The following is a 144,179-nucleotide window of genomic DNA, read 5'->3' on the forward strand; positions in this document are numbered from 1 at the left end:
CTTAACATGGATATATTATTTTACAGTTCTAAGGGTCAGAAATCTGAGATGGGTCCCCATGGGCTAATAATCAAATTGTCAGAACTTAGGACAGAGTTATGTTCCTTCCTGGAGGTTCTAGGGGAGATTGCTTTTATTTATTTATTTTATTTATTTTATTTATTTATTTACTTATTTTGTTTTTGCTTTAAGAAGCCACCTGCATTTCTTGACTCCCAGACCACTTTTCTGTCTTCAAAGCCAGGATGACCAGCAGAATCTTCCTCACATGACACCACTGCAATGCTGACCCTTATTCCTGCATCATCAACATTCAAGGACCTTTGTGATAAACATTGGGCCCAGAATAAACCAGAATAATCTCTCTTGTTAAGGTAAGCTAATTAGCAACCTTAATTCTAGCTGCACTTTAACTCCCCTTTGCCAAGTATCATAACATATTCACCAATTCCACAGATTAAGACATGAACATTGTTGGGGGCCATTCTTCGGCCCACCACATGGACATAGAAGTCAAATAAGGGATAGCACTGTGAGAGTGTTGACTGGGATGGGCATGGGCTATGGGGGTGGTAGAAAAAATACTCTAAATCTTCATCTGTGGGGTGTTTATACGGGCATGTTAATTTTTAAAAAATCATCAAGGTCAAAGTGTACATATAAGATTTATGCACTTTATATATGACATATGTCTATAAACAGTTTTCAAAGAAAGAGATATGTGCCTTTGAAGCACTGTAGTCATAAATCCCAGGGTCCTGGAGAAAGATGAATGTTTTGAATTCCACTGAACAAAATTGGAAAATTCTAAATCCAAGTATTCATTTATATAAGGCAAGAAAACCTCAGCTTTTGAAGGTTTTTTTTTTTATACAAAATTAAATGTTAGGAAACAAAACTAGCAGAAAAAAAGACAATGGAATGTAACCCCAAAGAGGAATTAAGCAACTAAACAAAACATGAGCACTTATATGGTGTTCAAAATATAATTTTGAAGTTTTATGTCTCAGCTTTTGTGAAGAATATTTGGTGAAAATTCAACTTTTAATTGCATAAAGATATATCTGGCACCAGAGTGGGATAAAAATGAGAAAAAAAAATTGACATTAAAATTTGATGAAACATTTAAAAAATTTATAAATAGAGACAATTTATTTAATAAATTTTTGTAAATGGGGCAGTTTGACAGAGGTTGTGGGGGGAGGGGAGAGGTTGTGGGGGGAGGGGAGAGGTTGTGGGGGGAGGGGAGAAGGTGAAGAGAGTAGCCAAATATAATATATAGCCCATGGATTCAGACAACAGAGTAGTGATGAACAGGGGAAGGGTGGTTGGGGGCTGAGTGGAGGAAGGCAAAGGGGGAGGAAATAGGGGACATCTGTAATAGTGTCGAGAAAAAAAAAATATATATATATATATAAATATATATATATGTATATGTATATATGTATATATATATATATATATATATGTATATGTATATGTATATATGTATATATATATTGCCCGGCTGGTGTGGCTAAGTGGTTGAGCATCAATATATGAACCAGGAGGTCATGGTTCAATTCCCCATCAGGGCAAATGCTCAAGTTGCAGGATCTATCTGCAGTGTGGAGTGTACAGGAAGCAACCAATCAATAATTCTCTCTCCCCCATTAATAATGTTTCTTTCACTCTCTCTCCCTCCTCTTCTTCTTCTCTAAAATCAATAAAAATATACTTAAAAAATAAAAAACTTGCTTGCAGATAAAGTATATGATCTATTATAAGTTTAAGCATTTAACATTTTGTGTTTATAAAAAAGTGGAAATAGGAGATTCATATATTATTATGAATGTTTTAATTTCTTCTAAGCTTACATTCAACTATAGTAAAATAAGTTATTACTGACATTCTGAATATAACTGCATCAATTCATCTTCTTGTTAGAATTCAAATCATTCATATTAACAACTTTGAATTCATCTGATTTTAATCAGGAAATCCATTGTTAAGAGAGTGTTACAAAAGGGACCCTGTTGAAGGAGAGGTGAAAAGAGAAGTTTGCTTAGAGATCATTATAAGTACTCCGCTTCATTTATTTCAATTTGAGTTTCAGCAAAATATTTGTTAAATCATTTTTCACATAAATATATATTTATGTATTTAATGAAAACTGACCTTTATTCTCTGAATTTTATTTGAAAATGTCTGAAGAAAAAAACTGGCATTTGCATTGTGTTATATAATTTTTATCAAACTATAATATAAATTGGCAATATAAATTATTTAGATTAAAAATGAGTAACCAGTTAGCTTTCTCAATTATGTTCCTATAAATATTCAAAATAAATGTTGAAAGTGGTTTCAAAATATTTATCAAAGAATAGTGATGAAGGTATTTGGCCTGAAACATTTATGTTCTTCAAAATAAAAATTAGAATTGGGGATTCCCTCCTTTGTTGAGAAATTTGCTCTGAGTCTGGCAGGTATGAGCATCTATAAGAAGAATGGTTTCTCAATTAAAAATGCTATTGTTGTAAAGAAGAGTCAATTAAGGACATCAATGATTCCAAATTTATTAATTTGGACACTATTATTTATAAAATGCAACTATGTAGAATATATTGATACTATCTAATTCTCTAAAATTAAAAAAATAAACCATATTAAAATTACATTGCGAAGAAAAATATCAGTGACTTTAATATTAGAGATAAATATGCTAAATAACTGATAAAGTTCATGAATATGTGCCAAAAATAATTATCCTGCTAATACTATTTTATTGATAAGATGATCAATCTGAGGATTAATGTTCCTTTAAGATATATTACTTTAGTATTCAATAATGTTAAGTGTTTAATATAATTATTTTAGAGACCCACCAATGTGGTAAAGTCAACTGTCATTCAGCAAATAAACATTTTTTAAATGACAAATTTAAATATTCTTTGTTCTCACTTGTACTCCCAAAACTGTTCCAGTTTAGAAGGCAAATTTTATGCTCAAACTACTTAAGGACCTCATGAAAAAGGCTGTTCTGTGTCCCTAAGAACAAAGATAAACCAAGGAAAGATTCTAAGGGATGACATGATCAAACTAGCATTTTGGGAGTGTCATTAGCTACATTTGGAAAAGAAATGAGGACCATATTTTCTGAGATGCAGACTCCTCGCTGGGAGCTGGGGAAATATTTTGAGGTAAGTTCATCATTATGGGCAGGGTCCCAGGAAGCTGGCCCTGGGTAAAGATTAGCATGCATGTGGCTTATTAGCAAGCTGCCCTGCAATCACAACCTACAGCAAGCGTGTTAAACTCATGTCCTGAGGGCTACATGCAGCCCACAATGAAAAATTTTGCAGCCCAGTCGGTATAATGGTATGTAATCGGTCAATCAGAGAAAGATAAATATAGCATGATCTCACTCATTTGTGGAATATAATGAACAACATAAACTGATGAACAAAAATAGATTCAGAGACAGAAAAGCATCAATCAGACCATCAAACCTCAAAGGGAAGGTAGGGGAGGGTTGGGTAAGGGGGAGAGAGCAACCAAAAGACTTGCATGCATGCATATAAGCCTAACCAATGGATACAGACACCAGTGGGGTAAGGACATGAGTAGGGGTGGAGGGTAAAAGAAAGATAAGGACACATATATAATACCTTAATCAGTAAGAAAATAAAAAATTATAACTTAATTTTTACAATATCCTGTTATACAAAATTATTAATAATAAACTATAATGTTCACTAATGACCAATTACTACAATGATGTTGTATTCATTTCCCTTATGCACCTTACACGAAGGCACACCATTTCTCTCCATTGATACTAGTAGCAAATATTTTAGCAGCTGATTGCCATGTCATTAGTCTTGGACTGATTTGTTTGGTGTGCACAACAGGGAATATTTCGCTTTCAGAGAACAAGAAAAGTAGGTTTATTTGAGTTACACTTATCAATGTGTGTGGTTATTCAGTGCCTGGTAAATTAATGTTCAAGAAAAAAATATTAATTTTTATTCAAATGTTTTATTATTTTATGTTAATTATTATTAATTTATTTCAGCCTTTTGTATTCATAATGACTATCGAAATAAACCTACATTTCGATAGGTTTATTCAATTTGCAATCTTTGCAAATTGAAGCTTTTGTTTTTTTGCGGCCCACATAAACTTAAACCTTGTTCATTTGGCCTGTGTTAGCCTTTGAGTTTGACATGCCTGACCTACAGGAAGGAATGAGCTGGGGAAGAAACTGAGATGTGATGCCATCTCTTGGTGAAAATAAAAAAATAACCATGAGTCCTGAGCTTGAAAACAGCCTTCAGAGTTGCCCAAAGTTGAGACATCCCTTTGCTCTGGAATCCAGGTCACGACAGAGTTGGTGTGACCTTGAGCAGGGCAGCTCTCCCTGGGTCCTGCCTTTTAGCAGCACATGCAGCACCTTCCATTCCAGAAGGTGGCTCCGGGCACTGCCACAGCATCCACCACGATCATGCAGGGCTGCTGCCTACACGTGCAAAGGTTGTCTTTCCAGCACAGGACACAGTTCTGGTGCCAGAGAAGATTGTGTTTCTCATCCATATACAGGCATCTCAAAGTAACTAGTGGCAGCCCTATTTTCATTTACAAAGAAGCTAGCAGAAGCAACTGACTGCATGGTCCACCCAGGGGCAGTCAAGCTTCTTCTTTCCTTGAGCCTCCTAGAACCTCATCTTTGTATGTGTCCTGATCGGCTGATAAAGAGCATCAGGTAACATGGTCCAGAATCTGGTTCCCACCCAAAAAAAGATGGAAAGTCTTTACCTTGCTTGTGTCTCTCTAAGCTCTACTTTCCTCAGTTCTGAGGACTTTACAGAGATGGTGGGTGAAATGCACAATACATCCACCTCCCTGATAGACGGTGGCTAAGAGCCAGGGCAGGCCTGCAAATTAACGTGGGCCACAGTTCCTTGTCATAACAACTTCTGCTTTTCCACCATTCACCTGCCGCTTGCACAATAACAGCATCCGGCCGGTTATAATACAGTTCCATCATGTTATAATCACATTTAAAGCCAGCAATTTACCAAAGTGCCATTTAAGAAAATGCTGTGCACACAAAAATGAAGAAATGATGAATTATCGTCATAAAGGAAAACCACCAAATCCCCAGAATAGCCTGTGCTGTAAAAGCTGCTCTCTGCTGCATATGCTTCATCTGCTGATTCATTCTCCTTTCAAAACCTATTCTTTCAGAACATTTTTTGTGCAAAAGAAAAGAAAGTCCAATTTTCCAAAGCAAATATGGTAATTTGGTAAATATTGTTTTCCAAAACTCAGCACTATAAACCTCATTTATCGATCACAAGCAATCAAAACCTTTCCCTTTTTTGAGAGTTATGCTCCCGACCCTAAAACTCTGTCTAGCTTTTACTTACAGATCATTTCTTTTTAGGCCAAAGTTGCTAATCATCATGGATTATTTGGATCAGAATCTAAGGAAGAATTTTACATCAGAGAACAGCCAGGAAAGCAATTGGTAGGCTGCAAGCTACTTTAATATGAGGTATTGGTATTACTCTCGTTAGCAGGAATAATGATGGTGAGACCACCACCAAAAAGGAGGATGGGAAGATAGATAAAGTCTACAAGCATGGCACAGCATCTTTCACATCATTGCACTGTATAAATGTTCAATTATATACACTTAAGTTCATTGAAATAAACTGAATAGAAAAGGTTCAACACTTGGGGTCCCCATGTAAGATGCCCTGATCCAGCCAAGGGAGAGGATGGAACCCTGGGATGTCCACCCCTGCCCATGGGGCTCTCCAGCTCCCAGGAACTAGAATTGTAGGGCTAAGGCTCCTGATTTAAAGTGAGAAGAGTCACCCTCCTGGACACAAAACAAGGCTGACTGCTGCCTTGCTAACCCCAGATGAAGACAGTGCTGTGGCCCTGGGGCGTGACCTCTGAAACAGGCAGAATGCAGGGAATAAGGATCCAGAGTTGCAAGACCCCACCACACACGATATACTTTCTCTTCCACCATGGGTAGATCCTGCTTGAACCTGGACCCTGACCAAACTCTCCTGAACCACAAATATAAAGCTTCTTCCACTTGCCTCCTTCATCAAGGCTAAAAAACTTACTTGATTAAAGGCACCCACCAACTCTTAGCAATAATAAATCTCAATAACTCTTTTTTAATTGAATTTATTGGCATGACATATATATACTAGAGGCCCGTTGCATGAAGAGATTCGTGCAATAGGCCTTCCTTCCCTTGGCTTCCAACACAAGTTTTCCTTTGGCACCTGGGACCCAAGCCTTTGCTCTGGCTGGAGTCTGCCATCTTCATCTTCACTGTGGCCGGAGTCCCACTCCTGTAGATCCCTTCAACACTCCCCCAGCCCTCCCTCTTATAGCAGGCATCCTGCCCTGCCCACCCACTCCACACCTGGAGCAGCTGGGCAGCTGCCATCTTTCTTCTAATTTGCATATTCTCTCCTGATTGGCTGGTGGGCATAGCAGAATGATGGTTAATTTGCATGCTTCTCTTTTATTAGTGTTAGTGTGTGTGTGTGTGTGTGTGTGTGTGTGTATATATATATATATATATATATATATATACACACACATACACACACACACTAACACTATATATATATATATATATATATATATATATATATATATATATATATATATGCAAATTGTCCCCTTGGGAGTTCAACCAGGAGACTGTCCTAATATGCAAATTGTTCCCTCAGGAGTTCAATCAGGAGACTGGGAGTTCTACTGCTTGCTATGATGTGCACTGACCACCAGGGGGTGGCGCAGACTGAAGGAAGGCCCTGGCCAGCAGACAGAAGGCTCCATTTGGCCCTGATCACTGGCCAGGCCTAGGGACCCTACTCTTGCATGAATTTCATGCACTGGACCTCTAGTTGGTTAATAAAATTACATAGGTTTTAAGTGTGAAATTCTATAATAAATCATCTGTATATTGTATTGTATGTCCATCATCCAAATTCAAGTCTCTTTCTGTCACTATCCTCCCTTTACTCTTTCTAACTCCTCCTTTCCCCTTACCCTCTGGTAATCACCATACTATTGTTTCTGTCTATAAATTGTTTGTTTTTAATTCCTTCATCCTTTTCACCAGCCCTCTAACAGCTGTCAGTCTGTTCTCTGTATCAATGAATCTGTTTCTATTTTATTTAGCTATTTATTTTGTTTATTAAATTCCATATATAAGTGAAACCATATGGTACTTGTCTTTCTCTGATGGGCTTATTTCATTTAGCATAATACTCTCCAAGTCCATCCATGCTATCTTGAAAAGTAAGAGTTTGTTATTTTTTTTGGCCCAGTATTTTTTCATTTTATAAATGTACCACATCCTTTTTACCCACTCATCTACTGACGAGCACATGGGCTGCTTCAAAATCTTGGCTATTGTAAATAATGCTGTAAATTATTGTAAATTCAAATAAATAAGCAAACCAGAGGCCTCTCACAGAGGCCCTGAGTCATCATCCAGTCCACTGACTTTCCTTATCAAAGCTATTTCATGCCCCGAGAGGCAACTTTGAGTCACTATGCATAAGCAGTGATTCACTCTCAGCCAGGAATTTAACTCGCTGTGCAGATTCTCTGAGGTGAATCCCTGAGAAATGTCCAAGAGGTGTGATGAGAAGAGATGTTGGTTCTTCATGATCTCTGGGCCTTGGAAACCCTACACGGGTCCTGGAGGTCCTGAGGGAGCTGCCTGCCCAGGGAGCACAGAGGACCAGGTGGCCTTTCTGCACCTGCCACAGCCCAATCTGTGGCTACTTTCAGAGCCAGCTGGTGTGCCCATGTCCACATGTGCAGGATGTTGAGGGAGACAATGCTTCAGGCCACCAGTCTTTGGATGTCCCACCAGTCAAGGCTGTGGCAGGTGTCCGGGAGCATGGCAGACGTGTCCACTATGGTGCTTCAGTGGAAGAGGACTTGAGTCAAACCTGAGGCCATGGGGCCCAGAAATGAGCTCCCATTTGTTTTAAATGAGGACCACCCTTCAGGCTAAACACAAATGTTTACTTTATTCTACAAAGCACTACATTTTGATCTTGTGATATATACATATATAGTCTTGGCTAGACCACTAGTCTCATTGCTCCCTGAAATATCACATACCTGTGCGGTGGCACATCAAGCCTCCGGGATTGATGCCTTTTGGGAATGACTGCTGATCTGTTGATGCCTTCACGGGGCAGTGGGAAGTTCCTCTCTCCCTAGAAGGCAGACACCTGCTGTGAAGGTGTCAGGCTCACGGAACACCAGGCATGTGGATGTGCTGGAATCCAAGCCCTCAGGGACACAGCATCCACAAGATGCCTGCCCTCATTTTTTCTGCTTGTGCCCGAAGCAGCACAAGGACACGTAGGATTGTCAACTTCATAAGACGCCTGGCTTCCATGTGCTACACAGGATGCAAAGTCAAAAATATTCATGCAGCTGTAGCACTCTGTGGGTAGAAGTTGTGGGGAGGGAAGGACTGCCACTGAAGAATAGAGGCTTCCAGAAGGTTGTGAATGATTCCTGAAGGATGGTTTCCCTAAATGAAACCAGATATATAACATCATGCCCATGAAACTGTATGCATTCAGTATCACATATAATTGCCACTCGTTGTTTAAGGTTCTATTATTATTTATCATTGCAGGCTGCTTAAACTAATACAAAGAAAGCCTGGAAGCTCCTTTGGCATACCGTGGGAATAGAAATGGTGATGTTAGGAAGTGTTTCTAACAGTGCAGACCCATTGTGAAAAGTCAGGGACTCATAGGGGTAGGTGATGAAACATGTCTTTGCTTTTTATTTAGTTCAGGGTTAGATCTCAACTGCAAAGCTCCCAATAAGCGTCAGCTACCCTCAGCTTTCAGACAACCCACCAGCACCTCTTTTTCAAGGAAAAAAAATGCACCTTAGAAAAGAATGCACATTTCAAGGACCACCAAACACATTGCCACGCCAGCTGCCACGGTGAGTCACAGGGATGCCTGGGGCGCAGTCATTAACCTTCCTGTGTCTGAGAGATGAGCCAAGATGCTGACGGCAGCGGTAAAGAAGGAGTCTTATGATTTCAGTAATGGGCCAGTTAAATGTCAAGGGAGACATTTGGCAACATCATGAAAAGATCTGTGAGGAGACTCACCGTGGTAGCTGAGGGCGTTGAGCGTAGCATGGATTAATAGCTGCTGGCGATGAATCCCACACATTCCTTTTGAAACCAATATCACTGATGCCCACAAGAGTTGCTGGCTGGAAGCAAAGGCAAAGAAAAATATTCCTGGTTCATTTCTTAACATGTCCTGCTCCCTTGTTTAAGGAGCTTGCTGTGTGGGCTCTGATTTTTATTTCATATGTCTCAAAAAAAAAAAAAAAAAAGCTACACAAAACAAGTCTTTTAATTAGTGAATTCTTACAGAATGACATCTGTGCATGACTGCAGATATGAATGATCACAATTTTAATTGTAAGAAATAGAAAAAGAGACCAATTGTTAGTAATAGGAAGCTTCCTTTCAAAAATAGAATTGGCTACAAATAATTTTCTGCTTGTTTTTTATTTAAACATAAATTTAGCTCTTATTACAAAATAGAATATGTACGTAGTGTACATACAGATGATTAAATGGGAAACAATGAAGATGAGCTGTAGCTATAACGCAGGGATGCTCAGTATTATAATATCATCTTCCTAAAGTTTGTCCCTTTAACTTTTATTTATTTTTTTTTTTTTGCAAACATTCAATTGCATTTTACCTACTGTTTGGTAAACTTTATTACTTAATATGAAACAATGATGTTTTTAATATTAAGTAGTCTGGTAAAAGAAAACAACTGAAATTATCCAGTAAAACATATTCATCATCTGATGGACAGATGCTGCAGCCTAAAAAAGGGCTACAAAAATAGTATCTGGAACAATGTGTGCCTTTGCCCCACCAACTCTTAACACAAAGCAAAATGCCTTGCACTTGGTAGCAGTCCAATAAATACAACATTACAAATGTCAATGAATGAATCAGTGGATAGTAACTATTTAAATAATAAAAACTTCTAATGGCTTGGGCTTCATTTGCCAGCTCATTTCACGAACAATATATGTGATAAGGTTGGGGACAGACCAGATGGCTCAGACAGCAGAAAATGTGTCCTGAAAACAGGTGTCATTTTTTCACTCTTCAGTAGATCATTTTCAAACAGCTAGTGAGAGCATTTGGGGAGCTTGTTGGCTGGTGTGGTTTTTTTTCTTGTGGTGAGTTCCAGTGGTGGGCAGTGCCTGAAGGACAGATGCTGCAGTCAATCAAGGCTAGTGGTGTGCCATCTCCAGTGGGATTGGTGCCACTTAGAAGAAGTGTCCTAGTCAAATGTTGTGAGGATTGATTTGCTCAAGCTGACCATGTTCTCAAATGCACCTTCGCTTTCCTAAAGGCCTGGAAGCTGAAACTTGGCGTGCACCCTGACCACAGAAGGTCTGGGTGCCCGGACTGAGTATGCCCTCTTCTGTCCCAGGGCATCAATTTGGTTGCTGCCTCCCTCAGTTACTGGGCCCTTGGGGAAGAGAAGCTACTGTTCTAATTCCTCAACAAGAGAAAGGTTCAGCAAGAAGGATTTTTTTAATCAACAAGGTTGCTTTATCCCATCTAGATTATTCATCACCGTGTTAATGATCTAGAATGACAAAACAAAATGTAATCCTTAAACTTAAAGTAAAATATAATTCTCCTCATACAGACATTTCTCGAAAAAGCAGTCATATTCCCAATGAATGTGTTATTTGCGAACACTCCTGGACCCTAATTATTTTCACAGTAACCTGTGGAACACAAGTGAAATGTCACTGTTACCTCTTCCTGCAGGAATCCGACACTGAAGACAGTTTAATTGGCTATTACATTCCTGAAATAAGATGTAAAACATATAAATAATTATAATCCTCAAAGTATATGCAAGCATTTTAAACGAATTGCCACAATTAGAAGGTCTTGTTCCTAGTGAAGTCACACTGGAGCCCCAGACATTCCCAGCTGCAGCCCAGGGTGCCAGGGAGGGAGGCAGCCAGGACAGCGATATCCGGATAACTCAGCCCTGGTTCCACTGTCCTAGGCACAGTAGGAAAACAGAATTGTTCATTCCCAGACTCCAAATCCAAATATTTCCTATTGTTTTCAAATCTCTTTTTTGTCAATAATGGAGCAAATTGTAACCCACTTGGAAAACAATGGATGAGATTGAGAGAAGTACATGTGGAGCCTTGGCTGGTGACCTTTGGCTTTCCCTTTGATAGTGACCGGAAACACAGATGCTCTAACAAATCTCAGCATCGTTTCAGCCCATCCAGGGGAAGGGCCTTGGAAGATGAATGGGCATCTGGAATTTTGTGCTTTCTCACTTTTCATTCCTCTCACCCTCAACTAACCTGATACCAGATGAGTGGTCAATTTTGTTCCAATATAATGTGAGTTAGAGAAATTAGGTCCTAGGTAAAATTACTCTTAGTTACACAGGGCAATGTGTGTGTGATCCACAAAAGGAAATGAGCCTCTTCATCACTGCCATGCTGCCTCCAACCCCACAGCTACTCCCCACCCTAGCTCATTAAGTGGTTCTTGTCCACAACTTTGCTCCTTCAGCCCATTATATACACAGCTGAGGGATCTTGTAGCAAGCATCAGGCTGTGCATCCTCCTGCCCTCCACTGACTTCCCACTCATTCAGAATCAGATTCATAACCCTCAAGAAGTGCCATGGGTTCTGCTCAGTAACATACCCTGGCCTCACTGCTCCCCTTGCAACCACACTCCAAAACTGGCATCAGGTAAAGTTAGCCCATCTTTTGTCTTACCAACTATAAATGTATGAAATTAACCTAATCTCTCCCAGCTTCAAGAACTATAAAATAAGTTCACTGCATCTGTCCAGCAAGTTTACCAAGAAAAAAAGCAGGTAGCACAATAACTAGCCACGTGGCACATTCTCAAAGCAGAGTTTGTAATCAAGTTCATTTGCTGTGCTTATCTTTCCAATCTAGTTCACATCCCATTCACAGCCTAGAGCAGAGCATCTGGGCTCTACCACATGGGCCCTCCCCCACCTATAGCTAATTGGACCTAGTCAGCTGCCAATCATATTATGTTTCTTGAGAATTTTAATTAAGGAAACACACAACTGAGAGAGTTAGAATGTGGATTGTATTTGTAAAGATCCACCACAACATTTTTGATGGTAAAAGCCAGGATTTTTAATCTAATAAAATTAAAATAATCTCCTTATTGTTTAGCTAATTTAATTGGATTCCTGTTTGTTCCAGCTAACCATTTCCAGGTTGAGCTAACACTTAAAGAAATCAGTTTCCTCCCTGTCCCCATTTAATAAGAAAGCTCAGGGGAAGAATGGTGGCTTTCATCTTGTCATGCTCTAACAGTGAGTCAGGAATGGATCTGGGCATGGAACCAAACTCTTCTGACCTATAAACCAGATCTTTTGGTATAACTGATAGTTATATTTAAATAATGAGAAATTTCATTCAACAAACTGTTAATTATTTTACTCTGCATGAGTATCGAGTAATTGTTTCATCTTATAAAGATAAATGAATATAAAAAAATTAGAACAGCTGAAACCGGTTTGGCTCAGTGGATAGAGCGTCGGTCTGCGGACTCAAGGGTCCCAAGTTCGATTCCGGTCAGGGGCACGTACGTTGGTTGTGGGCACATCCCTGGTGGGGGGTGTGTAGGAGGCAGCTGGTCGATGTATCTCTCTCATCGATGTTTCTAGCTCTCTATCCTTCTCCCTTCCTCTCTGTGAAAAATCAATAAAATATTTTTTTAAAAAAAATTAGAACAGATCTTATAACTATTAATCATGCCTTTAAATATTCAACTATGCATAGTGAAATTTGCCCATATTTTAATCTTAAATTTAATTATATTTTAGTCTTCAATAAACCAAAAGATTGGTTCATACTCAACATTTGGGGGGAAATTAATTAAACAGGTAATGAATAGCAATAATGCCAATAAAACAAATAACTGTAATAAGAGCTAATATTATTGAGATCTTATTTGTATGGCATTTTATAGATTGGGCACAGAGATTAATATGTACAACTCACACAGCAAGTAAAGATGAAGGTGAAATATGAAGCCACAGGATTCAAGTCCTCAGCCAAATCCTCTTTACGAGGTTGGTACCCACCTACCAACTGCCATGAATGTTGGCTGCTAAGAGCCTCTCACCTAGGAAGTTAAGTCCTCCTATCCCTTGGTTGATAGCCAATGGCTTATGATAAGAGATACAAAAGACTATCCCTGCTTCAAAGGGCTAACAATTTGGTGGTGTAATTTAGGTCCCACAGCTTCCCTGCCCCAATTTTCACATTCCCCTGAGACAACACCCTGCTCAGCTCTCTTTGCCTGTTCTACCTTTCTTTCTCTTTTTATTTTATTTTTTACTGAGGAACACTGCCTCTGTGATCATTTGCATCTAAATCTGTCTCAGACTCTGCTTCTTGGGAGCCTGACCTAAGAAAGTTAGTGCCATGTCCTCAAAGGTAGAATTATTGCACCTAGAAAGCAAGAAAGAGAAGTAATGTGCCCCACCCACCATCACTCACAACAACCCATTTGGGGGAACTGTATTGCCCATCTCAGCAATTTTTGGCTCAGGGGAAGAGTGGAATCTAGAGGTCATTTCATGGAGAGGTGATGACACTGAGAACTTCTAAATGTGAAGAAAATGCTATTGCCTGATCACAGAGGTTCCAAATAAGAAAGCATCTACCTCACCCTCAGGGGTAATTCAGCTTGGGCACCATGAGATCAATATATAAGGTGTTTAGGAAATACACAAGGTGTTTCTTGGTGTCCCATACACAGTTTAAAAAGTAATAGGATAATATAATAAATGGCCTAATAAAGGTTTGGTCACCAGAGTCTCAGACCCATCAAAGGTAAGGGTTGAGTCACCTATCTTAAAAATATCCAGGCATCCGGGACCAGTTTGGCTAAGTGGATAGAGTGTCGGCCTGAGGACTGAAAGGTCCCGGGTTCGATTCCGGGCAAGGGCATGTACCTTGGTTGCAGGCACATCCACAGTAGGGGGTGTGCAAGAGGCAGCTGATCGATGGTTCTCTCTCATCGATGTTTCTAATTCTCTATCCCTCTCTCTTCCTCTCTGTGAAAAATCAATAAAATATATATATATATATCCAGGCAGTTCACCTAAATATCCCAAAGCACTAGTTAACAGGGAGAAAAATTCAGGGCTGGTGGTAGAGGAGGAAACATTTTCAGTGATGGCCTCAGGGACCTCTGTGAAAATGGTGGGTGTAATTTCCCTTTTTATAAGTTTCCCCAGGCTTGTGACCCCAGAATCATAATGGAGTGAACTTAATGTGGGAAACAAGTGGATTGAGCATTTCATGAGGTAGTTTGACATAAGCAATACGTGTTACACCCAGATCCCCTTTACCAGGCTGGCACCTGACCCCCCAGCTATTGTGTATGTGTCAACTGGTAGCTCACAACTACCCTTTCCCCTGGAGAAATGCCTCTGCTGACTAGAACTGCTTCCACTGGGAAATTACACAAGCCCAGGAGGGTGGCCCATAATGAATGAGTGATTGACAGACTCAAAAAGTGCAACTCGGCAGTTATTCTACACTCTAGAGTGCCCCTCTGGGATCAGACCACAGCTTGACTTTGCCTGTGAGCATAACTTGTGGTCTCCCTCCTTTCCTATCCTGTTTCATTCCCTCCCTCCCAGATTTTCCTGCAAAGCTGTCCTCAATAAATCATGAACAAATCCCTGTTTTGAATTCTGATTTTAAGGAACCCACCTAAGCCACTGGGTGTTATATTAATCCATGCTTAGTTATCATCATTCCCACAAACACAAAAAGTAACTTTATATTTTGCAGTTGGATTTTACAACTCATCTTAAGTTTTTCTGGGTCTAATTCAATTATGAAATATAGTCATGTATGGTACATAAGGTAAAAGATGTAATATGTTCTGGGCAACTGAGATGTCAAAATTAAAGTTACCAGCATGATATAATTGCTTTATCCCAAAAAATCAATATCTGCATACACAAAGCACTGAGTCATTATCAATAAATGGCTTCCTAATTACCCAAGAGTCCAAATGGATTGTTTTAATGTGTTCATATTGTCATTTGTTAAAATTCTGTCCTATTTGAGGCATAAGATTATCTTTGGTACATCTTCTCAAAAGAAAAGTGACTCCTATCTTGAATGGACAAAATTATTTTCTTCGTGGTCTTCAGAAACTTGCCATCAAAAATCTGAAAAAAAAATTTATTCTATTTTTAAAACAATGTCTCTCTTGTCAACCATAATTATGACAACTTGTCAATTATGTCGTTTTTCTCATGATTTAGACATATGGAAATATTTGCAGAAAGTCTCCAGTTTTCAAATCATGCAAATCAAAGATCAGAGGGCTGCTTTGGGGTATCCAGAAAATTATCAATGAAATGCAACAGTAAATAACAACACAGATATTTGATATAAGATAGGAGCTCTTTAAAAGGACTCTCTAAGCCCCACCCCTACACCTTCACAGTTTTCAATGTCCTTCAGGTGTTTTTTATTTTCGACTGTATTATAAAGTGGTAAAATGTTTAGATGTATAATTCAGTATTGTTGACAATAGGTACACTGCTGTATAGCAAATCTCTAGAATTTACTCATCCTGCTTAGCCGAAACTTTATGATCATTGGTTAGTAACTTCTCAAAGGAATAGGGATCCTTCCCTGGTCTTTTAGTTTTCTAAAACCTGAACAGTTTGTACTCGACAGGAATTATCTAATGCCTGGATGTTTGATAAAATTACCAGTAAAGTTATCTGTCCCTGGTACATGTTTATATGTAGTTATGAGAATAAATTCAGGGCTTATATATATATTATTATTTATTTCTTATATCAGTTTTAATAAATTGTTTTTTCAAAAATTATCACTGGCATTAAATTTTCTCTTGATATTACCTTATAATTTTTTGTCTTGTTCTATCTTTAATTATATTCCAAGTTTTATTCTCTATGTTTTTTTATGTCTGTCTTGTCTTGACTTGTTTGGCCAAGATTAGAGTTCAAACATTCTTTGCAAAGCAGCAGCATTCCATGGGTCTCCTGAAATTGATTTTGAAGTCAGCTGCCTGCTGCCACAGAAGCCAAACACTGGTAAAAAAGGAAAGAGGTTTATTCAAGTGTTGGTCACGTGAAGAGATGAGGTACTCTTGTTGCAAAGCCCATCTTAGCATTTCAGTGCAGGCAGGGGTTTTTATAGGGAGGAAGAAGAAAGCAGAACAAACAGATCAGGAGGAAGGGTTGTGGATGCGCAGGAAGTGTCCTTGCTGGTCTCAATAAGGATCTTTAATGAGAGCATCCTGGAACTGGTTAGTGCCAGCTAAATCCCTGTAGTTGGGCAATCTGCATGAACCGAAGTTGTGCCAAGGCCATTCCTTGTACAAGTAGAAACTGGAACTGCTGATGCCTGCAATATGCATGTAAGGAGGTCAGTATGTGAGATCCTTTTATCAGTTTGTTAGTACATTTTATTCTATTTCATGGTTAGTCAGAATAGTATAAAGTTATTAATCCCTATAAAGTTTTTACATATTTTCTCTAAGGATCAGCATTTGTGTGTTTCATTAATTTCTTGTCTGTCTTTCATTATTTCTTCCATTTAATTTGTTTCATTGTTTTTATTCTCTACTTTGAATTTCAAACTTAGCTCATTCATTTTCTACATCTCTTCTTTTATGATATATGAATTTGGGACAATTGGGTTTCTATAAAAGTTCCTTATGCTGCACCTGAAATGCTTTCATATGTAGCATTTCCATTATAATTTGGTTCCAAATTCTTGAGTTTCATTAAGATTCCTCTTCAGACTAATGAGTTATGTAAAAAATGAATTAAATAGCTATTTCTAATGCATAGTTATTTTTATATGAGTGGTATTTATTGATTTTGGATTTTTATGTTAATCAGAAAGTTATAGAATGTGTTTTTTTTATAATATCAAAAAGTCTTTTATATCCTGAAAATGACAAGGTTATTGATCATCACAGCATCAGTCTTTAAAAACTTTGAAAAATGCAGAGCAATGTCAGTGTTTTCTAAAAGATCAATGAAGCTTTGATAGAACAAGTAACATCAGATGGCACTTAGAGCCATAACAGGACAAAAACAGAGGACATTAGTCATCATTGAGCACACTAGGAGGATGTCAGATTATACACAAACCATTTTAAAGAGTTATTATTAATGCAGTCCTTTTAGTTCAAGATCAGCTGAGATATTCTGGAATGAAATATTTCATTATAATGTGACTCCCACAAATATAACATTAATCTCAAAATTTTAAAATTTTAGATTCTGTCCAGTGTGTAAAATATTTACCAGTTAATTCAAGAAGTACCCTGTGAATTGGGCTGTGGATTTTCTGAGCTTCCTGAGCCCTTAGGTCATTCTCATGTTTTGTCATACAGTGCACCTCTATGAACCTGAGGACAGACCAGCTGTTCCTGAGAGGAGAGCACATGCCCAGCCGGGACAGTCTATAATAAAGTGAGGAGGAATATATACCATTGATCATTTCAGGCCAGTGTAGGGCTGTCTGAGAAAATAGGGCCTATCCTCCTGGAAGCTTTGGGGTCCTCCTCTCCCAGTTTTAGCACAAATAAGATGCCTCATGGAAGAGGAAAACATCCCCAGAATCTTTCCCAAAACAAATACAAGAGACATAGTTGACATTGCCATAGGGAAGAAAATGAGACCTGAAAATGTGTGAAAGGCAGAACCAACTAATCCATGGAAGGAAAGAGTCAGGCTTAGGTTTACGGTGAATAGTGAGGACATTACTCCACTGGCCCAGGCATTCCTATTAGTCTTTTGGGCACAGCAGCATGTCTCCCTCACAGAGTTACTCCTGTGTACCTGGGGTGCTCTGCCAGCTATCATAATCCTTTCTCTCTATTGTTTATTAAATAGTGGTTCCAAAATGGAATGAGGTTAAAAAATTGTAAAATTTGGTTGCACAGGGCAGGTTGGGTCTGGGAGGAAACACTCTCCTAGAAATATCTACATTTTAATTTTTAATTTTAAATTATAATTTAATATAAGGGGCTGCCTAAGAGCACCCAGTGCACTTTCATCTCTGTGCATCAGACCTGGACTTAGTGGGAGCTGGCCTAGTAGAGTCTGTGTATTTCACCAGCAGGATCCAATGAAGGAGGACCATAATGAAAGTGATACTATCCCTTCTTGATAGCAGATAGCTGATGTCACTACAGCCACATTCATCTCCGAAAAGCCCCAGGGACCAGGGAATGATCTGCCCCAACTACAAGCATACCAGGGGCTGCAATCCAGCGTCCTTTCCAGATCTTCCTGTGGAATTCTACTTTCCTTGGAAGTTTTTTTTTCTTTATTATAAATGTGTTAGACTCTGTCTTACATGTATAAATCTCAAGACATCTAATGGGTTTCATTGCAGTTGAATCAATACCTGGCTCATTGTTTGCACATTGTTTAGAGAGAGGCAAGCAGCTGATATTTTCTATTGGATGCTAGCCAGAGCAGTGAGAAAGTGTGTTTTAATTTCCCTTCACTCTGAGTTTCCTAGGAGACCAGTCAGATAATCACAGTCTCATTCTATCAAGCATGTGCCCTCCACCTGTCTGGCTTGGTTTACTATTAAATCACCACTCACATATTGCTCTCTGTCTATGTTTGTTGCAAATGTGTAGTCCATGGTGCCACTTTGACTACCATGCTCTCTGGATGCCTTGGGCTTCCAGAAGTGGCTCTGTCGGTAACTGCAACATTGTTCTCCAAAACAAAGAAATTGAGCCAAAAACAAAATCTCAATGGAGATTTTGAGTTCCAAGTAGTCACTATTTTTTTTTTATTCACTATCAAAGCAATGACAAACACCACTAGCCATTATTAACTTTCTCATGTCAATCCCAACCACAGACTACAAAGCTTCTCGTCTGAAATGTGTCAGACGATGGGTGCCACCTTTGCTCAGCAAGAACTGGCAAACGGCTCTGGTGCCAGGTTGACACAACAGATAAATTACCTCCCAAAGAGAGTGGACACTTCGAGAAGCTGCCTTGGTCAAGAGATCAAGCTGCCTCTAAACTATCTCCACACCTGAACACCTGTACTGAGTTTAAAACACCTAGGGCCCCTTTGGGACTGACACACAGTCCCTTTAAGCCTACTCTCTCTAATGCATATTACTATGCATGGCCTCTATGTACTCCATAAAACTATCAGGGGCTGTTCAAGCACAAACACCGGACTATGTCTCTGTTGTCAGAACGAAGTTATTTGAATAGTTAGCTTCCCCATTCACACTACTCATGAGGGTTATCAAATAACTACCCATGCAAAGAGCTTCTTCTCTGATTTATAGTTCAAATTATTTTGGTAATGTTTTCTATCATTGGTATTCTCAGAGTCCAGGCTGGAGACCCCTCAGAATATGTCAAAAGAAGTTACCTTGGTTGAAGACCTTCAAGCACCCATGGTTCTCTGGGTCTCCTCCTGCCTCCCACCCCTATCCCAAGTCACAAGCCACAGGCCCCTCTCTCCTGGTCAGCCTAAATGGAAGGCATCAGCCATTTATATGATGAAAACAGAGAACTTCTAGTTTTTTTAGTGTGTGTTGGTTCTGGGATATTGCAGAATGATAAAGAAGGTCACAGTAGGATTTTAGGTAGTGAACTTTTGTTTCTTGCATCTTGAGGTAACTACTGCCAAGAATGATGAAAAATAATAAGGTTAAACAACAACGTAGTAGATATTTTTAATTTTTATATTTAAAAACTCCACTGGACAGTGACAATGGGACAATGAGTGACATGTGAAAGAGAAATAAAGAACACAACATACTTTTGATGTTAAATGATAGATGGACTTATCTCTATGGGTTATCTTATTTATCTCCATACCATCAACAAGATAAGGGTGCTAGCCCTTAGCCAGTTTGGCTCAATGGATAGAGTGTCGGCCTATGGACTCAAGGGTTATGGGTTCCATTCTGGTCAAGGGCATGTACCCTGGTTGCGGGCACATCCCCAGTAGGGGGTGTGCAGAAGGAAACTGAATCAATATTTCTCTCATTGATGTTTCTAACTCTCAATTTCTCTCCCTTGCTCTCTGTAAAAAATCAATAATATATATATATTTAAAGATAAGGGTGCTAGAATTATTCCAAAATGGCAAATAAGGAAACAGAAACCTTGATAGTTTAAGTAATTTGCCCAGGCTGACATGGCCAAGAAGGGACAGAACTGAGACTGCCCCTTCCAAAATCTGGGCTTTGGACAACTGTAATCTCCCATCTGCCCAAGAGCATGAGGGACAGCTGGAAAGAAGTCTGTGTGTCTAAATTGTCACCCAGCTGGCATATCTCAGCTCCACCTGCCAGCCAGTGCAGTTACCAGAAAGAAGTATGCAACAATGGAGACCATGAGACAAGTGAAGGGCAGAGTCCACAGGGAGAAAAGTCAGCTAAGTTTACAAGACCTGTTTATCTCCCTACCATATAAATATTGACTTATTTACAGTTTTACCAACCAAAATATCCATTGTCCTTCACTTAGCAAAATGAGACCTTTGAGTTTAGATATACCCTGATTAAACTTAGCTGACCTTGTCTTACAGGTCATTAAAAGCAGACTTCACACAGATGGCTTGGCCTGTCTGCCTTCAGCATGGCTCTGTACTTAGCACCAAAAGTCTGGGAGTCAGACAATGGTGATAAAATACCACCTGGACAGCCCCTGGTTGTTCCTTAAATCCCAGCCATCTGCATGTTCCTCACCATCCAAAAGCACCCTGGATTAAGCAAGGTTGTTAGGACATGGTGGCCTGCATCATATCTTTCCCACATTGTGTCTTCAGAGACAAGGTGAAATATGTGATACTGGATAATGTCACATTTTACAGAAGGTGTTGCTTCTTAGCATATGGTTGGCAAGTACAACACAAGGAATTTTAGAGGACACAGTAAGCTTTCCACAGACACTGTCTGGATTTTTGCACAGTAATTACATTAAAAGGATGTAAGAAGTACACAATGAAAGCATAATAAATGTAGGCACAGCTTGGTGACCTATTTATCACTTGTGATGGCAATGCAATAAATTGGAAAATTTCTAGCTGGCTAGTAGGAGTAAGCTCTGTCTTTGTTAGGAAACCTCAAGTTTTTGGATGTTTGAAAGTGAGAATGCCTCTGGACATCCAATAGGAGATAAAGCAAAAGGTAAGCAGAGCCCAGAGTATGGTATTTTACTTGCTCACTGCTGGCCCTCTACTCTATGTTTGCATAAATGGTTTTTGTGACTTGACCATCATAGCTTGTCATGGAGGATACCTTCAGTTCTTCCTCTCATCTGGAGAGCTTAGATCAAGTAAAGAACTGTTGCTAATCACCGCATATGTAAACAAGACCCCACAAAGCCATATTTACTTGGGATTTTGTTTTTTTCAACAATCTATCTCCTAATATCAGCAAGCCAGATGCACCATTTCCTATGGGAGATCATGTGGGCAGCTCATGACTGTGGTACAGACAATGAGGTCTTTACACAAAACACAATGCCAGCTGTGTGACAATTTGGACACACAGACTTATTTCCAGCTGACCACCTCCACTTTCACTCCCAGAGTTCCAGCTCTCCTAATTGCCTCCAAATCTACTCAACCTTTTGGGGTGTGAATATGCAACGATACTATGTAATTAACCATTAAAATATATGTGGTCCCAGTTCTGTTGAAGGGAAGATAATTATGTATTTTGTTCTCCACTCTAGTATTTATGTCATTTTAGCTTTCTCATACATAGGAGTGGTATGAGAATATTACTACAGTAAAGCATCAAGAGAAGATGAGCTATAAATGCATTGCAGCTTCCCCCAGTGCCCATGTGCTTATGACTATAGATTGTATCTGACCAGTTTTTGCAGATATGAGCACTTTGTACTTTAGGTAAACCACAGAGTCTGAGAAGTCTACAGAAACCTAAACTGCTGCAAAAGCCTTGGGAGATTTCCCAGATTTAGGAAAGTCCGAATATAACACATTTGTTAATTTTTAACTGAAACGAAATTCTTAAACAGTTGTTATTTGTTCTTATGGGATTCCTTGTGTTCTCAAAACATACACACACACACGCATACACACACACACCACATCTACACCTCACATAATTTTCAAAGTCCAGTTATAAAGCATTATCCAAGTATAGCATAGGTGAGAAAAATAACTCTGAGAACTTCATCAGAGTTCAATTTTTTCCCAATGGGTAATGGAGTGTAACCAATTTTCTTAGGAAATTAGAAGAATGTTAAGAATGTTCCTATAGGTACTTTCATAAAAGTTTATAACTTGGATATCTCATTCAGAGTTACAAAGCTCAACCTTAGGGAAGAAACAGCCACCATGACAACAACAAAAGGCATTCTAATACCCATAAACAGTCATCATTTGCAGACCAGAGTAGCACCAAGGACAGCTCCTTACCTCTATTCTCTCTCCTCAACAGGCACCATCTGACTTCCCACCTTCTCATTCATCAGAATTGCACTGAGAAAGTCTCTACAGCTCTCAGTCTCACTTTTGACCAACCCAGAAGTCTGTCCTCAGACTTCTCAACTTTAGTATCGCTAAGCAACACACTGCCCCTTGGAATTCTTTCCCACTGGTTCCCCTCTACCATAATGCTGTCATGGAATTCTTAGCTTCTGCCCTCCTTTACTCCTCTATCTTACAGTTCTCATTCTTTCAGGTGGTTTCTACCTGTGAGTCAAACTTTAGATCTGAGTATCCTGCCTTAAAGTCTCTCCTAATTATCAGTCTTCAGGCCCAGCTTTCTGTAATTCATCTGCACTGATATTGCACAATCATGTCTAACTCAATAGGCTGAATGTTGAACTTAGCATTTCCCCAATTAATTTACCTCTTTCTATTTTCCACTCTTCTCAGACTCCTAATTGAAAGAGTTTTCTTAATAACTTCCTCTCATACTTTTACCAGTTGATTTTTGAAACTGTTCTTTTAAAGTCTCTTCAGTCTACATTTTATTTCTATTTGCACTGCCATAGTCATTACTTATTCATGGATTTTTGCAATTATATCCCTAACTGTCTCTATTCTTTTTCCTCTCCAGTTCACTTTTTTATACTCTTGCAAAACTAATCACCATGAAACCCTGCATTGAACAAGTCGACCTCTGATGACAACTATAAATGGCTGCTCATTGCCTAGTTGATATGTGAAACTCTTTAGCCTGAACTGACATGATATCATCTATGACTTTTCAAATTGTTATATTATTTTTTTTATTTTCACATTTAATATAGTGCCTACTATGGGCCAGATATAGGCCTACATACTGGCCACTTACTATTTCATTGCATTATTATGACAACCTGCCAAGTTTGATGCCAATGTTCCATTATGCAGATGAGGGGAACAAGACATAGCAAAGTATGGGACTTAGGACAGTCTCATATCTCAGATTTCACAACTTTAGTCTTAACCACTATACATGTCATCATCCATGTTCTCAATAGTTTTATCCTCATGACTAAACATATAGCACATGTATGTGGTTGAATAAGAGTTCAGTGAATTGGATATATTCAGATTAGCTGACAATTTCTACTCCAGGTCATATAATCTTTGCAACAATGCTCAAAGAAATAGCATCACTAAGCTCATTAAATCACAATGTCAAAATTTACACCTTTTAAATGCTAATTAAGTTCTCTCATGTCCTCACTTCCTATCATTAAAGGGACTATGTGGTGACAGAAAATAATGAGAACTTCAGTTTTATATTTTCTTTATTAATTGGGTACCAGCCAAGGGACAAGCCCAGTTTTGGTCTCAATCAACACTAAGCATTGTGCCTCAGAATTCCAACACAAGAGGCAAAGGTCATTGATGGAATGCTGATTCTCAGAGAGAAAACACCAGTACCAATTATTTTCTAAGTTTTCTCTTATTTTAAACTAGTGACCCAGTGCACAAAATTCATGCACATTAAAAGGGAATTAATTAGAGGAAATAATTTAATATTGCGGGGTTGGGTGGAAGGTAAGGGCAGAGGGTGGGGTGGGAACCAGGTGGAGGGGAGCTATGGCATGGGGAGGGGAGAAGAAACAATTGTAATAATCTGAACAATAAAGATTTATTAAATTAAAAAAATAATTGATTATGCCTATGTGATAAAAGCTCCATTTAAAAAATCCCTACATGACTAGATTCAAGGAGTTTCTGGGTTGATGAATGCATCTCACACTGGGAGAATAGTGCACCCAATCCTACAGAAATAGATCCTGTGCTCAGACCCTTGTGGAACTCAGCAATGCTCCTCCTCATCTGGCTGTTTATTTGTATCTTCAATTTTATTCTTTACTAGAGGCCTGATGCATGAATTCATACATGGGTGAGGTTCAGCTGACCCACCCCAATGGGGGCCCATCAGGCTGGGCTAGTAGAGGTAGAGTTTGTGGGAGGTTAGCCAGCCAGCCCCACCCCTGACCAGGGTGTTGGGGGCGAGCCAGGGGGGTGGATGGGGACATTTGCAAGTAGGGCCTGGATAAGGCTGGTTGGCTGTCAAAGTGTACATCATAGCCACCAGTCCTTCTGGCTGTTCTGGTGTTTCCCCTGTTCTGATTGCTGGACTTTTATATATAGATAGATAATAAGTTGATAAATGAAAGTAGTGTTTCCCTGAATTATGTAAGATTTTATACAGACTCTCAAACTTGAGGACAGGATTGGGGACACCCTGATTTATAGCAAGACAGTCAGAATACAGGTGACAAACTGGGACCTATGATTGGTGCCTGAAGTGGGAGCAGTTTTGTGGGACTGGGCCCTTTACCTGTGGAGTCTGTGCTAACTCTGAGGAGTTAGTGTTATAATTTAATTAAATTGAAGATTGGTGTCCACAGAAAACTGGCATAATTGCTTGGTGTGGAAAACCTACACATTTGGTAGATTTTCCTACCAAAAATCAAAAAATCACAGCTGTCTCCATTTTTTTTATTAAAAATGATATAATACATATTTCTATGGCCAAATATTCTTGTATATCTGTGATTGCTGCTCTAGGCTAAAATTTTTATAAGAGCAATTGCTGAGCTTAAGTATATGTTAATGTAAAATCCTTTTGGTGTTCACTATCCTAAATTATGCTCCATCCTGTTTTTTAATTTTGTGGGCTGGTGGGGAGATACTATTATTTCTGCATTTACTAATCCTATTACGCACCACAGTAAACTCAGCTTCAGATACACAGGAGCTTTCTCCCAGAGGCACATGGTTACTACTCTGCTGGCATTTGTGTTTATTGGGGTGGCCCTAGCTGACTTCAACATTGTTGCTAATAAGCAAACAATTCAGGGTGCTTTCATAAAGTTGGGGCACCGTGCCCTCTGAATTCTGAAGCTGGCCCTTCACCGAAACCTTGTGCAAATGCAGCAGTTCAGAAGCTCCATCAGCCTATTGAAAGGACTCACCATCAAAATCTATCAATAGCTTTATTTGTAAAGAGCCCCTTGTCCCAGCATGGCTGTTGGTGACAGATATGAATCCAGATCAATACGTGAATGGACAGTAAGTCCCTTTTCATTCAAGCTCTGGCATGGAGAAGACTTGTCAATTTATAGTCCTACTCAGCAACCTTTTTCCTTCATTTCTCATTTACTAGTAGCTTCCAAGTATACTGTGCTCAGTGTTGAATTAAATCAATATCTACATTAACATTCTTTCAAAGGTAACTGCCATCAGCCAACAGTCTCATTTCTTGTGACCTTGCTCTACATGCAGGCTTGGTGTGCACTTAGCACCATCTCCGTGAGCCCCCCACCAGCACTGGGCAAGTGTCATCCCCCAGATAATGCGCAGGTTAATTAACCTTTAGGTGAAAATGCCGGGACACCTGTGACACTCACTTCCTTCTTGCTCATTACATTCAGCCCAGAAAGCAGCAAGGATCTGCAAGAAATGCATTAATTAGGAAAATGATTAAATGTAGTTGCCTTTATTACCTGGGCAGTTAATCTTCTCTGCGAGATGCCTGAAAAGTCATCTCATCGGGGGGCAGTGGCAGCTGCTTAAAGCTCTGGGACCCTCACTCTCTTGTTAGAAGATAAACCCAAGCTTTTACAAAGTAATCACCACCAAGTAAGGCAGACGCAGATGCCCAAAGGGAATATGGCCACCTCTCTTCTTCATGCCACCCTCCCCAGGAAGTCTTCTAAAAAGGCATGGACACCTGGGCCTTTGCCACTTTCAGAAAGTACAGAACCCCCTTACCCCCACCCATAGGTGGGGATGCTGTAAGACTGCTTAGTAGCTCATGATGTTTAGATTAAAAAGTTCTATGTGTGATTGGATGGAAATTAATAACAATATTCAAGAATTGCAAGAAGGAGCAACATTTCCTAAGAGGGGAAAAAAAAGTGGTTTGTTAACATATCCCTTTATCAAGGAGATGTGACCAAAGCTAAACAGCACTCTGCACCATGTTTCTCATCCTGGACAGGTGTGTGGGAAGCTGAGCTATCTGTTCAACCAGGGACATTCACTGGGCTTGAGAGGCTGGAGCACTCACTTCTTCTTCTGTGCTATGGACGATCCTAGTAAGACCTCAGTGTGCTTTTCCTCCTTTATTCTCCTTCACAATCCAACTCAGGGATCATCCAGCCTCTGGACTTTCTTTCCACCTCCATGGGCATTATTCACCTCTTACCTATCTCCCAGTGACCTTCCTACAAATCACACCATTTTACTCTTCCCAATATCATATTCGTGCTCACGTCCTCAGTAACCCCAGAAGATGGCTTACCACAAAGTGTTATAGAATCTGATTTAGAAACATATGGTAGCTTTTGTAAAGATTTAAGGAAAGAGAACCGGCTGTCCTACAAATTTAATGCAAAGGTAATATTAACTAAATGTATAAGGCTCTCAGGCTGCAACCTGATGTAGGATAGAAAAGAGATAGGAGGCAGGAAGCCCCAGCTGTGCTCAGCGAAGGTGCAGGATGCTTCTCAGGAGAGCATGCACTTCAGTTCAAGGCCAGCAAACATCCTTACAAACCAAACCTTCATCCCCTCTGTCTCCTCTATCTCACTCCCTACGGGCTGCTGACTTTCTGACTCATTCTGTTTTCTGTATGCCTTACTGCAAAACCTCAAATAACCAAATCTCATAAAAGATGAATTCAACTTTCTAAAGAAAAAATAAAATAAATTTATTAGCAAAAGTGATTGAAAACCTCTTTTCCCTAGTCACCTCTAAGCATTTGTCACAGGCAGAAGCCTCACAGGGTCTGGCTCCTGCCTACTGCCTCCAATGTCTCCCCTATACTGAAGGCTTCTGTCCTGTGGCACAGGGTCCAGGTTGAAAAATTATAGCTACAAGTTTTAAGAGGAAAACTTTAATAAAAGCCCAGCTTCTTAAGGCTGGTCTCTCCTTTAATTGATCTGAATAAAGAAGGCACTGACTCACTTAACTATTGTCAGAGGAACTTGCTACTCTATTGGAAAACAACTTCAAGGTCCCAGAATCCCTCATGCAGCTCCTCAAAAACCGAAGTCCAGCTGTGGAGCTGCAGCTGGACACCAGGTCATACGTGAAAGCCAGTCTTCTCTTTGTGAATAGCAGCCTTTTGAGGTTGGGACTCTCAGGACCATATCCTTGTTGTCCTCTAAAATTCCATGCTGAGAAAGCCAGTTGGGGCTGACACAGCATGAGACTGAGCTTGTGTGGAGCGGGGAGTGAAAGGAGGGGGAGGAGAAGGTGAGGGAAAAGAGCTGGCAGAGCACCTCTCAGCAGGGAGATGCCCCCAGATGGTCCTGGGCAGCCAACCCCTTGAGTTGCCCTGCACAGTGGGGGGAGGAGAGGGATGGACTACTCCCTGCTGGTTCCTTTGGCTCAGAGCCAGCAAGAGGACGTGCTTCTACATTTGACCTTCACTTTCCTGGTCCTTAAATCTCACTGATCAGACATCTTCTTAGGAAATTTCCACCAGAGTGGGAATGTCCCAGGCACTACCTCACATGGCACTAGGTCAAGGAAAGTGTTTTGTGTTGTTGTTTTTTTTAAGTGTTCATTTTGAATGCATAGAAATGTTCCAAGTGTAGCCTTTGAGTTTTGGTATTGATGCCAGAGGTGCTGGAATGGAGCCCCCACTGGGCCATTCAGCTGTGATGCCCTAAGCTGGGAGGGAGAGGGGGAAACCATTCGGCCCCACTCCAGGTCAGCATTGTCACCCCTCTCTGCCATCTGGATCCAGCAGTGCTGCACCACCCCTGACATCTTGAGACCTTGGCTGGACGAGCAGCCTGGGCTGTGAAGCATGAAGATGAGCTCCTGTTATCACCCATCTGAGCCAATGTCACCATGATGCTGTGTGATGCCCCCATATTGATGCAGCACCATCTGTGCATATCGCCCTCTCTGCGTCTTGCTCCTTCCACTTTAGGGGCATCAGTTTCCAGCATTCTGGCCTGAAGCAAGCAGTCCTGCCTCCTGGTATTTGCACCTATGTATTTTGACATCCTAATGACTCTTAACTGTGCATAACCATTTCCAGGAAAAACACCCCACACTTTATCATCACTGGCGGAAACCACCAATTTCGAGAGCTCGCCCCTGGAAAAGGGGCAAAAATTAGCTGTAAATTTAATTTGTTGTCACATCTGCCGCTGTTACCGCGGGGCCTCCTGGGCTGGCGACTGCCCGGGACTCATATGTTCTAATGCGTCCTTTCTGTTGTGACTGCTTTGAATTATAATATGCGCTTCCACAGTAACAAATCACCGTTCAAAATTCTGGCCACGGAAGCAATTTTTTCTAGTTAGTTGAACTGAACCACACCACATTCACACAAAATGCAGAGGTTCAGAACAAATCTGTTACAAGAGCAGTCACTGTTTGCAGCTGTGAGGTCACGTTCTCTCATGGGGAGGGCTGGTGGAGGACTGAGATTCTGACACCTGGCACTGCCAAAATGTCAAGAAAGAGGCTGTCACAACCCAAGGTGCATGTCAGTTCAGGGACCCAGGCGATGAACTTACTCTTCCCTCCCCCCGTCTCCCACCCCCAGCATCTTTGCCAGCACTTGTTGTTTGTCGATTTTTTTTTTTATGGTAACCATTCTGACCAGTGTGAGGTGGTATTTCATTGTGGTTTTAATATGCATTTCTCTAATGATTAGGGACTTTGAGCATTTTTTCATATCTCTCGGCCATTTGTATGTCCCCTTTGGAGAAATGTCCAACCAACTGGGCCACATCAGCCTGGGCTCACCTTCTTTTTAGAGATTTAAATTTAATTGCAAATTAGAAAATGCAATTCTCCCTTTTCCTTTGTTGAGTGAGAGATTTAAAAGTCCAGCCTTCTTGAAAAAGCCTGAAATCCCTGTTCCTGATGCGATGGTCCAGCAAGAGGCTGTATCTTGTGTCTGTTGAGCCCACTGAGCACAACTGAAATGATGGTGACACCCTGTGTCCCAATCAAGCAATGTCATCTCTCAGTGATTTGCCTTTACAATAGAGACAATGCATTAGTAGGTGATGGTTGAAGTTACCCAGCATAAATAAAGTTACTAGTCTCAACTGAATTATGCTGGTAAACAAAGCCCTCTCCAGGGTAGGCATGACACAACAGAGAGAAAGAATGCCTCATTTGATGCAGAAGATAGCCATCCCTCTCTAGACCGCTGAGAAAAAACAATTCTAAAAATCCTCCACTATGGCTGATGCATCATCAAAGTTACATGGGCTGTGAAGTTTCACTGAGATAGAAACTGTTTCCTTTGCCAATGAACTCAGAGTAATGATTGCTGAACTGCATGAGGAGGAAAAGGAAAGCAGGGTTGGGGGCAGCTGCAGAATGTGAAAGATAAAATCTCCACACTCTAAATGTTCTCTGACTCTGAGATCTATGGTGCAGCTCAGAGACTTCCAACAAATTCCTTACCAAAGTCCTTTCACTGAATAAAAATACTTTACAACTCTCCGCTTTTCTGCATTAAAGTACAGAAGAGTAAAGGGGCCAATAAGCTATGTATGAAGCAGAGTCATGAGCAAATTCAAAGAAGAAATTTTAAAGAAGAAAACTGAAGTCAGGCTGAGCAGGAAGACTAGACTTTTGGCAGGCTGGCCACCACTCCCCAGCCCCAGGCATTCACAGACATCACCAATTGGTAAGTAGACACCTTGCTAAATCAGTTCTTCTCCACAGTGCTCTGAGAAGTCACTGCCACCATTCTGAAGGTACACATGAGACAAATCCAAGTGGCCATGTCTACACTAGAAACTTCCCTCTCCATATCTATCCTTTTCCCAAAAAGAAACATATGAGAGTTAGAGAGAAGAGGATGAGGCAAGACTGGAGACCTTAGTCTATTTTCTTGGCATGATTTTCCCACTGGGAATGGAGGTGAGGATGGGCTCAGTAGATATGTCTGAAGAAAAGTTTTCCATCCAGAAAGGACACCATACATTCAAATCAAGTGGTCACTTTTGCTTGAGAGGCATTGATTCTAGTTCAGCTCTCAGGACCAGGAACATTTCAGAGGCAGAGGTTCTAGAATTTGCATATACATCCATGCCCTTTAAAGAATATTACACAAAACAAACGAGAAATTGGAACTAAGTAGAAATGTAAAAGAAGTAAGAGCAAATAGAATAAAGGAAATGTGCTAGACAGTATGGTTGAAAGAGTAGTTCATGATGAACTCAGGAAATGAGGTGAGGTAAGTATAAATAAATATAGATACAACCTTCCATTTATACTTTCATATCACAAAACACTTTGAAAATTATCAACTCATTATCTCCTAACTACACCTCAGGGACAGAAAGCCACAGCACTCCTTTTCAGGTGAAGCAATGAGGAAAGATCCATCCAGTGGTCTAAGCAAGGTCACAGAGCTCATTAGTGGCCAAAGAGCATTCCTAACCAGATCTCCCAATTCCTGTTGGCTCTTCAGCTGGTGACAAAAAAACAAAAGCATGAGGAAAACACTACATTTGAAGCAAAACAGAAGGGATTGGTAGAATTACTTGGAACAGAATCAAAGTTTAAACATCATAGAAGAAAACAAATTAGAAAGAATCTCTCCGAATGAAGGAAGCAAAAGCAAAGTTGAGACAGAACAGAGCTTGATTCTATAAATTAATGACACATTTCTCTCAGGCTCTGTGAATGTTGGGGAAAATGACTCTGGTGAAGGGAAACAGTTCAGAATGAGTTGGTTGAAAATACTTGAAGCCAAAAATGAAAAGGAGATCAGTGAATATGGCAGGTGGTGGATAAACTCCTAAATGGAACTCATGAAGTCAATATGGGAAACCACCAGGGGAAAAAGCAAGGCAGGGGTCACTTACATAACATAGCAAAGACCAATTAACACTTCATAGTATTCTGGATTAAAAGAGTCTGCTGGTATGCCTTACTTACCAGTTTGACATTTACCTTCCAAGGTGTCTTGAGAGAAGAACATGAAAGATAATCCAAAGATTTCCACATAGAATTACCTGAATGGTGATGACCTGCTACTTCAAGTATTTTTATTTTAGGGGTTTGCATTCAGAAAACATGGGGATTTGGGGGTTTTTTTTGTTTGTTTTTTGATGTGTGTGTGTGTGTGTGTGTGTGTGTTGGCAAAATCTCAGAAGAGAGTAGCTATTAGTAGCCTTTAGTCCCTGTGACCTCACTCACTATTCTCTTCAAAGAGGGCAGAAACCAGAAACAGATTTCAAATGAAAGCTCTACTAATGAGCAGTGACAAACGTGCAATTTGGGAGTAATGAGCCCTGAGTCTGTAATCAGCCATTCCATTAAAAAGTGTCCCCAGATAAGGCAGCCCTTTGCACCTAAATAAACATACTTCCCATCTGGCATGGCTTCCCCTCTCCAGATAACTCTCTTCCACCTGTAAGTTCTTGGTGCTTTCATCTGCCCCCTCCTGGCCACCAAGAACCAGACTTAGCCATCTTGAAAATGATGAGTCTACTGAATTTATTTTATCTGACCCAGTGGTTCTCAAGCAGAGAATATTCTGCCTCCCCAAGAAGATTTGGCAACATCTGGATACATTTTTTTCTCTCATGACTGTGGAGGGGCTGAATGGTGCCATTAGCATCTGATGGACAGAGGCTAGGGATGCTGCATATGGTCCTACAGTGCACAGGGTGGTCCCTAGGACAAGAGTCCAGACCAAAATGTCAATAGAGCAGAAGTCAAGAAACCATGGCTAATTGAAAGCCATGAATACATCAGAGCTGACCCTCTGCCTCCTTGAACACAGGAATTAGTTCACTTGCAAATCCCAGGTTTGTCTTCTTTCTCACAAGCATAGGGTTCCAATACCCACATTTCCAAACAGGGAGATGAGCAGGTGACACCTTGTCATTGCCTTCATCTTAGGCTGAAGCATCATCTTCAAGTCTAAGATAAGTCAGGCCATAGTTACACAGCAATGTGGGATTGGGTAGTTCCAGAATGCAAGAATACCTTGGAGAGAGACTTGCAAAGAGAATAACTTCAGCTGAGTTTCACATGTCCAAAGCCTGCATACTTACCTGTGTCATTTGCTGCACAATTTGTAGAAGTCAATAACCTTCTGGATGCCTTACCTTGCCCTGATCATCAAAAAAGGATACTAAGAAAATAAAGACCATTCTTTAATACTAGACAAAAGGCCCCAAGAAGTGGAGTCTAATAGGAGCCTAGAAAATGATGTATAATTTTTAAAATCTGTGACAAAAATAAAAAAGAAATAGGACTTTTAAAAACAGGCATATCACAATAGCCAAAAGGTGGAAACAACCCAAATATTTATCAACTGATGGAAGAATAAACAAAATGCAGTGTATTCATATACTCTGTCCACAAAAAAATAATAAAGAACTGAAATATGCTCCAACATAGATGAACCTTGAAAATATATTAAGTGAAATAAAGCAAATACAAGGCCATATATTGTATAATTTCTCTTATAAGAATTGTGCATAATATAAAAATCAATTGGGACAGAAATAGCTCAGTAATTGCCAGGATTGGATGGGAGGGGAATATAGAGTGACAGCTAACATGCATAGGGTTTTTTGGGGGGCAATGAGATGTTCTGGAATTAGATAGAGGTTTGAATTGTGAATTACCAAAAGTCGCTGAAATGTATACTTAAGCTGTTAAAGTGGTGAATTTTATTTTATATGAATCTTATATCAATTACAAATAAACATGTTTTGGGAAACTTTACTTGAGACAATCTGATTAAATGGGTTATATTGAATGGGAGGAAAGTTATGTATGAAAAACCATTCAGAGTCTATTGATTTATGAAGAATAAAGCCAGATGAACAGCAAACATTATCAATATGCCAGGTGTTCATGGACGGCAAATTAAATAGCTCATTCTCCTTGGCACTGTGTTTCACAGTTCTGGGACAAAATGAATGAATACATATCATTGAACATAAGTCATTCCCTGGCCATTATCCAAGCATATTATTCTGTTGTTCTCATTCTTAATTCCTCCCATGCAGCTTCATTTCATTGTGACTTAGATTTGAGTATAATCATGGTCAACGCCAGCTTTTGGAACAAGTGGCTACCTAATCAATGGAATTTTAAGACCTTCCACCCCAAGCATATCTCTACCACTAGTATCAATGGGTCCTAGAGTAAAACCCTATAATTAGCTGAGCCTGGGGAGATGTCACTGGTTATGTCTGCAAGACACTTAACAAGTAAACAATCTATGGGACCAGCGACCAGAAGCTGAGTTATCTAAACCATGGTCTGCTTCCTACAAATGCTGAGCAAGCCAGGGAGCCCTGAGGTCTTGCACAAACAGAAGACAAGAAGGCAAAGACAGCCAATCTAAAAAGGGGACAATTTTAAACAAAAAAAGGTAAAAATGGGCTAGGAGTGATTTCTAAATAGAAGTGGTAGAACTCTGAAGATCAAATTATTTGGTATTACCTGTCTACAAACCCCACCTTGATCACAAACTTCATCATCCTATGGAAGGATGTAACCTTTGCCTGCATGCTTCAGCATCTCTCCTTCTTTTCTGATGGTGCCATAAAGAGCATATTTCAAGCTTCCAGAATGTTCCAGCTGCTTGTGAATTCATAGTGTCAGAGTCACTGCAGAGACATAGAACCTGTTCTGACCAAGACATACTTTGCAAAAGAGGACAGGCTTATCCAGGTGTCAGTTTTCGGACACTCTCTCCTGTTTATTGCTGTAACTCAAAACTCGAGGATACAGTGATAAATGAGAAAAAGCCCAGAGGCCTAATCCTCCACTTTCCTTCTGTCTCTCAGAGTCAGTAATTCTAAGATGGCTGACAAAATAAGTATTCTGTGTTTCTAACAGTCCTGTCACATGGTAGACAATGCCATAAGCATTCTCAATGTCTTTTTTTACTACTTTGTTTCTGATATTATTCTTTAACAATCTTTAAAGCCTACGGATAGTTTCTTCTATGCAAGAACTGACACATACAGCTCCACACCCCAACCCCTCCAACTCCCACAAATCATGCAAAGAACCAGATCCATAGAGTGGCAAAGAGGAAGCACAGAAAGGCCAAGTTTACCCAGTCTCCAACCTACTCGAAACTTAACATGCACACCTATGCTAGTTGTTCCCCATCCACTCCCCAAACACAGGATCCTGTAACTGTTTCAACAGGCTCCCTTATAGGCTGGCTTTCCTTTGGGTTCACTCAGTGAGGGAAACCAGCAGGAGATTGGAGGGAAGGCAGAGGGAGTGGTCAGGCTGTCTCTTCTCCGTTTCCTGAAATGACTGGGGTCCCTTCTTCACAGTCCCCAAATCCTCTTAGCTCAGATAAAACTCTTTCCTTTCCTTTAATAATAAAATAATGATTTCTGACACTTGTTAAAGACAATAAGGCTGACTTTACCCAGGGACTACCTATAAGGACTACCACAACGGGGTTTTAAATGGGGGGTGGGGGGAATAGGCTTAATTCTGAATACAAGAAGGAAAAGTGGAAATCTATAGCCCAGGAGGAATTCTGGCTGATCTGACCTAACAGGATTCTTGCTGAATATAGACAGGGTGATCAGAAACCATGTCGTATATTGATGGTGAATAGGTATGAAGGATGGGGGATTCTGACTACATCAATTTAGCAGAATCTCTGCTAAAATTGGGTGATGTGAAGAAGGATATGGAAGTCCAAATGTCAGGGTTCAGGGAAGAGAATTCCTATTAGAGTTTGGTCAAGGAGAGACATTCTGCTGCCTGGACCCTCCTGGTCTAAAATAAGTCTTCTTCCTTTAAGTTTGTCATTTCCTTTAAACTTGCACTTCTGAAAACATACCTTTCCTTAAGGTCTCCTAAACTATCTGAGTTTTATTTTAGTTTCTGCCTGGACCCAGACTGACACAATCCTGGAGTCCAGTTCTGTGCTGTGCGCATCACCAAAGCATTGTTAGCAGCTAACATTATTTACTGTTTTATTTCTGATGTGACCATTCCACAGAAATCTCCAAAAGATCTTCTAACAACAATGAGGGGCACCTCAAAATAGAGGCATTTGAGAGGTGGATGATCCCCCGTGATTTACAATATGCTTTAAAGTCTCTCAAACGAGTGCCTTGTGAGTAGAAAAGATTTATCACTGTCACTCCTGCTACTGGAAAGCCTGTACCTCACATCAGAGAATTCCAGCTATAGAGAGCAAAGTCAGACAAAATTGAACTCTACAGACAGCTGGAAAGGTCGTTCCTCCTCAGCATCAGCTTCAGGCACACTCATTCTCTGATGTAAGCTGATTGCCTTGAAAGGCAATTTCTCTGTTCTGCACAGCAGTACACACACGTCCATTCTGAGCCCCCTTTTGTCACTGAGAACAATGGAAACACATGAGCTCAATGGATGAAGCGATCCATCTTGTCCTACTGAAAAGAACCCTCAGAGACAAAGATTAGTTAGATCAGAGCTGGATAAACTAACATTAGATGCTTGCTGTTTTTGTTAACACTCAAAGAATAAAATAACATCCTTCTTTTAATCTCTTTCTTCATTGGCTCCAAAGACCTACAATAGTTAAACTCAAGTAACTTTGTATTATGGTTGTTCAAAAACTACCTTTTTGGGGGTGCTTGAAACTTGTATTTCATAGTCCTATAGCCTTGTGGTGGTCCTGCTCCTCCTTCTCCACCCAACTTTGAAGTATACTTCTTTAAAACAGGAATTGGCAAGGATCAAATGCTTTTTCTGGCTTCCTGGTCATCCCAGGGCCTCTTCCATCCCCGTTAGTCATGTTCCTTGGGTTGCCTGTCTCATTTTGCTGCAGCTTTTATAACTCAAAATCGGGTGTCTCCTGCTCCGTGATGACAGCTGCAGTGGTTGTCAGGATAAGGAGGCCCTCAGCCTGCTACAATGCCCAGTGAGAGAATTCAACCTGGAGAATTCCTGCTGAAAATAACATGATGATGCTTGGAACCCTTCTAAGGTCACTGCATGTTCTAAAAGTAGAATGCAAGGCTGAGGATACCTCCACTAAAGGAAACTAATCTTTTATTCAATGGAAGACAAGTGAATAAAAGACTCATGCTCTAACCTGTAAGCACAGTGGTGGCTTGGCAAGAAATATGTCTTTTTCCATATGCTGGAGTTTATTCAGTGTTCAAATATACATAATGAATGTTCATACAGTAATGAGATGAAAGCACACCAGCTAAGGCCCACCATCCTCATAGATAAGGTGATAGATCTGGGTCCACAAATGATGGCCCATGAACAAAATATATTCCATCTCCTGTTTTTGTAAATAAACTTTTATTGGAACACAGCACTCACATGTGTTTATATATTGTCTGTGGCTGCTGTCCCACTGCTATGGTGGTGGTGAGTCTTGTAAAAGAGACTGTATGGCCTGCAAAGTCTAAACTTATGGACTCTCTGGCCCTACAGAGAATAAGTTGGACAAACCTGGTAATAGATGATAAAGGATGGCAGACCAGCCTTTTCCTACCATGCCTAAAATCCAGTGGAAGCTTTGTCCGGGTCAGGAAACAGTAAAATCATGATCAGCAATGATATTCATGTCTCAATCCACATTCACCAATAACTCTGAAAGAGCCCATCTCACTATGGTGGCATAAAGCAATGTGATACTCCTGGTGAAGGCTGGTATATTAACCTCTTTTTATCTTCTCTCACCTTCCTCTAAATCAGTGGTTCTCAACCTTTCTAATGTTGCGACCCTTTAATACAGTTCATGTTGTGGTGACCCCCCAACCACAAAATGATTTTCATTGCTTTTTCATAACTGTAATTTTGCTACTGTTAATGAATCATAATGTAAATATCTGGGTTTTCCGATGGTCTAAGGCTCTACAGCAGTGGTTCTCAACCTGTGGGTCAGTTGAGAACCGCTAGCAGGGTCACCTAAGACAATCAGAAAACACAGATATTTACATTATGATTCATTAACAGTAGCAAAATTACAGTTATGAAGTAGCAATGAAAATAATTTTATGGTTGGGGGTCACCACAACATGAGGAACTATTAAAGGGTCGCAGCATTAGAAAGGTTGAGAACCACTGCTCTAAACAGTTTTGTTTTCTGTTCCACCCTCTACACCTCATGGAGTCATATGACATTCATATGAAGTCATGCTAACTTCAACACAACACATGTGAGATGGCCCTTCCAACAGCCCATATCATGGATTTTAAAAAAAAATTGTCCCAAACAAGATGAGTAAGATTCTATTACAGAGAGTTTCTAGGTCAACTAACCTAAGCTAATAATAGTAACTACATCCTAGGGCTTGAGGCTTAAATTAGAGGTAAGCATGTGAAACAGTAAGCTCTATAATTCATAGGCCCACTATTTTCATTGTCATTATAATCATCACTACCATCATTTTCTCATCATCATAATTACCATCAACACCATCATAACTATGACCATCATCAGCACCATCAGCACAACCATTATCATGACCATTATTGTCATTGTCAAAATTACCATCAAGACCATCATCACCATCAACATTATCACAGTTATCACCATCACTGCTATTCTCAACGTTACCATCAACAACATCACCATCATCATCTTCTTCACCACCACTATCATCAACATCATTTTGGTAGATTGCTTCTGCCTTTTTTTTTCTTCTTTTTTTCCCCAATCTCCAAATTCCTGAGTACTCCACCTAAAGTCTTTGGAATTAAATGTGCCTAACTATGCCCATCACAGAGGCGGTGGTAAAGTGTGTTCTCCCTCTCAAACCGTATGAAAATGGCAGGGATGCATGTCAACTGTCAATAATACACTACATGAACTAGACACATGGCAGACAAGCCTGGACACATGACTTTGAGCTCAATGGACACAGAGCAGGAGGACTTCAGTCATAAGAGGCAATATGACCAGATGACAGAGGTTAAAGATGTTAAGAAATTGACTGACTGCCTGTGAACTTAAAAGTGCAACTGACTGGTGGTCTGCAGGGAGCCTTTTTGAAACCCTTTGCCTTGATGTTCTGAATGAACCTCACTATGAAGCAGGCCTGTTCCATTTATTTATAGTGATGAGATGAGACACAGGTGAGTTATTTGGCAGCAGGGAATGCTGCTGTTTTTAATCAAAGCTAGTAAAAAGGCAATTGCTTTATTGAAAAGATATATTCTCAAGGCCTTTTACAGACTACAGATGTGTGCACCTTACGCTTACAGTCCTTTGAAAAGAGAACATACTTGTAAAACATGTTCATATAAATCTGTATATTCCCAATTTCATAATAGAATTCTTAAATAGTTCTGTCTTTCTGAATCAGGAAAGAAAAGAAGGGGAAAGAATAAGCCTGCTGTGACACACAAGCCCCTGGAGGTGATGATGCCAGGAGAGTACTGAGTTCAAGGCCTCCAAGCCTTAGGCTACTAAGGGGCAATTTTGATTTTACAGTATAAACATGAGAAGTCAAGACAATGACTAAAACATTAGGACACAAAAGGATGAATAGAAAAGTGATACCTAATGTGTCTGAGGAGGTTATAACTAGATTCACTGACTGTCAAAAAAGACTGCACACCCACAAATAAAGGTGAGTTGGATTCCACCTGCTATCACCCATAGAACAATGGATAGTATCATCTAGGCAAGTAGATAATGATGCTTAAAAAACATTCAGCAACACATCATCCTCTATAGTTGCTGTCAAGGAGAATCCTGAAAAGACAAATGCCCAGAGAATAACCCCATTTCTGGCTGACACCAGGAGAGAGATGATCTGTTGGGTGTTGTTGCTAAGGAAAAAGACTTGATTCCTTAAATATTCAGGTTTCATGACTTATGTATAGAAAATATATATATTTCCATAGATTTCTGACATGATTTCTTCACCCAAATAGACTAGAAGAAAATATAGGGTGTCCCAAAAAATGTATACACACACTTTGAATAATTATTAAGTCAGTGTTTATTAAAATATATTTCATTTTTAAAATTGAGCTACCAACTGTTAAAGTGTATATACATTTTTGAGACACCCTATATATAATCATATTTCCAAGTTACTCTTTATTTTTTTTAACTGGTTTATGCTAGTGCAGATCTAACTTTATCTTCCCATTAGTTGTTTTACAGTTCTCAAGAGACTCTTACCACCAAATCGATTACTACTTTAAGGAGATCTTAATTACAAAAAAAAAAAAAAAAAAAAAAAAAAGAATAAGTTAGTCAAGCAAGATAAGCAGTGTAAGGGGCCTATACTTGAGTCTGAGCTAGGAGAAGGTAAGCACTTATAAAGTCTTACTGGGTTTGAGAGTGACTACCCAAAACTCAAGTCTCTCCTGAAACTCATGTCGTAATTTTAATTAATAAAAAAGGTATTTTCAGATGTAACTATTGTAGTTAAGTTAACATCCTTCTGGATTAGGTGAAGTTCTAAGCCAATGTCTGGTGTCCTAATAAAAAGAGAAAACAGAGACACACAAGGAAGGAGACTGAGTGAAGACAGAGGAAGAGAATGGAGCAATGTGTCTATAAGCCAGGGACACCAAGGATTTATGGCCACCAGCAGAAGCTGGAGGAGACAAAAAGAACTCTCCCCTGGAGCCTTCTAAGGGAGCATGGCCCTGCAGACACCTTGACTTCAGACTTCTGGTCTCCAGAGCTGTGAGAAAATACATGTCTGTAGTTTTAAACCATTAAGTTTGTAGTACTTTGTTACAGCAGCTCTAATAAATGAGTACCAGGTCCCTTCGCCATAGGGAGAATGGAGGCCACAGGCCCGGCCCCCTTCCAGGAATTTGTGATCAATGAACATTCACGTGCCCTTTGACATCTGTGAAGGGAAGAAATTATAGTAGATGAAACCATGCTTCTCCTAAGTGACCCTGCTAATGCATAGACTTCTGACAGACACTGTTTCCTCCCACCACAGGCCACCTGAGTTTGGTCAGTCATCTGTGTGTGATGTCTACCTTTATTCTTCATCAGTTTCTTTGTATATAAAATAAAGGGACAGGATCATGTTACATTTAGGAACTTCCTGGCTCTATTAGTCTTTTGACTATAAAATTTTCATCAAGACTAAAACTAGCTTTATCTCAAATGGGGACAAACAAATGCAAACCATGTGCATAAGTCACGAGGCCAACTACAATGCCAGGCACAGTGGGGAGGAGGGGCAGACATTGGGCCTTCATTCTTAGCCCAGGATTGGTATCTCCTGCAGAGGACACCAATCCCATAGCACAGCACAGCACAGCACAGTAAGCAGCTTCCATCCCAGCCACTGGACACATCAGTCCTGGTTCGCGCCTGGGGCTGTAAGCACCCATAGCACAGCACTGGGAATCAAGGCCCATGCTCAACATTGTCAAGGAATGTTTCCTTTCTCAACCTGGAAACGTGACCATTAGAGTCCCAGCTCCAACCTGACTTGGTACTGTGCATTACATGCATCTTTTAAGTAACCTCCTTAATTTAATAAAGCTTTTTTAATTTTTTGCTGCTTTCTTTTGTGTCACAATGGGCCTAAAGAGTTAAAAAAAATTTTATGAAACTAGGAAATCTCTCTCTGGCTTCATCACATTATGTTCTTAGGAATTGTCCACCTCTCATTAAAGCATGCAAGATTGTGGCAGGATAAGGGTTTTGAGATGTACAGCCTAACCTCAAACTTAATCATCTGTTTTCAGGGGGGGGAAAGAAAACTTTAATTAAGAAAGAAAATGACAGGTCAGAGAAATATAATCAAGCAAGCCAGACTAACAAAGTCTCACTTATAACCATTTCCTCTGGATGCGGCCTGGAGAAGGAGAGCCCACATTGAGTAGCTTTACTCATCATCTATCAGTGACCATCCTTGACCCTTGACTTGGCCACTCCTGGGACTTCCTCCAGCAGGCTTCGTGCAAGGGTTGGGTGTGGAGGAGGATGAGGAAGTAAAGAACAGGAGCTCATTGTACAAAGTGAAGACCAGGCAAGGAGGCTGCTTCTATGTGAATAAATAGACACATGCTCCATAGGTGTGTGTGGCCTGGACAGGAAAGAAGGCTGCTACCTCTGTACTTAATGAGTGTGATAGCTCACTTAGAGAACATACTCTCTAAAATAAATTTATCTCATGTGACAAATTTAATCACTTGGCACTGTGTTGAGAAAGATTCTGAGGCTGAGTCAAAGTCAATGACAGAGGGTACCATTCTAAAAAGTGGTACCAGCTATAGGTTTGAGGTGGAGAGAGTAACAGCTCAGGTGTTTTTTAGTTACCTACCACTGATCTCACTAAACTGTGTCCAATGACAATTGTTCCATAATTGCGATGGAATGACAGGGCACATGATTATTTTTTTCTTCTTCCTGAAACAATCGATAGGCAAGACAATTTTATGGATTGGCTCTGCTCCTATGTTTTATATTTTTCCTGGACAATTCAGACAGATATAAACATACCAGGTCTATAATGTCTGCATGTCCACTTCCTAAAATCTTTCTAGGATTGTAAATAATGAGCACTCAATAATTAACTAATTCATCTCTGGAATCACGGTGGAGATTTTAACTTTTGCTTACAAATCTTCAAAGGTTAACAAAAAGTTTTCTACAAGTGAATAATAGGAACCAAGAATGTGACTTAATTCCTTCAATGTTCAGATAGAAATGTTTTTACACCATCCAACACAAACTACTGTCCTTATTCTATAGCTCTCCCATAAACTCCATGAGACCCTCTGCGCATTCCACCTTTGGCATTAAAGCTCCTTTGTGCTGTGAGCTCTTCTCTTGAGGTGCCCGGGTGGAGGGAGAGAGACTACTTACTTTATCAGCTTCTGAAGTTTCTGATCTGATCCACAGACACTCTGAACAGTGGTATTTCCTCTATCCACTCACACCTTGTACACCTTGGTGCTTAACATCCTTATAAAAAGAAAAAAAATTAAATGGTACCCCTTGTCCACTATGGTATTAAAAAAAAAAAGTTTCACAATGTCTTTGCCACTCCTGCCTTCAGAGTATTGCATCTGTGTCACCTCCCTTTTAGTCAAGCAGGCTGTGACTGTATCAGCCAATCCATTTGGCATATATGACACTACGTGACTTCTGGAGTGAGGTCTCAAGTCATGGGCTTCCATGTGGTCTCTTGGAGAGTCTGCTCCTGGAACCTCCTTCTTAGAATCCAGCCCATGTGTGAGAAATCCAAGACACATGGCGAGGCCACGTGTGGGTTTTCTGCTCAACCGTCCCAGCAGAGCCCAGCCTTCAAGCCATCCAACCCATGTGCCAGATGTGAATGAGGAATTTTCCAGATGGTTCCACTCTCCAGCCTCAGGTCATGCCAGCTGACCCAGTGTTTCCAAGTAAGAATTCAGACCTTCCTTTTGTGCTCCAGACAATTCCCTGACCCCTAGATTTTTGTGACATAACGAAATGGTTCCTGACTTACACAACTAGGCTTGGGGTGGTTTGCTATGCAGCACTCAGTAACCAGAACACTGGTGTGACTTTTGGCTACTTACATAAACTTGTCCAGTGTCCCACCTTTCAATCTCTTTATACCCTGATGGCGCATTCTCTATTTTTAAGTATCTTTTCCATCTTACTGCTCATCAACCCTATATCAGATATTTTTATCACTATACTATTTTGGTGTATTTATCTCTATTTTTAAAGGATGTCAGGTAAAGAACCAATACAAAGCTCAATCTGTGAAAAGTAAAACCCTTTTACTATTATGGGATATTTTGACTCTTTTCCATTTGGGGTAATTATGGTTGATGCTATCTTATATATCTTTGGATGTGATTTTAAGCTAGAGTTTTGGATTCATTTTATAGAATAGGTTTTCAGAAGCTTAATTACTAGGGTAAAGAGGATTAATGACAAGACTCTAGAGTAGGGGTGTCGAACTCAATCAGAGAAGGGGCCAAAATCTAAAATCCAGCCTAAATTGTGGGCCGAATGGTTTACTGAACAGTCATAAACTGTCATTGTGATGGAAATGCAGCGGAGTGCAGTGATGACAGCGCGGTGCGGGCCACTTTGCAAGGCCTGGCGGGACGGATTTGGCCCGCGGGCCTTGTGTTTGACACATGTGCTCTAGAGGCATATTGTCAAATTTATTTTCAAAGAGTTATAACCATTTAGAGTGACACCAATAATATATGAGCATGCCTGTATCACTGTACCCTCTCCAGCTAAATTGCATTTTATAATTAAGAGAAATATTAGTTTGAAGCATAAAATTCCTATCTTTATCTCACAAACATATGTAGATGTGGAATGACAACAAGGACAGATAGAATAATAGGCACATTACAGCTCAGGATAAAAAAAAACAAGTCAAGTCTGACTTAGAAGAAGAGAGGGGAGCAAAAAGAATGATTGTCAATTCAAAGGGAGAGAGGTAAGTAGTGATGTGGACTAATATACCGGAATGGAAACTCATAGGCCATGGCAAGGTCAGGGTACATAAGGAGAAAGTGAACCAAAAACAGAGAAAAACTCCCAGCAGCTGTGTGGATGGCAGTGCTGAGCAAGACTCTGAGGCTTGGCCAAGCTCATTGAGGGCCGAGTACCGGGAGTTTTAGATGGGGTTTTCAGGAGAGCAGTAAATGAGAATTAGAATAATGTATTACAGAGATCCAGACAAGAGTCATTAAGAGAATAAGAAAAAAACATCTTGACCAGTGGTGTCACCAGGATCCAATTACCGCCTTAGTTATCATTCCATAGTTTCCTCAGACGGTAGCTAAAGGTTAGGACACATGCTTTATAGAAAGAGCAGTTAGGGAAAAAAATGTATAAAAACATATTTGAAATGAGAGTGTATTTGGCCAAATAGATTCAAATACTCTTGCCCTTACTTTCCAAAACAACTAATAATTAATCTTGTTCCAGGTGAATGCAGCTCCTAGAATTAAGACATTTATGAGAATACTTAAGCATCAATCCAAAGAGTGCTCCTTGAAATCCCACTGCTTAATGGCCGCACGCTGTGCTGACCTACTTTTTCCCCAGCTACTGAGTTTGTTTGTAGCAGTAACACATTATGTAAATAAATATCTGCTTAAAGATGCATCCCACAATTGCAACTGATACCATCAGCTGCCCAGTTTTCCAAGAACAATATGAGAAAACCCACCAATTAAGTCATCTATACAAGAAGAGAACAACTGATGGACTGGCAATGAGGACCCATGCAATTCTGCTCACGTGACAGATGCTGCTGGACCTGAAGAAACTGTCTTCTCCCTGACCGTGTTCAAGTGCTTGGCATGTTCATCTCATATGCAGACAGATAAAAATTCTATGTTCTGCTTGAACAGGAAATGGGCAAATTAAATATTCTAGTTTGTAGTATAAATGATATTTATACATCATGTGTGGTTGTTCATCACCAAAAATCACTTAAATTTATGCACTAACCTACAACATGCATGGTCACTTCCTGTGTATTATCCTACTTCATTAGCACAGTTCTGACAAAAAGCTATTATCTCCATTTTTCAAAAGCTTCGGTCTCAGGTAAGTTTAACTGCTTGCTGACAGGTGGGCAGCCAATGCTGAAGAGAGAAGTTGTATAACTGCCACATGATGCGAGCACAACCACAAAAGGTGGGTCTTTAGCGGTGTAGAGAAGTTTAGAACTTGCCCAAGAGACTGAGGGGAAGGAACTCCCTGGATATGGAATATCATGAACAAATTCAGGGGATCAAGAGCAGAGCATATAGACAGGAAGCACACCCAGCAGGGCTTGCACAGTACAGGTGGGTGGGTGAGGATGTGGGAGGGGGAGGAGACAAAGTCTGAGGAAGCAAGAAAAAAATGATGATTGTGGTCTTCTCATGGGCCCTGCGAAAGGGTCAACCCACTGAGACAGGCAGAATGAAGGCCAGTGATCTGTAGAGACAGTGAAATTAGCACACGAAGGATCAGCAGAGGAAACTGACCCAGGGCTAGGGTGATACTGAAGGCTCCAAGATGAGGGGTGAGGAAGTGGGAAAGGCTTTCTAGTCCCACCTGAATGCTCCAACTATGTGTCTTTGAAAAGGAAGAAAAGAGAAGAGGCAAAGGGGGTGGCAAGGGCAGGAGCACAGGCAAGTGTCTGGAGGAGGGTAGGATGGAGCCCATCATGGTCTGCAGCACGATCAATTAAACTCCTTATGAGGAATCCAGGAGTCAAAGAGCAGCTCCCATTGCATTTTTCCTTCTCAAGGCTCCCTTTACATTTCTTCTGCCCTGGAGCCTGTGGCCTCTCTTATTTCAGATACAATAGTCTTTTTTTATTATTAAAATTTACCTTCCATATTATATTATTTTCAGCACAGTGTACGGCAGAGTGGTTAGACAATCATATAATTTACAAGGTGGTGTCCTGGGTATTTCAAATACCCACCTGGAATTGATAACAGAGCCACATGTAGTTATTTCAACATTATTGACCATATTCCCCATGCTGTTGTTTAGTGGATGTAATTGTCTTAACTTTGTGCCAGTGACAGCCCTGCATCATCAGATACACTGAGGGTCTCAGGCTGAGGCTGGTGCAGTGCACCCATGTGAGAATAAGGATGGTGTGACTTTCAGAGGCAGAGGCACTTAAAGGAGCTTCTGAGCTGGGAATGGGAAAGCAAAGAACCTAATAACTCTGAGGGAAGGGGAGGTGCGAGCAGCCATAAGGATGAGTGGGACCACCTGCATGCATTGTATTGTTGTGCCAATTGATGGTCATTGGCATCAATAGGAATCCCCAATTTAGGGCACTGCAAAAAAGGAAACTTTATTCAGTACAAAACAGCCCAATTATGAAACAGCATGGCTGAGGTAGCCAGGGGTCCAGGCCCCTCACTGACTAGACAGCTCTGCTCTGCCTTGCACTGGCCTGTTTTGCTCTTTCTCCAGCAAGACATGGTGTTTTTGCTTCATGTGGAAAATGCAGTCTTCAATAGAAAGGTAAAGTGTGCTCTCAGAGCCAGAGGGGAGCTGACTTATGTAGACAGAAGTCTCTGCCCCTGATCCCTATTTGTTCTGATATTCAAGTAAGGGCTCCGATTTCTGAGGGAATCAATCTAAAAGGCAGTCCTGATTGGTCAGATTAGAGGAGGTCTGATTGGTCTGTGAAGAAGCTGATGGCTGTATAGATGTGCAGCTTTGATTGGTTGGGGAAAGCCTCCATTCTACTGGTTGAAATAGGATTTCAGGAATGTTATAAGGACTGGCTCACATAGCAGAAACAGTGCAGGCAGGCAGTTCAGAGAAAAAACAGGTAGTTCAGTGAAGGCTTTTCCTTAAAGAGCAGTTTGCATGAGAGGCCCCTGTGCAGAAATGGCTGCTAGGCTCTGTTTTAAAATTTTGAACCCAGTTAACCACCAAAAGCCCTTCTAAGTAGGTATTTTCTTTCTCAGGGTCCACAGGTGTGACCATGGAGGTGTGGTCCAGATGGGGTGGACAAAATCTTCATACCTCTTCACTCTGGGGGGGGGGGGGGGGGGTTCCGATCATAATAGAGCTATTAATCTCATTATGACTGTGAGAATCTGACCTTCACCCACCTGTGGAGTTCACAGTAGAAGAATAAAAAAGAAATTTCCGTCAATAGATATTGGTATGTTGTTATTAAAATGCTCACAGACAATGAGATGAAGAGATTGCAGTTTAACAGTTTTTCAGCTGATTACCATTTTTCATCAAGAAAATAATGAAGAGGTCTATCATGAAGAATTATAGGATGAGCAGTGCAGCACCTGTTTTAGGGAATCTGGAATCAGAAATATTAATTCTCCTTTCCCAAAATATGCCAGCTGGAAAACTCCCTCATCAATCACTTCAGGAGTGTTTTTCTCCAAACAAATGACCTTTCACATGGGGCCACCTGCCTCCTCTGAATCAGGATGCTGTGCTGGTGCAGAGGGAAGTACATTGATGTGTTAGTCTGGATTCTCCAAATTGGGGATTCTAGTGGTGTCAGAGACACAGACCAATAGGACATATATTAGTCAGGGATGTCTGCTTCTGTGTCTTTGTAGAACCTTAATATGATGGGTGGATGGACAGATAGATATAAATACCAATATAGATATCAAAATAAGCATCTTGATATATAGTATGGATATAGATATAGATACAGCTTAGGTACCAGTATAGCAATAAAGATAGAAATAGAGGTATAAGAAAGAGAGAAAATGGGGTATTGCCTGTATTTTCTATAGAAAAAGGTTTTTGACCCCACCAAAGTTTTTCAGCTGACTCTTAGAAAAATGTTACTTGTAGTATAAGTGTCCTGTTTCATCATTGCTACATAAGACAAAAGACAAGTCCCAGGATGCAAAGAGCCACAAGAAGTCATGAAAGAATACAGATGTTCCTCACTTAACCTTCCTCTGAGAGACATGTGTGTAGTCCTGTCTTTGCCACAATAATTCCAGGTAAGGTGCACTGTCATGTTAAAAGGAAAGGGAGAAATTTCTCAACTTTTCTCTGAAGTTCTGTGCTATTCCCTTGCTCTCTGGAAGCACTACCTCCTCCAGCTGACATACCTTCTACTTCTGTGAAAGTTTGTTCTTTAAAACATACATCAGGAGCACACTTGGAAAAAGAGGGCATTGGGTTAACCTGAAAAAAATACACCTTGCCGTCTCTTGTTTCCTCTTCTAAAACTGTGTTTCTATGTATGTGTGTGGAATGATGGGTGGATGGTTTAGGGCTCATGACCAAGGCGCAGGCGCCCCCTACTGGGAAGGTAGGTAAAGTGACTTCAGGCCTCATCTTGCGGTGGCAGAACTAGGAAACTGATAGCATTTCTGGATGCATTAATTTCCCATTGAAAACACTTGCATGGGATTAAAAAAAGAAGAAAAGAAAAAAGAAGAACAAACAACAACAACACAATTGGATTCAAGCATACGGTTTTGTGAAATTTGAGTAAAAAGGATGCCAGGTAGAAGACTAATACAAAGCTCAATTTGTGAATAAGATGAAACTATTCACGAGATTTTTTTCTTGCGTTCATTATAAAATGGGGATATGTAACTAAAGACAGCCATTTATAAAAGGAGGGAAACTGACAATTTCTGGAACTATATTTATCTTACTTTAGTTTTTCTAATGCTTGTATTTCTATATATAAATTAGTCAAGCATTTCAAAATGGCATCCAAATCCAGAAAACTTAAATCTTTATGCAGTCTTTATAAACAGGAAGATGCATTAAAAACATTATTTTGGATGATGGCCAAGATGATTGGAGTTGAATTCCATTCTCTTTTAAAAATACATACTAGAAAAGGTTAAGAGTGAATGCCTTGCCAATTCTATTTTCTGCTCCACTGCCGATTGAACAAACAGATTTTCAATATGCAAAGGCCAGCCCTCGGTGGCAGGAAATCAGAGAGGGGTGGTGTGAGCATCCTGCATAGACTGCATGCGTCATGCTTCTCCTTCTATGAAGGCAGCTCTCCAGGACAGCGTGAGCTCCCTGCTTCCTAAACAAGTCACTGTGAAAGCGGCATCCTGATAGCTGACCTGCAAAAAGGCCTCATGACCTTTTTACAATACACTTCATTATAAAGTGAGGAGCAGGGCTGTGCTTGTTTTTCTCCACATCTCTCCCTCAGCTGATCACACATCTCTGGGAGAGATCTGACCCTAGAGTTCCTGCCACAATGGATACCAACTCTGCTTTTCTAGATGTTTCCACATTAAGGAGACTCTGGAGGAAGTAAACACCCTATAAATGGCAGGTTCTCCACCTCACAACCTCTTTCCTCTTTTCAATGTCCCCAGGGTGAGGTAAAAGCAGATTGAGACAAACCTTGCCGGGAACAGAATTTTCTTTTCTTAGAAAGGGAGGCTGGGGATGGGGGAGGAGAGAGAGAGAGATATGTGTTTGAGAGAGAGGATGTGAGAGAGATATGTGCCCTAACTGGGAATTGAATGCCTGATCTTCCAGTGTAAGGATGATGCTCTAATCCACATGTGTCAAACACAAGGCCCGCGGGCCAAATCCATCCCGCCAGGCCTTGCAATGTGGCCCGCACCGCGCTGTCATCACTGCACTCCGCTGCGTTTCCATCACAATGACAGTTTATGACTGTTCAGTAAACCATTCGGCCCGCGGTTTAGGCTGGATTTTAGATTTTGGCCCCTTCTCTGATTGAGTTCGACACCCCTACTCTAACCTGAGCCACTCTGGCCAGGGGCCAGCAGCTCAATTCTTAATGGGAGTTTGCCGAAATGACAGTAGGGCTTGGGCCTTATGCTTGGTAGGTACAGGGCTGTCACAAAGGTCCTCCTCACCTTCCCCTTAACCTTCCTTGTGACCAGGTCAGCTGAGGGCACTGGAAGGGGGCTCCACTTAACAAAAGAAACCACAGTAGGTTAAGTGCCTTTTTGTGAAAACTCCATCTTCTTTCTCCAGAAACATTTCTCCCCCAAAAGGTGAAACATCAAAATACATAGGGATACCAGTCAGGAGGCCTTACTCCCCACAGAAACTCGGAGTATTTCACAATAGTTTTCCTATGAAGGAAATCTCTGGAGGTTAGACTTGTCCAAATATTTGCAAACGTGACTACTGTTTTCTATTAAAACAAAGTGAGTTCTTGATCACCTCTCATTTCCTAGTGGTTGATGGGCAGATCAAGGTTGGGCTTCCCTACTGCACGGGAAAGGTGCTCTGGGGGAGGACACCTGAGATGTGGTCTTATCCTTTTTTGTTCTTTGTTTTGCTAACATCCAGCCCCCTTTTACTGGTCCACACAATCAAAGTCACCTTACGTATAGTGCAAAACAAAGCAGTGCGGACGAATGGCCAGTGACTCGGTCACCTCATAACACATGGTTACCTCATCATAAAACCACATGTTCTGCCTCTAAATTCCAACTGAAACACTACTAGGTACATTTCTCTTAAAGAGCTGTCAAAATTTTTAAATGTGATTATTCTTCAAAAGTCAGAATCATTGTTCCATTTGAGGTTTCCCTGCATTTGTATTAGGGTTGGTTTGAAGAGTCTGATACTAGCTTGGATTTCAGGGAATCATAAAACAAGCCTGAGTTAGGAGTTCGGTATATGAGTCCCCATGGGATGAAAGTTGGGTAAAGAAAGTGGCCTCGGACCACATTACATGCTACCTGCTGGCCAGCCCTTTACTTCAGACTATGCGCCCCATCAGTGGGTCAGAGCCCTGCTGGGCAGGCACACAGCACTCCTGACTCTAGGTCAGGCACCCCTCTCCTTCCTTCCTCCCTCCCTCCCTCCTCTCCTCCCTCCCTCCCTCCCTCCCTCCCTCCCTCCCTCCCTCCCTCCCTCCCTCCTTCCTTTTATCATACAGAACCCAGAATCCTGGGGCCAGAGCAAAGGGACAACCCTCCACAGCAGTCTAGCACTCTAGGGTTTGGTGGGAACTCACTTTGAAACGCTAAATATGTTTCACTTCATATAACCTGAAGTCCTCCCTTCACCATGGCTCCCACCCTAGGGGAGAACTTCCAAGCAGAAATGTAAGCATGGAAATGCAGGCACGTAAAACCTGATTCCACACTGGCAGGGTGAGCAGAGTAGGGAGATGAGCACAAGACACCTCCTATGTTATCAATCTTGGGGATTATCAGAAGAAATGGGTGGAGAAGAGCAGTGAGGTCCTGACATTGCGTTACATGGGGACAGTTGGAATGGCCATTCCCTCCCGCCCCCAGGATGCACCGGGCCTGAGGGTCTTTGGAGGGAAGTTGCTGTCAACAGCAGGAGATAGAGCTGCCCCCGGGAGAGAGGGATGAGAGGGAGACGGACATTCCAGTGTGTGACCTGTTTTAATATTTAATTTACTACTTGCATACAACACATGAATAACATGAAAAGATTAAGTAATAAAATACATTGGATTATAATTTATACTATTCAAATGAAAATGTAATAATACAAATTTACATATAAAAACACGACAATCACAAGAGGCAGTTACTCTGGGTGCCAAGGTGTGCTGGGTTCAGGGTGGACATTTCAACATCCTGCTGTTCTCTTAAGTTTTGTCAGTTGTACACTCATGATTTAGGGTGAGATTACTTCACAGCAGCAATCAGTAACTATTTGTTAAGAAAAAAACATCCCTACAGACCACACACACAAAAATTTAAAAGGGACCTGGCTCAGTTCAAGATAAAGGCAGTTACCAAGCTGTCCTCCACTTGCTCCCAAATTTCCACTGAAATGAACCAAGAAGGGGGACAATTGGGGAACCGATATAGGAACTGGCTGGGAAGGCAGAGCCCAGAGCAGAGGGCAGGTGCCAGGCTGAATAGGATGGCAGCAGCTCTCAGGTTCTCCACCTGCTGGTGGGCTCCATACACCTCAACACCAGACTCCCACTTTGGCATTTGTGGGTCTGGGGTGAGGCCATGCCTTTGAGAACCACTGTTCTGGAGGCCCACCAGCCAGGTGTCCTCGTCCTGTCCCCATGCACAGGGCTCCTCAGAGGATGCTGGACAGTACCCCTCTCTCTGCAGGAGAATCAGAGGTCCATCTGGCCCCAAGGTAAACCCTGGCATGCAAGGGATGGGGAGGCAGGGGAGGCCCAAGCAGCGCCCACCAAGATCCTAACACTGCTCACAAAACCCCAAAGTCCATAAAAGCAAGCAAATGCTTTCATTTTCATAAAACTGAATTGTAGCATTTCTCAATGGCACTTCACCCACAATTGTCTTTGCTTACATAGAACCATGTAACTGAAAATGTGCTGGACAAACTGATCGTGATATAGTGACTGGTTTTCAATTCATAGAAACAAGCACATCTTAAACATCTCTTCAGGGGCTGGAAAAAGAACTCCCCCTTTGTTTCACTATCAAAACGGAGAACAGTGTATTTCCCTAAGCAAGTGTCAGGCAAGTGGAAGAGGAGTGTTTAAATGAATGGCTCTCTTACCTTCAAAACTCCCCTCAACTTCTAGGATACTCCTCATTGAGCCCTTTCTTGCAATTGTAGTCTTAGGTAAATTGAAGCTCTATTCACTGTAGACTCTTTACAATGTGGTTCTACATGAGAATGTGTTGGAAATGTTACTTGAAAAAAAAATTAAGATGTCCAATGTGGACAGGATTTCCTAACTAATTACTTTTATACCAGACTGATCAGGAGAGTGCTCACAGAACCTTCCACCCATTATCACTCATCCACCTGCCACTGCTTCATTTTGCTTTTTAGTAAAAACATTTTGCTTTAGGATCAAAAAATATCCAGGGAAGAATTTGAGCAAATTGGGGGGTAAGGGGAGTGGCCTCTCTATCAAATGACATTATCCTTTGTAGTTCTTCCGCCAGCCTAGTTCATGGGCGAGTCTGCAGTGCCCTCTAATGGCCACAGTGCAGCTCTTTATCCCCAAGTACAGATCCTGTTTCATCCATGTTCTCTTAACAAAATAAGCCACCGAGTGGGAAATTACAACCTGAAGTATCATCTACCGGCTGACTTTGTGCTTGGAATGATGTTGGGCCATCCCTGGAAATGTGCTTCGTGAAGTTGTCCATAAAGATCACTGCCACTGGCCACTGGCCACTGGCCATCGCTCTCCCTCACAGCCACTACCCCACTGGGAACAGCTCCTCAGGCTCCTGGGCTGTTACCACTCCACTGGCACGAGTCACTGCAGGGCAGCACACCAGCCTGTTGTGCCCAGCTTGGGTGCCCAGAACCTGTGCCAGCCTAAAGGTCCATCCAACTCCAGGTTTATTCACTTTTTAATTTTTTTCAAATGATAAAACCCTACGACGACGTTCTGTTTGAATATCAGAAATTAAATTTATTAACAGCTTAAACTGCTTCACCCTCTGAGGGTGAAACAGCACCACAGGCAAGTTCAGGCCCGTTTATCATCAGGTCACAACACAGAGCAGATGCCGACAAACTCTTAGTTGGTGAAGAATAGCAACAGCAGAAAGCGTTAGGTGTTACTTATTCTCCACTAACTAAAAACACATAAAATTGCTGAGGTTAAAAAAAATGTTTTGAACATTTTAATAAATTTATCCACTAGGCAAATATTCAAAAAAGAAAAAAGAAAAAAAGAAATGTGCCTGCAGACCTGCTCTTCTCTTCCTGACTGACCTCCCTTTCACTTTGATCACTTTAAGCCAACTGTTATGTGGTAAATGCTCACTGAGGTCACAGCACCCACAGAATGCAAAACCCAACCATCACCTGGTTGGCTCGCACCACCCAACCCTGCAGCTTCAAGCACAGATGGCCAATGCCTGCTTTCTTGGATCTGACAAAGAAACAACCAAGGTACTACTACACCACCACCTCCTGCCCTCTGGGAAGTTTTCTCCCTTGGTGCGTGCAACGTGCACGCACCCCCCCCACCACCCCCCAACACACGGTTTTAAATAGCTTCCACACACTTATCAACTTCCTAACTTATGCTTGATCTTGTCTGACCTCCAGCCTGCCTGTGAAGGCTCCTGCCCCTTCCACTTGGATGTCTTAAGAGCCCCATGTCCCAAACCAGCATCCAGGATTTGTGATTCCTACCACAAACCTATGTAGCTGTGTCTTCCCCCCCCCCCCCCCCCCCCACACACACACACCCAGAGCCCAACTCAGTAACCTGGAATCTTGATTCTTACCTGTCCTTACCCAGTTCAGGAACTTAGCATTGATTTGACCTCCAGAAGACACATGGAATCCATCTACCATGGTAATCTCTGCCCTACCTCCTGAAGGTCCCTCTGCTTCACCTCTTGCCCTTCTCATACCCTTTTATCACAGAACAGCCTGTGAACTGTAATCTCAGGTGACTTCTATGTTTAATCTCTGCACAAGCCCAGGGCTGCCTAGATCCCAGGGGCTGGCAGTTACCTGTATAACTGGACAAATGACACTTGTCCCTTAAACAGAGTGCCTGGCTCTATCAGCCTCATTTCTGCACACAAGAGGCTCTTTCCCTCACAGTGACACTCACCTGTCCAAGGCATACCCTACTTTCAAGGTTGGCTGGCTCCCTTCTCTCAGGTCCTGACTCAAGTGTTATTTCCTCAGAGGGACCCTTCTTAACCAGCACCTAGGAAGAGCACACTCTACCCTGCTATTCTATTGCAAACCTCTATGGTGGTTTTTTTTTTTTTTTTCACCAAACACAACAAAATTTTCAACTGTTGACTTATTAGGGTGACTGCTTAGGGTTTTTCTCTACCAATAGATCACAGGACTTTGAAAACTTGTTTCTCACTGCCTGTTCACAAGGACCTCCCAGCAAGGAACCGGCAGAGAGCACATGCTCAATAAATACTGGCAGAAAAGTGAATGCAGCAAACAACAGCTTCTAAAGGGCTACACAGAGTTGTTCACAAATCTGTTTTGTTATAATTACTTAAAAAAAACACAAAGGAGTAAAACACTTGTCAAATGTGATTTGTAAAGGGCAGCAACTGTAATTAAACAAACATATCTAGTCAGGAGGCCAATCAACACTTAGGCATCTGGTCTCTGCTAGCACTGAGCATCATGGAGAACTCACAGCAAAATGCTGGTGCAGCAGCACGTGTCTATGCAGAAGCGGGGTCTCCTTCCGAATGGCCGTCGTCTTCACTGATCAGAACAATAATGTACATGGCTTACTTTTATTTTTTATTATAAAAAAACACATACAAGAGATTTAAGAAATGATGGATATAAGACAAATCAGAACCACGGTGAGTTATTAAACCCATTTTCTCTGTACAAATACTAAAATTCCGAAAGCGGAACATCATCGAATGTGACACACATTATCGCACTGTCCCTATGTACACGGCGAAGGGCTCTGGATGCCTCTGAATCCGTACGTACACGTCCTGACACAGACCCTGCAGTGGACTCGACTTCTCAGACTCCTTTCCTGGCAGATAGTTAAATAGCTGAAGGGACTTTAGTTACAGAACGCCTATGAAGAAAACGCATAAAGGTGAGTTGCGGAGGCTCCCTGTTTTCTCCTCGGATCAGATGCACACTATGCCATGAGAACAGCTTCTGTAGCCTGTTTCCATCTAAGACAGTGGAGAGTCTTCTAGTTCGTTTTTAGCCAATTTAGTTTCTCCTAGTAATTCATTTGAATGCAAGGCCAGAATTAACTGAGGAACCAAATAAATGCTTTCATATTAAATTCATTATAAAATGCCAGTCAATTTTAAAAAGCGACTAAAAGGGCACTTTCTGCAGCAAAAAGGGCTAAGTTCAAGTTTTTGTTGTTTGACCAAGACACAATAATATAATCCATTTGTCATGTAGTCACGACAGACGTTAAGTGATTTAAGTATGTGGTTTAGGGAAACACGGCTGTGCCACTGTGTATTTCTCCTGTCTCCTTGCCACAGCGAGGACAGCCTCTTCGCATTTTCTCTCTTGCGTCTGTTTTGTGTAACCTCGGTTTGTATTCTGAAAGCCGATTAACCTGTTCATACTCAAGATAGGTGAAGGCACTTCTCCAGGCGCAGTGCAGCGGGGCTTAGCCAAATTCCTCCGCACACAATGCACCGACTTCCTCCAGGGAGCTGACCACTGCAGACGGAACACTGTGTGAGGTCTCCTTGCGCCAGGCTTCCAGGATCTTGGATATTTCTGCTGGATTGCTGGGACTCAAGTCACAAAGGGCATACACAGCTGCTAGCTGTATACCCCATGGTATATCTGAAAAGAATTTTCATGTCCGTCATCACATAAAAATGTGTCCGTTATTCAAATTTTTAATGGTATAACCTACTGAATACTATTCAGAACATTTTCTACCACACTAAAAACTAAATATAAAACAAGATCCACAATAAAATAATTAATTTAAAACTTGTCTACAAATGGGGAAAATGAAAAAACGCAGTGCAGTTCTGCACAGGGTTCTGGTGCTGGCTGTGTGCCGACAGGGGCTGGCCTGTTCCCGGAGGCACAAGGCTGTAGAGCTTTGGCCCCCTCATGTCCAGCATTAGCTAAGCCTCCCAAAGCAGTTCTGGAATCATCACACTCCCATGTTTACATTTTAACAAAAATGTGGATCCCAGAGCATTCGTCAAATAAATGACTCCATTAACTAGCCACTGAATTGTTTTATAAGGGGACTTTGGAAATGAAAATCAGAATTAAATGAGAACAAATGCAAAATTATCTCATGTACCATACTTTCACATACTACATTACAGTATATGATTATAGATTATAGCATATAATTAGATTATAGCTGGGTTACTTATTATCCTATCTAATAAAATAGTGATATGCAAATTGACCATCACTCCAACAAATAAGATGGCCACCCCATGTAGTCAAAGATCCTGCCGCCATGTGGACACAAGATGGCCACCACAAGATGGCCAACAGGGGAGGGCAGTTGGGGGGGACCAGGCCTAGAAGGGAGGACAATTGGGGACGATCAAGCCTGCAGGAGAGGTCAGTTGGGGGGGGGGGGGGGGGGGAGATGGGACACACACACAGGCCTGCAGGAGAGAGCAGTTGGGGGGGACCAGGCCTGCAAGAGTGGGCAGTTAGGGGCAAACAGGCTGGCAGGGGAACAGTTAGGTATCAATCAGACTGGCAAGGAAGTGGTTAGGGGGTGGTCAGGCTGGCAGGCAGAAGAGGTTAGGGGCAATCAGGAAGGCAGGCAGGTGAGCAATTGGGAGCCAACAGTCCTGGATTATGATCCTACCAGTAGGATTGGGCCTAAGCGGGGGTCCCAGATTGGAGAGGGCGCAGGCTGGGCTGAGGGACAATTCCCCCACCCCAACCCCCGTACAAATTTTGTGCACTGGACCTCTAGTAGATTATAGTTCTCATTTAGCATAAGTTAATTTATGAATTATTTAATTAAATATATTAAAATTTAGTTAAGGTCTACTTACTGAAATACTTTAAAAATTTAGGAGTTATTTAATTAAAATTTATTATTAACTATATATTTTAGTGATGTGATGTCCAAATGGGCAAAACTGCTATGATTTAAAATAAAAATATAACAAAACTCACACATATGTTAATGCTGAAAATATAAACAGTACTGCAGCTTTAAAATTACTTCCCCCTAATCTACAAGGCAATTAAGAACAGCACAGAGTGGGGCTCATAATAACCACACACACACACACACACACACACACACACACACACAAAGATCTAGGAGTAAAGCAGATATAGAGATTTAAAACAAAATTTTAGTAAGCAAATATGTGTGGCACTGGGTAAAGAGCTGTGGCTCTGGTTCAAATGTCAATGCTGAACTTGTAGCTAGTAGCTAGATTACAGCTTTATAAATTATCCTTATCTCCTCTCCTCATCTATCAGGCCCTGAGAGGAGCAGAGTGTGATGCCCAGACCCAGTGAGCACAAAGTATGGGTTAGTACAAGAAATGCAAGCGCTTCATAAACAGAAGGGTACCTTCATCCTGGGCATGCTGTATGAACATACCGATGACCGAACTAATATTTTTCACAGCAGAAGGAAACCCTTCTTTCAAACCCAATTGGCCTAAACGACCTAGGGGTAAAAAAATAAAACAAAATAGAATCTTTGGTTAAATGTTGATTAACTTTTCATAAGAATTTAAAATTTGTATTCTTTCATAAAATATTACGTACATTAATTTTAGTGATCCTGAAGTTAAAATGGGTACTTATTCTTAAGTGAAAATAGGTTAAATGGACAAGGACCAGAAATTAATAAAGTACAATTTGTCTTTCAGGAGTGACCAAAATGCTTGGTCATTTTTTATTTACGTATACAGGTGATATACAATGCTTTGCTTTTTCAGTTAAGTTATAATAAACGGGAATGTAGAAGAATGGGTGGTTTCAGTAGTTTCAGTGTGAAATGGCTAACTTCTGTTACGTTAAAAGGCCAACTCTAAGACTGTGATCCCATCAAACACACACTCTGGTAGAACCCTTTGCTATTACAATGCAGCTGTGTAACAGGACTGTCTTTGCAATGTGGAACAGCAGCTCTCAAGTGCAGTTTTCAGACCATCCCTCCCACCCCCAAGTCCTCAAGGTCAAAACTATTTTCACAACAATACTAAGAAGGTTATGTGCCTTCTTTTCAGAGCTGAGACAGGGACTGACAATGGAAAAGCAATGGTTGGTTAAGGACTCTCAGCCCCAATCAAGGCAGTGGTGCCATGCTATACGTAGGTCTTTCTTCATCACCAGAAGCTTGTAGTCAAAAGAAGCCAATTTACCTTAAGAATGTCCTTGAAGAAGCAGTCACAGTCATTCCTATTACATCTAGCCCCCTGGCACACAACTTGTGATGGCACGAAGTGTCCCTGAAACACTCCCCCCTGCACACCAGGCACACTGCTTATCTCTAGGGAAAGCACCTGTGCAGATGTTTCATTTGGGAGGGAAATTGGTTCTTTTTCTATGAAACACCAAATTTTCACTGAAAAACTGACAAACTACAGCTATTCAGACTGAAGAAGACATTTTCTTAAAAGTAAGCCTGTCACAGCAAGAAAATTTATTATTGTTCAGAATTTTAGAAAAACTCGCACCAGCTATCCTGAGCTGCGGGGTCATTTCTGATAATGCTGCAGAGCCTAGAGAGCAGCATGTCAGAGATGAGGCAAAGAGGAAAAAGAATAGGTAAATTTTAAAACTAAAGATGTGATTTTAGGTTGGTGCAAAACCAAATGTCCATTGAGGTCCTTCCTTAAATCTGATATTAAAGAGTCTACGTCTCATTTAAACAATGATTTTAATTTCTGTATATTCAGATTAGAATAAAACAATACAAAAGTTCATAATTATGGAAATACAAAAAGTGATCCTTATTGGGCAAGCATGAAAAAAATAGGAGATAAGTCTTATTTTAGGAACCAAAAGAGACTATAGTATAATTTATGGCAATTTATGTATCCTGGTGTATATATATGCAAGTATGTACATGTATATAGAATAGATTAATATTAGTATCCGAGAAGTAAGAATTCAATTATGAATAAAATGTATTCTGATTAACAACCTTAATCTCTGACAAAGATGGATAAAAACACTAATTTATAAAGAGTGTAAGTAAAAAGACTGAATTAAGTGCAAAAGTATCTACTCTAATAGCTACAAAATTAGTTATTATGAAGAAGTTTCAGTGAACGTATTTTATTATACACTTATTATCTGACATGACTATGGTCAAGAAAAAATTTAATTCAAAAGACAACTCACCAATCAGCCTTAGTATCGATGCTATAATAATGTCAGGAATATATGCAATATTAGCATGTCCTTTTCTGTATTTTATCCACTTATCCATTACAGGCCACAGCTCCTTACTATAAAGTAACAACAATACACATATGTATGAGAGTATGCATTACCTTAAAAATGGTCTGTAAGAACCCAGCCAGTGATGCTATGTGGTTGAGCATCAACCCATGAACTAGGAGGTCAGTTTGATTTCTGATACCCAGTAGGGGGCATGCAGGAGGCAACAAATCAATGACTTTTTTTTCTCATGTTTATATTTCTCTATTCCTTCCCCTTCCTCTCTGAAATCAAATTTTATATATATATGTGTGTGTGTGTGTGTGTGTGTGTGTGTGTGTGTATTTTAAATGATCTGTAAAAGGTAGATAATTAGTGAACAAGAGGAACTTCTGAAAATGTTACTTTTTATATTGAAAAGAGGACACTAGAAGCTCACAAACTATCCTACTATCAGAATAAATGGGCCCACATTGGCTTAAAAGAGTTTATAAACATCAATTTTACATCTTTATTCTCTGTTTTAACCCTTCTTATAAGATTTTGCATAGAAAAGCTGAACAATGTTCCCAAATCACAGAACAGGAAGGGAGGAACTGGATTTTCACTTAAATCTTCCAGACATTAACACAGCTCATGTGTTCTAAATGTTAACAGTTTCTATAAGAAGAGAAAGGTTAAATAGGCTGTTTTGTAAAAAAAGAACTAAAATAATGGAAATTAAAAAACAAACAAACAAACAAAAAACTAGCTACTAGCTGAATTTAGGAAAATTTCTAATCTCAGAAAACAGTGCCAATTCCTCTCTGCTCTTTTAAAAAAAAATGTGTTTGCATCTTACATAGCATTTATTGTACTAAAAAAGTTAAATGCAAACCAAAAGCATCCCAAATAATACATTCTTAGATAATTATTACTCTTCTAATCTTGGGCTTTTCACACACTTCTACATGTGCATGTAAGTTTAAAACATGGGGAAGTGACTACAGTGCTTAGGAATCAGGGTCTGAAGTCACTGTCTTCATCACTTGCAGGAGGACCTTGAACAAAAACCTCTGTTTAGCATTATCCCTGGTGGTGTCCTTTGTCAAGTCACTAACAGACAGAGGAGCCAACTGCCTTCTAGGCTCCCATTCCCATAAAGTTAGAAGGTGAGGCCCAGGTAATAAGAGACTATGAAACACTTCCATGTCATTGCATAAAAATCCGTTTACAGCTATTTTAATATGGCTGTATCTCATTAAATAATTCAATTCCCCATTGCTGACATTTAAATATATAATCTTTCCCTTGGTTAAGGAGGGGGGAAAATGAGAGAACAAATTTCCAAAGGATAAATTCCTCCAGTATCTCAAGGATATGGACTATTAATCTTTGGTGAATCAGTTTCAATGTCATAAACTCCTTCAAACCAGCCTTTCTCAGTCAGGGTTCCAAGAAAATTAAGAATTACAGAACAAAAATTTGACTATCATCTCCATTCTTCCAAAATGATAGCTAGTGCCAGAATTCTAGATGCACAGAGAAAAGGCAATTCATTAGTCATTTTTCCCCTAAAACCTCAGGTGAGAAGAGCTGCTAACCTAGAATTCTGAATATTTCTGTTCCATGTGGGGTTTTCCAGAGTATTTTTATACTAAAATAATGGTCATTATGTTCCAGTCTACAAATATTTGTTGAGCACCTCCCTTACATAGGCACCATCTTACATGCTAGACCATGCCAGTGAACCAAAGGGTCTCTGTCATGTGTCATTTATCCTTAGGAGAGACATGAATAACAGACTATAATGAAAAGTAGTGACAGATATTTGCACAAAAAAAAATAAAGCAAGGAGATATGATAGTGATACAAGTACTTTAAGGGTAGTTTTATTAACTCTTACCCAAATCAAATTGTCACTTGTAAATGCTACATCCACCTTATACAGTAAAAATTATTCAAACCGTAATTCAGTAAACATTCAATAGATTTAGCCTATAATTAAACCTGGTTTACAAAATTCATGCACAGGTAGGGTCCCTAGCCCTGGCCAGCGATCAGGGCCGATCGGAGCCTTCTGGCTGCCAGCGGGGGCCTTCCTTTCCCAGCTGCCTGCTATGGGGTAGAGCCTTCCTTCATTCCATGTCGCCTCCTGGTGGTCAGTGCACATCATACTGAGCGATTGAACTCCTGGTCTCCTGGTCTAACTCCTGAGTGGAGACTTTGCATATTAGCCTTTTATTTATAATATATATATATGTGTGTGTGTGTGTGTGTGTGTGTGTGTGTGTGTGTGTGTGTAAGAATTACTCAATTAAAATTAGAAAAGAGCCCTGTACCTTATAATGTTATCATGTGTCCAAATCCATTTCTGATGGCAGCAGAGCAGATCAATGGCAAATATGTATTCCCAAGTGTTATCACTTAGGTCTTCACCAAATTTTTCACTGGACTGAAATTCTGTTTTTGGACATAACTGTATGGTCAAAAGCAGCTTAGAAACCATGAAGCCAACATCTGCAGGAGCATTCTAGCAAACAAACAAATAAAATTTAGTGTTCAAGTATAACAACACATAAGTATCCTCAAAGAGTAAAACAAGCATCAAATGACCATTTAGTTTTAAAAGACACCTTCTGAAAGTTGTATTTTGAATAAGGAACTAGGTTTATCTCAGATATGGCACATGTCCTAAAATAATGCCATATTATTTTAGGACATGTGCCATATCTGAGATGGTTGGTGGTTGGTAGGCCAGATAAAAAGCTCGAAGCAGGATGTAGAACCCAGTCAGATAGAAAAGAGACTAGCTACAATCCAGACTTAATGCAAAATTTCATTAACTCTAATCAGAGGTTTAAAATTCTTGTTATAATAAAAACATTTAAGCTTTAAAGAATTCTATAAATTCAGTCATTTTTCTGACTCTAATTTCTTTCTAGAAATTCACAAAATTGAGTCAGATAGTACTAGCCACTATTTCACACCTGTGCATGGTTTTTAATATTTATCCAAGTTTTACATGCATTGGTAGTCTGAATATTCCTTTTTGTTGCTGAGCAGTAATCCGTTATATAGGTATAGCAGAGTTTATCCATGCACCCAATAGCTTTAGACTACATTTAAAGACTTGGTGCATGAAATTCGTGCACTCAGCGGGAGAGGGCCCCTCAGCCTGGCCTGCACTCTCTCACAGTCTGGGAGCCCTTGAGGAATGTCCAACTGCCACGGAGGCGAGAGAGACTCTCACCATCGCCGCTGTGCTTGCCAGCCATGAGCCTGGCTTCTGGCTAAGTGGTGCTCCCCCTGGGGAGCACACTAACCACCAGGGGACAGCTCCTGCATTGAGTGTCTGACCCCTAGTGGTCAGTGCATGTTATAGTGACTGGTCGACTGATCAACTGTCTGCACCCTGGTAGTCAGTGCACATCATAGCGACAGGTCACCAGTCGACTGTTCCCTGGTAGTCAGTGCACAGCATAGCGAGCAGTTGAATGGCCTTAGCATATCCTTAGCATATTACACTTTGACTGGTTGAACAGACAACCGGACAACCAGACACTTAGCATATTAGGCTTTTATTACATAGGATGGTGCTATGAGCATTCATACACAAGTGACATAAATGTGACTGACTTCTCTTGGGTAATTACCAAAGTGGATTTATAATTGTTTTCTTGTGTAATTTTTTTTTTTTTACTAGGATTTATTATGAAAAATGAACAGAGCTCTTTGAATCTTTTATTTCTGAAAAACTCTGAGATTATCTGGCTCTATAAAGATGAGGCAAAATACAAGTGAAATCTACACATGATTTTTGTATAGTACATTCTTACTCATCTTCTCAACCTCTTCTATGATCATTGAAAACAACAGGTTTAATCAAGTGTTTTATCCCTAAAACCAATTTTGGTCAGTTTTATTTTGTTAAGAAATCATTCTATGTTTCCAAATCTGTTGCTCTAGATTGTAGGTAGGTGATAGTCTTCTTGGTCACTATCCTATAAATGAAGATACATCTTTATCCTCAGCCAAATTCTTGGCTATTTTTGGCTTTTCTCTTTTTTTCATTAATCTAAACTAAGTTATCAATCTTATTAGCATTTTTAAAGACAATGCTTTCCATTTTGTTTTTTGTTCTCTACTTACATGTATTACCTTTTAAACTATATATTTTTTAGATCTTGTCATAGACTTTTAATTTTTAAGATGATTACCAGCAACTTTACTTATTTACTTAATAATAAAGACATTTAAAGTACTTTAATGAATACAGGTTTTACAAAACCAGAGATCTTTGTTATGAAAATTTTCCTTCTCAATGACATTTGAAAGATTGTGAACTTAGTGTTGGGCTTCTATTTGTTCCCAGATTGTCCAGGGCTGTGTATTTAAACTTCCAAGTCACTTTTATGGAATTTTTCTGAAATCTTTGAATTAATTATGTCCAATTTTATTGAAAACAAGACAACTGTGTATGTAAAATCTTTGCTTTTTAAATATTAAAAGTTTTATGTGGCCCAAATCATGACTAGTTTTTATAAAAGTGCCACATTTACAAAATATGAAAAAATGCATATTCTTCATTCAAGTTTACATTTTATATTATCAGAGGCCCAGTGCACAAACTCATGCATGGGTGGGGTCCCTTGGCCTAGCCAGCTGGCAAGGAGTACTGACCATGGGAGGTTGACTGTGGGAGCACACTGACCATCATGGGGCAGCACCTGCATTGAGTGTCTGCCCCCTGGTGGTCAGTGTATACCATAGCAACTGGTCATTTGGTCACTTAGATATATATAGAGACTAGAAGCCAAGTGCACAAAACTTGTGCACAAAGGGGGGGGAGGGGGTGTCCCTCAGCCCAGCCTGCACCCTCTCCAATCTGGGATCCCTTACAATCCGGGGCTGCTGGCTTCCAACTGTTTGCTTGCCAGCCTGATCACCCCTAACCAACTGCTCCCCGGCTGGTCCGTTTGCCCCTAACTGCCCTCCCCTGATGGCCTGATCACCCCTAAATGCCCTCCCCTGAAAGCCTGGTTGCCTCAACTGCCCTCCCCTGCTGGCCCAATCACTCTTTACTCTCCTCACTTGCTTGCCCAATTGCCCCAAACTGCCCTCCCCTGCAGGCCTGGTTGCCCCCAAATGCCCTCCACTGCCTCTAACTGCCATTCCCTGGAGCCCTGGGTTTCCCCCAACTGTCCTCCCTTTCAGGCCTGATTGCCCCCAACTGCCTTCTCCTGCTGGCTTGATCACCCACTACTTCCCTCCCCTGCCAGCCATCTTGTGTCCACATGGGGGCAGCCATCTTTGCCTACATGGGAGTGGCCATCTTGTGTGTTGGAGTAATGGTCAATTTGCATATTACCTCTTTATTATATAGGATTCCATTATGTCTCTACTCATTTTTATCTACCAGTTCTGTTGAAATCTGTAAGAGAATTTGGAAGTCTTGTACTTTAATTATATATTCCCCACAAGTATTCCTCATATTTTATAGCTTTGATTTTATATTTGTATTTAATCTGATACAGGGTAAATACATTTAATAAAATTCTATTTTCTTTATAAATAATGTCTCTTTTTATCAAATCATCACATCTGGCTTCATCGCAAACTGGCCAAAGAAGAAGGCTCCTTTACACAAGCGGAGGATGGCACAGGAGCCAAGTGGCCCTATAGGCCTGGGAGAGTGGCTTCTTTTTTGTTCAAGAAAATAGAAATCTAATCAATATTAATATCAAAAACTAAAACACCAACCTAGATACTATATTAGCACATCAGTTACCAAAGAAAATAATAAAGAAATTCCATCAACTAGAAAGAAAAATACAAAATATAAGATTCAGAAAAATAGTAACAGGAAAAAGTTAAGATAATTTTTCTTAGTACATACTGTAGAAATAAATTGTTTACAGCTCTCGTTGGAGCCCTTAGACATATGTATAATCTCATCAGTCATAAATTAGTGCACAAAGTAAACTATTAAATTAACACAATACACAGGTCTATAATTCAATTCTTTCCAAAGAATCACATACATACTTAATGTTAAAAAAATAAAAAGCTTAAGCTAAAATGACATTTTAAAGGATGTAAGGCACAGAATATATTATCTCTAAAAGGACTATCACCTAACAGAATAGCAAATAATAACATTTACATGAGATCTACCAAGTATGGTATTACAAGAAGTAAAAATAAACCTCACCTTTTCCCAGTTGAGAAAAGCTCTTAAACAGTTCAGAACCTCTCCTTTAGCACGTTGCCTGGCAACTAGCTGCATTGCCTTATTAATCACTGATTGAGAGATAAATATATCATGCCACATGTTTGCAATGAACAAAGTCAATTTTTCTGACTCTGGAAAATCTGTAAGAAAGAAAATAAGATAAACCTTATGACTGATCAAGTGAATAAATAACTAAGAGTAAATATCAGTAATTTCACTTGAACCTTGCAAGGCCTCTACCCACTGACGCCCAGCCTCAGTTATTTAAAAATCTGCTTCTCTTTTCTTTTCCCCTCATTCCCTTGACAAAGTTTTCTTTTTAAATTTGAAATATAATACATGAATATATACCACTGTTGAAAAGACCAATACACTCTAAAACATGAAGACAAGGATACCACCTTTTCTCTAGTCTGCCCCAGTCCCAGAGCCCTTCTAATTGGCTTGTGTTATTTCAGGCTATTTTTTGTATGCATGTACAAGAGAACACCCTTGTGGAACACAAAGAGCAAGTGGTTTGAAAATATTTTTTTTAATAAATTATGGATGATAATCCTTTGTTGGAAATAACTTTTCCCACACTGTGGCTTAGCCTTTGCCCAATTAACTTAATTGAGGTACAGCTAAAATACAATAAAATACACTCTTATAAAGTTGGATGAATTTTGATAAATGAATACATCCATGTAACCTCCATCATTATTTCCAATAATGAATTACTTCACCTCAAATCCAGACAACACAGATCTGCTTGCTGTTACTTTAAATTAGTTTGCCTAATTTACATGGAGCACATGTACCCTTTCTGTCTGATTTCCTCTCAGTATTATATTTCTGGGATTCATCCACACTGTTGTATGCATCAGTAGTCCACGCTTTTGTTCAGGGGGAGTATATTCCACTGCTCATAATCATGCTTGCTTTTCATCACCTACTGATGGACATCTGTTTCCAGTTATGGGATATTATAAATGAGGGCACTGTGAATATCTGTGTACTGGTCCATGCAAAGAAATGTCTCTATTTATGTTGGGTAAGTACCTAAGAGTGAAATTTCTAGGTCATATGATAACTAATGATTTAATTTTATAAGAAACTATCGAAAGTGTTTTGCAATTTGGTTCTAGCCAGTCAACATGAAGACTTATTCTGTTTGATATGAAACCACATCTTTTTCTCTGTTCTACTGTACCTAACATTACACTGTTTTGATCTGTTACTTCTAAAATCTTGTATTCCTCTAGTTATAGTTCCTTCTGTCCCAGGAGTTCTTTGAGCGTTGTTTCCTCTACCTGAAATTCTCTCCCTCACTTTTCTCTTATGTATTCTTTTGCATCTTTTACATCCCATATTCAAAAGCCACTTTGGTAAGGAAAGCTTCCCTGACCACTCACATGCTCTTAAAATCTGCTGAACACAGGACAATGCATTCATTCAACAGATAATGATTGTGCACAATACATTTTTCTGGGGTAGGAATATAGTAGTAACAAGAATAACGAAATTGCGTCCTTACAGAGTATGCAACCTAAAGGAGGACTAATACAGCAGACAATGTAAGCAGGGAAAGTGCCATGAAGGAAAAGGTGGAGAAGAAGGGATAAAGAATGACCAAGAGAGTTATGTTAAGTCAGAAGTTAGCCATACAAAGTTGTGGAAAAAGCTCCCCAAGAGAGAAACCTGTAATATTAGAGCCTGAGGTGAGAATGGGCTCCTTGTGCTTGAGGAAGAACCAGACATGCAGCTGTGCTCAGCAAAGTCCACGCCCCTTTCCTTTCTGCTTTCCACCACGATAAAACCCGATGTGTGCTTGTGCGCTGTTACCATGTACTGGCCCTACTGAATGACCATATCTGGTTTTGGTCTCCATTGAAGTCTTAACATGCACCAGTAACTATTTGTTAAATAAAAGAGTAAACAAAGAAATGATGTGGGCAACAAACACAGCAGTTTCATCATTCTAGAAGTGATGGATACATTATGGTAATAAAAAATTGTAAGTCTCTGCAATTTAGGTAAGACTTTCTAATATAATATTACATTGCATTTGTCTATCATTTTACTATTTAAAAATGTCTCCACTGATATGATATAAAAAAGAATGACTCCAGTTCTGATCATCAGTAGAGACAGAAGAAATAGTAGTAAAGGGAAAAGAGAATCAAAGGACAGCCCTCCTTTCCACTTCTCTGATATTCTTCATGAGCTTATGAATCCATGTCATATTTCTTTCCTTCCCAGCTGTTGACACAGTAATGTGGTTTACCACTGACTTTAAATCATTTCCTTTATCTTGTGTCAACTAGATCTGATCCTAAAGTAGCTGCACAAGGAATGAAACAAATACATAGTAATGAGAGATCCTGAATTCTATACATGTGAAATGCTGATTTAAGTAAGTTCAAGTCATAGGAATTCTCCTACTGGAAACCAGGAATGGACAGGTATACCCAAGGCTTTACATGCCCTCTAGTAAATGTATAAATCATTACATAATTAAAAAAAATACACAGCAATTGCTCAGCTAAAAATACAGAACCAAATATAATGAGGTAAAAACGTAACAACATATTTTCAATATAAAAAAAGCCGCCATGTAAACATACCTTCCTTAAGTAGGCTGTAGCAGAACAAGCGAGCTCTTTCCAAGTCTCCGAGTTGCCGACAAATACCCACATACACTCTGCAGAGTGCATGAATGTAATTGTGCTCCAGAGATATCTTCTGAATTTTTAGTTCTGAGAGAATAGAATGAAGCAAGCACTCTGCTAAATGCTGGAGTGGGGGGAAAGAAAATCAAAAGGCAATGTATGATATTTATCTTTAGCCTATGAAAGAAAAGCTAAGTTGCAAAATTTAGCATCCTCTGGAAAAATAACACATGCATTGTCAGAAGGTAGAAGAGGGTATTAACCAGTAATGACCTGCTTAGCAGGTAAGCCAAAGGCTCTGGGGGAAGGACAAGTCCACACCTGTCAGCTGCCTGTGGTCAGCAGTGATACAGATACTAGAAGCAAATCTGAGCACACCTTTCTGTCTATGTCACTGGCACCAATTATAGTGTCTTGGTGTTGGCTACAATTGGTGTGCGTGCATGTATTAAGCCCAATCTATCTTATTCCCTTCTTGTTTTTTCAACTCCAGTGTACTCTACACATTTATCCTGTTCAGATCTTTATGAGGTAACATTTTCTTTCTCTGTAAGAGAAGCATTAAGTAATTTGACATATCTATTTGAAAATAAACATCTTTTCAAAATTACTTAGTGTTCTGTATGCTTTTTGGAAGTAAACAAATTTAAGAAACATATTTATACCATTATGAATTGGAGACTGTGCAGATAACCAATAAAGTATGGTACTGGAAGTCATCCACACAAAGTGTCAATATGGGCAATTAGAAAATGTAAGCCTGTGACAGTCCTAATAAATTGTAGTAGAACTGAAACTGAATACCTGCTGTTTGACTGTAATATACATTGAGAAGAGGAAACCAAACCCACAGGCTGTCTTTCTGAAAGACTATCAAACTCTCAAATGTGTACATTATACTTTTTACAGAAAAAAGGTTCTATTATGTTGTAAGCACTTGACAGCTCCAAGCAAATAATTTTGAGCCTTTAAACACGTCAGATTCTATGGGTCACATGCAATTTTAGTTCTGACAGAATACTTAAATTATTTGATGAACACAAATGACCAAATCTCAAGTGTCTTATCTCAAATGCATAAAATGCTGGCTAGAAATACAGTATAGGCCTGTTTGTATGGATAACTGTCTATTTCTGAACTAAAACTTCTGTTGGGGTCATCTGCCACTTTGACAGCCTATCCCTAATGACCAACACCTTAACTCTCAGATATAGCTGCCACCTACCTTCTTCGTCGTGCTAAAATCATAGACAACTTCTTTCTCTTGATCTCTCATTACAGGCTTTTTGGAGATATTCCCCACATATACATGACTCCGAATGACAGGCAACAAGTCAAAGGAGGACTCTGCAATCTTCTTCAGAGCATCAGCTATGGCTTTATCATGGGACTCCACAGTTTCTTTGGGATTCAGAGACAACTGTGTAACTGTACTGGCAGCTGGAACAGAACTTGATTCCTCATCTGTCACTGTGACTTCAACTTGAGGGAGGTTCCTGCGGGGATGTTTGACTCCTTCTGAAGTGGGGCTCAAGATTTCTGGTTCTGGGGACCCACTGTCCAGGCGCAATCTTTTAGCACTCCTCGGTGTACACGAAGACAATGTCCTTTTCCCACTTGAATTTTGTTGGGTGCCCAAATCTCTTGATTTATCCTGGTTACAGTCACCACCAGAGCTGCCCCCCGTTTTGACAAAGGCGGTTGACATGGAAGTGATTGCTTTGAAGCCTGTTATAGCACTGACTGGCCCTGGTAAATTCTGACGGTCACCAGGTGGCCCTCGTGTGAGCTGAATATTCCCTTTGAGGATGTTGAGAGTGCGGGCCCTGGCAGATAACTCTGGGTACATGGTATCAAGAATTTTAACAGAATTTTCCTGCGGTCCAGTCACAGCACTGTGTGCTGACGCACAGGGGGGCAGTCTGCCAGGCACAGGAAGAGCATGCTTTGGGGTGGCAGCACAAAACTGCAAAGGAGATGATAATATCCTCCCCCCAACAGGTACAGCAGATGGAGACATAGATGTGCCCGAAGGGGAGGCACGCCCTGGATCTTCCACCAAAGGAGACATCATGGGTGGCATTGGGATCTCACATGATGGAGAAAGCTGGACAACAGGAGAGGTGGGTGAGGAGGGACTGGAACTTGATATCAGAGGAGAAACTGGGCGTGAAGTCCTCGGAGGTGTGGCAATCAGAGGAGCAAGCAGGGGTGGCAAAGGGGGCCCCACCTCCTGCCTTATTTTACTCAGAGTGTCAGCAGAACAATCTGTAGGGGTAGAGGTGTCAGCATTGGCCAGAATGGTTTGACTTTGAGGTCTCTGGGGTTTTGTGCTACCTCTGTCCCCTGAAGATGACTGAGAAACTTCACTTGGTGCTGAAGTCTTTACCAGTTTATTTGACTGATCTTTGTTTGAAATCTTTGATCGATTCTTGTTTTTGTCAACTGGCTCCAGTTTCGAGTTATAATATGTGTGATCCGATGCAACAATCTGAGACTCAAAATCATAAATTTCAGAACTAATCCTTACACTAGGTTTCACAGGTCTGTTCCGCAAACGACTTTTATCAAAGTTAGAACTCTGACCACTGCTGGAAATATCCTCCTGGGTGCATGGAAGATTACTATCACAGGGGGGCTCCTGAAATGGAGAGCCAGGGTGGCTGGTCTCAGGGGACTTCTCCGCAGAAATAACAGAAATGAAACTAGCTCCGGGCTCTTCTCCGTCTGGAGAAACAGGGATGTCTCCAGGGGTGTCACAGAGGATAATCTGGTCCACATTTGGCATGAGTGGTACCCCACTTATGATGGTCCAGTGATCCCCCTTTTCAATGACTAGATTTTGGTCATTTATAAGCTTATTTATAACTTTGGAAGTTACTGTAGATATCTGACACTGTAATGTCCTTTCTGCCTCCTCACAACCAGCACTGTGCTCAGTTGTCTGCCCATCTCCAGAGTAAGAACTCTGGGTTGGGGGCTCTGCTAGTTGTGGCAGGACTTCGTCTCTACTGTCCATCAGTCTGGTCACATCTGAGTTATCCTCAGGTCTGTCTTGAGTGTTTTCAATAGATTCCCTATTAGTGGGAGAACTGCCTTTAGCATCCAAACCATCTGTTGACGGGGATGGATCTGAAGGCTGCAACGAGGAACCACTTGTTTGCTGAGGTGAGACTTGTTCTTTTATGGGTTCAGTTGTGAGGCTATCGTGTATATTGAAAAGCAGCAAATTACTAGCATCTTTTCCATCTGAGTCCTCACAGTTGGACTGAAGTTCCTGCCCAATCTTGGTGAGCACCTCAGATAGCGTTTCCAAAGAACACTGAGTGAGCTGACCTGAGTCATCTTCCTCTGATTCAATCCACTCTTCACAGGTTTTGAGTGTTTCTTCTTCACAGACTTGCTTTCTATACTTTTCTCCTGATATTTCATTTTGGTTTAATTCTTTGTTCATTTCCTCATTTAGGGTTTCTTTGCTAGAATATTCAGGAACAGAATCCCCTGAACTATAATCTTTCAACTGACAACTTTCAAGAAACGTAACAACTTCTGACGTAGAAAGTCTATCTATCTCAGAAAGAGTACTGATGTTGAAGTCCTGCAGTGCTGAGGTCAGACAGCCCACCTCTGTGGAAGGCCTGGTCTCGGCAGCACCAGCATCTGCAGTTCCTCCATCTCCTCTGGAGGCCTCGGCAGCATCCTGTTGCTGTTTATCCATCACTGCTTCAGGCTCATTTTCACCCTCACTGCAGCTAGGGGCCTCACTCTCCTCCATCTCAGTATCACCACCCGCAACCTCCCGAATGCCTGTGTAACAGTACAGAGGACCAGAAAGGCTACTTTGGGGGACACCATGTGTTTCTTCATCTTTTCTGCCAATCGCTGGCAAAAAGGCAGTATCTGTAGTGCCAGGACCTTCAGAAGCACAGCCAGGCGTAGGTGATGGCTGCTCCAGAGGCTCCTCCAGGCTTTGCTCTACACTAGGAGAGTCCTTTGAAATGACCAGGGCTTCACCACCAGATGTGACTGTGTCTCCAGATGATGTTTCTTTAATAGGAAAATCTCCTGACGCTGCCATTTTGGTGGCTGGATGAAGTTTGTCTGTACCCAACCCAGATGAGCCCAGATCTGTGGCATTTTGACATGGACACTGCTCCTGCAGCTCTGCCTGTACAGAGGGTTCAATTACGTTTTGGTTTGAGACTGGGATGTTTTCAGAAAAGAAAGGTAACTTACTATTTTTGGAACAATGAGAATTTTCTACTGGTAGAGAACCACTTGAAGAATCAAAGTCTAGTTTTCTACAAGAGGTGGAACCTTCTAGTGGAGTCTCTTTTGTAGGAGCCACTTCCTTGATGTTCTGGGTTGTCTCCTCTCTTTCTGCACATCTTGCTACTGATGACACATTATCAGTATTTTCTGTTGCTGAGGCAGGCTCATTCCTATGTAGTCTCAAAGGTTCCAATCTAGCACCCTGCATCATTTCAGGCCTGACTTGCTTGGTGATAACTGAGACTTGGTTAGACAACAATGATGTTGATGCTCTATTTCCTATGGATGGCACTGCCTTTTGTAACTGATTGTTGGTCTCTTGTAGATGTTCTGATTTAGCTATGAGCATTTCTTCACCACCTCTCCTTAACAGATTACTATGGTGCCAAGAAGTGCTTTTAACAAAACCACTCTTGCTCAAGCCAGAATGAGACTCTACCAATGCTGTGAAATCTGACTGACTTGTGAGCTCAGCTCCTGGACCTTGGTTTTCACACTGTCCACCTTTCACGGCTTTCATGAATACTGACTGAGGAAGGGCACACACTTTGGTCATATCTTTCACAACTTTCGTACATTCTACTCCACTGCTTCTCTGATCATGAAAATCAGATGCTCCCAATTCAGGGTTCAGAGCATGTAAGCTATCCACTGGGTCATTTGTTCCTGAAGAACATTCTGATGGCTCAGACTGCAGACCTGGCATGTTTGAAGTTCTAGCTAACTTCTGTTCTAAATGACGCACTTCAGTAGGAATTACTTCAGTAGGAACATGAGTATCATGACTACACTTCAACCCAGAGGAAAACTGAGGATTACTATAGACAGATAATGCTCCCGAGGTAGAAGAGGAAGAAAATTTGGCTTCAACATCAAGCTCTGCTGCATCCATTACATCATCTGCATCTTCTTCAGGTTCAGATGATTCCCTTAAAGCAAACCCTGGCATGTCTTCTCTTTCCTTTTCCAATTCTCTAGATAGCCCCTGAAGATGATCAGAAAATGACATACAATCTGATTCACAAGTGGTTTCATTAGTTGGTGTCCATTTAGTAAAGTTTGATTTGGATGATTCAATCATTCTGGATAATGGGGTATTTCCTTCAGATCTCATGAGTTCACTTAATGGTCTCTTGGCAATGGGAGAATAACACATGTCTGACTTCCCGAGGGCTGCTTCCTTCCCTTGTGCTATGCCACCAGACAACTTCTCAACACTCACATTTCCAGTGGGTTTACAAAGTGTTCCCTCAGCTTGCATCGACATATCTATTTCCCTAACCTCTCCTGGTCTTTTTGCCTCACCTAAAATGTCTCTTTTTCTACTTCTTATGAATTGAGATGACACTGCCCAGTGTTTTTCATGAGCTAAGGAGAATGTGGTTGAAGGTTCTCTCAGTGATGCTGTAAACGCCTCAAATCCAACAGTTGTCACTTCATTTACTTCCAATGTGTTTGGAGCTTGGGTGGCTTCATGTGATTTGAGTTTTTCCTCACATGTACCATTTCCTTTATTTTTTCTGGATGAGCCAAAACAATCCTGTGCCTCAGGTGTATCATCTTCTGAAATATCCTCAGAACTTTCATGCTGGGCTGAGTCACTATCACTGGAATCTGTATACTCTCCAAAGTAGGTTTCCTTAAAATAAATGAGTTATACTAGTTAGTTGATTAAATACAGATTCAACCAACTAAAATATCAATTAAATGGATTAAAGAAAAAAAAAAAGTAAATCCTTCCTAAAGAACCTTTTAGAACACACAGGAGGACAGGTAGTTTACTCTCTAGAATCGCTACAATAGCTATAAGGTTGGAAAATCTCGATCACAAGTATGGCACTGCTCCACCCTTTTCTAAAAGAAGCCCACCTCTCCCTAGAGCTACCCTCACTCACACCTCTTCTCCCATAACAGTTTCTTCCAAGTTCCAGTCCACAAGTGGCCTAGTGTAGTTTGTTCTCCTAATCTCCAAACACTCCTACTGCACAACTCCTTCCCCAATTTTTCTGACCAAAAAACCTTCTGAGTCTGGCTGCAAAACCATCTCATTTCTTCCACTTCCCAGTCACTCCTCCAGAAACTCCAGCCCAGAGCATCAAATGGGCCCTCACTCTGGGTAAAAACTCATGAACAACTCTTGCCACACATTTCCTTACAAGTGCTATACCTTGGATGTTGTTATTACCCAGGCTGCTCCACCTCTTCCCCTTCAGAAGTGTATGCAGTGACAACTCTCCCTTCCACCCAGCCTATCTCTACCCCTGCTCCAGAAATCCTGCTTGACCCTCAACTAGCCCCTCCTTTTGCTAACTGCCTTCATCACATGTGATCCACCAAATAAGCAAATTTATTGAACACCTGGCCTTCCTGTTCTGTAAGGAAAAAGGCAGTCTGGGGAACACTAGACACTGCTAACAGAAACACTCCTACTAAAAGAATCCTTTCTTCCTCTGAACTGGAGTACCATCATCTGGTTTTCCTCTACTGTCTGAGCACTTGTTTTTAATCTTTCTTTCCTCTTCCCCTTTTCTGCTTGGTCACAGAAGTATTGACAGTTTCAGTTTCCCAGAGTCTTTTTGGGACTCCATCTTGTTGCATCCTGAATGCCTGTGTCTCACCCCAGCCTCCCTTTGAGTAACATGCCCAGGGATCTAAAATGCACACTGCGTATGTCCACTTGGAAATTTCATGCATCTAATATTTAACATTTTATACATTACCAAGTAGGGATTCTTCTTACATTTGTTATTTTTCAACATCTTTGACTCCTCTATCTCTCCTAACCACCACAATGAAAATCTCACCAAAGGCTGCTCATTCATCCTCAACATTTTCCAAGCTGGTCCCACCTCTTTAACACAATGCTACTACTAGGTTAAGGTATCAAGGATTAAGGAAGCTGCTGATTTACTGACTTTCCTATTTATAATCTTGCCCCTTTCTTGGCTATGCCCACCCTCTACCCATTCATACAGTGACTAAACGAAACCTTGTAAATGAAAATTTATCATCAGGTTCACTTCTTTGGATCCATCAAGAATCTCACACCGCCTTCAGGATAAAGTGCAAAGTCCTCAGGACATACACAGCCCTTATGTACCTGGGCTGTGTGAATGTTCCTGTGTCAAGCTCACCCTAGTCCTATATCTCCACCAAATGCCTCACTCCCTCTTCAACACTGAGCTATGGTCTGACTTTCCTGAAGCAATTCCTACCCTTCCCCCTCCACTCAGCTCCATTCAGGACTAAGCTCTGTCTAGGTCCTCTCCAGCAAGGTGTAATTCCCAGCAGTGAAGTGCGCTACTGAGGCTGTGTAATTACCTATTCCTTAAGGTCCGACTGCCTCACAAGATCCAACCAAATGCAATCATCCCATACCCTGTCACCTCAGCATTCCTGGAGCCTAGCACAATGTCTGGAACAAACAGGCATGCATATTTCCTGAATGAAGGAAGTGCCTCTAAGTTATTTAACTGCTCCTTAAGCCAAAAAGTACATAAATTTGTTTAATCAAAACTAACTTCCTAAGAAATTAGGATAAACCATTCTGTAAACACACTAAGAAGTGATGAGTTCACAAAATCAAAGTGGGAAATTTAGCAACCTAGGTTAATGTTAATGTATGCTATGAAAATGAATTTGCCCATCTCTGAAAAAATCCATGGCTACAAACATGTATTTAATTCATTCACTCCATATCTGCTAAGTGACAGGCATGAGAGATAAGAACAAACAATAGGAGACCTACAATTTGATTGTGGATAAAGACAAACATTCAACCGTAATAGAATGTGAAAAAAGTCAGACTTTTTTCAATTAACTACATGTTGAGCCTAAGGGCACTAGCAGGCCTTTTTAAATTCTCTTATTACTCCCTAGTAAAATCTGGTCTGATTACCTCAAATGTTCTTTGAGTATGGCTAACAAAATAGGATGTGCCCACTTGGTGACTCAAATTAAAAGAGCAAACTCACAGGTGCCAGCGAAGAAGGTAAGATGCCACGGTGTGGTACAGATCCCAGAGGGGGTGATGGTACTGGAGATAAAAGAGGAGGGGGAAGTTTGAAGAAGTCAACTGCAGCTTGAAGATCTTCATCAAAAGAGCGATCATGATCAGCAAGGTCAGCATTGTCCTCCTCATTCCTCTGTAGTAAAACCTCAGGATGCTGGTCATCATTACGGTGGGCTGCTGCACTGGGTGTCTCTTTTCCCACATTTTTACATGCAGAGACATCAACCTCTATCTCCATGGACTGCTCTGCCTGACACGTCTGCACAACAGAGGTTCTTGGAGGACTGCTTTCTTCTACCCGGGGAGGCACAACATCTTCCCTGGACTCTCCAGATATGGGCTTTTCTTGGACAGGTTTTGCTGTAGAAAAAAAGTAAATATAAAATATTTACAATATCAGAAAAACTTTTTAAAAAAATCCCAATTTATTCTAACAGTTCAAAATGTTTGCAATATCCATATAAAATGTATTTTAAAAACTGATCCCTTCCTGAAAACTATCCTATAAAATTTGAACATACTTCATGTAAGTATGCTTTGCTGACAACAAACAGGATGAGAAAACAGGTAGATGGATGAATGGGATTCCCCGTGCTTCCTCCGAAACAGGGCACAGCAGTGTAACAGGCCCTGGGCCCTGACAATGTGCCCGTTCTCTTGGTGAACATTACAACCAGCAGTACCTGGGAGAAACAGTTTTGTGCATGCAAGTTGGCAGGGAACACAATTTTCTCTAACAAGTGATCTGTAATCCATTGATATCAAGCCTACTCCATTCCCATATTTGTACAATGTTCAAATGAAGTAATCAGGACACATGAATACTTTTTTATTCTACACAACAGAAAAATTACTACAAAAAAAACAATAATTTTGGGGTCTCGATTTTGGTTAAGTGAAGTGGTATTAAGACCAATGTGTCCTGGAAATCATCAGAAACATCTATTTGCTATACTTTAAAAGCTGTAAATATGTTTTATAGAGGACTCGGGGCTCCTGGGAAAAGTGGATGATAACAGAGCTCGGAAGTGGAAATACAAGCTGGGCCTGAAACATCTTGCAGTGTCAGAAAGTAAAGAGGTACTCAGAATAGGATGGTTATGCGGAAAGAGCCCAAGAGCCAACCAGAAAATGATCCCAATAACCAAAGCTGGGGCAATCTGAACAATACATGACAGTACTGAAGTATAATGCATAAAGTAAAATTTAATACCCATGAGATGACAGTGACAGAAATAAGTGAATTAATAAAGGGAAAGCTTTTTCTTACAGAAAAATTCCATTTAATAAATGCAAAAGAAATGAGGGAAATACAATAAAATCTATAGACAAAGTAGCCACTATAGCCACAATAGCCACTGATGGCTACTAAAATCGGTGGGCTATAGTTATAGTTAGAAACAGAATATTTGCAGAGTGTCGAAGTTATCTCCCCAAAGATAATTAACTAATAATAGCTGTACAATGAAGAAACCTGAAAGATGTCATTTTAAACAGTGATAAAGGTTCTAATATCCCCAGTGACAATGCATCTCCACAACCCTTCTCCATGGGTACAGCACCCTAACAGAGTGCAATATCACACTGTTAAGTTCTTGCCAAAAATACACACCTCAATCTAATATGAGAAAACATCAGATAAGCCAAAACTGATAGGCTTTCTACAAAATCATCTGTACTCTCCAAAAGTAGAAAAAATATGAGACACAAAGAGAGATGTTTGAATTGTCCGACTGGGGGAGATGAGAAGAATGACAGCTAAATACAACATGAGATCTCTGAAAAGAAAAATGACATTGGTGGAAAAGCAGATAAAACTCACATGAGGTTCATTTTTGTTAACAGCATTATTCTAACTGTTCTGGCTTTGATTATAGGTTATGGAATGTTAAACTTCAGGGAATATAAATGAGGGATAATAAATAATTTTTTTTTACTATTTTTGTAATATTTCTCATATGGAAACAAAACAACAACAAAAAAATACATTTTATACTACTATATTGCAAAGACACTGTTTTCCCTTCTACTTGAAAAAGCTAACATTAAGGAACAGACCTACATAATTCTTGAAATATTTTTATTTTTAAAGAAACATATAATATTACTAAACAAAAAAATGTCCCTTTTAATAACATATTTATCAACATGAAATCAAAGTTTTTACAATAAAAATAAAATGTGACTATTGACAAATACAGAAAACTGAAATGTTGCCTATGACCTTAGGGAATGTGAGTTACCTTCAGAGCCTGAGAAGAAAGTCTAGGTGCATGTTTCTATAGACTTACATCTTCACTAGCTGAAGAAACTAGCACAACAACAAAAAAGCTAAGCACTTTATTAAAAAATTTATATATATATATTTCAGAGAGGAAGGGAGAGGGAAGGGAAAGAGAAACAGAAACATCAATGATGAGAGAGAATAATTGATTGGCTGCCTCCTGCACTCCTCCACAAGAAACTGAGCATGAGCCATGATTAGGAATGATGACCTTTGGTTCATAGGTAGATGCTCAACCACTGTGCCACACCAGCCAGGCAAGTAGCACTTGAATCTTATGCAAGACAGCAATCTTCTCCCCATTCACTCCAAGTGACTAACATCTACTTCCAAATCTTAAGTCCTGAATACAATGCCACTGAATGTGGTAGAAAAAAGACATAACACAGATTAAGTCAAATCTCTGAAAACATATTAGCTTATTGTGCTGTACAATAATAATCTGACATGAGAGTTTACCTAACCACATCAGTATCCTAAAGGAGACTACGAATTTAGGGTAGACTGTAACTAAAATCTCAATCAAAGTGACAGGTTAAGTTACAGAATATCAAATTAAGCTAAACTGCTGGTAGGTGGATTGAACTCATGATTGGAAAAACTGTGCATCCTCAGTCTTCTGCACACACCTGCCAAATACACCTCCACTGTGGGTCCAGCCAGCTTCTTTGAATGTGCTCTGATGAAAGCTACTATTAAAAATTAAAACCCAAATGCATTTACTGAGCTTGGTAAAATGTAGGAAAAGGAATCTGGTATAATTAGGAGTACCCATTCTAGCTTAGTTCATTATTTATTACACTGAGACATTAAGAACTAAAGACACACAACAGCCATGATAAACATTTCTACTTTCATGTACAATATGCACTTTTGGAACCTTCTCTCTCACCTGGGACACATCTGCTGCTTTCACCTTGTGCTCTCTGTGCTGTGTTTATACAGATCCAGAGTTCCTTCAGAAGTAGTTTTACTTTTCCTGGGAAAGAGAATTAAAGACATGTTACATGGCTCAATGTATGCACGGACAAAAGATAGTCCTGTGAAATCAGGACTTATTAGGAATATAAAAACAAAATAACTCAAACATCTTCCCCAAATTCAACTACTGCACATAATTTAGTTAGTGACAGAAAGGTCTGCAATGCTAGACCAAGCAAGTCAAACTCAAAGGCTAATACAGGCCAAATAAAACAAGGTTTAAGTTTATGTGGGCCACAAAAAACCAAAACCTTCAATTTTCATAGAAACGAAGTTTTATTTTGATAGGGACATACCGAATACAAAGGGCTGAAATAAATGAGTATAATCGTTTAACATTAAATAATAGAACATTTTAATAAAAATTAATATTTTTTCTTGAGTATTAACTTACCAGACACTGAATAACTGCACAAGTTAATAAGCATAATGCAAATAAACCTATTTTTCTTATTCTCTGAAAATGAAATATTTCCTGTTGCATACACCAAACAAGTCAGTCCAAAACTAATGACATGGCAATTGGCTGCTAAAATATTCGCTACTAGTATTAGTGGAGAAAAATTATGAGGCTGCACGTAAGGTGCTTAAAGGAAATGAATGCCACACAATTATAGTAATCAGTCATTAGCAAACGTTGTAGTTTGTTCTTAATAATTAGGTATAAAAGGATATTGTAAAAATTAAGCTATGAAATGTTTATTAAAATGTTTCTTGCATACCTTTATATTGACTGGATTGCAAAAATATTTGTTGTGGGCTGAATGCGGATTGGGGGCCACGAGTTTGACATGCTTGTTCTCGACAAATATTTATGCTAAATACAGGTTTTTGTTTGAGGGAAATGTGAGTATGTGAGTCAACAGAGCAAATCTACCTGTTATTAATGGCTTTTATCACCTTTCTGTATGTATGAAACAAAAAAAATCTTTGGCCTGCTAGGTTTTCTACAGAGTGATATGGGATCGGGAAAGAAGCAGATATAATGACCAATATAAGAGATTTGAGCTCCATGTATTTTACAAAGAACAGGAGAGCAGTCTCTCTTCAGCTAATGAGGTTATTAGAAAACCCTCAGAGTGGACCATACTGTAATTAACCTGGGTGTTAATTCTATTGATCATAGAAAAACCATTAGTAGTCTTGATGGAAAATGAGGAAGACGAAAGATGTGTTTGTAAACAGATAAACAGGGAGAGATAATCACACAGAGAAGCATATGCTTTTATGAACAAAGCAAAACTTTGTAATATTTATAAGTTTTTGAAAGGGTCTGTCTGGATTCCTAAAATGATTAAGAACCACTGATTCAAGTTGAAATGCCAATAGTAACTGTAACTAAGACAGGCCCAATAAAATTCATATAACATTAAGAATATTAATTATGCTTTTAAAGTGAGTTTAACATTAATAAATACACAAATTCCAAACAATTTTGATAGGAAAAAATATTCATAAAAATATCGATCATTTGTAATTACGTCTGCATAAAAAGACAGCTCACACAAATTAAAATTCAACTAAAAATATGCTCTATTTCATTTCAGGCCACCTCCAAGTTCTATTATAGTTTCCTTGAACTTAAGTTCTTAAATTAACCTAAAGCACTTCTTAAAAATACTGAAATATTTCATCCAGTCTAGAACAACCTTTCAAATCTAAATATCTCCAAGAAATCACAAATTTTGAATAGGTCAGCCCTACGGAAGCCGGCAAACTGCATCACACCAAATAATGAGGTTCAGACAGAGGGACTGGGACAAAGTTGGACATTTTCAACCTCCCCTGAGCCAGTCAACTCTGCCAGTAACCATGTGTGAGGCATATCCATTTCTGTATTTCAAATTCTATGATCAAGCAGCTTATCTATGTTGTGATTTAACCTACCCCAAAGCCTGCTTCCAAACAATGTAATCCCCTTTGCTTAAATGACCTGACCAGGATCCCTGCTTATTAGGTAAACCCAAGCAGCAAACAGGGAACCTTAAAAAAAAAGAAAAAAAGTTACTTTTCTATTCTTATGGAGTCTATTAACCAGAGCTATTGCTATTCTAATCAAGCACTTTTTCATTACTTCTAATCTACAAATAAAAGAGCTATCTATTCCAGGCAAGATAAAATAAAACAATCTTCATTACTTGTTTGGGAAAAGAAAACCTTATTGAACCACACATCTTAACCCAATCTTTTAAAGCACTTCCTTTATCAAAGCCTAAGGCATCTGTCAATATTCCGGGACTTTTCTATTCCACTGACATGTCAGCTTCCACATGAATACCACACTTCTTTAATCATAATAGTTTTATAATTGTCTTAGTATCTGATCAGATTTTCCTTTTCAAAAATTTTATTATTCTGAACATCTGTTCCAGATAAAGCTTCACCATCTTCTTTTTCCCAGATAAAACTTCAATGGTATTCTAAGAGAGATCATCCTATATAAACCTATACAATAAGGAGCGAATATTCTATTTAGACCAGAAGGCGACCAACCTTCCAAATGACCAGTGGGTGGGGGCAGGGCCATGAGGCAGCCAAAACCACAAGGCAGCAGTGGGGGGAGCGCAAAGGCCTACTCTTGTACGAATTTTATGCATTGGGTCTCTAGTATGTTTAAAAAGGCATTTGAGGAAAATTCACATCCTTATCCTCTAAGTCTTTCAATCCAGGAATATAATGTTTATTTATGCATTCGGGTCTTCTTTAATGCTCTTTCAGGAGTGTTTCATAGTTTTCCTCATGGAGTCATAACACACTGCTTTTAGTTCTTTTCCTAAACATCTGATGATTCTTTTACCATATGAAAATGGGTTGTTCTTGTTCCATTCCTGTTCTAATAGATTCATAATAAATAATGTCATGTGTTCAATGTTTATATCACCACTTTTCCAAGCTCCTACACTTGTATTTTCCAGCTGAGACTTTTTTATTTTTTCAGTCTTATGGTTTGAAATGATAATTTTGAATTCTTTATTAGTATTTACAGCTCCTAGTCTTTTGTGTTTTCTCTTCAGCACTGCCTGAAGCCTCCCATATTCACAAATCAGAGGTAACAAGAAGCAGCCTTGCTTTATTCCTGATAGTAATGGCTTATATTTCACCTTTCTCAAGTACAAACTTTTTTTTCCTATTACCTACCAGTTTTGTTTTTTTTTAATGAGGAATGCATGCTAAATTGAGATCATATCATTTTTCTCTTAATTGTTGCAATATTTCTCAAAGAAATCCATAAGTCATAATTTATCTATTGATATATTCTCATAGTAGATTTGAGTTCTTAAAATTTTACTTATACTCCTAGTGACAGCTCCGTCTTAAGGATGCATGTACATGTTATTCTTAACTGGCTCTGGTACAGGTTTATTTATGCTAATGTAAGATAATGAAACAGAAAGCACTGACTTTTTCTAAGTTCTAAAACATGAAGAGATTAGTTTTCACTGAAGGCTTTACCTTTACCTGTAAAGCCATCTGGTCTTCTATGATGTTAGAGTTTTAATATATATATTTTTTTAACTTCTGGGTAATTTTTCCATTCAGGTTTGCAACTACTCTGTTAACTTCAGTATGTTTTCCTAGAAAAGAGTCCATTTCATTAATATGATCAAATTTGAATATAAACTTGTGAATTAGGATTCTCCAATTATAGTTTTATAGCTTTCTCAGTCCTGGTGTTATTGGATGTTGTTTCTTGCTTCCTTGATCAGACTTGCAAAGCTCTGTTCATTTCACTGGCATTACAAAGATCCAGCAATTGCTTTGAATGGTTTCAAATTGTTTAGTTCCTATATCATTAACTTATGTTTTCATCTTCATCAACTGCTTCCTTCTATTTTCCTGAGATATCTGCTGTATTTTCCTATCTTCTTGGTCACTCATTTTCTGTTATTCTTGCTTTCTAAAATAATCACTGAAGACCACAAATAATTCCTTTGAATACCTTTTGGCAAAATCTCAAAAATGTAATAAATACTGCCCTATTATTTCCTAAAGTTTAGTATTTTCATTTTCATCTTCTGTTATCCAAGATTTATATATTTTCAGTTACCAGATAGGTTTTGAAAGGCTTTTTGGGGCATGTAAGAGAGTTTTACTAGTATCTTAATATTTTAATATCTATATTAGATAAGATTTTATTAAACAGTGAGCTTTAAATTATTTTAAAATAGTTTAAATTCTAGGATTTTAAAAGTTATATCACCAATCTTATAATCATAATTCAAATTATATCTCCTTTTTTGTCTGCTTTTCTATTTCTAAGAAACATATTAAAGTCTCCCATGAAAGCAGGCTTGGTTGGCTACTGCCCTAAGAATTTCCAAGCATTTTATTTGATACTGGAGGCCCAATGCACAAAATTCGTGCAAGAAAAGGCCTTCCTTCCCCTGGCTGCCAGCACCAGCTTCCCTCTGGTACCCTGGTCCAGGCTTCCCTTCATCCGCTGGCAGACACCTGGGATCCGGGCTACCCTGGGGCTGCTGGCAGGCACTTGGACCCAGGCTTCCCTCACAGCCCTAGCTTTGGCCAGAAGGTCATCTGGTCTAATTAGCTTTTATTATTATAATTTCATGCTCTTTGATCCATGACAACAGACTCTTCTTGGTAAGTTGTACCTTTAATAAATCTAGATAATTCCTTTTATCCATGTAAATTCATATATAGGCTTGAATTATTTTTTGCCTTATAGCTTTCAAGTTAGGATTTGTTTGGAATTTCTCAGTCCATCTCTATAGATTAATATTCCTACTTCATTTGGTTTTAAATGTATTCCCTATAAAAGTATCAGAAATGAAGATCATACGCAAGTCATGTTCAATACTAAGGAGGCCTTTCTAATATAAATATCCAATCTGTGCTCAGCTCTGAGAAGTTTCCTCCTGTATTTCTTAATCACCCTTTCTCTCTGGGATCTGTTCTCCCTGGAGAAGTCTAATAGATGACTATTATGCTATCTGGCTTTATCCTCCAGATTCTTGGATTTTCCCTAATACTTTTTATTTCCTTGTTCTTTTGTACCATGTTCTCACAGACACCCAGACTAAGTCTCAGAGACACCTATCCTGTATTTCTCCATTCAACAACATAGCCTTTCTGGTGGGTATATTCCTACAATCACAGTACTAATGCTCCAGAACCTCAACTCCAATTTCATTGCAGCAGCCTATGTGCATGTTCTTGGACTTTCTCTAAGAATACAATTCAATTTTTAACATTTTATGTGGCTTATAATTTCATACTGTTTCCTCAGGAACTAGCTCTTCTTCTTGAGTTTTGGTGCCTTTCTTTCCTGCCACTGCTTTTTCTGTTTTAGATTACGGTTTTGGCATAACATCTTTGATAACCAGAGTATGTTTCCTCAGCCTACATTTTTAGTCCTACACTCACAATAAATGAAGTTTTATTTCATAAGCCTATAGGGTCCCTCTGGGGAGGGAGAGTGAATGCAGTTGTGTGGAATTAGATGGAATATAGAAATCTCATTTTCTGGAACTAGGAGCAGCCATAATTATCCAATCTTCACAACCCATGGCATAACTAACACTTTAGACAACTAAACGGTGGGCCATAGCCTCTGTACAAACATTAGAAACTATTTCTGAACCCAGAAGGTTGCACATTTTTCATCCCTTAATCAATGATCTGGCAAAATGCTATTGTCCTGCTGTTTCTCCCTCCCACCTTGCTTTGAGGAAACTCAGCTTCTGCCAAAAAAAAGCTTGCTTTTTGAGGGCTGCTATTTTCTCTATAATTTGGGGCTTCATCGCCAATTGATACCAACTGCTTTACATTTCCTCATTAATTTCTATCACTGGTGCTAAAGATTTTAACTACAAAGAAGGGCTACATTTTATTTTCTGCCATTTTTATTGGAATTTGAAAGGGAAGAAAAGTAAATGTGGCACTCAGGCAGCCTTTATTAAGAGTGAAATCAACACCCTTTCTGCCTAACTTGTAAATTTCTTTCAGAGAAATCAAGGATAGATATATAACATATATACACATACATACATATGCTTTAGCGATCATTATGACCAATCAGTTGCTATGACCATGCACTGAACACCAGAGGGCAGATGCTCAACGCAAGGGCTGCTCCCTGGTGGTCAGTGTGCTCCCACAGATCCTCCCCCCAGGCTGGCCGGCCAATCCTGATCAGCCCTGGGCCAGGCCGAGGGACCACAGCTATGTATAAATTCGTGCATCAGGCCTCTAGTTAATAATGAAAAGCATTAAAGATCATTTAAGGATTAGAAATTAAACCCATCAAGGTTCACAGCTTAATAATCAGATTCATAAAGACTTAATGTACAAAACACAATATTCCTTCCCTTTATAGTAAGGGAAACTAAAAACAAAACAATTTTTCTTGAAATAGTAGCAATTTCTTTAAGGAAAATAAAAGAGGATATAGGGAAAGAGAGCAACTATAGAAAGAGAATGGGAGAATTTGGTTCAAAGAGTAAGGCCTGAGAATAGCCAAATCCTAGAGCAAATCTACCAGACAAAGAGAGATCAGTAATTTTACAGTCCACTGTTACTTGGGAAAGCCAAGTGTTGTCCAACTTCTATTTCTCTCAGCAATAGCTATTACCAAAAGTTTTCCTTTCCATAGATAAGAACAGAAGAATAGTGAAAAGCACACAATTATGTATCAGTGAAAAATTAATGAGCAGGCAACTAAAAGGTGTGAACTGCTAAAGCCTTAACACCCCCCCACACACACACACACACACACACGATCTCATGCTCTGAATATTAAAAAACAAATTTAAGACAAAAACAGTAAGAGACTTCTAAAGAAACACACTATATTGTACAAAACATCATAAATGCTTTTAATAATAACCATTTGGAAAAAAAATAACACATCAGTGACATGAAAACAGCATTATTTACACTTTAAATTTATCCCTACCAAAAAAGTGAGAAATGGCAGCGCAGAAACTCATAACCTCCAATTTAAAAATAGTGAATGAAAACACAAAGAAGGAAAGTAAATAGTCCCACAATGAATAAACAGAAATATTAAAGTGAAAACCCAAATTTCTCCACTTCTTATGGTTCCACATCTATAAGATTATTCAGGGATAAAAGGTATACATGCATGTCTGTCATTTCCCTGTGACTTTTGTGACTGCCACTTTACTTTTCCTGATAACTTTTGACTTTGCATAAATCCTTATCTTCCAAAATCAATTATAGGATTTTGACTCAAGTCCTGCCTGACATTAACATCCTAATATATAAAAAGCCAGGGGTTGTCATGACCAAAACAACTGGACAGATGACCAAACAGAAGTCTGCATGGGGTGACCAGCTGGCAGAGGAGAGGGGGGCAGTTGGGGGTGACCAGGCGGCATGGGGGGCAGTGAGGGGTGACCAGGCTGGTGGGAAGGAGAGGCAGTTGGGGGCAACCAAGCCAGCAGGGGGGCAGTAAGGGGTGACCAGGCCAGTAGAGGGTCAATTAGGGGCAACCAGGCCAGTGGAGGGGGGGAAACAGTTGGCGGCAACCAGGCCAGCAAAGGGTGATGAGGCAGGCAGGGGAGCAGTTAGGAGCCAGCAGTCCTGGATTGTGAGATGGATGTCCAAATGCCAGTTACAGCCGGATCCCTGGAATCTGGCCTAAACCAAATTGGAGAGGGTGCAGGCTAGGCTGAAACCTCCCAGCCCCCCAAGCATGAATTTCATGCACCGGGCCTCCAGTCTATATAATAAAAGCCTAAGAGACCTTTACGGCAGAACAACCAGTATGATTGGTAGCTATGATATGCATTGAATGCCAGGGGACAGACGCTCAACCTAGGAGCTGTCTCCTAGTGGTCACTGTGCTCCCACAGAGGGAGTACCACTAAGCCAGAAGCCGAACTCACCGCTGGCAAGCAGAGCGGTAATGGCAGGAGCCTCTTCTGCCTTCACAGCAGGGCTAAGGAGCAGTAAGCCGAGCAGTAAGGAGCCTACTGCTAAGGAGCTGTGAGGCAAGTGATAAGGAGCGAGCACCCAGGCAGTAAGGAGTGAGAGATCCCAGATTGCGAAAGGGATGTCCAGGGGCATAAGGCCTAAGCCGGCAGTCGGGTCATCCCCTGAGGGTTCCCAGACTGTGAGAGGGCACAGGTTGGGCTGAGGGGACATCCTCTCCAGTGCATGTATTTTGTGCACCAGACCTCTAGTTTTTATATATTTGGCACCTAAGAAATAAACTCAATAAATTATAAAATAATGAGAAAACTATACCTATTTATTGAAAAGTTGGAAATAACATTGCTTACTAGTTTTCACTTCCTAAACAATACTTCTTTTTTATAATTCCTTTCAGTGTGTTATTTTATCACATAGCATAGTGATAATACACAGGGATCTAATGAAGACATGAAATAGAATATGGTTCCTTCTTCCATTAAATATAAGGTCTGCAACTTTCACAATTATAGGTAAGAGCAACCTTCTAAAACACTAAAAGTAATGCACAGAAATAAAAACAGAACTTGGAATATACTCACTTCTATCTATGCATCCACTAGTATCACTTGTAACTTGTGTTGAAACGTTTCTTAACTCTAAAAGTATGGAGGGAAAAACAATTAAAAGAAGAATTTTGTGTACCAAACATAATTTTTATGTAAGCCATTAACTGAATACTCACCTTTTTCAACTTTCTGTTTAGAAAATTCATCAAGCTTTTCCTGTGGAAACAAAACACTAACAGTGTTTGAATGTACATGAGTGTAGTCACTCTAGACCCAATGTTCAGGGGCAGCCTGACAGCATTGCAGGCTATTTCCACTAGGGGCCTCATTCCTGACTCCTGCATGAGCAGTTCATTGAATTTTTACAAGGACACTAAGAAGCCCTGAAGCCAGAAAGTTAACATGTGTGTGCTGTAATTTTTTACCTGTGTCTTCTTAAATTCCTTTTCAAGTATTTTCTTTTCATTCCTTAGTTGCTTGAAGTCCTGAGTTTGCTTGACAGCAGCCTCTTTATTTAAAGAGTGCAAGGAAATAATAAACATAATTTACCAACTTTACAAGTACCAGTAAATAAAATATTCAAAATCTAACTTACTTTACTGAGTTTTTTTCATTTCTTAAACTTCGAAAAAAATATTTATAAAAGATTACTATGCCTTCAGCATTTTATCAATCAGGGATAAATGAAGAAAAACTTTTAGCTTAAAAAATTATTTCTAGCCCTAACCAGTTTGGCTCAGTGGATAGAGCGTCGGCCTGCGGACTAAAAGGTCCTAGGTTCGGTTCCGGTCAAGGGCATGTACCTTGGTTGCGGGCACATCCCCAGTAGGGCATGTGCAGGAGGCAGCTGATTGATGTTTCTCTCTCATCTATGTTTCTAACTCTTTATCCCTCTCCTTTCTTATCTGCAAAAAAATCAACAAAATATATATTTTTTTAAATTATTTTTATCACCTACAAAACCATAAAATTGGCACAGCCCTTAGGAACTTTTACAATCCTAGCACAAGCCAACCCAAACCCTCCAGACAGGAAAGATTCCAACACATGTAACCTTTAAAGAGAAGGAGGCCATGGTCGCCTCCTTGTATTTCAACAATCAGCAACATTTAAGGTTTATAGATTGTAGAACTGTATTTTTATCTTAGAATACAGTTAATAACATTCTCTTTATTTGAAGGAAGGGACAATCTTCTCTGTGCTTTACTATGTTGTTACTTCTTTCTAGAATTCCCTTCAATAAGTTAATAATCATGACTGCTAATACCTTTATTTTGATCTACAATTGACCCTTGAACAACCTTGGGCTTACAGGTGCCAACCATCAAGTAGTTGAAAATCCATATATAACTTTTGAATCCTCAAAAAAGTAATTACTGCCGGGACCGGTTTGGCTCAGTGGATAGAGCGTCGGCCTGCGGACTGAAAGGTCCCAGGTTCGATTCCGGGCAAGGGCATGTACCTTGGTTGCGGGCACATCCTTGGTGGAGGGTGTGCAAGAGGCAGCTGATCGATGATTCTCTCTCATCGATGTTTCTAACTCTCTATCCCTCTCTCTTCCTCTCTGTGAAAAATCAATAAAATATATTAAAAAAAAAAAAAAAAAGTAATTACTAATAGACTACTGATGATCAGGGTCATTACCAATATCATGAACAGTCACTTAACACACATTTTGTATGTTATGTGTATTATACACTGAATTTTTACAATAAAGCTAGAGAAAAGAAAATGTTAAGAAAATCATATAAAATACAATTTATAATATTTATTGAAAAAATTCCATGTGTAAATAGACTCATGCAGTTAAAACTTGAGTTGTTCAAGGATCAACTGTACTGTCAAGGCATTTTCATAGCTGTTCTCTGAATCTTTAGCCAATTATTAATTTCTGTTTTTGGTTCTGAAGCACTGAATAATCCAAGAATAGTTTAGGAATCTGAGTAGTACCAAATATGTTCATTCACAATCGCTATGAAAAGTCATTTATGAAATATCAGAATACTAATCCTGTCCCAATTTCCTTTTAATAAGCCTAAGTATTTATTTAACCTAAGTATTTCTTTACTGGATTACTATGCTCTGTCATTTAACGGGGGGGGAAAAAAAAATTGTCACAGGGAAAACAAAGACTACATTTTTGCTTCAAAGAAATTGTTTTAAAAACTGCACTATAGTTTTACAGGCATTTCAGGCCCCTTTAAAAGCATTTCCTTGAATATATACACAGTGCTGTTGTACTTATTGCCATATTATTGATGTCTGTGCAACAACCAAATCAAGGAAAAAATTGTTACTAAAATATTTAAGAGTTATGGTCTAAAAAACTCAAGCTCTAGGTAAACTGATGACTAGAAACATTTTCCTTTATCTGTATGTCCTGATCCAACTTAATTTAAATCCTTGCTTCACACCCTAAATAAAAAAATATGCCATTCTCTGAAGCAGAGCAATGCAAGTATGATTAAATATCAAACAGCAGGGTCAGTAAGCACAGAAGGAATGAGGGAAACATGTACCAGGGTTGGTTCTGGCAGAGCCCCGCTGATCTCTACTGGATGTTATTTCCACATCACAAACACTCAATGAAGGGAAGATATTGTATTCAATTCCTGAAAGGATTAATAGCTGCTCCATAAGGACTGACCAGATCCTCCCAGTGGCCCCCTGTACTCTGCCTACTCAGTATGGACTAGAAGCCCCTAACCAGACAATGGGGTGTGGGGAGAACCATAGGCAAAGTGGCAATCCACAAAGTAGAATTTCATGGAAATCCTACCATGGGTAATAGTCAAAACTATCTAAATGCATCAAGTTTCTTAGTACTAAAAGTAGTAACTTTCTCTACTAACCATTGATTTCATTAGGAAGAAAAAAAAAAGAATGAGAAAGCTCTGATATTCAACTTTCAAAATTAAATCCTTTTATTAATTTTCTTTTTACAGAAAAAAGTATAGGCTGCTATGACTTTAGGTGGAACAACATTTCAAGGATTTGCCACATTCATTTTCATGCTACTATCTCATAACTGAAAGGAATATACCACCCAGACTTCTTCCTAATGGTATCCTTAAAGTAATCACCCAGGGATATGCTATCAAAACCATGACTACTCAACTACTTGATCCAGTACTAACAACCTGTTACAGTTACCAGTAAGTAGCTAGATAACAATAGTGCCAATACCTTCCAGCTTCTTCACCTTGGCTTCCAGTTTCTTCTTCCTAAAAATAAAAATTTTATATGTTAAAATGGTAAAGAAAATATATATATTTTCTTTATACACACACACACACACACACACACACGTTACAAAAAATATACATTAGCTTGTGGTACATTTATTTTTAATTAATGATGTTCATATAACAAAGTAAATGTCAGTCACAATGAGCATCACACATCAACCATTAAAATTACAGCAATTGTTTTAACGGCAAAACAAGAAAAATATTATGCCATTTAGTATGTAATAGTTGTAAAATGGACTACAGAAATGTGTACTTCTCTCTCTGAACTGCAGCGGCTTCAACTATGAATCAAGCTGATATGTCTGGATGGTCTCCTAGATTCAGTGCAGCCTCTAACTAGGCTATGCTACTTTCAGGAGCACGGATGGTGGGAGTGCTCACCACACCACTATTACGAGAGGCCGTGGCTGGAGATGTGCACTTGTTTTTGGATGGATTTGAGTCAGAGAAGAGAAGTACTCTCTGAGAGAGTCTCTGAGTTACTGCTACATCAATTAAACTACTAATTGTGTAGTTTATAAGTTTGTTGAATATTGTGAATTAAAACTTCAAAATAATCAATTGGATGTTTCTGAACAGCCCTTTCTATGTCAACAAAGACATCCATCTGAATGACAGCTGTTAAAGTACTGGTACAAAGAAAGGAGTAAAATATATTTTCACAGAGATACACAAGCATGCATGACATATAAATATTAACATGTTTACATAGTCCTTTAACATGTAATACCTCATTTAACCCTTCTAATAACCCTTCAAGGTAGTCATAATTTCCACTTTACAGATGTGAACACCAAGGTTGAAAAACATTCAAGATTGCAGTTAATTACAGCCAACAAACACAAAGACAGAGAAAAGAGAAACACTGTTGATTTAAGAATTTTTTAAGATGAAAACTCTATTTCCAAAGTAATTTTAAAATTACTTACTGAGCATCAGTTTTCAAGCATTCTTCTTTTATACGAGCATATTCCTGATGAGTTTCCTGATATAACTTTAGAGAACTCTTAAAAAATAAATAGATACTATCAGTCTGAAAGACTTGACATCAGTAATGACTTACTTTGACCTACAAGAGTTAAACTATTATCATTTACCTGTATAAAATTAACTGAATAGATATATTAGGCAGGAAACCATAAGTACAATTCATTGAACATTGTAAAGGCTATAACTAGATCTTTATTAAACACTAGTGGTCCAGTGTACAGATTTGTGCACACTGAAATTAATTAGAAGATAGATTTGAGAGGTAACTACAATAGTGCAAAAATTTACATCAAAATAGTATATATAATATAGTATTTTAAAATTAAAACATGAGTGCGATTGGCGCCAATAAGTACTTTATATGTATCATGCATGCGCGAGTCAATGTTTACTTTTAAATTGCCAGTGTGTATTATATGTACTAGCTAAATGGTCAATGAATAAATCGCGATGTGGTTTACACTGAATATCAACAAAAACAATCAAATTCACGATGGACAATGACAGATTGAAATACACGCATACAATTGGCACCAGCAAGAGCTTTATATGTATTGCGCAAGCGGAAGTCAACATTTATTTTTAAATTGCTAGTGTGCATCATATACACCAACCAGTTGGTCGGTCAGTCGGACATACGGTTGCTCACATAGCCTTTTATAATATGATAATATGATTAATAGTCCAACTAAAGCTTTAAAGTGAAAATCTATTCATTTTAAGGCAAGTACAAATATTCATAATAGTAAATTGCTAATATTTTTGTCTCAACAATTAAAATTCAATAAAACCTAAAGAAATTTTAAAGCTTAATATAAGCTATTGTTACTAGTACATAAAAATATAAAACAAGTCATTATACTTAACAATAACTGGAGAAAATGTGTTAATACCAATCTATACATATACGCTAAGGGTATATATTCCAGCCAACTGGGGGGAGTGGGAGGAACCATGAAAGGTTGGCCAGCCACAGGAGGTTGGCTGTGGGAGCACAATGATCACCAGGGGGCAGCTCCTGCTGAGCATCTTTTCCGTGGTGGTCATTGCGCATCAAAGCAAATGGTAGACCAGTTGTTCGGTTGACTGGTCATATGGTCGCTTAAGTTTTTATATATATACTAAAGGCCTGGTGCAAGAAATTCATGCATAGTAGGAGGGTGTCCCTCAACCTGACCTGCACATTCTCCAACCAGGAACCCTCGGGGGATGGCAGAATGCTCATTTAGGCCTGATTCGCATCAGGCCTAAACCGGCAGTTGGACATCCCTCTCCAAATCCAGGACCACTGGCTCCTGTTTACCTGCCTGCCTACCTGATTATCCCTAACCCTCTGCCTACCTGCCTGATGCCCCAAACTGCTCCCCTGCCTGCCTGACTGCCCCTAACCACTCTGCCTGCTAGCCTGATCGCCACTAACTCCTCTGCCTGCCTGATCAGCACTAACCTCTATTACTGCCTGCCTATCTGATTGCTCCTAACCAATTTGCCTGCCTGATCACCCCTAACTGCTTGCTGGGGGGCAAGGCCAGTCCTGTGAGGGGCCATCTGCCTACCTGATCACCCCTAACCACTTTCCTGCCTACCTGACCAACCTCTAACCACTTACTTGGGGGCAGGGCCAGCCTGGTAAGGGGCCGTGGTGGTTCTGGTCTAACAGTCATTATGGTCATGACGCACCTTATGGACTCTGGCCTTTTATTATATAGGATAGATTAGAGGTAGACAAAATTCAATGTCTTGGTTGTTTTTCTTTAACTTTTATTGTATGGTAAAACAGAATTTCTACAGAAATAGGAAAACCTAATCCCTGTTTAAGTATGTACAACCTCAGATAGGTGCATGGCATTATTAAGATGCCACAATTTGAAGACTGATAGGCACAACGATACTAAGAAGAGCTTAAAGAAAGGAAAAGAAGCCAAGAATCATCACAGCTTGTCTATAACTTGTCTTATGCAAATCCCCTCTCTTTACTAGCTTCAGATATTTCTTATCTGAAAAGCCAGGAATTCTCTTCTAAGACTCCTATAAAGAGTAAACCAAAATTTATATAGAAAAACAAGCTTATATTATTTTAAATAAACTGTTTTATTATAACTTGATCTTGAAATAGAGAATATGATTTTGCTACTTTTAAGTTTAAATTTTTGCATGTTATTTTACACTTAAAGCAAAAGAAATGAACAAGTAACAAAAACTACGTGAAAAGGTAATCAATGCAGGACACATGAAGCCATAAAAATTCACAACTAGAAGAATACTACTGAACATTTCATAAAGCATAAGAAACTAATAAAGATTTACAGATCAAATGATCACTGTAAGGATCAAACCATAAGTCAACTAGTTCAATGTTCATTAAGTATACTAACACACTTAAGAGTTTTGATGAGTATTAAATTCCTTTGTTAATATATAAAATGTCTTATCCCAATTACTGTGAATTAGCAGCTCATAATTAAATGAAGATATAGTTTTGGAGGAAAATTATTTCAGGTACCTTTTTCTCTTCTAGCTCAGCTTTTAAAGATCCCAGCTCTTCCTGACATTTCTGCAGAGGAGAAATTTTTTGAAGCATCTGTTCCACTTGATGATGAAGAGTACTATTCTCCCTGAAAATGGACAATGCATTAACATTATACAGTGAATTATTAAATATATCTATTGGTGATTTTTGATTATTTTGTAAATGGAAACAAAAATGAATGAAAGAATTTCTCTTTTTAAATACATTCTCTATTTATACCAACATGACCTTCACGTTGCTTTCATTTCTTTGGCATTATAGTCTATTTCTAATAAAAGTATATCAAAAAGCTACTTGTGCTGAAACCGGTTTAGCTCAGTGGATAGAGCATTGGCCTGCAGATGGGTCCCAGGTTCGATTCCGGTCAAAGGCATGTACCTTGGTTGCGGGCACATCCTGCAACCAAGTAGGGGTGTGGAAAAGGCAGCTGATCGATGTTTCTCTCTCATCGGTGTTTCTAACTCTCTATCCCTCTTCCTTCCTCTCTGTAAAAAATCAATAAAATACATTTTATTAAAAAAAGCTACTTGAGCCCTAACAAGTTTGGCTCAGTGGATAGAGCGTCAGCTTGTGGACTAAAGGGTCCCAGGTTCAATTCTGGTCAAGGGCATGTTCCTTGGTTACGGACAGGAAGCATGTACCAAGGGTGTGCAGGAGGCAGCTGATGTTTCTCTCTCACTGATATTTCTAACTCTCTATCCCTTTCCCTTCCTCTCTGTAAAAAATCAATACAATATATATATATTTTAAAAGCCACTTGAGAAGCAGATACAGTAGATTCTCAATCTGCTGGAGAAAACATTAAAGGCAATCTGCCAAGTAAGTTGGCTCTTCCAATCTTGAACTCATCACCATTTATTCAAATTAAATGATAGACAATTTTGTGATTCAGTTTACAACCATGTATTTTTGCCTTATTCTAAGTGATAAATGTAATCAGATTTTAGAATATTGCTAAATTTTTACATAAGTTCATCTAAAATTGTTTCAAACATACAAAATAAATAATCCCATTAAACAGTCCAATTCACATAGAAAACAATAATTATATGACAATAAGCTTCATTTCAATGGCAACATAGTCAGTAAAAGTTATTGAAAAGTCAAACTAGGCCATAATTTAATACCTTAATAAGAAATTCATTTGGGAAACATGAATCTTCTTTTATTATGAATATCAAAGCAATAGTCTAAATAATGGGTCAAACATAAATGGTTCTTTTTTCAAATCCATCCATTTAAAAATCTAGGCTGAGAAATGTCTCTCTCAAATCAAATATGAAGACAGATAGCTTACCTTCTGGCATACTGCAGCTGTAAAACTTGTTAAGGAAAACTGAAAATTTTATCTACTGATACTTGTGTGAAGACAAAACTCACTTAAAAATAACATTGCAGTGTATAAATAGAAAAGATCATAATTCTGAGAAAACAATAAAGTTTCATATATAACATGCATATAACATAGTGAGAAGATTTTTACTGAGTTATTCCTATTTATAACATGAAATAAAAGTAAAAATATCCACTTCTCTAAATTAAAAAGGCATCAGATTAAATAAATGATCAATATTAAATTCTAAGAATAAAGACAATATGAAACTGATGGATAATACTTCAAATCCTATATATATCAGAACACCCAAATAACTTGTTCACCGCTTCTCAAATGATCCAGAGAATAATTCCAATAATTTCATCAAACAAGAATATGTTCTTACTAAAATTATGCATAACTATATTCAATGAGTAATGAGGAAAGACAGGGAGAACATAAAATCTTTTACAATTCTTCATTTTTACAATTTACACAATTTGATAATTTCATTCTCCATTTCAAGCTGCCAATAATGTTATAAAGATATTGTAGCAAATAATTAAATTTCATCTCATACCTAATCATACCACATAGCAAATGTTTATTTGTAACAAGTCTGCATCCTCCTCTATTAGAATATATACTTCTCAATATTAATATATCTTCTTCAACTTAAATTACTGCTGTCTTTGCAAGAAAAGTTCAAAAAACAACTGCTAAAATAAAGTTGCTTTTCCCTTTAAAAAGAGGAACTAATAAACAACAAAATGGTCAGAATTACAAAAAAAAGTAAGAAAGCAAGTTATATAAGAAAACCATAAAAACCCTATAACAGTGGTACCTCAAGTTATAGAGCAAATTACTACATACTTGAGGTACAGCAAATACATATTTGGGACGAATGTGTGTTTTTTTAATCTATATTTAGCCCTGTACAGTGTGGCTCAGTTGGTTGGAAAATCATCCTAGTACAACAAAAGGTTGGGGGTTCAATTCCTGGTCAGGGCACATATGTAGGTTGTGGGTTTGAGACAGAAGGAGATTACTATATCATGAGTGGAAATTCAATTAATAATATGAAGTTTTATCAATTTTTAATAATTTATACTAACAAATTTTTAAATTCTGCAAATTTTATAAAAGTGAATAATTTTCCTGCTTTCTGGTATAATTATCTCAAAAAGGTTATAACATTTCTTCCAAAAAGGATGAACACATACTCTCCTAATACTGAAATTGATTGCCTACCTATTTTTCTGTAGTTAATTAGAAGTATTATTGCAATAACTGTCTCTGTACTTTTTATAAGAAAACAAATTACTCTTGCAATAATACACATTTATAGTTAAGTAGACTGATAGGCACAAGAAATTTCAATGACTTATATTTTTGAATGTAAAAAACCAGATATGAAAAGTAAATTTCAATGTTATACCCGATTTTATCACTCTAATAACAAATTCGATAAGATGGTACCAACACGAACAAGTCAGTCCAGGATGTCAGACATAATACTGAATGAAGCATACTTTGAATAACTGCCAAAGGTGACCAGCAGAATCTGTCCCAATATTTAAGCTGAAGCTGTACTTCAGTGACTACCTGAAAATATACATGTATTTTTATGAGAGAAATTTTATTTTATGGGAAAGAAATAATTCAGGGTAAATGCCATCATTAAAAGATGAGAAAGGATCAATTATACACACTATTTCACTCGGCTAAGAAATTATTTAACCAGAGGCCAAATATAACACAAGTGCCCTTCATGCTTGTTGAACAAATGGTGACTATAAGCTCAAGGTATTCATTAATCTCTTCAAGTCATAACACTGATTAACACAAGTCAGTTTCCTAACATTCTAAAAATCCATACAGGGCCCTTCTTGCAGAAATGCCCAAATATTCTGATATTCAGCTTCAAATAATTTCTGAGCCTAAAGAACATATAGCATGTCTTTGGTACAAATGAAAAAGACCTACTTTGTCCAGTTCAGTGTTTGAGCATCAACCTATGAATCAGGTCATGGTTCAATTTCCAGTAAAAAGCGCATGTTCATGTTGCAGGTTCAATCCCCATTAGGGGAGCACAGGAAGCAGCCAATCAATGATTCTCTCTCATCACTGATGTCTCTCTCTCCCTCTGCCTTTCTCTCTGAAAAAAAGACCTACTCACTAAAAAGCTTATGAAACCTAAGAATATCAAAATCAATGACAAAAAAATTCTAAAATAAAGAGCTCTGCAGTCTTTATCAGGAAACATGTATTAACAGTAAAAGACCAACTGTTTACTGTGCTTGTTAGAAATACTCCCTACTTTAAGTCTGCAAATAGTGCTCTCCAAAAGATAATTATGAAAATCTCACATTTCTTTAAAAAATTATATATAAGTACAATAGATTTAAAAATTCAAAGAAAAAAAGCCAATAAAAGGATATCATCACATTTCTTCTGGTACTCCGTTAACAAATTACTGCAACAAAGAAAAGAATTTTTATATAATGTTAAAACTATGTTTCAAAATATGCAAGGCACCTTTCTTTCCCCACAAGTAGTTTAATTATATATATGCAAACATGTACATACTACCTTAATTCCTTAAAACACTGTATTGATATATGATTTAATTTAAAAAGCCTTTTGATCTAATTAATATCTTAGCCTATAAATTCTGTGACTTCATTAGAATTTAAAAAAAAAATTGTATCTCACACCACAGCTATGAAATACTGTGAGGAAATTTGAGACCCTCTCCTAAAACCAAGAAGGCTTTGAAGATATAAAACAGCTTTAAAAAAATTGCCAGTTTAGCAAAAGTCACTTCCTAAGCTATGAACCTTGTTGTAAAGGCCAATAACAGAAGATTAATGATGAGGGCAGGAGTTTCATTATAATCACGACAACACCATGTAGGCCTCAGAAGAGAAACTCCAGTTCGCCTTTTAGACTCAGGGGTCTAACAATCACCTCCACTTCAGCTTGTCTGTCCAGGTCCATAAAGTTCAGCCAAACACATGAATATACTCACTCTGTATTAATAATTTTTTGCTTCAAGGTGATTAATGCTTCAACATATTCATTTAAATTCTGAAAGAAAAAAAACATACTAGTCAGGTACTTGTTTTTATATAAATTACTTTAAATATAATTTTATGGTAGCATGATATAATCTTAATATGCAAATAGATCGAACGGCGGGACAACCGAACAACTGATCCCAATGACATGCGCTAACCACCAGGGAGCATGCAGGAAACATGGCGGGCATCGGCCATGGCGGGATAGTGGAGCAGGTGAGCAGGTGCATCAGACCAAGGCAGGGTGCTGGTCATTGTCATCAGGACAAGCCTCTGGTGGTTACTGAAAATAATTTACTCCCGTGTGCCATAGTCTCCCCCAGTGCTTGCAACTGCTGTTGGTGTTGGCCCCGCTCGGACCCACTGAGGTTGCCCAGCGCCATCAGTGGGTATGAGCAGTGGCTTCTCCATCTGATCACCCTTCAGGGCTTCTCCATCTCCACCTGATCCTGAGGCACAATAGGGGATGGCAGTTACACTCGCACCCACTGATGGCGCTAAGCGACTGGGACCAGTGCCGGGCATCAGCAGTGGGTGCAAGCGGGACCGTCGCTGGCAGCAGGTGCGACAGGCAGTTGCCAGGCCCAATCACCAGAGGGCTTCTCCACCCACCCCTGCTCCTGAGGGGTGATCAGAGCAGCAGCTGCTGCTTGCACCCACTGATGGCACCAATAGCACTGTGCCATCAGCAGGTACATGCCGAGGCCGACGAGAGTAGCAGTGGCAGGAGCCAGCAGACAGAGGAACAAGGGGCCGTGGTGGAAGGGGCAAGGTGGGGGCGCAGAGGATGGGCCAAGACCCGCCCCTGTGCCCACCACAGCCTCACAGCCCACAGTTCCTTTCAAGGTGGACAAATTCATGCACTGGGTCCCTAGTTTATTATAAAACATAAACATATTATTTACTGTTACATAAACACAGAAATATGTAAATCTATTATTTCTATCATGCATAACACATAAAAATATGCAGTGTGATTCTGAGCCCACACTGCCTCTCTCTGAATCTTTAACCTGAATGATGGAACTCTAAGAGCAAGGTAGTTAGTTGTATAGATGCTCTGACTGTGTGTACTTGATTTCAGTGTGGTGTACTTAGTTTACACTGCAAAACATCAACAAGCTTGGGAATCAGTGACATCAAATTCCTCTTAGCCAGGAGCTTTGTTTTTGAAAAAAAGTCTCTTCCTGGGACACCAAGAATACCTGGAACAGGTGGGCTAAACAAGAACAGAAGAACCAGGTACACCTACACACACTTGCCACCTGCTTCTTCTTCCCATTAAGCTCCCAGATAGTAAGGGCCAATCCTTTTGCTCTCTAGGCAGAGACTTGAAACAATTTATCTGAGGACCCGAGGAACTCTAACCAGCCTGGAAAGAAGATAAAGGTACTGACCTAAGATATTATTTAGTCAATAAATGGCCTAACCACACCTATTGCAATGAAACTCAGAAACTTGTAAAATGAGAAACCAAAATAAGCCAAAGAAACTTAGAATAAGCAAAAATTAAGAAAACTTCAACAAAAAAAAAGATTTGATAAATTATATTAAATTCATAAAACAAGAAAAATCAGAGATCTTGGAAATTAGAAAGCTCTTAAAAAGTAAGACTATAAACACCCACTAGCATGGCTAAAATCAAAATGACAGGCAATAACAAGTGTTGGAGAGGATATAGAGAAATTGGAGCCCTCATACATTGCTGGTAGAATATGAAATGGTGCAGCTGCTGTGGAAAATAGTTTGGCAATTGTTCAAAATGTTAAACAGAGTTAAGCGTATGATCCAGCAATTACACTCCTAGGTATATACCCATGAGAATTAAAAACACATGTTCAGGCCAAACTAGTACATTCTTATTTATAGCAGTATTATTCAACTAGCCAGAAAGTAAAAATAAACTCAATGTCCATCAACTGATGAATGGATAAACAAAATGTCATACAGTCATACCATGCAATCATTTGGCAAAGAAAAGGAATGAATGACAAAGGCTACAACATGGATGAGACTTGAAAACATTATGCCAAGTAAAATAACCAGTCACAAAAGGCTAGTTGCTGTATGATTCCATTCATATAAATTGTTCATAATAGGCAAATCCAGAGGCAGGAAGTAGATTAGTAGACGAAGTGGAGGAGGTTGGGGGAAGACAGGGAATGACTGCTAATATACAATAAGACAAGAGTAGGTTTACAGTTGTTCATATTAAAAATAAAAAATAATAACACAAGAATAAACCCTGTTTTATGTACTCACAACTGTAAACCTACTTTTGCCTCATCCTGTATTGAAGATGTTTCTTGGGGAGATAGAGGGGTGTGTAGATAAATCTATTTCACTCTTCATAGTGGTGACAAGATTAGATAACTGTGAACATACTAAAAACCATTAAATTGTGCATATTAAAAGGATTAATTTTATGGTATATGAATTATCTCAAAAAACTGTTATAATTAATTAAAAACAGGAAAGCAAAATTATAGACTTAATAATAAAGTTGAAAAACTGTCCCCCAAAATAAAACAAACAATAGACATGGAAAAGAATAAAGAAAAACAATGAGAGTGTCAGTGTAAGAAGTCCACATGCCCAACAATAAGAGTTCTATAGGGAGAATAACAGAAAAGATGGAGAGGTAATCAAAGAAATACTAATGTTCATGAAAAAGATCCCAGAAAGGAAGCCAGAAGTTCCCAAATTGAAGGGGCCCAACACACTGATACAAATAGGATCCAAACCATGACATATCAATATAAAATTTCAGAATATTAGAGACAAAGCAAAGAGTCTATCGGAATCCTGAGAGAAAAAAACAAAAACAAAAACAAAAACAAGTTATATACAAAGAATGTGGAATCAGAATGGCTTCAGACTTCAACAGCAGTTAAGAAATCTGGAAACCTAGAAAGCAACCTTTCAAAATTTTCTGAAAACAAATTAACCCTATCTATTTAAATGTGCAAATTAATCATCACTCCACTACACCCACAAGCCAAGCCCACAAACCAATCAGGAGCAAGTATGCAGATTAACTCAACCAAGATGGCTGCAGCCATAAAGAGAGCAGGAGGCTTGGGTTTCCCCGGTGATGGAGGAAGCCAAGCTTTCCGCACGCCCTGGGCAGTCCAGGCCTCTGCTTAAGGTTACAAAGTTTTAATGACATAAGATAAATAAATCCCAACAAAAACGGTGGCAGCTACAGAGATGGAGAGAGCAGGAGGCTAGGGTTTCCTTCAGCAATGGAGGAAGCCAAGCTTCTGCAGCCTTCGCCTGCTTTGGCCTCTGCTTAAGGCTACAAAGTTTCAATTATATAAGATAAATAAATCCCAACAGAAATGGCTGCTGCCACTGAGCAAGCAGAAGGCTTGGCTCCACTCTAGGCTACAAAGTTTCAATTGTAGGAGATAAATAAATCCTAGATACCAGGGCCTCCCTTGGGTTGCTGGGGGGCGTGCCTGGCCTGCAAACCATCACAGGCCCCTCACCCAGGCCACCCCACACCCCAAGAACACCCCCACCCTGATATGGGACACCCTTCAGGCAAACCAGCTGGCCCCCACCCATGCACCAGGCCTCTATCCTATCTAATAAAAATATGCAGCCGAAACCGGTTTGGCTCAGTGGTAGAGCATCGGTCTGCAGACTGAAGGGTCCCAGGTTCGATTCCGGTCAGGGGCATGTACTTTGGTTGCGGGCACATCCCCGGTGGGGGGTGTGCAGGAAGCAGCTGGTCGATGTTTCTCTCTCATCGATGTTTCTAGCTCTCTATCTCTCTCCCTTCCCCTCTGTAAAAAAATCAATAAAAATATATATATATTTTTTAAAAAGTAATATGCAGATTAACCATCACTCCAACACACAATATGGCTGTCCCCATGTGGTCAAATATCCTGCTCCCATGTGGACACAAGATGGCCACCACAAGATGGCCAGCAGGGGAGGGCAGTTGGGAAGGACCAGGCCTGCAAGGAAGGGAAGTTGGGGGCAATCAACCCTACAGGGGAGGGCAGTTAGGGGACACCAGACTAGCAGAGGAAGGAAGTTGGGGGCAAAATGGCTGGCAGGGGAGCAGTTAGACATCAATCAGGCTGTCAGGGAGTGGTTAGGGGGTGATCAAGCTGGCAGGCAGAAGCGGTTAGGGGAAATCAGGAAGGCAAACAGGCAAGCATTTGGGAGCCAGCAGTCCTGGACTGTGAGAGGGATGTCTGACTGCCTGTTTAGGCCCAATCACACCAGGGTACCAAATTGGAGAGGGTGTAGGCTGTGCTGAGGGACCCCCCCCTCCCATGTGCACGAATTTCGTGCACCAGGCCTCTAGTTCTAAATAAAAGTTTATATAAACTAGCAATCAATAGGGACAGTAAAATAGACATTTTCAAATCTGCAGTCTTCATAAACTTACTCCCCAGGCATCCTTCCTTGCTCAGGATGTGAACAGGCTTCACCAAAATCACGGACAAACCCACAGAACAATGTGGAGCACAAAGCAGAAGTAAAGCGACTAGGAAGGCAGCTGAGTACCAGATTAGAGCTGAAGGCTCAAGAGGAAATTTTTCCCCTAAAAAGAAAATGATACAATTATCTGCTTGAATGTAAGCTTTAAAAGGCAGAGAAATGCAAGTGAATGTTGCTTTTCCTCATGCAATTAAGTTATAATTTTTTAGTAAAAGTGATTCTTCCTCTTTTTCCATTCTGTTTCAAATTCTTTGCTAGTTGATCTCACTTTCCCCACCTTGCTTCAGGATGCCATCTGTAATGTAAAGTGCTATGCTATGCAAGAAACATTCCAGAGACCTCAGACCTAGTGTCACACATAGCTGGATTCAAATTCCTGTTCCTCCACTTTCTGACGTAGTGACCTTTGGCAAATTTACTTGACTTCTCCCTGTTTCAAAACTATTTCTAACTGCACAGATGAGGAGATAAACACTAGGAGGTTACAATACTGGCTTGCTATCAGGATTAAATAGGATGAGCCAAAGGGTTTATAACCAAGCCCCCCAGTATAAATTAAGCACTGCTTAACAATTTTAAGATGAAGAAGTTGAATTAAGGATATAATCATTAACCAGAGGAAACAAGAAAACACAGAAAAGGAAAAGTAATTGTAAATTACTCCAAAGTTTAGCTATGAATAATATGTAGTTAGGTCAACTCCCATAGTGAACTAACTGAAATCATAACTACATTGAGGATGGGGGTAAGGGAGAGTGAAAAAGGGGTGCTCAGGTATGGTGGGGTACAAGGCAGAAAGAGAGCTCAATACTCACCTCCCAAAGTCAGAAATCAAATGACATTCCTAAACATGAAAAACAGTAAGTAGCCAAACAGAAAAACAGTAAGTAGTCTATTACTTTAACAATATGAAAGTTCATTATAAAACACACACTAAGCAAGTAATTAAAAGTGCTGTCTCCGAGAACCAAGATGGCGGCATAGGTAATCACCTATACTTGCTGCCTCTCACAACCACATCAAAATTACAACTAAAAGGCACAACAACTAACACCCAGAACCATAGAAAGATGGCTGAGTAGAAGTTCCACAACTAGAGAGGTGAAGAAAGCACAATGAGAATGGTAAGAGGTGCAGAGGCACAGATAGTGCCGGCACCTGGATGTGCTGCTCTTTTAATCAGGAGGGAGATACAAGCTCCTGCTTGCTCTGAACTCCAGTTCTGGGTGAGACTCTGGTGGACCCAGACACATATGGGGAGAAACTGGACTGTCTGGCATTGGGATAGGAACACGAGGGAGGCTTTCTCTCAGGGGTGCTCGCAGAGATCATTGTTCCTGCACAGAGGCACAGGACTTGGAGACCTGGGCATCTCTCTAGTGTGGGGATGACTGGCAGCCATTGCTGTTTGCTCTGCCCTGGTGACTGATTCCCAGAGACCCCAACTCACCCAAGCTGTGCACATCAGCTTTTGCATATGAATGGCCTGTTATTTCTCCTCCTAAAACCTGTCAAACTGCAGCTAGGTCAGAGAGCCCCAGAGATTCCAAAAGAAGGTGCAAGGCCCAGCAGCAGCAGCCTGCCTTGTTTCACAGCTGGGCCTCGTCTGGGCACTTCCAAACGCCATACAAAGAGGAAGAATCTGCAGATGTCTCTGTTGCTCTTGCTGGGCAGCCCCAGACAGTGGCTGACCTTGCACCACCTTGGAGATCCAAAAGCCAGTGTATCCAGTAGTCATAGTGAAACCATACTGGATTAAAACTCTTCACATCCATAAGACACACACTCAAGGGGCAGACTCAGTGAGCACCAAAGCCCCAGTGAAGCAAGTCCTGCTCCATAAGGGTGTCTCCTGTGCAATAGATCTTCCAGTGTAGACACAGCTGGTCATCACAGCCAATTGGCCTGGAGGTCAATTCCTCCCAGTGATAACAACAGCAATCAAGGGTTAACTACAAGACTGTGCAAATAGCCAACAAAGGGGTGCACCAAAAGTATCCACTTCAGATGACTACCAAGGCTGAGCCATTGGGTCCTATAGGACACCTACCAAACAAGATCACTCAATCAACACAAGGAGACTTAGCAGCTACCCAGCACATAGAAACAAACACAGGGAAGCAGCCAAAATGTAGAGACAAAGAAACAAGTCACAAATGAAAGAAATGGATGAAAGCAAAATACTGGATATAGAGTTCAAAACCACAGTTATAAGATTACTCAAGAATCTTCTAGAAACCTCTGAGAAATTTAGTGAGACACTCAAGGATATGAAAAATAACCAATCAGAAATTAAGCATATACTGACTAAAATAAAAATATACAGAGATCCAACAGCAGACTAGAGGATCCCAAGAATCAAGTGAAAGATTTGAAATATGAAGAAGCAAAAACAAACAAACAAGCAAAACACACCCAATTGGAAAAGCCAAAAGCAAAAAGAATCCAAAAATATGAAAATAGTGTAAGGAGCCTCTGGGACAATCTCAAGCATACCAACATCCAAATTATGGGAGTGCCAGAAGAAGGGAGAGCAAGATACTGAAAACCTATTTGAAGAAATAATGACAGAAAATTTCCCCCACCTGGTGAAAGAAATAAACTTACAAGTCCAGGAAGTGCAGAGAACTCCAAACAAGAGGAATCTTTAGAGAACCACACCAAGACACATCATAATTAAAATGCCAAGTGCAAAAGACATATAGAGAATATTAAAAGCAGCAAGAGAAAAACAGTTACCTAAAAGGGAGTACCCATACACCTAACAGCTGATTTCTCAACAGAAACTATGCAGGCCAGGAGAGAGTCACAAGAAATATACAAAGTGATGAATAGCAAGAACCTACAACCAAGATTACTCTATCCAGCAAAGCTATCATTTAGAATTGAAGGTCAGATAAAGAGCTTCACAGACAAGAAAAAGCTAAAGGAATTCATCACCATCAAACCAGTATTACATAGAATACTGAAGGGTATTCTCTAAGAAGAGGAAGAGGAAGGAAAAGGTAAAAATAAAAAAATTATGGACAACAAATACATATATATCAAGTGAACCTAAAAATCAAATGAATAAAAAACCTGATGAACATAACAGACTGGTAAATGTAATAGAATCAGGGGCATGGGAAGGGAGCAGACTGACAATTCTTGGGGGGAAGGGATTGTGGGGGGTGCTGGAAGAGATTGGACAAAGAGCTTACACCTGCTGAAACCGGTTTGGCTCAGTGGTAGAGCATCGGTCTGCAGACTGAAAGGTCCCAGGTTCAATTCCAGTCAGGGGCATGTACATTGGTTGTGGGAACATCCCTGGCAGGGGGTGTGCAAGAGGTAGCTGGTCAATGTTTCTCTCTCATTGACGTTTCTAGCTCTCTATCTCTCTCCCTTCCTCTCTGTAAAAAAAAAGAAGAAAAAAAAAAAAAAAAAAGAGCTTACACCTATGGACAAAGTCAGTGGCAATGGATGGGGGGAAAGGCCTGGAGTAGGGTAGGAAGCAGGTGGAGGAGAGCTGGGGGGTGTGTCGGGGGGGGGGGAAATCTGTAATAATCAGAACAATAAAGATTTAAAAAAAAATAAAAGTGCTGTCTCTTGGAAAGTGGGAATTAGGGAGTGGTGACTGTCTTACCAAATCTTATATATCTAGCTGTATCTCTAAACTGTGTTCATGTATAACTAATAAAAACAAAAACCTAAATTCACAAAACATAGCATTATATAAGAAAAAATGTAACATACTAAATGAACATGACTTCTTGGTTTCCTACAGCATTCTAGTCCCTGATTTTTTTTTTTCCTAAGGCCTGGTTGAGTGCAGTTCAAAGTTGGTCATATTCAGCAGTGGCCTAATAAAACATTTTATTTTCTTCAATCTGTTTCAAATGTCACTGATGTTGGGTGTAGCCAAGGTCTCCAACTAATGAATCTTGGAGTTGTGAACACTGAGCAGTCTGAATCTGGGTGGAGGGCTCTTGGAACCCCCTTCCTGACCCACTTTTATTCTCAGTTGTATATGCAGAGCCCTATTATCCTGCCTCCAAGGAAGAAAGCAAGGTTCAGGGTACTATTCCTCCCCAGGGAAAGTGAAGATGGTTGGTTTCTTTGATTACTGTTTTTCTCCCAGCAGCCCTGCTCTCTTCTGAATTTTTATTCCGATGTCTATTAGAAGGCTAAGATTTAGTCTGAGTTCTCTCTCCTCTCCTTCCACAATTGCCATCTTTTGTTTTTCTTTGCTCTCTGGGTGAGTTTCTCAAGCAATGCTTTATATTTACTCACTGGGCCACTAACAAATCTAAAAGGAACCCATTACGCAGACTTTCTGTTCCCCATTCTTTTTCATAGGGTACTGTTTTAATTTTATCTATACAATCTACTCCTGAATGTCACTGAATATGCAATACTGGAGAAAAAGAAATCCCCTCTGTGCTTCCTACCTTCTCTTCCCTTCCCTTCCCTTCCCTTCTTGGGGGAGTGGAATCAACACAGTGACTGAGTACGGAAGCTGAGGGTAGCAGGCAGCAGGATAGCCCTGGCAAGGAGCAAGCCAGCTGGCTTGGCTGAGGTAGTTTACAAAATACTACTACTAAATAAGTAAAACCTATGGATACACAGCAAATCAGTAAATAGATAATTTAACGAAGAGTAAATTGTGTGCATCAGTACTACTCTAACACTATCATTTGGGGTGGGAAAATTCTTAGTTGTGGGAGCAGTCCAGTGCACACTGGATGTTTGGCAGCATTCCTGACCTCTCTCTCCTCACTAGCTAGCCAGAGCACCCTCAAATTGTGTGTTCAAGAGTCACCACATGAGGCCTAAGACTGCTATCCTTACAAAAACCTGCTTGCAAGGCTGGCCCTTGGCTAGAGTCTGGGAATTTGGAATTCTCACCCCATCCTTTCTGCCTGGTCTTCCATTGCCCTTACCTTTGACTTTTTGTGCCTCATCAATCACAAACTACTCCCTCTCATCCAAGCCTCTGCACATAAAATGTTCCTATCCAGAACATTTTCCTTACATCTCTTCCCTCTTAATTAACAACAAATCATTTTTCAGACCAATTTAGGTTCACTTCCTTACAAAGCCTTCAGTTGTCCCTCCTAGATGCTCAACATACCCTGCACATCATCCAACACAGTACTTACTGCATTAAGTTTATAGGCTGGTTGCTTTCTCACTCATCTGTAACTTCACCTAAAACACAAGCTCTGCCGAAACCGGTTTGGCTCAGTGGTAGAGCATCAGTCTGAGGACTGAAAGGTCCCAGGTTCGATTCCGGTCAAGGGCATGTACCTTGGTTTCGGGCACATCCCCAGTAGGGGGTGTGCAAGAGACAGCTAGTCAATGTTTCTCTCTCATCAACGTTTCTAGCTCTCTCTCTTTCTCTCTCTCTCTCTCTCTCTCTCACTTCCTCTCTGTAAAAAATCAATAAAATATATTTAAAAAATAAAAATTAAAAAAATTAAAAAAAAAATAAAACACAAGCTCCGTGCCTCTTCTGTTCCTGACTGTATTCCCAATATACCATGACATCACAGATGCAGTGATGCTCAATAAATATTTGCTAAATGAATAAATTATAATTCTGTGATCACCCCTATAATATAACCATTTACAAATCAATGTCTATGGGGGCATATGTGTGAAGCTCCAAATTATGAAGTTCAACCATTGACAATTATAATGAGAGTCCAACACAAGTTTATGTAAATTACAGGCTCAAATCTATTCTGAAGCTACAAGTATAACCATGGGCTTCAAATTCTCTTCTGGAACTCCAGGAGTTAAAATTTTTGGCTCTGCAATGAATGAAACTGATAAGAAAAAATGAGGGTGGGGAGGTGGGCGCGGTGCTTCTCCTTCATAAGAATAGACACTTATGGCAGCTTGACTTAAAACCACTCAATTTAAGACTGCTGTACTTGTGCATATTTTCAGGGTAAGGTCCACACTGGTTTATAACTAACAAAGTTTGACAACCCATACGGACATTAAATTACAGATCTCTCATGAACCATTACAATCAGTTATGGTGAGAAAAAAAGATATGGTAATATGTGAGACTACAAGCAAAAAAGATGCATAAAATGTGGTCATCTATACATTTCCGAACTGTCTATTCAGCCACTAAGAAAAAGAGGTACAGGGAGGAAATGAAATGAGATTCCCAGTGTAACAAACAACTGTTCAACTTAGGGCAGATCAGTTTGAGTCCTCATTACAGCTCAGAATGAAGTCACAGCACTACGGCAAATGCCTCCTGCAGGGAAGGTGCTTGTAATATACTGTAGATTTTCTAAAAGATCCAGAGTGTCAGTGTGTTAAACTACACAGTGGGGTTATCTTCTCTCTGTATGGAACACCTTAAGTTTCTCTCTTGCGTGACTTTGACTGAAACACAGAACTTGCTGTAGTAAAGATGCAGAAACATTTTTCCTAAGGTGGTTACTGACCTCTCACTGACAAATGCAACTGCCTGTTCTCAATTCTCATGCTTTCAAAACTGATTTTCTATACACTTCCTATTGAACTATCTTTATCTGTTTCTTCTTTTCTCACCATTCTATGCTCACCTTTGTCATTAACCAGTTACTTTTTCTTCATAGCGTGCTTATGATAGCATCTATTCCCATGAATGGCCACCAAGGTTTTCAAAGGTTTTTTTTTTTTTTTGTGTGTGTGTGTGGCAGGGGGGGCGAGGGGGGGAGGGGGGGTATGTGACAGAACATACTCTTCCATTCCCATCTCTCCCCAAATAAAATTCTTACAATGAACCCAGCGCCCATCTAACCTAGGTTCTTCTCTACTTTCTTGGATATATGTTAGAGTGCCCTGCAGACACTGTGCTTCACAAACAACAAATGTAAAAACAGTTGAAATTCTCCAGTTCTGACATCACTCCAGAAAAACATCAGCCCCATATACCCCATATCTGTGGCGCCTCAGTTTCACTTTCTCCTGTTTCTGATTTTAAATCTCAGCACTCCCTAATTTGAGATTTGTCATTCTGCAGTTGCTGGTAATCAGAACCTTTCTCTCCTCCAGGCCCAGGCTCAGAAAATTTCAATTAATTTGGGCTTTTGTTATCACTAGTATGCATTAGTAAAATAATTTACCAGAATTAGTTGCACCTCCTCCATCTATCCACCCTGAATACCACCACCTGTTATTTTTACTGTAAGCACTGCTCTTGTGTGGTAACTATGTAAAACCCTTCACCACTCCATAATGCTGACAGAAATAAGAACAAAATATTAAGGTGGTAACCATTCAAGGTCCTGTATAATCCGCCACAAATCCATTTTTCCATTCATACTTTGCAATATTAAAGACTTGTTCCAGACACTCTAATCACCTTCTTCCCCTAAAAAGGCATTTCAAGCAACAGAAAACCCAAATGCAAAGATGTATCCAGATCTAGGAAAAAGGCCTGCAAACTAAGGCTCTTTGCCTGTTTTTGTAAATATTTTGATGGAACACACCAGCACATTCCTTTAGTACTGCCTATGGCTACTTTTACACTATAATGGCAGAGTTGATAGGCATGAACAAACCCACCACCCAAACCCCCAAATATTTATGATCTAGTTCCTTACAGAAAAAGTCTGCAGACACCCAGAACTACTCCTATTGCTGTTTTGAGAACCAACAATGCCAATGTGGCAAGGGAGGAAGGAGGGAGACTCCTTAGGAGACTGGTGAAAAAACATTCAGGCCATAGGTTATAGTGGTTCACACAAGTGTGGAGGCAGTGGGGAATGAGGTGAACGGATAACAAAGGCAGAGCCAACAGAACTAGTTGATAGACTGGATGCAAGTTTGAGAGAAAGAATGACATCTAGTTTCTATTCCAGGAGGATACAGCTGCTACATTTAAGCAAGACGGGGACTACTGCACAGCCATGTGTTGCAGTGGTTGAGCTAGGCATCTACCCATGAACCAGGAGATCAAAGTTCAATTCCATCAAGGCACATGCCTGGGTTGCCGACTGCATCCCCAGTAGGGGGTGTGCAGAAGGCAGCTAATTGATGATTCTCATAATTGATGTTTCTATCTCTCTCCCCTCCCTTCCTCTGAAATCAATAAAAACATATTTTTAAAATATATTTTATTGATTTTTTACAGAGAGGGATAGAGTTAGAAACGTCAATGAGAGAGAAACATCCATCAGCTGCCTCCTGCACACTTCCTATTAGGGATGTGCCTGCAACCAAGGTATATGCCCTTGACCAGAATCGAACCTGGGACCTTTCAGTCTGCAGGCCGACACTCTATCCACTGAGCCAAACTGGTTTCGGTGATATTTTAAAAATAAATAAATAAATAAATAAATAAATAAATAAAGCTGGGACTATGGGTAGACCAGATTTCTGAAGGAAGATCAGATCCACAACTGCAAAGAATAGTTCACAGCAGTTGTTTTCCTATACAAAAGCTTCCAATGAAACTATTCTTTCAAAGTTTAAGTAAAAATCCTTTCAATAGCTACAAGGCATAATCAGGCCCTCCTTTTCATTCCAGATTCCATGACTGCTACAGACTGGGTCCCACAAAAAATTAATATGTTGAAATTTAATCCCCAATGTGATGGAATTTGGACTTGGGGGCTTTTGCGAGGTGAGTAAGTCATGAGGGCAAAGCTCTCATGAATAGAATAATGTCCTTATAAAAGTATAAAAGACCCCAGAGTAATCTCTTCTCCCTTCTGACATGCAAGGACACAGGCAGAAAACAGTCATAAACCAGGAATCAGACCTTATCAGCACCAAATCTGCCTGTGCCTTGGTCTTAGACTTCCCAGTCACCAGAATTGTGAGAAATAAATTTGTTACTTAAAGGCCAACCAGTTTTTGGTACTGTTATAGCAACCCCAAACAGATGAAGACACCAACATTTACCCCAGATACCTGGTCTCCTTGCTATTCTCAAGCACACTGAGCAAGCTCCTATGTCAGGCCTCCACACCAGATTTTACCACTACTGTATCTGGGATGGTTTTCTCCAAGATATCTACAGAGCTTATTCTCTCACCCCTACCCCAACCCCACACAAGTATAACCTTTCCTGTGAGGCCTTCTGAACACTCCTTAATTATCCCAGCCATTGGTCCCTTCCTCCCCCACTTGTCATCCCCTCTTCTCTGCTTAATTTGTCTCCAATGTATTTATTACCTTCTCATGTAACTTGATTAATGTCTCCTATCCCCACCTCCTAGAATGGAAGCTCCAAGAGAGCAAGGGTATTTGTCTCCCGTTGCCCCCTCCCCACACTGCTGTAATCACTCTGCCTGTAACAGCACGTAATCAATAAATACCTGAATAAACTGAAGCAAAGAATAAATGGAATTTATTAATGATTCAAGGTAATTTCACCCATGTTCCCAGGATTTGACAGGCAAAAAATCAAACCATCTTGCAAAAGCCTTATATACAACTCAATTCAGTGATTTTATTATTAGTTCTCCTATTCCAGAGTGGCAGAGCAGAAACTCCCTTTTCTCCCTCCCCTGCTCTCAACAATTAAAACGTCTGAGATCAGGTCATAATAACACACACACACACAACTTTCCTTAGTGGCCTATTAGTCCTGCGGTCCTTTCCGGTCTCATTTCGTCAGTACTGTAATTCTCCGCTCTGCACCATGCCCACACCATGTTCTGCTCCTCAAACCCACTGTGCTCCTTCTCACCTCAGTAACCTTTCCACCTGCTAATCCCTCTGTTTACAAAGCTCCCCCCCACACCTATTCCATCTAGTCTGCTGCTTCTCATCAAAATCTCCCAATGTCACCTCCCGAAAAACACCCTGCCTGCCACCTCAGCCAAGAGACAAGACCACCATCTCAGCTCCTCCTTTATTTCCTTCCGAAGACTTAGAACCTTATAAAGTCTTACTTGCTCACGTATATCTGACTTATGAGAGCAGATCTAACCCATTTGCGTCCCTCGTATCTACACCACCACAGAAAACGGGGGTGACTTCAATTCTATTTCGTAGGTGAAGGTGGACAGCTCCCACTCTAGTATGAAAGACACCGGTAGTAAGAGGCGAAAAAAGCCACCCGACATCGGACAGCTAGGAGGGTCTAGCTGGAAACGAACAACTTGGGACAGATTCCCACTACTTCACTGGACCTGGAGCCGGACACGAGCAAGTCCTGTCACTGTCACAGGACAGTCCACGCAGCCCTTAGACTTCCAGCACCTGCATGCCATTCGCCGTACAGGATCCTGCCTCCAGGCAAGAAACATTTAAAGACGGGCCAGCACAAGCAAAAAATCTTAACCGTGATCCTATCACTCACCGACCCAAATGTGAGCCCTGGGGAGCCCTTGCGCTGGGTTAGGGATGGAGGGGGCCCTCCAGAACTCGCTCACTCCCCCCACCGCATCCTCGTATATGCATCCAGAGTTCCAATCCCACATAAAGCAAAGGAAGCCGTTCTCCCGAAACAACTGCAGCAAAAGAGAAGGGAGAACCGGGGGCCGGGGAGAACCGAAGGGCGGGGGCGGGGTGGGTGATGGGGGAGGGGGCAGGGAAGCTTCCTCCCATCCCCGCGCCTCCGGGGGCGCCCACCCAGCCCCTCCGCGCCCTCGGCTGCCGGGAAGGCGCCTCACCTGCTGCAGGGAAGCGCAGCCCTGACACCGCGAGAGATCCGCCGCCCCGGGCGCCGCCGAGTGGGTCTCGCCGGGCATCATGGTGCCGCCGCCGGGCCCGGTGGGCCCGCACGCCTCAGGGACCCGCGGCCTTGGCCCTGTGCTGCTCCTGTTGACGTCGCCGGGGACGCCGCCTGCCAGGCCGCTTCCCGCCGCGATCGGGCGGGTCCATCCGTGCACAGAGGTCCCCGTGGAGCGGGCCAAGGGCTCTCCCAGCTAGAGCTGCCTCGGGCGCTAGAGAGAAACGCTCCCCGGTGCGGCCCCCGACGCGACGCAGCACAGCCAGGACCCGCCCCGCCCTAGCTCGCCCCGCCCCTCGGCACGGCGTGTAGCTGCCTAAGGTTCCGCCTGATCAAAAATAAGAGGCTCAGCCAAGCTGATGCAGCGGGGGCTGTATTAATGCTTCGTATTGTATTGCCGGCCTGCTGCCTGACAGGCTATCCATGGGCACCTAAAACCTTGGGCGAAAGGGAGGCGGCCCTTCGATGACGTCATTGGAAGCGCCGCCCACACTGGAAGGACCCCACCCTTCCAGAGTCTGCTTGCTATTTATACCTAGAAGGAGCCGCGCAGTCCGAGTCCGGCTAGGTCCGGGGGCAGCGGGGCTACTACAGTTCCCGAAGGTCTGCGCGCCGGGCAGGGCCCTCTCGGTTCCTCCGGCCACGCCGGGTGTGCTGGATCGCCTAGTCACGGCCTTCGATGCCCCGAGGCCCTCTCTTCCCCCAGGAATGTTTTTTTCCTCCGGGCAGCTCCCCTGCCTGCTGTCCTTTTGTGGTCCATTTGCTGTCCAACAACCCGCTTCCCTCCTGGGTCTGCTTTCCAGGTCCATCCATCCCTGCGACCCCGCCACCGCTCCAGTCCCATTTAATACCTCTTGGGAGGGGACACACACAAAAAATCCTCCTCTCTGGTCGCAATTACTGGATAAGTCCAGACAGAAATTCTTTTGTTTGAACCGCAGCTTTTCAGTGTCTCCAATCCCTTAGCCACCGCCACCAGAATCGCAGCTTGTTTCCATCCCTACCATCAGAAACCAACCTGGCTTCCTGAGTCTAGTTAGAGTCTAAATTCTCAGCATTCAATACAAGCACTGCATGTACTCAGTAGTCTTGCAGACTTTACCAGCTTCTCCTAAGTTTTTAGTGTGGAGATTGCAACTGGAAACTCCCCTTCCAAGAAAGCAGCCTGGATTTCTTCCCTTGCTTACACATTCTGGCTGGCAGCTAGATTGCCTGTCTTTGATACCTAAGGTTGTCCAGTACCTGACTGAGGAAGTCTACTGACTGATCCACTTATCCACAAGCAGAAAACAAGAATAGCGTTAAAAGGGAAAGGAAAGCCCGGCTGTGGTGGCTCAGTGGTTGAGAGAGGACTTACCAGGAGCTCTTCTCAGTAGGCATCTTCTTTCTCAGGAGATGACCCTTTGGAGAAAGGGGAGAGGAGACCTGTGTGGATCCCAATGACTTTACATTTCTGGCTCTGGTCCCAGGAAGTTTCACAGTAACTCTTTTTGTTTAAGGTTTCTTAAATTAGTACTTTTTCTGGAATACCTTAGTGAGGGAAGCACCAGCTTGCTGTACAGCTTCATCTCCCTCTCCTCTGTCCACCTACACTTGCTACACACCTACCGCTGCCAGAACTCAGGACTACTGCTTCCTTCTGGCCTTTGTACACATGCCATTGTCTTCCCTTCGCCTGGAACACCTTCCTCCCAGTTCTACATGTGGTGATCCATATATCCTAGATCCCACATGTTACCTCCACATCCCCAAGTTTTGCCTGCCTCCTTTCCAATCTTTGGCCCTAATTTTCATAACACCATGTTTTGACTTTGAGTACAGCGATTTTTTACGTCTGAGAGGTGAGATTTCCTTCTAAATCTTGCAAAAGTGCTATCCATAGTAGATGCTTAATGAATGAATCAAATTTGTTTCAATGAATTGAAAGGTTAAAATAAGAATAAACACTGTTAAAAGATGAAAGTGCATTTGTTTCTGTTATCTTTCTCAAAATCAGTTCTTAAGACATTTAAAGAAAGTAACAAAAGTCTTGTTTGTGTAATGCAGATTATATGTAAAGAGATTCACAGTAAGTATTTCAGGCTTTGGAGGCCATCCAGGTCTTGGTTGCATGTTTCTCTTTGTCATTTTTTGTTTTTTAAAGAACCCTTTTAAATGTAAATATCATTCTTACCTTGCAAGCTGTACAAAAACAGGTATGGTAATAGGAAATAGATGAAACTAATGTAGGTCACTAGTTGAGGAATGCCACATGTTACACTGTTTCTCATTCCCACATGGGCCACTGTTTTGTCATTGCAATGGAAACAAACAAATGTCTCCACTGCAGAAAGTAGTGAAAGATGGCTTTGCAACCACGCATCTGGCTTTAAATTAATTCTTAAATTAGTGATCTCTTTGGTCTTTTATTTTCATATGAAGGATTAGCTGTAATTTAGGTGAAAGGTGACAAATACAGGGCTGAATCCTTAAGATCTACTATACAGAGAGTAGTTGTTTACTGATGGCAACTTCTATTTTGGAAAACTGAAGAACTTTGTGCTCTTTTTCAAAGTGTCCTGAGACCTGGAGGAAAGTGTAGATTTTGGACTCTGTTTTGGGGGCTTCCCTGTACCTCTGGAGTCCATAAAAGTCTCAGTTCTTGCCCCACACCCACATCATCACCTTCCAGATGGTTGGTAACATCTTGAAACAAATTCTTTAGGCCATAATATAATAGAGAGGTGACTGAATATTTAATTTATTAATATATGCACCCACTGAAATGGCTCATAGATGGGTAGAAGCCAAGGAGGTTTCTAATCATGATTCAAAAATGGATAGCTATTTATTCTTAGCTTTATGAAAACTACTCTTTCATTTGATGCATTCACACACACACACACACAAAAAGGAAAATAAGCAACATGTTCTTCTTTCTTGTAACCCCTCTCCCCCTTCCCCAACACCCCTAGAAATGTTTGATAGAGTGGTTTGCTATGCTAGCAGGCTACCAATTCAGGGAATATTATCTGATGATGTTAATTTCCAGACCTGTGAGGCAATGCTACCATGTGCCCACAAGATGTCTATCTTTCCCTGTCTGTAGTTTAGACACAAATTTAATTTCCTGCCGTATTTATGCCATATCAGCCCCCTTTATGTATGGATGGAAAGGCCACCTTTGGGGTGTCTCAGGATAGGAAATATTTTGTGGGAACCCTCTGCCTCTCACGGTCCACTGAATTGGAGCTGAGCTACTTTGTCCCGGTGTTTCTCACTGCCCTGGGGGATGCTGGCATTTCGCTTTGTCCCCCAGAACGAACAATAGGTCCTGTGCCTTTGCCTACAGCCCTTGCTCTTACCCTCCAAAGGGATGCTAATCTGGGGAGGAGGGCAAGCATTGCTTCTTCCTGGAAGATTGAGTTTATTCGGGAATCAGAAAAATCCTGATTTTTGTTTAAAATAAGCATAGTTGGAATAGAATGCAAAGTTGACAAGATCGTTAAAGATGAAACACGATTGTAAAGGCCTCTCATGGGTGCAGTGCCTTCTTCCAGGGAGTACAGGCTCACTCTGCCTTGCAGGTGTTTGGCATTTTGTGAATATCGGGAAGTTGGAACAGCTTGTCATGTGAGAGCTTCTGGGGGTCTCCAGGACTTGGAGAAGAGGGGTGGGGCTCAGAGAGGGTGGCAGGAGAGATGATTCTGTCAGGGGGAGTTGGTGTGCTCGGGCTTGTCACTCCTACCGCAGAGAAGAGTGGGGAAGGGAGAAGTATGTCTCTTCACCTTAGGCCAATGAGGATTCATGGGGTGAATCAATCCATACATACCTGAAGTGATTGGAGGGAACATTGGGAAGGCCAAAGAGGGTGAGAGATTCTTGGGGTTATGGGAAGAGGGCCACTGGGAGCAAGCTGAAGTTTCACATTGAGGGTAAGAGCAAGAGCTTGTAAGCACAGGTAGGGGTTTTCTGTGCAGTAGATTCATATGCTTCTCAATGGGAACTTTCCAGGGGCATGAGAGGACAGCCAGGAGGGAGGACAGAGATTGGGCAGGTTTTCTAGATGCCCCTGGCTGAGGCTTAGTGAAAGCAGGCAGCCTGGAGTAACCTGTTGCTACTATATCCACCATCAAAACAGCTTCAGGGGATGCCACAACTGGAAAGGGCCTGCCTCTGGCCCTCTCCTGTAATCCTGCACAATCGGCAGATCCTGTCCTCTGCTCACCAAAATCTGTGTCACTTTTCCCCAAGAATTCCCCAGGCTCCCTTGCTACTGATATGAGAGTGAGTTCCACTGGCTAAATGTGTATCTAGGAGTCCCATTGGTGAGGTCTCTACTCACATCCATCCACCTCCCCTCCACGGCAGTCATGCCATCCCAGACTGCTGGCTCCTCCTGAAGTGCTGCAAGGAGCCCCCACTGCAGGGAGCTGCTGCTTCAGCTTGGCTTCTGCTCCTGCTCAGCCCTGCTCTTGGCCACCCAGCTGTGACTGGCATCTGGCTGTGCACCAAGGGGACACAGTGGAGAAGAGAGGTATTTAGGATTATCGTGCCAGGTGCATGTCTTGCAGCGGGAGACAGAGAGGCTGTCTCCATTCCAAATACAACAAGGAAAAGTGAGTTTATAGCTGAGGAGCAGGGTGGGGCATTTCTAAGAGGAAACATCAAGGGTAAAGGGGATTCTGGTTAAACCAAACTAACTGGATTTAAAGAGGCGGTTACTGGCTTACTATCAGGTTAATCAGATACTCAGGCGGTTACTCGATTACTCCCATCCCCACTTCAACCCAGATGATCTGCTATTGGAGCTCCTCCAAGGTATCATCTAAAGCAAGGATTTCACTCCCCCAAAAAAGTTTGAGGACATCTTTCTCAGAACCATGGCTCAGCCATAATTGAAGGGAAGGTCTGCCCCAGAGAGGCTCAGGGTGGATTTCCCAGGGCATTTCTGAAGCAGAGGTTTATATATTATCATCTACTGTTATCACCACAAGTTGATAGAGCAGATTTCCACACAGGGTGACAGCAACAGGGCAGACCTCTAAGAAGGACCCATGGGGAGAGACATAGCACAGGTGCCTCCAAGCCCAGTCCTGCCTGGAGGTTGACTCTTCAGATGCAATCCTTTCAGGCAAGTCTGAAGAAAGAGGTCCTTCATGGACATTGTGCGAGGAAGGCAGGGCTCCTTTTGAGGTGGGCTTTCTTGTTCCACTCTGTAGAAGGAAGGGCACTGTGGGAAGCAGCATTCCCAGCATCCAGGTGGCTGTCCTGCCTGCTGAGACTCCCCTGCCCTCAGCTCGGAGCCAACCTTCCAGCCAGACATGGAGGAGACTTAAATGCATATCGCTAAGTGAAAGATGCCAATCTGAAAAGGCTACATACTGTATGATTTCAGCTATTTGACATTCTGCAGAAGGCAAAACTACGGAAACAGTAAAAAGATAGCGGATGTCAGGGATTAGAGGAGAGGGGGGATAAATAGAGGAAGCACAGAGGATTTTTTAGGACAATGAAATAACTCTGTCTGATACTTTTATGGTGGATGTTGAGGAGCGAAGGCAAGTGAATGACTACTGGAGCCCAGGCCAAATTAAAATTTAGGGAGCCTTTATTAGCCGGCCAGCCAGGTGAGTGACTAGCCGGGCGACTACTCTGTCATTCTCCACACAGGGAGACCAGAGAGCAGCAGCAACCTTTTGTGTAGGACCACTTTTAAGCACATTAACTACATTCTGTTTTTGCAGAGCAAGCAATCCAAGACAAAACAGTTTTTCCCAAGCAACGTCAGAGTCTTGCCATTGACGACCATGCTATTCACAGGGTCATCCTGTTCTTCAGAAAGCTGACAGTGTTCTGTGAAAAGAAGGCCTACATGCTGGGAAGGGGCCATGAGACCATATCTCAAGGCCTGGCCTGGTGTCAGCACTGACAACTCTATCTGGGGCATAGTCCATGGCCTCTCTGGAAGCATGCTCAAAAATTCCCACTCTCTAACAGTGGACACCAGTTATTATACGTCAGTCCAAACCTATACAATGTGCAGTGCCAAGATTGAACCACAGTATAAACTATAGACTAGGAGTACTTATGATGTATCAATGCAGGCTCCTCAGTTGTAACAAATATACAACTCAGTGAAGAATGTTGTGGAAGCAGAATTTATCCGGGAAACCTCTGTACTTTTCACTCTGTGAACCTAAAAATGTTCTAAAATAAATAAATAAATAAATAAATAAATAAATAAATAAATAAATGAATAAATAAATAAATAAGACTTATTAACAACAAAACACCAAGAACATAAAGTTGCAGGCAGTGGGAATAATAGCAGCAAGTTTTCACTTGATGAGTAAATGTGGGAGGTTAAAGCATCAGAAAACAGCTCAATGTCTGGCATGCACTGGATATCGATTAATTGAGGTGAGGGGGTGGGCACAGACCAGATTCTACAGAAGCTTGTAAACCAGGGAAGAAATGTTTTAGATTGTAAGTGCAAAGGACAGTCATTAAACACTTTTAAGAACGGAGTGGCACTATCTGACTTACACTAAAACTTTTCATGACTGCTGTCTTAGAGGTGGGCTGGGAGACTGGGTGTCATTTCCTGAGTTAAGAAAGAATCAACCTGAGATAGGAAATCAAGGATGTGTTGCTTCAAAGGCATGTATAACTTAAAGAGGTTGTTTACTTCCTTTCTGGACTTCCCAAGGAAGAATAATACAATTACCCGGAAAAGGAATGTTTTTGAGTTTCTTACTGACCTTCAGAAGCTATGATTCTCAAAACTTCCCTATTTCTGAAATTTGAGGGTTCAGATTGTGAGTTGAGATGGTTTTATTGTAAGATCATGAGAATATAGCACATTTGGTTATTTATCCAGGCAGAAAATTGTTTCCAAGGAGGAAAAAAAAAAAACAGAAACCACACTTTTCAAAATTAAAATACATGTCTAGCAATTGTTTGTAGTTTAGATAAAATGATAGCAAACATATTTGGCCAGAAATTTTCCTTTGGCCTCTTCCTGAAGCAGTGACATAAATAAAAATGATGCTAAGCTCTAACAGTGCATTCCAAATACATGGTGGAAGCTCTAAGACTTGTGGACAATCATTCAACATATACTTGAATGAAAAAAAAAAAAAAGCTTATTAAAATTTTTTTTAAATATAGAAAAGTATGACCCCAAACATCCAAACATCTCTTGGATGTATCCTGTTAAATTGTTATTATTTCCCGAGTTTTATACAGATTTATACAGATGTTGAGAAAAAAAATGAAAATATTTAAACATGCGTTAAAATCTCTGAAAATTCAGAAGCAAGATTTGAGAAGGACTTTTGTAGAGATATATCACATCCCCATCAAGCTCTGAAGGTATGAATTTCAGTTTTCAAGTCTATCCTTGTTTTCAAGAACTAAGAAATTCAAAGCGAATGTGGAAGGGAAGAGGTATGTTCAAAAATTTAAACAATTACAATTTGAGCAGACAAAGTTTTCAGGGTTCTACAGAGGCCGGGTAGTTACATCACTTAGAAATGACTCCGTTGTAACCAACAGAGAATCTAACCTTACTTTATTAAAAAATAATTAAATATATTTATTGATGAGAGAGGGAGAGAGAGAGACAGAGAGGGGGGGGGAGACAGAGACAGAGAGGAGGGGGAGAGAGAGAGAGAGAGAGAGAGAGAGAGAGAGAGAGAGAGAGAGAGAGAGGGAGAGAGATTGAGCCTCTGCTTTACCCATTATGCATTTATTGGTTGACTCCTCCATGTGCCCTGACCTGGGACTGAACCCAAAACCTTGGTGAATCAGGACAACTTTCCATCTAATTTACCCAACCTCATTTGGTTTTAAAGGAACCTGTTGGGAATTCAGGGAATCCTGTGGGATTCAGGGAATGTGTATCTGACCTTGAAACTCTGCTGCAGTGATCAGACAGGCCCCCTCGGTGCAGTCACATGATGGGTGACAGCTGCTCCTTGTTCTGCATTTCTATGGCTTCTCATCCACTAGTGAAGAGTGTTATCTGGTCCTGCTTTTAGCAAACAAAGCCCTACCTTTCTAAGTCAGGTGCTCCTACCTGAACCAGCCTCTGAGGTTGGGAGAAGCTCACATTTGGGTTGCAGGTCCTCCTCAACAGCTAGGAGCACAGGCAGCACCCATGATCTATAAGAGTGAGGTTCATACCTATGTGGAATCCGATGCCTCTACTCATGGTGACAGACTGGACGCTGGGCATCCATCTCACAGAAGTGGTGATTCCTGTGGACTCTGTGACTATACTGCCTATTTGTGGTTCCTGCTTTATGGAAGGTTCAGAGGAGCAACACTGCGAATGGCTAATGGCTTCTGTTATGCCGAAGGTGACTGATTATATTAGAGACTTCAACAGTAAAATGAAACCAGATTTGGGAAGGTGGTTTTAAAGGAAGATTTTTCTTTAATTTGTTCATTCATTAGACATATTTTACAGGCCATTTTTCTCCATGCCAGTCCCTGGGCTCTGCACTAAGACATGGAGATTGAAGGTCTTCAGGTCACCAGGAGCTCCCTTTTGAGTCAAGTTAACTCAGTGTTAGGAGCTAAGAGTATCTGTTGTTGAAGTCATAAAGAGGAAGAAGGAAGTCCTTAAAATGCCTAGTGGTCAAATATCACTGGGAAATTGATTGAGTTATATACGTGAATACTTATTTTAAGAGCCTTATGTGGATAATATATAAAGACAATGGGTTTGGCCCTATGCAAGCAACCATTGTAAAGGAATGAGCAAAAATGCTTGCTTAGCACTCATCTAGTTCCCTGCCAAGCTGACAATGAATCATTCGTATTGGGTAGCTATAACCGGGACATTAAAACTTAAGTCACGGCAATTAAACCAAAGTGTAGACAAAACATCAGAGACAAAAACAACAGACTTCTCCAGTGGTAATGACTTTGCAAAGTTTTATCTATATTTGGGGGGAAGATGACACCACATATATGACAAATTCAAATCACATCTAAAGGATCAGATTGCATAATGTTAAAGCAGATAATTTTCCATTGTTTAAACATGGCTTCATGTGGTGGGTAGAGGTGATTGGCAACAGTAGCCTCCTTTCATCTTCTTGCATGCATCTTTAACACATTAGAGAGTGCAGAAAGCTAACACCACTTTGCTCATGTGTCTGCATCGTTAAAATGATGGACATGGATAAGCTTCTGCCAAGTAGGTGCGCTCACAAAAGTATTGGAAGAAAGAAGCAAGCAGGAGGTCGTATTTCTGCTGATGTGACTTCTTCCCCACAGAGATGCTCCTGTTTGGCATCACTAGATATTTTAGGTGTGGAGAGTCCTCTGTAGCCGTCATGGCTAAAGCTTCTTTTTTTTTTTTTTTTTTTTTTTTTTTTTAAATCTTCACCTGAGGATATATTTATTGACTTTGAGAGAAAGGAAAAGAGAAGGAGAGAGGGAAAAAGAGAAGGAGAGGAAAGGAGAGGGAGAGGGAGGGAAAGAGAAAGAAAAGGAGAATGGAGAAAGGGAGAGGGGGGAGAGAGAGGGAGGAGGAGAGAGAAACATTGATCAATTGCTTCCCCACCAGGAGTCAAACTGAGCCACCCAGTGGCTGGGGCTTCTTTGTACATCTAGGAAAACAAGACACTGAAGGCATCCCATGGACATGGTCCTCTTGACATGGCACCTTCCTGACACAGCACGGGTCCCCATCCTTGATCTGCTTTGTTCTGGAGTCTCCTTGGAGGCCCAGCCTGGAACCACTTTTCTAATCCAGGGTCCAACAATTCTGTGGACTCTCTATTTTAAAGGCTTTTTTACTTAAAATGGTTAAAATTGTTTTTATTTCTTACAATGTGGAGGCCGTTAGCCAAGTGGGCCAATAGTGCCCTGTGTATTCTGTAACACGACATTTTTAAATCTGTGATTGTCACACTGTTTGGGGTGTGGGAAGTGCTACTGGCATCAAGTAGGTAAAGCTAGGGTCTATGGGATACATCCTGCGACACAGCATAGTCCCTCACCACCACACAGAATTGTCAGCATTGAATAGCTACACTGTCACAGCTGGGAACCCCTGGTCTCACTTCTTACACAACAAAAGGAAGCTAAAAAGACTGTGGGTGATATCAGTTATTTATAAAGGTGTTGCTCTCTCATTCATACCTCATTGTTCAACCCAATGAAAATAAAGTGCAAAAATCACCTGGTTTCAAAGCATCTATAGAATTCAGCATAAAGAATCACTTAGCAATCTTGGGTAGACATTCACATGTGGTAATAGATCAGGCAGAATTTATATGCCTCCCAAAATAAAGCACTAGAGAGTGGGAGAAGATTTATTGGGCTTTAAAGAATGAAGGGAAAATTATGTTATCAAGTGACAGATTGGAATTAATCAAAGATTAGAAAATGCACACCAGAGCCAGCCTCCTCTGCTGTCTCCTTCCCACAGGAGCAGCAGGCTGGCTGACCCTCTGGATTTCCGTGGTCACACATCCCAGAGCTTGAGAATGCTTTGTAGGAAGATGTATTTTGGGGGGATGTCTGGGGCCCAGTACTTGGAGAGAAGTTTACCTAAATTCTCTCCCTGGAGCCTGTGATGATTTGAAAGTAACAGAAGGAAGTTGCCAAGGCAAGGGGATGATTTCAACAGTGGTGAGGATGGAAACCGTCTGCTCATTGCAAAATTGTGGGATAGATACGTGATGAGGAATTCAGAGGGTCAGAGCCCTGGAAATCTCTAAGACTGCTGATTCAACATGTTCATTCCACAGACCAGGAACCTAGGGTCTCGGCACAGCCTGGGGACAGGTCAGATTTGGGATGGACAGTCCTGTGTCTCCACATCCCTGTGCCTTTTGCTTCCAGGTCCACTCAGGAAGTGGACGGACAGTCCAGAGAGAAATCAGCAGGACCTCCCTTGAACTGCTCTGAGGTTGACCTTGTAGGAACAGTCCCACATGGAGCCCTCGCTCTTTACCAAAGCTCTCTACTCTCCAGGGCAGAGCTGAGGACCGGGCAGGCCAGCCAACTGGTGAACCACTTCATAGACAGAGTACACAGCTGGTAAGGGTTCAGTGTGCTATCTCCCTAAGACCAATTTGTTACTACAGAGTTAACAGTGTCCTCACTTAAACACAAGACTATTTAATGATGGACCCTCGTATCATAAATAAGTCATTATCATATCATATCATATCATATCATAAGTAAATAAAGAAATAAATATTAAATACCATAGTATTTGTGTATATAATATGTATTTAATTCATATGCTATTTTATATAGCAATATATAATGACTACATTCTTTTTTATAAAATTTATCTTTATTGTTGAAAGTATTGCAGATATCCCCTTCCCCTCCCAACCTCCCCCAGTTGAACCCTGCTAGCCTGCAATACCTCCTGCCCCAGGCCTTCTCCACACTACTGTCTGTATCCATGGGTTATGCATATAAGCAAATAAGTTCTTTGATTAATCTCTTCCCACTCACCCACACCTTCCCTCTGAGATATGATTGTCTGCTCCATGCTTCTATATTCATCAGTTTATTTTGTTCTTTAGATTCCACATATGAGTGAGATCGTGTAATTCTTGTCTTCCTCTCTCTGGCTTATTTCAGTTAGCATAATACTCTCCAGGTCCTTCCATGCTATCTCAAATGGTAAGAGATCATTCTTTTTTACTGTGGCATTGTATTTCATGGTATAAATGTACTCCAGCTTTTTTATTCACTCATCTACTAATGGGCATTTGGGTTCTTTCTAGATCTCAGCTATTATAAATTGCACTGCTATAAACATAGGGATGCATATATTTATAGAGAATATGAAATATAATATTATATGTCAAACCCACAGCCAACATCATACTCAATGGGCAAAAACTAAAACCATTTCCCCTAAGAACAGGAACAAGACAGGGATGCCCACTCTCACCACTTCTGTTCCACATAGTACTGGAAATACTAGCCATTGTGATCAGACAAGAAGAAGAAATAAAAGGCATCAAAATTGGAAAAGAAGAAGTAAAATTGTCCTTATTTACAGATGACATGATACTGTACATAGAAAACCCTAAAGAGTCCATAAAAAATTAGTAGAATTAATAAATGAATTCAGCAATGTAGCAGGATACAAAATTAATGCCAAGAAATCTATGGCATTTTTATAACCAATAATGAACTTACAGAGAGACTAAAAAAGCAATCCCATTTACCATCGTACCAAAAATATTAAGATTCCTAGGAAGAAACTTAACTAAGGAGGCAAAAGACTTGTACTCAGAAAACTACAGGATACTGAAAAAAGAGAAAGAGGAAGACATAAACAGATGGAAGAACATACCGTGTTCATGGATTGATAGAATCAACATCATTAAAATGTTCATACTACCAAAAGCAATCTAAGATTCAATGCACTCCCCATTAAAATACCAATGGCATATTTCGCAGACCTAGAATGAACTTTTCAAAACTTAATCTAGAATAAAAAAAAGACCCCGAATAGCTGTAGCAATCCTGAGAAAGAAGAACAAAGTAGGTGGGATTTCAATAATAGACATTAATGTAATGTATTATATTACAAAGCCACTGTTCTTAAAACTGCCTGGTACTGGCACAAGAACAGACATATAGCTCAATGTAATAGAATAGAGAACCCAGAAACCAACCCAAACGACTAAGCTCAATTAATATTTGACAAAGGAGGTAAGAACATACAATGGAATCAAGACAGTTTCTTCAATAAATGATGCTGGGAAAATTGTACAGATACATGTAAAAAAATGAAACTAGACCACCAACTTACACCATACACAAAAATAAACTCAAAATGGATAAAGGACTTAAACAAAACATGGGAAACCATAAAAATACTAGAGGAATCTAGAGGCAGCAAAATCTCATACATATGCCAAAGCAATTTCTTTACCGTTACAGCTCCTAAGGCAATGGAAACTAAAAGGAAAATAAACAAATGGAACTATATCAAAATAAAAAGCTTTTGTACAGCAAAAGAAACTATCAACAAAACAACAAGAAAGCTCACTGCATGGGAGAACATATTTGCCAATGCTACTACCAATAAGAGTTTAATCTCCAACATTTCAGGAAGCTCATACAGCTTAACAAAGGGAAGCTAACCAATCCAATCAATAAATGAGCAAAGGACCTACATAGATACTTTTTGAAAGAAGACATAAGGAAAGCCAAGAGATTTATGAAAACATGCTCAAAGCCACTAATCACCTGAGAGATGCAAATCAAAATAACAATGTGGTACCATCTCACACCAATCAGAAGGCTACCATCAACAAATCAACAAATGACAAGTGCTGGTGAGGATGCTGAGAAAAAGGAACCCTCCTGCACTGCTGATGGGAATGCAGACTGGTGCAGCCACTGTGGAGAACAGTATGGCGCTTCCTCAAAACAAAAACAAAAACAACACACACACACACACACACACACACACACACACACAAAAAAAAAAACAAAAAAAACACACCTAAAAATGGAACTCCCAATTGACCCAGTGATCCCACTTCTAGGAATATATCCAAAGAAACTAGAAACACCAATCAGAAAGGATATATGGTCCCCTATGTTTATAGCAGCACAATTTACCATATCTAAGATTTGGAAACAGCCTAAGTGCTCATCAGCAGGTGAGTGGATTAAAAAACTGGTACATCTACACAATGGAATACTATGCAACGGTAAAAAAAGAGGGAATTCTTAACATTTACAGCAGCATGGATGGAACTGGAGACCATTATGCTAAGCAAAATAAGCCAGTCAGAAAAGACAAATATCACATGATCTCACTCATTTATGGAATATAATGAACAACATGAACTGATGAACAAAAATAAATCCAGAGACAGAGAAGCAACTGTCAAACCTCAGAAGGAAGGTAGGGCAGGGAGGTAAGGGGGAGAGATCAACCAAAGGACTTGTATGCATGCATATAAACCTAACCAATGGACATAGACAACAGGGGAATGAGGGCATGAGTGGAGGGCAGGGGGGCAATAAGAACACATATGTAATACCTTAATCAATAAAAAAATTATTTAAAAATGCATAAAAAATAAACGTGTATATTTTATTAATATGTTTTGATTTTTCTAGCTATATGACCATTGTAAATATACTTTTATAACAATTTCTTTACTTAACAATGAATTCTGAACATAAATATGAATGAATCTATACTGATAAGATCATAGTTTTGTCTTATGGATTCCAAAACTTTCCACTTTAGATTGTTTATCCTAATCCCTGTACTTGTACATTTTGGTCAGGGTTTCTCAACCTTGCACTATTGGCATTTGGTCTGTTCATTCTCTGTGTGTGTGTGGGGTGGAGGGTAGGGTGGGGATGGGGGTGTGGAGGGGTGTCCTGTGCCCTGTAGGAGGCTGAGCAGCAATCGTGGCCTCTGTCCACTAGATGACAGCAGAAGCTCCTTTCAGTTGAAACAATCAAAACTCTCCCTGAGGCCAGAACCACTCCAGGATGAGAATTAGTAATTCATTTCCTCTCTCTCTCTCTCTCTCTCTCTCTCTCTCTCTCTCTCTCTCTCTCTCTCTCTCTCTCTCTCTCTCTCTCTCTCTCATCTTTCTCTCCTATTTTTACTAAGAGCTGCTCAAACTTCCTTAGAGCTTTTTGCCTTCCTTTCCTTTCTCCAAGCATATACACTGTGGACATTCCTAGATATTCAATTACTGTTGCAGAGGAGAGGCATCTCTTGGAGATCTTTGATACAGTTTTGCCAAATTTCGGTCAAAGTATCATTTTTTAAAAGTTAAAACACAACTCTCATGAGCAAGCCTCTGTCCAAGGTTTCCTTGACTCATTGAGTGAGACAACCAGCAAGATGGTAGGGCAGGTTCAGAAAGAAGTAGAGACAGGGCCCAAAAGTACTGCAAAAACACCGAGAAGAGGGTAGGGTGTTCAGTGGTGCCCATAATGGAGCACTCTAAGCCTTCCCAAGGCTTCCGGACTTCACTCATTTCCGCTGACACCAGCAGGAATCACTTGCATTGCTCTGTTTCCTGTATGTTAACATGGACTCTCATAGCTTGTAAAGTATCCTCATCAATAGAAAATAATATGTTAAGCCAAGGTGGTTACTTCCAATGATTCAGATATATATTAAGTGACAGTTGGCCAATGCCCAGAGTATCCTTGAAAAGATAGAATCATCCATTGCCTATGTCTGAGTGCTAATTCTTTTTTCTTTTAACATTGTTTTCCTGAAATTTTGTAAAATTTGCTTTATTCGATTGACACACCTCCCATCAACATAAACAGCATGGGGAATTCTCACTCTTTTTTATTTTGTCCTATCAGACAGGTATTTTATTACTTTGTTTCAACTTATTCTACTACCTCTGAGGTCAAATATGTTCTCACATGTTTATTGGCCATTCTTGACCCAATTTAGTTTGCCTACTCATGCACTTTGCCCATTTTCCTTTGAGGGAATTCAACTTTTTCTCATTCACTTATCCACTTAGAATACCAATCACTTGTCTTTTATAAATGTTAGAAATATTTTTCTAAAGGTCCTCTTCATCTTTTCATTTAGTTTTTCTTTATAAGAAAAATCTATAATAATAAAAGCATAATATGCTAATTAGACTGGACAGCCAAATGACCCTCTGGACATCATTATGGACGAAGCTGTTGTGAAGGGAGCCAAGGCAGAGGCAGTTAGGGGTAATCAGGTTGGCAGGCAGAGGCTACTAGGAGTGATCAGTCAGGCAAGGGAGCAGTTAGGGGCATCAGGCCAGCAGGCAGAGGCGGTTAGGGGTGATAGGCAGGCAGGCAGGCAAACGGTTAGGAGCCAGCAATCCTGAATTGTGAGAGGGATGTCTGACTGCCCATTTAGGCCCAATTGGGCCTAAACATTCCCCAATGAGTCCCAGATTGAAGAAGGTGAAGGAATTTCATGCACCAGGCCTCTAGTTAAATATAATAATTGACAACAGGCACATGATCCACTCTGCCTGAGAGGGAGCTTTCTATTTTTCCAAGTGAATTTTATGCATTTTTCTCAGCAGTCCTCACCATTCCCAGAAGAGGAATGGAGGATCAGCATTATTGACCCATTTTGCTGAAAATGTTGGTTCTGGGGCTGTGGGATGGTGGAGCCTGCTCAGGAAATCTGCATTTATTGATTGTATAACAGATTTTGTTAGCTTTTCTTTGCTGTGTAAAAGTTACTGAGAACTAAGCGCTGTAAACCAATAATTATGCATTACCACACAGACCTCCAGGTCAGAAGTCCATGCACAGTGAGGCCGGATTCTCAGCTCAGGGTCTCACACAGTGAAACTGTGGTATTGGCCAGCCTTTCTTCATATTTGGAGACTCAGGAAAAAGAATCTGCTTCCAACTTAGGCAGGTTGTTGGTAGAATTCATTTATTTTCATGGTTGTAAGACTGAGAACCTTAGGCATTGGAGGTTGTTCACTTTCCTTACCATGTAGTCCCCTCATCTTCAAAGCCAGGAACAGAGAACATCCCTCATGCTGAATTCTCCTTATGGTTCAAATCTCTTTCTTCAGGAAGTTCTCCACCCCTTTAGCAGCTCACCTAATTATCAATAGGTCAGGTTCACCAAGAATAATCTATCTTGAAGCCAAGTTATTTTAAACCTATTTTCATCTGTAAGACTCAGTCTCAGGAGTACTTAGGTTAGTATGATTGAATAATGGAGGGATTATTTGTGCACACCATGGGCTCTGGGGGAGCAGAGAAAATCTGGTCTTAGAACTCTGCTCCCATAGTCACTTGTGTTGTGTTGCACTGGCTTTAGAAATTTTTGTACTGCTATGATGGACCATGTGTGCTTATGGAAATAGAAAATAAATCATAATAGATTTGATTTTAGTTAGTAATATGCACAAGAACTCCAAAGACATCCCAAAGATACTAATGCTGACAACCAGGTAAAATTCTTCCCATGTCTGTTTTTGCCTGCAATGGAAAGATTCTGTATGGTGTCTACATGGTTCCCTTTTAATGAATATTTTAAATAGAGTCAATTCCTTGCTGTCCATGGTTGCTGTAATGTTCACATTTGGGGCAATAAAATAACTATCATGGCACAATGTTCTTTATGAGATGTTAATATAAATACACTAAAGGCGCCGTACAAGAAATTTGTGCAAGGGGATGGGGGTATGTATCTTAGCACAACCTGCACCCTCTCTAACCTGGGACCCCTCGAGAGATGTCTGACTGCTGGTAGGATCGAGCCTAAATGGGCAGTCAGTCAGACATCCCTCTCACAATCCAGGACTGCTGGTTCCCAACTGCTTGCCTGTCTGCCTTCCTGATTGCCCCTAACATAACCATTTCTGCCTTCCAGCCTGATCACCCCCTAACCACTCCTCTGACAGCCTGATTGATGCCGAATAGCTCCCCTTCCAGTCTGGGTCCCCCCCCATCTGCTCTTCCCTGCAGGCCCGGTCATCTCCAACTTCTCTCCTCTGCCGTCTTGGTCATCCCTAACTGCCCTCCCCTGAAGGTTTGGTTGCCCCCAACTGCCTTTCCTTGCAGGCCTGGTCCCTCCCAACTGCCCTCTCCTGCTGGCCATCTTGTGTCCACATGGGGTCAGCCATCTTTAACCACATGGGGGCAGCCATCTTGTGTGTTGGAGTGATGGTCAATTTGCATATTACTCTTTTATTAGATTATTAGATAGGATTGTTTGCCTTTGATGATAAATTGAAAGAAACTACCAACACCAGACCCCCTGGTTGAAACTTTTTAATGTGAATGCCACATCGTTGTACTCCAAGCCATGGTTTCCCCAGCTACACCTGACCTCACTTTCTGAGTTTCTGATTACAAGTCTATAAAAGTCACTCTGTAAAGTTTTCAATGAAATCTACCAGGTGAAAAAAAAAAATTACCCAAACTAGACTCCCTGTCTATGGGTTGGTTGCAGCTCCCCATTTCCAGCCAGAGTTGGGGAAAGAAGGGAACCCTGGGCAGATGCTAAAGGACCATCCTACTCTATCTTAGCACTAAACTTCTCTCTGCAGGAACCACCCATTTCCCAGTGACTGGAGAGAGCTGCCACCAGGCACCAAGCTGGGTTCCTCTGAGGCTAGAGAGACAAGCCCCACTGCATGGCTCCCTCTGCATCAGGGCTGTCCCCAAGGACACAAGCCTCCAGCCATTCTCTCTGAGCTCTGATGTCATAGATTCAACACCCCAGGACTGGGAGCTGGGCTCATTTTCTCAAGCAGGCCATGCTAGTATCATTAAGCTGCCTGGTTTTAATTTTCAGCCACTTCCCAACTGTCTACTTAGGCATGTTGAAAGCCAAACTCATTCATTCTTTCCACCATTTCCTGGTGATTGGAGCAGTTTAATGATTGTCTTGTGAGGAGGAGAAAGGGATGCAGATCAGGAACAACTGGAGAGTGATGAGAGAAAAGAATTGTAAGTTGGAAGAGAAACGCCAGCTCATAAATGTGTAATTGAAAACATCATACTAGTACAATTACCATGTTAGGGCTTGGTTTAAGAGGGACTCTAAATTGATCATACTGCTGAGAGTCCACTGTGAGAAATAAAATTGTAGAATATTGGGGGGCATTCCAGTTCTCAACAACTTTGTCCAATAATTCAGTGTGTGGGAAAGAACGTGGGGGTGGTTTTCAGGGGCTTCAGTGGTCCCCTTGCCCTTCAGTACATGTGCCAGCCCTGTAATGATAGGCTATTCAGGCCTGCGCTCAGTCACTGACCTGAACCAGTAGCAATGCTCTGCAAGAGAGAAAGCAGACGCTTTGCTGGTCCACCTCAAATGTGATGTCTCATCCTGTTGACAGCTTCAGATTTTTTAGAACAAGTGGGGCTCTAAGGTCAGCTATTTTGGGCACTTCCCTGTTTGTTTTAGCCTTCAACATGCCCACAAAGATGTCTCAGGAGCGTCATAAACATGTCTTTCCCACGTCTACCTGAGCATTCCTGAAATCTTGCCCTTCAGTCAGTAGTTCTGCCCTACTCAGACTTTGCTCAAGAGGTAGCTGTGGGTCTCTCATATCCTCAGAGCTCTAATGCAGTGGCAGAATGGATTTCCCCTCCTCTGCCCCCAACCCCCTTTCTGGCCAGGCCACTTCTTCTCCCTAGACCACTGGGAAAAGATGCACTCCCAGCATTTCTGCCTTTCCCCTTTCCCCTACTAATATCTAGTCTCCTCACAGGTGCCTGAGGAATGACTTCAAAACCTAAATAATATCATGTTATTCCCCTACTCAAACACCTCCAAAAGTTTCCCATTTTGCTTAAAGTAAAAATCATATTATGACGGACTGTAGACTTGCATTTGCAGATACTGCCTCTTCTTATTCTTGGCCACCAAGAGAACTCCTCTCCTTCTGTTCATGGAATATGCCACTTCCCTTCCCAGGTCCTGTCTCCCATCTGGAGCACATCTCTCCAGGTCCTCCTGTGTGCACAGGTCTCTGTTCAAATGCCTCCTCCTGAGAGTGGTGGTAAGTCTGGTGGGACAGGAGTCCCCAAGGCAAGAAGGAACATCATGGAGTAGTCCCTCAAATTTTTGGAACATTAATGAATGAATGAGTAACTTCCCTAATATCTCAGAAGGCTTAATCATTTACTCCAAGAACTAAGACAGGTTCTTATTCATAAATTCAGTTCATTTCAATACCTGCAGGCTTGCCTATTTGCCTCTCTTCACTTCCTGATGCAGTTTGTTTAAAAGAAAAGATCCATGTTACTCTTGTTCCTTGGCGAGGGTGACATATATGGATATATCACAGTAAGAATGTTGAGGGTAGTGGGCCAAATTACTCTGTGTGGAAGAAGCTTGATTAGTGTTTGTGAAACAGAAGAGGTAGCATATGATTATGCAAGATGCCACATTGTCATGTGGATAAAATTCTCAACATAAGACCATGAGGGTGGTTGACAGTCACACCTTCTGTGATGAGCAGTGACCACAGCTATAGAACGGGTGGCTCCTCTGTTCACATAGTGTTGCTGGATTAGCCTTCCCAATGGAGGAAGCACATTCAGCCTTTTCTCCATTCACCTGATGTTAATTATTTTCTTGCCTGGGAAGTGGTTATTGGCCTGCCTGATATACAGGAGTTTCAACTCTCCAAACTATCCATCTGCTTTTCTGCTGTGACATTGTTTCCTGGCATCCATGTCTATGGGCAAAGATTATGCCACCATTTTACATCCTGGTCTTTCTCCCTCCCTAGCATCAGGCAAGTTCCTTCTCAGTAGCAGGCATTTACAAGTGGATGCATGTCTTTTATAATGGTAAATGAGTGACCCATCTTTCTGGTTGAGTACCCAATGCTCAGTTGGGCTTTGGTTCTCCTGAACCTCATTCCTAGGATTGTGGGGTACAGGGAAATAATACAAAGGGGGTCAGATTCCAAAGAAGCTACTGAACTAACCTTAGGAATTCAACATGATTTCCAGGGATCTGTGTGAGGAGTGAATGCATCTCTGGTGTCCATAGATGGAAGGAGAAAGAAAGAAAGAGCAGCAAAAACCTTTGAAACTGTTTGCCCAGAAAGCAAACTCTGCATCCAACTCCAGGCATGTCTGTCCTGCTCACAAGAGAAATAGTGGCCGTTGCAGTGCATTCACACAGGAAAGAAGGCTCTTCTCGCCTTGTCTGCATTGGCCATTTTTTGTCGCTTGTGGAGGCTGCAATTGCGGCCACTATAGGTCATGCTGGAGATGACACAGCCGGCTGAGCTTCGTGTTGAATAAATGTTGGCAACCACATCATTTTTAAATTGATACTAATGTCAGGGTTGCTTTTTATAGTTTTCCTGAAGATTTTAGCAACAATAAGACAAAGGCAAGCATCATGGTACCTCAACCCAAATCAAGCTTGCATTTTTCTGATGTGTATTTAATTTGGTTTTGGCGTGGAGTTTCTGTTTTCCTTGGGTTTGACATCATTTATGAGGTTGCATGGATACACTCTAACAAAACATCATCTATAATCAACTGAGGCTCACAGAAGAAAGAAATGTGTGCCAATTCCAACTAATCTGAGCCTTTATGGGAATAGCTGTTTGCTATGAATGATTGGCCAAACATCTGTGTCAACACTTTGGGAGCTGGAGATAGAGGGGTTGTTCATCGCCACATTCACAGTATTTCTAGCTGCATAGAGGGGGGAAATGCTCTTACAAAACAAATGTCTCAACTAAGCTCTTCTGAAGTGAAATCTACTCTCTTAAGTTATTATAATAATTAAAGATGGATATTTGAATGGTATATGTATATGTATGTTGGATAAAATGTTTTGCCTTGTTTCACACTAAACTATCTAATGAAGTCACTCCTGTGGGGTCATTTTAGGAAGAAAGCCATATCATTTCCCTCATTATACAGAGGTACCTGGTCCCATTCACCCCTCTAATTCAGGCATCACTCAGCAATTTCTGGACTGAGAAAAGGCATACATATTCTTTAAGGGTGGCTTGTGTGATTAAGTATGACAGGAAACCTGATAATTAAGTCCATTGTACAACATTTCACACAAGTGTCAACATCTGTCCTAAATCTTGGCAGGAAAGTGCTTTCACAAGTCCTGGCACTTCTCAGAGCTTTTTGTGGGGAATGCAATTCTCCTGATGATTAGGGACACTCAGCTGCCTGACAACTCCACCTTCTAAATCTAAAGCACCCATTTACCACTGAGGTGTGGTAGGGAGGGCGGGCTATGCTTCAGGGCAGGAAGCTCTTTTCTGCACCAAAGCACCACCTCTTAGTGCAGGTCATTCTCTGCTGGTCTTTCATTCTTTTCCTTTGTGACATCTGCCTCCAAAGGGGGTATCACTTGAAGGCAGGATAGAATGAGATCTGCACACATCGGCAGCCAGGCAATTTTCTCGGATTTGAAAATAGACATGGATGGCGCTGCTGAAGAAATAGAACACTGTTGTAGCCTAGAACTCCATGCTAATGGGGCATTTCTATCCCATCTGAGTCAACTAAAAGTACCATTGGTGTCCGGTCAGCAGCTGCCTCTGTTTTATCAGCTGCATCCTCTGTGGGCATGCAGACTTCCCCAAGCCCTCAGAGGGGGCCAATGCAAAACCTCTGAGTCATCAGATCAACTCCCTTAAATTCCTTGAGTTTAATAAAATGAAGTTTTAAATAAAATGGATTTTTCTACTTAAATGTCTGTACCTGTTGCATCTGGCTCCTTTCTAAGCCCCTGGACTATGGTACAGAGAGCAGGCAATGGGAAGGAGGGCCATCTGAGACAGTCTCAGACCCAGTGGGTCCTTTGAATTAATTATACCAGTTGGATGGAATCCAGCTTCAGATTTGATCCCACTCTGGAAAAGCTTCATCTTTTTGTTTCCCTGAGTCTGCCCTTTTGCTTTGTAAAAGTTCACCCATGAAGAAAGTTATCATGCGCCAAAAACAAGTTAAACAGTCTACATACACACATCCAGGTAAAGTCTTTCCAAGCTGCTGTCACTTACTTGGGAGAGAGCGCTTGCCATGGCTAAAGTCATCATGTGTCCCAGTGGGTTTGCTCTCACCACCTTAACCTCAGACAGCTGTTAGCTTGGCCCTCTGCATTTCCCTCATAGTGCTCATTAAAAAGCCTCAGATTGTTCTGGTTTTGGCAAACTGAACCAGGAAGCCAGGTATTACCTTTACTGAGAAGCCTAAAACAGGAGAGATGACTGGTATTTATCAATATTTTTATTTCAAAATTGGTGATTCTGGAGGCCAAAAGACACCAGATGTCACAGTGAGTAAGCCTGACCTCTCTCCTGAATGGCTGTCCAAAATACTATGAATGCTCCTGGGCCCAGCATTCCTACCTTGGAATTTGAATGCTAAGCAGAAGTTCCATTCAGTGCATCTTCCTGGAAGCCAATCTACATATCAGCACCCAATGTGCAAGGGACAGAAATGTAACTGGAGAGGATGTTTGGATGCTCAAATAGGCTTCACTAAGATGAAGGTATTTAATGCTTTTTCACAATAATTTTATCCCAATTCTTGTAATTCCTCCCCTCAGTTGTATTTGTGACTTTACTGGAGTGAGGACAGGCTGCCTTGATGATATGTTACAAAGAGTTGGGGTAACTGTTGAACTAAATCCTCTCATTAGCCTAAGGACCTACTACCTCTTTTTTTAGGTTCTCAGAAGATTAGAGCCTCAGGCCCCTGCATCCATCATTCTGCTACTTCCTTAGACCTTGCTTTGGAAATTGTATGTATTACTAACAGATTGGTGGGCACAAGCAAACATAATATTCTTTCTTGTCAAACATAGGTTAGGCACAACCTGTAAACAGAATCCAACTGACTCATATCAATGAGCTGATACCACTCCATAATATTTAGACTGAAGGGAAATTTTCATTATAGCTTACTTGGTTAAAGGTTTATTCATTTGAGTGTAAAATGAGAAATAACTTATCGTATTTTTGGAGAAAATATTAAACCCTAGGACTTTGGAGGAAGCCCAGGGTAGGACAGCTATAGAAATTGATACAGTGCTAACCCAGGGTCATTAAGTCAGTCTTAATAAAGTAGATTTACCTCCCTATATTTTATTTGGACTATTGTGGTTTAGCACCTCCTGAGAAAATTTCCTTTGGTTATATTCATGTTTAGATGCCCTGGAATGTGTCTTTGACTGATAAGAATGGCTCTTTGGAGCAGTTGTCCTGGGTTTTGCTTTACTCTATGATTTTTTTTTATTTTTTATGACACTGTTAATCATTCAAGTCCTCAGAGAGGTGCACCCCTCAGTTTGGCACTTTCCTTTGTAACAAGTTGCTTTTCAATAAGTTTTAACCAGGACCTTACTCACCTGTAGGAGAACTCTGAAACCATTTGCAGGGTCAGGGGAACAATGAGATCACACATGTCATCAAAGCCACTGTGACTTTTCTGTGCCTCACCTAACAACACTAGATGAATCCAACACTGGCACAAAGGTAAAAGGGGAAGTTGAATTTTTTGGGAGAACACACAGCCCTCTTATTATTTACTGGACTTATTCAATTGCATGAAAGAACTGAGTTTTATAGGAGTTTTTGGAATAAATTTTTTGATGTCCTGAACAAATTGATTTGAGTCATTAATAAACTATCATAATTTATTCTATTTCCTTTTAAAACATCCATTATTTATTGAATCAATTATATGTATTATTAGAGTGATTGATAACCAAGTTACAGAATTTACATGCTCTATCATTTTTTGTTGGAATATTCAATTTAGTTTTGTTATAAACAGATACAAAAATTTTAGTTAGTTGTCTAAAACTTTCAGTTGTATATTTTTCTTGAGATATTATTCTTGAATTTTAGTTCAAAAGGACTGGGAAAACATGCTTTTTATAATACCTTAATGATTTTCTAACCATCCAAAAAGAAATAGAAAAGAGGGGTAAAATGAACTAAATATAATAGTTGATGACACGTCCTTGCTTTTAGTTGCTATTCCCACTGGATTAAAAAAAATTATCAGGAGGGAATGAAGAAGAAAGAAGAAAACACTAGACTATCAACTGATTTCACAATGATTGATTTAATGATAATTGAAATAGCTGAGAAGAAGGTGTGGGTGCTCTTGGATTATGCACATGGGGGACTGAGCTGGTTTGAAGGTGTGTCCCTCTTCTTTGAGGATCATATTTGAGCTGGTCACAAAGGTGTGAGAGGAATCAACAGGGATAGGGGTTGAGGTGATAATCCCAGGCGAGGGAATGGCTTTTGTTACAGCTGTGTCCTGATGTCATAACAACCAATTTAAGAATTAGCTGGGATCCCAGCCATTTCCTCAGGCCCTCATGCCAGCATCCTGTGTACATGCTGCAGTGATGCCATGATCCAAGTTAATGCTACATGTTCCCTGATCTCCCAGTGTGCTTTAGCTGCTTTTTCCTGAGCTCCCATAACCCACGAACAAGGAACACTCTCACCCACGCTGTATACAGTGCGTGCCTTGCTTCCCTGTCTTCATATGTTCATGTCTATCTCTATTCTTCTTCCAGGCTGGGCTGGGATGGCTCCTCCACCATTGTGTCCCCTGCATCTACTACTGAGTTTAGCAAATCATAGGTCAACTAATGAATGGAAGAAATACCCACCAGACTGTTGACTCATTAAGCCTTAAGGACTCTTGGGGTGAAGATTAGATAGGAACTTGTCTACACACCTCTCCTCCAGAAAAACCTTGTCATGATGAGGACTCAACATCTCACTAATCTCTTTTTCGAAATAATCAAATATTTTTAAACTCACTTATTTTACCAACAATTTCTTTTTAGTAGCTAACTATCTGAAAATGAAACATGACTCACTGCCTTTGAACAAAAGTGGTTTATCTCCTTCTCTGTTGCTTCTTGTTCCTCTCAAGGGCACTGTCTTTTTATTTTGCTAGCATTCATACAGTCTTCCCTTCTTCCTTTCCTCTTTTCCCTGACTCTAAGAATGCTCACCATCAACTCACATAGCTTGTCCCTGCAATCAGAATAGGTATTTCTTTTTCTTTCTCATTAACACAGCCATCTCCCTCTCCCCTCCCATCCCTACAAACACTCACATACCTTTTCCCTCCACTGAAATCCCCTCTCACATTCTTCAACCGGAACTTCCCATAGCAGCTGGACAAGGCCGGCTCACAGTTGGGGAAATTATGTCACTGTGGCTTGTCTATACAGCTGTGTTTCTGGCAGGGCACTGGAATCACTAAGCTCATCCCTCATGGTGGAGCCAATAGTTTAGTCCTGGATCCACTTTCCAGGCATGCTCATACTCCTAGAAACATGACACATTCATAATAAACACCAGTCACCTAGCCCTGTAACCCAGCACCCACTTCCTGCAGGTTCCATAGCCCTGCCAGAACCCTCCATTCATTGAGAGACCCTCTCAGCTTGTGGTAGGTATGGGTGCAAAGACCACTATGGCTGGTGGTAGTGAGATCTAGGAACAAGGAATTTATCTGTGGGAAGTGGGACTATTCTTGGGATGATGAGGGTAGTGGCTGCTACTTTGGGGTGAAGGAGACTGGCATTCTGGCCTCATGCTGGACACTTCTTATGTGGTACTGGACACACCTAATTTGAAACTTGTGGGTGGAATAGGAGCTATAGATTGGGTCTAAACCCAGAAGAATGTCAAAGGCATGCCAGAGGGGAATGGGGATTAGGTAATAGGGAGGGAAATGGGCTAGCCTATGATTGGGCTCTCAGTTCATCTGTGGTCACCAATAGTCATGGTTGGCAGAGGTCTACTTGAAGGCAAGGCCAAAGTTGTCAAAATAATGACTCTGCTTGAACACAGACCACACAATCATGGGATGTCAGAGCAGGACATGACTTTAAAGCTAGTTTAAGGTTCATAAAGTCAGACCAGTTGCCCAAGGTCACAAGCATTTCAGACCAGTCTCCAAGTCTCCTTCCCTTCTAGTGATTTTTTTCACTATTTTACTTTTATTTTTAAAAAATATATTTTATTGTTTTTTTACAGAGAGGAAGAAAGAAGGATAGAGAGTTAGAAACATCTATGAGAGAGAATCATCAATCAGCTGCCTCTTGCACACCCCATGTGCCCACAACCAAGTCACATGCCCTTGACCAGAATCAAACCTGGGATCTTTCAGTCTGCAGACTGACGCTCTATCCACTGAGCCAAACTGGTTTCCGCACTATTTTAGTTTTAATGTCACAGTGCAGACACCAGATGTTAATTAAGTAGGTGATTCTGGTTGTTACTCTAAATACTTTGCTGCTATTACCCATGAAACCCTGTCAAGGACATAACATGGTTTTGTAGTTGTTAGAAATTTTGCATTCTGGCATCACTTAGAATAAAACATTAAAGAAAACTCTCTATATAGCATTAAAGTAAATTTGCAGCACCTAAGCAGAGCGAGGAGAGCGAGCAGAAAATTCATGGACCAATATTGTGTCTGTGCAGATGTGTACTAGATGATCTGCCCACCCTCCCTGGTCTCCTCCTCCTCCTTTTTCTATTCTCACCAGCTTAGAAGCTGCCCTGTTCTCTTATGAGCCTATCTCCATGGCTCTCGATGAATATAGAAATGGAAATCTGACCAATGTCAGAACATCCTGAGTCTCTCCCCCTTTTGAACAGGAATTCCTGGATGGTGTAAAGTAAACCATGAAATCCAAGGGTACTATAAGTCTCATGTTTCCAGCCATTTTGAGAAAAGGTCTGGAGTCACAGTGCCCCACTAAGAGAAGCAAAGATGAGGTCCTAAAACTGAGAAAGTCTGACAGCATTGCTTTTGAATCCTAAGTGATGGCTGTTCAACCCTTCCTTGGATTCTGTCAACCAATTAATTAACATTCTGCTGATGCTAATTAAAGTCAGGTTTCTGTTTCTTGCCACCAAAGGAGTCCTATTTAACTGGTAGCTTTCCATTCTAGATTATAAATCTTATTAAAGAAAACTCTTTATATAGCATTAAAGTAAATTGATTATATGTCAATAGATGTTTGAGGCATAAAAATGGCACATCCCAGGGATGAACAAAGTAGAAGGCGAGCTTGGAACATCTTATTGTGTCAGAAAGTAAGGAAATATTTTTAAAAATATATATATTTTTTATTGATTTCAGAGAGGAAGGGAGAAGAAGAGAGAGAGGTGGAAACATCAATGATGAGAAAGTCACTGATCAGCAGCTTCCTGCATGCCCTGTACTGGGATTGAGCCCGCAACAGGGGCATGTGCCCTTGACTGGAATCAAACTCGGTCCACAGGCTAATACTCTATCCACTGAGCCAAACCAGCTAGGGCAGTAAGGAAATATTTAAAACAAACACATATGCATATATATATATATATATATATATATATGTACATATATATATTGTAATTTTGAGAGAAAACAAATGAGAAAGCAGATGGATAAAAAGGTAGCAATAGTTGATTCTGAGTAAAGGGTATACATGTGTTCTTGTTCTATTTTAATTTTTTTCTCCATTTTTGAAATTTTATCCAAATAAAATGTTAATAACATTGCAAAAGTGGTGCAATCCATCCCAAAAGGGAAATCCAGACCCACATGGGCAGGCAGCAGGTCCCTCAGATCCACCCGGGTAGGGACAGCAGGCTCAGTTTCAGGTTTTGTTATTAGAATTCAGTATTGGCACCACAGGCTGGGATGCTCACTTTTCTGCCTTGCCTTAGATGACTTTTTCCTTTCCAGGATGTTTGTTTCAATTAACCTCCAGGGAGCAGAGGCTGAAAAACCCAGCTGTGTACTAACAATAAGGCTTAGCTCTTGAGCTGCAGCCTTAGGAAAAACTGTAAATAAACAAAATGCAAGGAAATTACATTTGATCTGGAAAAAGGTTAGTTAAATATTCAGGGGTGTTGTAAACAAAAAATATTTGAAGTTCCACAGGGCCCCAAGAGTGATTTAGAGGAGGCAATACTGCCCAATATTAGCTGACATCCATTGGAAGAAAACCACAGGTAAAAACTAAGGCCCCCAATGTAGGAGGAAGACATAACAACAACAACAACTCAGTGTCTTAGACCCCAAGACGTCAGTGACTCTCATTTCTAAGTGAATAATGACAGGATCAATATATATCTGAAAGTCCTCAAGCTCCTGGAGACTCATCTGCACTGCTGATGCCTGCATTCCTTCAATCACTGCAACATCTAGAGCTCAGAGGACGATGCAATTGCCACACGGCCAAGCTAAAGGAACACCATCAATGATTCTCAGAGGAGGGAGGCCAACCAACCAAGCATCAGCATCACCCGGGAATTGAGCAATGCAGATGATCAGGCCCTGCCCAGACCTGCCAAATCAGAACTCTGAGTGTTTTCACAGGCCCTTGGCTGATCCTGACATCCACTATAGTGTGAGAGCCAGGGTTTCATCTCATTTCATCTCAGGTTTTTATTTTCATTGGAATGTCAATTGCTTGAGGAGGAAGGTTTTAATCCCGCTCTATCACTCCAAATAACTTTGAGTGGATCAAATCAAATTGTTGGGCCTTATTGTAAATTCAGGAAATTTGATCACAAGACTTATTTTTTTTTATTTCTCCTTTTTTGTAAGTTTGTTTATTCAAAGTTACATCAAGCTGAATTTATCTAATTTGAAGGGGTTTTCAGCCTTGCTGCCAAATGACATGTCAGAATTTATTTCTTTATTCGTCTCTCAATG

The 144,179-nt window shown here is 40.5% G+C and overlaps 1 protein-coding gene across 7 annotated transcripts; it reads right to left on the bottom strand.

Annotated features, from left to right (window-relative positions):
- Positions 1–55,203: 55,203 nt before the first annotated feature.
- On the bottom strand, positions 55,204–115,260 carry ICE1 (interactor of little elongation complex ELL subunit 1). Of its 7 annotated transcripts, XM_045571698.1 has the most exons (21): positions 114,934–115,259; positions 99,814–99,872; positions 99,224–99,258; positions 96,765–96,783; positions 95,441–95,552; positions 92,877–92,953; positions 91,883–91,920; positions 89,122–89,204; positions 88,873–88,912; positions 88,730–88,786; positions 80,143–80,229; positions 77,512–77,649; positions 76,929–77,326; positions 69,908–74,593; positions 68,638–68,806; positions 66,011–66,171; positions 62,139–62,329; positions 59,779–59,885; positions 57,995–58,093; positions 56,037–56,262; positions 55,204–55,519 (listed from the first exon to the last, which is right to left on the bottom strand). In XM_045571698.1, exons 1-20 carry the CDS (start codon positions 115,012–115,014, stop codon positions 56,081–56,083), a joined length of 6,819 nt encoding a protein of 2,272 aa, XP_045427654.1. In that variant the 5' UTR covers positions 115,015–115,259; the 3' UTR covers positions 55,204–55,519; positions 56,037–56,080. The 7 variants fall into 7 exon arrangements, with proteins under 7 accessions (XP_045427654.1, XP_045427653.1, XP_036264674.1 ...); XM_045571697.1 differs by having other exon boundaries at positions 55,204–56,262; XM_036408781.2 differs by lacking the exon at positions 77,512–77,649 and having other exon boundaries at positions 55,204–56,262.
- Between the last annotated feature and the right edge of the window lie 28,919 nt (positions 115,261–144,179).

This window comes from Pipistrellus kuhlii, unplaced genomic scaffold (assembly GCF_014108245.1).
Source record: "Pipistrellus kuhlii isolate mPipKuh1 unplaced genomic scaffold, mPipKuh1.p scaffold_m20_p_4, whole genome shotgun sequence".
In the NCBI taxonomy this organism is placed as follows: domain Eukaryota; kingdom Metazoa; phylum Chordata; class Mammalia; order Chiroptera; family Vespertilionidae; genus Pipistrellus; species Pipistrellus kuhlii.

Excerpts from the sequence above, each read along its gene's own strand:
- ICE1 (XM_045571698.1), bottom strand. The coding sequence starts at position 115,014 with ATGATGCCCGGCGAGACCCACTCGGCGGCGCCCGGGGCGGCGGATCTC. Across the intron at positions 99,873-114,933 it reads GCTGCGCTTCCCTGCAGCAG|AATTTAAATGAATATGTTGA; the intron begins GTGAGGCGCCTT and ends TTTTTCTTTCAG. Across the intron at positions 74,594-76,928 it reads TACCTTCTTCGCTGGCACCT|GAAACCTACTTTGGAGAGTA; the intron begins GTGAGTTTGCTC and ends ATTTATTTTAAG.